Source organism: Hyperoodon ampullatus, assembly GCF_949752795.1.
Source record: "Hyperoodon ampullatus genome assembly, chromosome: 9".
NCBI classification, from domain to species: domain Eukaryota; kingdom Metazoa; phylum Chordata; class Mammalia; order Artiodactyla; family Ziphiidae; genus Hyperoodon; species Hyperoodon ampullatus.
The window spans coordinates 92754303-92898481 of record NC_136922.1 but is presented as its reverse complement, the minus strand read 5'-3'; the positions used below and the strand labels follow the sequence as shown (position 1 = coordinate 92898481).

Genomic DNA, 144179 nt, shown 5'->3' with positions numbered 1-144179 from the left:
GTCTCATGCACACTGGGACCCAGGGCAAAAGCAGCAACTCCATAGGAACCTGGCCAGACCTACCTACTGGTCTTGGAGGGTCTCCTGGGGAGATTGGGGGAAGCTGGGGCTCACTATGAGGACAAGGACACTGGTGGCAGATGAAACAGCAAGTATTCATTGGTGTGAGCTCTCCTGGAGGCTGACATTTTGGCACCAAGACCTTGTCCCATTCAACAGCCTGTAGGTTCCAGTGCTGGAATTCCTCAGGCCAAGCAAACAACAGGGCTGGAACACAGCCCCACCCATCATCAGACAGGCTGCCTAAAGATTTCCTGAGCCCACAGACTCCTCTAGACAAACCCCATGACAAACCACTGCCCACCAGAGGGCCAAGACACAGGTCCACCCACCAGTGGGCAGGCACCAGCCACTCCCACCAAGAAGCCTGCATAAGCCTCTAGACTATCCTCAACCACCAGGGGGCAGACACCAGAATCAAGAAAATGACAATACAGCAGCCGGTGGAAATGAGTCTGCAAACACAGAAATTTAGAGAAAATGAGACAGCAGAGGAATATGTTCCAGATGAAGGAACAAAATAAAGCCCCAGAAGAACAACTAACTGAAGTGGAGATAGGCAATCTGCCCAAGAAAGAGTTCAGAGTAATGATCATAAAGATGAACCAGGAACTTGGGAAAAGAATGGATCACAGAGTGAGAAGTTAAAAGAAGTCTATAACACAGAGTTAGAAAATATAAAGAACCAGAGGTGAAGAATACAATAACTAAAATGAAAAATACAGTAGAAGGAACTGATAGCAGAATAAATGAGGCAGAGAAACAGGTGAGCTGGAAGACAGAATGGCGGAAACCACTGCCGTTGAACAGAATAAAGAAAAAATAAAAAGAAATGAGGACAGTTTAAGAGACTAGTAGGACAACATCAAGCACACCAACGTTTTCATTATAGGGGTCCTAGAAGGAGAAGAGAGAGAGAAAGGCCCTGAGAAAATATTTGAAGAGATAATAGCTAAAAACTTCTCTAATATGGGAGAGGAAACAGTCACTAAAGTCCAGGAAGCTCAGAGTCCCATACAGGATGAACTCAAGGAGGAAAATGCTGAGAAACACAGTAATCAAAATGACAAAAATTAAAGACAGAGAAAACATTAAAAGCAACAATATACAAGTGAACCCCCATAAAGTTATCAACTGATAACTCCACCCACCAAGACTCTCATTCAGATTTCACAGAGCAGTCAAAAGCTTTACAGACAAGCAAAAGATAAAAGAATTCAGTACCACCAAACCAGCTTTACAACAAATGCTAAAGGAACTTTTCTAGGCAGAAAAGGCCACAACTAGAAACAAGAAAATTATGAAATGGGAAAACTCAGTGGTAAAGGCAAACATACAGTAAAGGTAGAAAATCATCCACACACAAATATGATCTCAAAACCAGTAATTGTGAGAGGAGGAGAGTACAAATGCAGGATATTTGGAATGCATTTGAAATTAAGGGATCAGCAATTTAAAACAATCATGTATATATAGAGTGCTATATGAAAACCTCATGGTAACTGCAAAACAAAAATCTATAATAGGTATACACACACAAAAGAAATTGGAATCCAAACACAACACTAAAGATAGTCATCAAATCACAAGAGAAGAGAACAGAAGAGGAAAGGAAGAAAAAATACCTACAAAAACAAGTAACAAAGTGGAAATAAGAACAAACATATCAATAATTACCTTAAATGTAAACGGATTAAATGCTCCAACCAAAAGATATAAACTGGCTGAATGGATACAAAAACAACACCTGTATGTATTCTGTCTACAAGAGACCCACTTCAGACCTAGAGACACATACAGACTGAAAGTGAGGGGATAGAAAAAGGTATTCCATGCAAACGGAAATCAAAAGAAAGCTGGAGTAGCAATACTTCTGTCAGACAAAATAGATTTTAAAATAAAGTCTGTTACAAAAGACAAAGCAGGACACTAAGTAATGATCAGGGATCAATCCAAGAAGAAGATATAACCATTGTAAATTAATGTGCACCCAACATGGGAGCACCTCAATATATGAGGCAAATATTAACGGACACAAAAGAAGAAATCAACAGTAACAAAATAATAGTGGGGAACACCCCACTTATATCAATGGACAGATCATCCAGAGAGAAAATCAATAAGGAAATACAGGCCTTAAATGACACATTAGACAGATGGGCCTGATATTTGTAGCGCATTCCATCCGAAAGCAGCAGAATACACATTCTTTTCAAGTGCACATGGAACATTCTCCAGGATAGATCACATGCTGGGCTACAAAACAAGTCTTGGTAAATTTAAGAAAATTGATATGATATCAAGCATCTTTTCTGACCACAAATCTATGAGATTAGAAATCAACTACAAGAAAAAAAAACTGCAAAAAACACAAACACGTGGAGGACAAACAATATGCTACTAAACAATCAATGGATCACTGAGGAAATTAAAGAGGAAATCAAAAAATACCTAGAGACAAATAAATTAAAATATGCCTATCCAAAACCTATGGGAGGCAGCAAAAACAGTTCTGAGACAGTTTATAGTGACACAAGCTTACCTCGTGAAACAAGAAAAATCTCAAATAAACAACATAAACTTACACCTAAAGTAACTAGAGAAAGAAGAACAAACAAAACCCAAAGTTAGTAGAAGGAAAAAAATCGTAAAGATCAGAGCAGAAATAAATGAAATAGAGACTAACAATAGAAAAGATCAATGAAACTAAAAGCTGGTTCTTTGAGAAGATAAACAAAATTGATAAAATTTTAGCCAGACTCATCAAGATAAAAAGGGAGAAGACTCAAATCAATAAAATAAGAAATGAAAAAGAAGTTACAATTAACACCACAGAAATATAAAAGATCACAAGAGACTACTCCAAGCAACTATATGCCACTAAAATGAACAACCTAGAAGAAAGGGACAAATTCTTAGAAAGGTACAATCTTCAAAGACTGAACCAGGAAGAAATAGAAAATATGAACAGACCAATCCCAAGTACTGAAATTGAAACTGTGATTTTAAAACTCCCAACAAACAAAAGTCCAGGACCAGATGGCTTCACAGGCAAACTCTACCAAACACTTAGAGAAGTGTTAGCACCTATACTTCTGAAAATCTTCCAAAAACTTTTAGAGGAATAAACACTCCCAACTCATTCTATGAGGCCACGATCACCCTGATATCAAAACCAGACTAAGATACCACAAAAAAGAAAATTACAGGCCAATATCACTGATAAATATAAATGAAAAAATACTCAATACCAGCAATCCAAATCTAACAATACATTAAAAGGTTCATACACCATGATCAAGTGGTGTTTAACCCAGGCATGAAAGGATTTTTCAATATCCAGAAATCAGTGTGATACATCATATTAACAAACAGAAAAATAAAAACCATATGATCACCTCAATAGACGCAGAAAAACATCTGACAAAATTCAACACCCATTTAGGATAAAAGCTCTCCAGAAAGTGGGAAAAGAGGAAACTGACCTCAACATAATAAAAGCCATATATGAAAAACCCACAGCTAACATCATTCTCAACAGTGAAAAGCTTAAAGCACTCTCTAAGATCAGGAACAAGGCAAGGATGTCCATTGTCACCACTTTTATGCCATGGCAATCAGAGAAGAAAAAGAAATAAAAGGGATACAAATTAGAAAAGAAGTAAAACTGTCACTGTTTGCAGATGACATGATACTATACATACAATATACTAAAGACATTACCAGAAAACTACTAGAGCTCATCAATGAATCTGGCAAAGTTGCAGGATACAAAATTAATACATAGAAATCTCTTGCATTCTTATACACTAACAATGAAAGATCAGAAAGAGAAATTAAGGAAACAATCCCATTTACCACTGCATCAAAAAGAACAAAATACCTAGGAATAAACCTACCTATGGAGACAAAAGACTTCTACTCTGAAAACTATAAGAAACTGATGAAAGAAATTGGAGATGACACAAACAGATGGAAGGATATACCATATTCTTGGACTGGAAGAATTGATATTGTCAAAATGACTATACTACCCAAGGCAATCTACAGATTCAATGCAATCCCTATCAAATTACCAATGGCATTTTCCACAGAACTAGAGCAAAAATTTTTACAATTTGTATGGAAACACAAAAGACCCCAAATAGCCAAAATAATCTTGAGAAAGAACAATGGAGCTGGAGGAATCAGGCTCCCTGACTTCAGACTATACTACAAAGCTACAGTAATCAAAAACAGTGTGGTACTGACACAAAACAGACATATAGATCAATGAAACAGGATAGAAAGCCCAGAAATAAACTGAAGCACCTATGGGCAATTAATCTACAATGAGGGAGCCAAGAATATACAATGGAGAAAAGACAGTCTCTTCAATAAGTGATGCTGGGAAAACTGGACAGCTACATGTAAAAGAATGAAATTAGAATTAGAACATTCTCTAACATAATACACAAAAATAAACTCGAAATGGATCAAAGACCTAAACATAAGGCCGGACACTGTAAAACTCTTAGAGGAAAACACAGGCAGAACACTCTTTGACATAAATCACAGTAATATCTTTTTTGATTCACCTCCTAGAATAACAAAAATAAAAACAAAAGTAAACAACTGGGAACTAATTAAACTTAAAAACTTCTGTACAGCAAAGGAAACCATCAACAAAATGAAAAGACAACCCTTAGAATGGGAGAAAACTCTTGCAAATGAAGAGACCAACAAGGGATTAATCTCCAAAATATATAAACAGCTCACACAGCTCTATATCAAAAATACAACCCCAGCAAACAACCCCAGCAAAAAATGGGCAGTTCTAAATAGACATTTCTTCAAAGAAGACATACAGATGGCCAAAAAGCACATGAAGAGATCCTCAACGTCACTAATTATCAGAGAAATTAAAATCAAAACTGCAGTGAGGTATCACTTCACACCAGTGAGAATGGCCATCATCAAATAGTCTACAAACAATAAATGCTGGAAAGGGTGTGGAGTAAAGGGAATTCTCCTACACTGTTGGTTAGAATGTAAATTGGTACAAACACTATGGAGAACAGTATGGAGGCTCCTTTAAAAACATAAAATAGAACCACCATATGATCCTGCAATCCCACTCCTGGGCATATATCCAGAGATAACCATAATCTGAGAGGATACATGCACCCCAATATTCATTGCAGCACTGTTTACAATACCCAGGACATGGAAGCAACCTCAATGTCCATCGACAGAGGAATGAATAAAGATGTAGTACATATATACAATGCAATATTACTCAGCCATAAAAAAAGAATGAAATAATGCCATTTGCAGCAACATGGATGGACCTAGAGATTATCATACTAAGTGAAGTAAGTCAGATAAAGAAAAAAAAAATATCATATGATTTCACCCATATGTGGAATCTAATTTTTTTTTTTTTTTTCAGTACGCGGGCCTCTCACTGTTGTGGCCTCTCCCATTGCGGAGCACAGGCTCCGGACGCGCAGGCTCAGCAACCCACGGGCCCAGCCGCTCCGCAGCATGAGGGATCTTCCCAGACCAGGGCACGAACCCGCGTCCCCTGCATCAGCAGGTGGACTCCTAACCACTGCACCACCAGGGAAGCCCTGGAATCTAATTTTAAACAGATACAAATGAACTCATTTACAAAACAGAAACAGACTTAACAGATATCAAAAAACAAACTTATGGTTACCAAATGGGAAAAATGGAGGTGGGGAAGGGATAAATCAGGAGCTTGGGATGAACATACACACACTACTATATATAAGATAGACAACCAACAAGGACCTACTGTGTAGCACAGAGAAATCTACTCAATGTTCCGTGATAATCTGTATGAGAAAAGAATCTAAAAAAGAGTGAATATATGTATATGTATAACTGAATCACTTTGCTGTATACTTGAAAATAATACAACACTGTAAATCAACTATACTCCAATAAAATTAAAATATTTAAAAACACAGTATGGTACTGGCACAAAAATAGACATATAGATCAATGGAACAGGATAGAAAGCCCAGAAGTAAACCCATGCACCTTTGGTCAATTAATCTATGACAGAGGAGACAAGAATATACAATGGAGAAAAAACAGTCTCTTCAATAAGTAGTGCTGGGAAAACTGGACAGCTACATTAAAAAGAATGAAATTAGAATATTTTCTATCTTCATACAGAAAAATAAACTCAAAATGCATTAAAGACCTTAATGTAAGACCAGATACTATGAAACTCCTAGAGGAAAGCAAGCAGAACATTCTTTGACATAAATTACAGGAATATCTTTTTGGATCCATCTCCTAGGGTCATGGAAATAAAAACAGAAATAAATAAATGGGACCTAATTAAACTTAAAAGCTTCTGCACAGATAAGGGAGCCATCACCAAAATGAAAAGACAACCTACAGAATGGGAGAAAATATTTGCAAATGATGTGACCAACAAGAGATTAATTTCCAAAATATACAAACAGCTCATACAGCTCAATATCAAAAAAGCAAACAACCCAGTAAAGAAATGGGCAGAAGATTAAAATAGACATTTCTCTAAAGAAGACATAGATGGCCAAAAGGCACATGAAAAGATGCTCAACATCGCTAATTATTAGAGAAATGCAAATCAAAACTTCAATAAGGTATCACCTTACACCGGTCAGAATGGCCATCATAAAAGTCTACAAATAATATCAACAAATGATGGAGAAGGTGTGGAGATGAGGGAACCCTCCTACACTGTTGGTGGGAATGTAAACTGGTACAACCAGTATGGAGAATAGTATGGAGTTTCCTTAAAAAACCTATTGGGTTGGCCAAAAAGTTCATTTGGGTTTTTCCGTAAGACTTTATGGAAGTTACCATGTGATCCTGCAACCCCACTCCTGGGCAGATATCCAGAGAAAACTATAATTGGAAAAGATCCATCACCCCAATATTCACTGCAGCGCTATTTACAATAGTCAAGATATGGAAGTGACTAAAAGGCCACTGACAGATGAATGGATAAAGACGATGTGGTATATATGTAGATAATGGACTATCTACATATAGATAATGGACTACATATAGATAATGCAGTATATATGTAGATAATGGACTATTACTCAGCCATAAAAAAGGATGAAGTAATGCCATTTGCAGCAACATGGATGGACCTAGAGATTATCATACTAGGTGAGGTGAGACAGAGAAAGACAAATATCATATGATATTGCTTATATGTAGAATCTAAAAAAAAATGATGCAGTGAACTTATATACAAAACAGAAATAGACTCATAGACTGAGAAAAAATACTTACGGTTACCAAAGGGGAAAGGTGTGGGGAGAGGGATAAAATAGGAGTTTGGGATTAACACATACACACTACTATATATAAAATAGATAACCAACAAGGACCTATTGTATAGCACAGGGAACTCTACGCAATATTTTGTAACCTATAAATAACCTCAACAACCTATAAGGGAAAAGAATCTGAAACAGAATATATATATAAAACTGAATCACTTTGCTGTACACCTGAAACTAATACAATATTATAAATCAATTACACTTCAATTTTTAAAAAGCCACTGTAAAACCATAAATAGCAATTGATCATCTCTAACCATTAAAAGGAGGCTTTTTTTTTTTTTTTTTGGTACGCGGGCCTCTCACTGTTGCAGCCTCTCCCGTTGCGCATGTGCAGGCTCAGCGGCCATGGCTCATGGGCCCAGCCGCTCCGCGGCATGTGGGATCTTCCCAGACCGGGGCACGAACCCGTGTCCCCTGCAACGGCAGGTGGACTCCCAACCACTGCGCCACCATCAGCAGGCGGACTCTCAACCACTGCGCCACCAGGGAAGCCCAAAGGATGCCTTTTTGCTTTGGCAGCAACCAACTGGGATTACAATGCAATTGAAGAGAAACTTGGTTGCTGCTGTGACATACAAAAATTTAAGATAACTACTAAAATTATAACTGATACCATTTTCCAGGATGTACCAGAATTTTAGGAGCTCCATATAATTCTAGAGTGTGTATATTAATAACGTTTACCCATATGGTACAATCTAAGAAGTTTTATCACCACTTATTTGACAATGCTTCCTATGTAATTTACCATACCAAATAAGCCTAATTAGTTTAATAGTCCCCTCTCTGAGATGGAGAGAAAACAAATAATTAGAGGTTTTCCAGGGACCCTTTGGAAAAACTCAAAGTTAGCTAGAAGTCAAATGAACTTCATTTAGAATTTGAACTTCAGGAAATTTGACAAAAATATGGAAAAGTTTTAACCAGTGATAATAAAAGATCTCAGTGGCAAATACAGATCACTTAAAGAAACTCACAATCTATTACCAAAAGTAGTTCAATATTTCAAGAAGATTTTGTCCTTTTAGAGAACCAAATTCAGGTTTTGTACCACTTTACCTTAAAAATTCATTTTCTTAATTAGGTTCAATCTTAGCCAATCCTGACCATGCACAAAACTCAGTGTTCCTCCTCCAATAACCTTCCACAACTTTCTGTTTCCATATCAATCTGTCCCTCACTTTTTTTTTTCCATTCAGAAACAACCAGCTTAGAACAAAGTCACCTTTCCCCCTTTAACAAAATGCATTTTCACTCCTCATACCTTCTTTGCTGAAAACACACATCTTCTATTTTTGTATACTGAAATGTTTCCCTTATAATTCTTAACCTTAAAACCTTAACCTCTAATGAAAACCAAGAGGCAAGTCTTTGTAGATGGTTGTTCCAGCATTTCCTGATTGACAAACTTAGGCTTTAGTCTTCCTCTCCTAAAGGTATGTAAATTTAGACCTGCCCAGCAATTAATGTTCTAATATTTCATCCTGTGTGAAAGGACCCAGGTATTCAATGAATTCTCTCCATTTAACTTAGTTTAGTTGCAAGTTATGAAAATCCAGAGACTATCTTAAATAGACATTCCCAAAACATAATCATTCCTATAGAGTTCATCTAAAACTCTTACCTCATTTACTTAAAATCTTGTCATAATGTTATTTTTCCTGCTGACAACATTTCTAACAGGAATAATAAGATCTTACTTGATTTCTAGTAAATCTAGGTACAATAAAAGTACTATACTTAATGTAAATGACTGTAAAGACATGTCTGTATTAATCAAACCAACAAGCTTAATCTAACTTTAGTACTAAATATTAATTCAATACTGAATATTTCCTAGATCATGTGAATCCAAAATACATTCTGGCCAGTTTTTTATATTTGAGTATTTATGTAAGTGCTTACTTTCCTTTAAGTCAATTACATAGAGCTCTTTTACAAATTAATTATGGCAATGCCACACATCTATAACACGTGTAAAAACACACAAACAAACATACAGACCTCACGGTTCCCATTCCAAAATTTCAGCCATGAATCAGGTACAACAATGTAAAACCCATCAGTTACAAAAAAACGTTGGATTCAAACTGGGTTTCTGGCAGATGGGACAAATCAAGGTCACCTGTCTAGATGGCTAACCCTTTTTTACTAATATTTATGGAAAAGACACTTCTATTTCCATCTGTAGCTTTTTCTGATTTTAGGAACCGAGTGGAACCTGTCTCCTCTTCCTGGGAATGTCCCACTCTTGGGCAAGAACAGACAGGTTTGTTTTTTTTTTCCCAATTCTTTCCTCCATTTGACATCAGTAAAAGTTTCAAATATCACAAAACGGATTTGGCTGTAAATGAAGAAACAGTACCAAACAAAATAAAATGAAAAACCCAAAGAACAAACAGAAAATCCTAAATAAACGCTCAAGTTTGGTCTTGGGGTTTTACGTATACCAACGACACAGGAGACCATAAACAACATAATTAACACTGTAAGGGTAGCAGTACTTAGTATACAGGGTCTCAAGATAACCCTGCCTAAACCCCTTGTGGAGATCCTAACAGGTACTGTGGCTACACATTGTTTCAATAAATATCTTCCTCTCACCCATGGGTTCATAGTTGTAATCAGATCACTTATTCAAAATGGGCCTCAGAGGATTTTCTTTAGGAAACATTACCTTTTTTTTTTTTTTTTTTTTTTTTGCGGCACGCGGGCCTCTCACTGCTGTGGTCTCTCCCGTTGCGGAGCACAGGCTCCGGACGCGCAGGCTCAGCGGCCATGGCTCACGGGCCTAGCCGCTCCGCGGCATGTGGGATCCTCCCGGACCGGGGCACGAACCTGTGTCCCCTGCATCGGCAGGCGGACTCTCAATCACTGCGCCACCAGGAAAGCCCGAAATATTACCCATTTTTAAAGACAAACTCAAGAAAAACAAAATACAACCTGCACACACAAATGCTAGCATTCAAAGAAACAAATGAACCAGTTCACAAATTGAGTAAAAGTCCCACAACTCTTTCCTCTCTCCAACAGGATACCACACTCAACTACAGAACGAATCAGCTTATTCCGGAGAAAAAGCTCCAAACAGAGAGGAAATGCAACTCTTTCCTCTGTCCAACAGGGTACCCCACTCAAATAGAAAACAAATCGGCTTATTCCAGAGAAAAAGCCCCAAACGGAGAGAAATAACATTCCCGGGTGTACACACCGGAGTGACTTACCTTACTGTCACGGGCTTTTGCTCCAACTGCCAATGCTGGGCAGCCTGTGCCGCTTTGGGGAATTGGAAGGGGAGATCCTCAGGCTCAGGGCAAGTGGTCCCGGCAGCTGCTAGGGCCTTACCAGCAAGGCTCCTGGCTGGTTGCACCAAAATTTGTTTACCAAGTCCAAGGTCCTACTGCTTGCAGCATGACAGGCCAATAAATTGAGAGACGACTTGCTGGGGCAAGAAATAGCGACTTTATGCGGAAAGCCAGCAAACCAAGAAGATGGCGGACCTGTCTCCCAAAGAAACATCTTGCCTGAGTTAGGTTCACGCTCCTTTTTACTGAAAGGGGAGGGAGTAAAGCCAAACATTTCCTGATTCCCGTCAGCCCCCGGAGGAGATGTGTTAATTTCCTCCGCCCTGCAGGCATTCACAGGTGGGCCCTGTGAGCTACACAAAGATATTTTAGCTTAATGCTCATTACCTGGGAGGCAGGGTTCCCAGAGATGGGCAATTATGTATAATTTAAGCTTAGAGGCAACATTCCTTTGGTGATTAACTTGTAATTGAATACAAAGGTTCTGCCCTATTACAACATAGCAATAGATAATTGAATCAGAACCTCGCTTTCTAAAAAGAGACAACCCAATTGGCTTGATCATTTGCGATCCATTCCCTTACGTGAGAGGGGACAGGAGGAGGGACTGTTACATAATTTTTTTGGCCCAATCAGTAATTGAATTTGTGGTATTGGAGTGGCCCAAACTACACTATAGAATCATAGAATTAGGGAGTTGGAGAGTCCTCAAAAAGCATATTTTCAAACTCTTCATTTTGAGAATTTAAAAAAAAATGGAGTCCAGAAACGTTAAGCTGGGAATAGAATCCAAGTCTTGTGATTCTTTCAGTATCTGTACCACGTTGACTACAGTGATCTTCAACACTTTCAAGGAAGTGGACCACTGTTAACAACATCCAGAACATAGTAAATGCTATGTTAATGTGCATTAATTTTTTCATTATCACACTTTTTCTGCTAATGTTAATCTAAAGCCTCCAGATCCTTACTATGTCCTCTGATATAGTATCATCTATATCATATATATCCATATCAGAGCACATAGGATATGGTGATAATCAACTGTTTAAGAAGAAAAAGGGTGAGATAAAGGGCTTATATAAAGTCAGATAGCTATTGAGTGAAAGAGAAGGAATTATGTTTGTAAGTTGTTTATTGATGGGGTTCAAGAAGAACCCAGTAAATGACACACTACATGGCAGCTCAAGTTCTGAGCCTATTCAGAAAAATAAATAAAAATGAAAAGGGACTGGGCTTCCCTGGTGGCGCAGTGGTTGAGAGTCCGCCTGCCGATGCAGGGGACACGGGTTCGTGCCCCGGTCCGGAAGGATCCCACATGCTGCGGAGCGTCTGGGCCCGTGAGCCATGGCCGCTGAGCCTGCGCGTCTGGAGCCTGTGCTCCACAACGGGAGAGGCCACAACAGTGAGAGGCCCGCGTACCGAAAAAAAAAAAAAAAAAAAGAAAAGGGACAAAGCAAATGAGAGCCCCAAATATTGCCTTTATTACTGATAAATCTGATACTGGACATGTGGCTCATATGGAAGGACAAGTAGTCTTCCTATTACTGGGTTTTAGAGTGACACAGCCCAAAGGATGACATTGCATGTGGTTCCCTCAAAGCTCCCCACCTTGAAGTGGAAAAGAAATATGAAGGGGAACAATTGGGGTTTAGAAAACTCATCAACAAGAAATATATAATTGGCTAATCAGGAAAAATTCATCTTCCTGAACACACATCCCTCCTTTAATAACATTTGGCCACACTACACATCTTTTGTGCCACTGTTAGAGATGAAATATTTGGCTGAATAAGGCATTAGTGTGACTTACTGAAAATATATCTTATGCTGTTAGTGTTTTCTTATTCTAACTAATATGATAGAAAAAATGTTTGAAGCAGTGTATTTCTCAGCTGTTAATTTGACCTTTTCCTCCTTGATCCAGAGACACAAAATGTTAATGTCTAAAATACATAGTCAGTTTCAATGTACACAAATTAGTTATCAATAGATCTTGCTAAGGAATCCTGAGTTTATAAGGTGAGAGCAACCAAAAACTCTAAAGGAAGAGATTGAAGTAGAAAATAAAAGGTATAAGGGAGAGAATAGAATGTTGGCACAGGCAGAAGTATGTGATCTGATGGAAATTCAGAGTAAAATAACTATTTTCCATTGCAACAGCTCTTTATTAATAGTGAGCTAGTTAAAGGAAATTAAAGAATGTTCCTAAAACTCAGTACAGATGCTGAAATTCAGCATTACAAACAAAAAACAAAACCCAAAACCCAAAACCCAGGGAGGTGCAAGTAACTATGTTTGGTCTTTGGGGAAGAGATCATGTAATTACAATTTGTTTGTCATATCATAGGGGGAACAATCTATGCATCTCATGTAATAGTTGTAGCAGATGTGTTTGTTGGCTACCCCATAGCCTTCTGCAACCTCCATTTCCTTTGCCTTCCTACCATATAGAGGCTGAAAAAAAAATCCTATCATCTTCAACTTACTGATCTTCCTTCCATGTCAATCACTTATGACACTGTCACGGCTAATAATGTGTAAGGGGTCTTCTGGGGGCCTTTGGAAGGATTTATCCTTTCCCCATGAGAAAGAGATACTCAAGGAGAAACCCTCTGTCCAGAACCATCCCTGAGACATAGCCATCTTGTAGACATAAGTGCAGGACAGCAGTATGGCAGAGACACCAGACTGAACCCAAATCTTTGAGACACTGAATCAATGCCAGCAACCACCTATTTCTAGAAGTCTTGTTATGCAAGATACTGTCAGTCAGGTTTTCTATTATTTGAAGCTGCAAGCATTCCTAATTATCCCTAAAGATGGAGGCCACACTTTAGATAGTAATCTCCTTATCTGAATTCCATCATGATTTTTCTCTAGCAATTTACAGTTTCAAAACATGAGTAATCATAATAATTCATTTCCCAGAGATCAAAATGTTATAGGATGTGGCAAAAATGTAATGAAAAATTTGGGAAGATGAAGACTGAAAAAGACCAGAGTATATTCTTGGTCAGGACTGGCTCAGACCTCAACTTGACCCCCTCTAACTGTGTGATCTCATCCAAAAAATAGGATGAGTCATTTACCTCACAGAGTTTTTGTGAGAATTACATGTGATATTTGTAAGTTGCTTACCCCAGTGCCTGGAAGATGAAGATGATTATAGCCTGTTTTTATTATATACTCCTGAATTAATTTGCAAAATAAATGTTCAATTTTTATAGTCATCTTTTTGATATCACCTTACACTTTCCCAGCTTTTTGGGAAATATTTATTCTATGATTACTTCTCAAATATACTCAGTTTTCCTTTTTGACAAAATTCTCATTGGTGCCAAAGTTTTTTTCTCAGTAGTTATTCCAATCCTTTAGCTTCCATGCACAAAGCAAACACTGTACTCCTCTCACCAGCTCTCTCCCTCATTCACCTAACTAGGATGAGGCCAAAATCAGTGTAGTGCAAGGGAACGCGGGGGAAGGGAAGAGCATGGGAATGTCAAAATAACCGGAGACAAGTACCCAGCCCAACACATGTAAAATCAATGTCAGGGAAATTTCACCCAGCTGGGATAGGGAAATAGTGCTGACCTTAAGGTGGCACTGATGCTCTCATGCATACATACAGAAAGCCAAAACAGAACAAAATAATGAAAAAACAAGAAAGAATATTCACAAACATGTACGCAACAAAACAAAAAGCAAGCAGAACCTAAGACACTGAAATTGTAAGCTTTGGGTAATAGCAAAAATCTCCTTGCAAGTTTACTAAAGAGTCATTAGTATGATTGTTTTAATGGATAAGAGAAGGGACATGGGGGGATGGAATGAGATGGGAAAGAAGACTTAGTTAAGCTACCAATTTTGTCATTTAAGTAGCAGATAACCAGATTTTTCTTTAAAAGGCATGATTTCCCTTTCCTCCAGCCACTTTGATATGGGGAACTACCAAAATATGATTACCTCCAAATCTGGGAGAAATGAAAGAATTCGTCATTAGCTAAGTTTCTCCTTTTTTACTTTGGACATAGAAGCATCAGAAAGATAAATCAAACACCCCTTTTAAAAGGGCAAACTCTAGCTTGAAAAGATTTTTATTGTAGGGTTGAGAGCTTCTTGCACAAACTGATTTAAGGAAGTATTATAAATGGACTAATTAAAGCAAGGGGCCCATAGTTTTGAATCATTCTTTTAAAATGCATAAAAGGGGAATTTTAAATTGTCGGTTTGTACAGTGGTATATACTTCTAAATTTTGCTCAAATAATACACTCTCTACTTGAATCTCGCATAAACCTCAGAACTCAACATTTCTAAAGGTGGACTCATCTCTAGTTGTCCAATCCTGTCCCCTGTCTCAAAAGTTGGCATCATCATCCACAAACGTGGAATCCTAGGGGTTATTTTTGATAATTTTTTCCTTTCACCATTTATAGCCAATCAGCCACTGCTTCTTGACAATGATTTTCTCTCGAATCTCTTGTTCCTCCATCACCATTGCTGGTTTATTTATTCAAGCACGTGGTTACCCACCTAGATCATCTCAGCTGGTGTCCTTGCTTCATCTCCACTCTTTCTATTCTACCTACCCAATGCAGTAAGATCTTTAAAGGGGAAGTCTGATATATGGCACTCTATGGCTTAAAACGAATCAAGGAAGGCCTATAACAATAAAATAAAGTCTAGCTTCCTTAAGAATGTTGGCAAGGTTATCCATAAATCTGACCCCTGTTCATCTCTTCAAATTCATCCCCTATAATATCTTTCTAAGCATGCTATGTAATGAAAAAATGGCAAACCTATAATAAGTCATTGGTATTATTGTTCCAGTTTTGATGAGTCTTTCACATGTACACAGAGATAGAAAGGGATATATAGGTATTTATATACTGGCTTCTTCCTTCAACCCAACCTTTTATTTTCTTGTCTAGATTTCCACTGAAATTTCCACTAGTGTCAATCAAAAATGTCAATCCACTAAATATATACCAGTAAGTCAGCAGGGTAACGAGTGCTAGGAATTTAACTTCTTACAGCAATTACCATCCGTTTACAGTTTGAAAGAATGAAAAATCTGAAAATTACATGCCGGAATCCATTATGATAAGAGTCTGAAATGACAGCAGGTTGTGATTAAATGAGATCCTCACATTTCTGTTAACTTTCAATGTACTAGGCCTCACTTTGCATACTATATTCAACCTACTTCTTGGAAAGTAAGTTTTCCCCCAACCATTCTAGATAAAAATGAACACGTTTCAAATTGTGCATACTCTGCTTTCAAGAGAAGAAGACCTCAAGGCACAGTGAATGTGAATGGATGCCTAAAGGCAACCACTCAGAAAGCAGCTGATTGGGGCACTCAATTCCCACTAAATAATTCAGAATCTCTAATGGAAATCAGATCCAACGTTTCCTCGGTGGAGGAGCAGCCCTTCTTGGTCACCCAATACTCAGCTAGCTACTCAAGAGCTTTTGAGAACAATAAAGTAAAAGGTAAAAAAGATTTTAATGGTGTTCATATTCTCTTGGGTGCTTTCTTGGCATGAAGTTCCCAACTTCCTGACAGCTGCTGCCATTGTGAAGAGATGGAGAGAGCAAAAGAAAGAAATCAATATTTAAATCTGAAACAGCCAGAAAGTTCAATGAGAGGTGCCTGTATTAACTGGTTTGTGTATGTGTTTGGCCTTTCAAAAGCCCCCAGTCTTAAGAAGAGAGAAGACATTTTAAGTAAACAACTCATTAGGAATCACAGAGCAAGTATTAGTTAGCTCATGATACACACATTCAATTTAAGGAAGAATATTCATGTGAGATATTGTCTAGAAATTTCAATAACAGAAGGAACTGTTGCACAAAGTAATATGCCTATTTCTCTCTCTCTCTCTCTCTCTCTCTCTCTCTCTCTCTCTTTCTCTCTCCCCCTCTCTCTCTCAACAGGAAGAGAATATTGATTTCCCAGTCTTGGCCACCAGCCCCACCCCTTCTCACTATAAGCATTGAGATGAATGAGTTTGTGTCTCTAAAAGCACTAAGCAATCTTCAAGAGAGTACCGCTTTATAAATAAAAAAAAAGCTTTAGTATTATTGGGTAGAAGTGTTAGAGAGAAAGTTGGAGCTCTTATCAAAGGCTGTTGGTGCCCCGACATTTGCTGTCAGCTCTGAAAAAGTGGCTGTGAAACTCATTGTATCCAATCGTGGTTGGCTTGGGGCCCAGCATACAGTGGGATTTCTGGCCAGTGGCCCCGTACAGTGGGACGGCTGGCGCCTGGCCCAGGGATTAGAGAGCTTTCATTTCTTTGTCTCATTGATATTAGTCACAGAATCTCCCTTTTCATGCACAACCCAAACCCGTGCGGGGGTGGGGGGAGAGAGCAGAAGCAGAAATGCTGCAAACTCTGAGCTCTTGTACCCCAGGAATAAGAAGAACATTTCCATTTCCAACTCAATTATCCAACATCTGCATCTATTTCTTTATGCACATTTAGCAGGAAATGGATAGTTTGGTGTATCCTTGAAAGAAAAATTGCTTTATATGCATAAGTTACTGCAAGTTAGCCTTGGACAAACAAGGTACTCAGTATCTCCAGGCTTCTTTTGCTTCTCTCTCTCCCTTCCCCGCTCCTTCTCTTTCTCTCTAATGAACAAATGACTATTCTGAAATTTCATCTCAAGGAGCAATTTTGGTAAACATAATTTGTGGGCACATTTCCTTTCATTTCTAGATGTGTGTGTGTGTGTACCCTTTGCCAAAAGGTCATATGTAATATATCATTTGTTGACAGGCTTCCTTTGATTCCTTCCTTACGTGTGTGTGTGATTGTGTATTTGTGTGTAGGTGTGTGGTAGATGCTTTGCAGACCATCTGTACTAATATGTCCTAGAGCCACTTTCTCCTTGAGTCTTGGAAAATATTTTGCTGACTTCCATAGGCTAAACTTTGGTCTCAAATAATAATAATCTTGGCTTAAATATTCATGCCCAATGGAAGTGAAAGTCATTTCCAAAATAAAACTAGGGCCATGAATTACTAAATAACAACTGATCTTAAAATAAACCACAGAGCCCCAACATATCTGAACAGGATGACTCAGGCTCACATCCCTTTGCCTGATTCCCCTAAAAAAATCTTCTGATACAAGAAAGGAAATACTAATGTCTGAAGGAGGGTCTCAGCTGAGCGCATGGGCATAACCTTGCTCCTTTTCAGTATATTGCAGAACTGCCATTAGTGAGAAATTTGTTCATCTCAAGTATAAAATATGTACATTTTCTGGAAGTGGTAGAGGGAGTCAGTGAGAGACAGACAGACAGGCAGACAGAAGCGGGGCAGGGAGTGGGGAAAGAACCCTAGACAAGATAGAAATGCCTCTGTGAAAAGTTGTCACCATCTTCATCAGAGGATAAAACTTCTGCTTCCTCAGCTCTGACAGAGTAATATGATATCTATCCTTATGGGTTCCTGTTATGCATCAAATGAGAAAATATATGTGAAAGACTTTGTAAAACTTACAGTATTTAAAGAAAGTGGAGTTGCTGTAGCACTTGAAGATGGCAATATTTAAGAAAGAAAATGAAAAGATGGATTTTGTTCAGAAAAAAGATGCGTTAACTATGGACTTCCAAATTCCTAAAATTATAATAATAAATATCCAATTATATAATAATATAATAAAATATCCAATCCCATACTCAGAATAGCAGGATCTTAGATTACTTGTTCTACTATATTGTAAAGAGAAGAATATGAAGGTCAAGAGCCATTGGTGGTTTAACCAACGTCAGAAAACTAACTAGCAACAGATCACAGGAATCTGATTCTGCTCATTTTTAACCCAGTATTCTTGAGTCTGCATTCCTTCCAAATGACAACTCACTGTTTCTGTTTTTGTTTTTTCTAAACAATGAGCTCTGAGAGAGGTGTTGGAGGTGATGGAGCAGTTCATTGCCACTGTGTAAACCTGGAAAGTCTTCATGGTGCAGGAGGAACTTGACTGAAGAATAGGGTTTGGGTAAATGCAGTAGAGCAGGGAAGACCTTATCAGTCCAGAAAAATAGCAAGAAACTATGAGGCGTAAAGAAGCATGCTATGTACAGAGGCTGCTGGGGAGAGCTACCTGGCTACAGTAGAAATGGATATTGGAGACGATGAGAAATGAAGCACATTATTAATGGCCAAACTTTAGATGATGTCATTCAAATACATTTTACTTGCACTGTAAAAGTTTGAATTATTGAATCAAAGACTGACAAGGTGACAAGTTCTTAAAGGATTTTCTTTTAGTCTGTCTCCATGCTTTATACATCTGTCAGATTAATCTTCCTAAATACTGCTTGCACCGTGTCAGTCTGTTTCAGACACCGCCACGTCTCTGCAGGGTTAACAATAAAGGCAGACTCAAGATCTGCCCCAAAGTGACCTTCACTCCAATTCAAGTTTGCTCCCAGGTCTGGCCTCTGCTTCAGCCAAAATTGCCCACAAACCATACCCAGCATTTTTTCTGGACTTCATGGGCTTCCCTGGCTAGAATAATTGCCATCTCTGACTTGACTCATAAAACCCATTCTTCAAAACCAGTAAAAAATTTTCCATTTCTATTAAGTGTTCTTTAATTTTTCCTGACTTTTGCTGTGGATGCTTTTTCCTCTGAACTGAGGAAACAACCCTTCATTATAAACTCATACACATTTGTCAGTAATGCCATATGTGTAATCTCTTTGAGGACAGGGCACATGTCTTCACATGTTGCTTTGTCTTTGTGTATCCCCAGCATAAGTGCTGCCTAGATGAGCTGGTGTTGAAGCAGAACCTGAGGGTTGACTAGTCAGGCACCTACACACTGCAGACATCCTTCTTTGTTGACTATCAACAAAATATCTGTTAATAATAGGGGTTAGCAATCTAATTTGGGAAATGAGCAAAGAAAAACTGATTTCTTAAAGTGGTTTACGTTTGAGAGTCTTAGGATACAGCTTTTATTTAAGGGAAAGTACATACTTAAAGGACTTGTTACTTCATATTATCTCCTTTACACATGGATCTAGTCTCAATATAATGCAGTGTCTGCCCTAGATTTTTACGTAGTAATTTTAAAGGTTCTTTATTAGTTTAGCGAATGATGATATCGTGTTTATTAATAACCAAGCAGTGTTCTAGACATTTTAAAAGCTTAGTTTTCTTTGCAAACTTGAGAGGCAGGCACTGTTATTATCCTTATTTTTCAAATGGTAAACCAAGGCACGGGGGGTTAAATAACTTACCAAAGATCACACAGCCAGTAAGTGAAAGTCCCAGCCTTTGAAACCAGGAAGTCTGACTAGAGTCAATGTCGTTAACCACTACAGCTAGCTACCTCATTATTTGATTTTGTAAAAAATTTTCTTGAGGTCCATTTAAGAATTTTAGTTATATACAATCAAATGCACTCATGTTAAGTGTACAGTTTGAAGATTTTTAATAAATGTATATTTCCATGCAATCACCACATCAATAGATTATTTGGTGGTTCTATCAACCTCTCCCAACCTGAACTGCAGTTGCAGGCAACACTGATCTGTTTTTTGTCAATGTCGATTAGGCTAGGTTTTCTAGAATTTTATATAATATAATCATACAGTATATGCTCACAAGTGTCTGGCTTGTTTTTCTTGGTGTAATGTTTTTGAAGTTAATCCATGTTGTCGCCATGTAGCAGTAGTTTATTCTCTTAATGCTGAGTAATATCTCATTGAATGGATCTACTACATTTTATTAACACATTCAACAACTGATGGATTTTCAATTTGGGGCTATTAAGAATAAAAATGCTATGAACATTTATATACAAAATTTTGTGTGGGATACATATTTTTATTTAACTTGAGTAAATACCTAAGAGTGAAAAGTCTAGATCATATGATAGATGTATTTTTAATTTATTAAATTTATTAACAGCTGCCAAACTGTTTTCCAAACTGGTTGCATCTTTTTATATTACCACCAATGCTTAGGATTGTCAATATTTTTAATTTTAGCTCTTTGAGTAGGTAGGTAGTAGTATCTTATTGGGGTTTGAGTTTGCATTTCCTTGACAGGGCAAACAATGTTAAGCATTTCTTTCTATGCTTATTGGCATTTACATATTTCATTTTGTGATGTGTCTGTTGAGATCTTTTGGCAATTTTTTATTAGGATGGCTGACACCTGATTATTGAGTTATATGGAATCTTTAATATCCTGGATCATGATCTTTGTCAGACACATATTTTGAGAAGACAGCTGGCCCTCCTGTATCCGAGGATGTGGAACCCATGCATACAGAGGGCCAACTGCACTATGCTTCTTTATATAAGGGACTTGAGCATGGGTAGGTTTTAGTATCATGAGGGTCATAGAACAAATCTCTCCGGCAAATGTTGAGGGAAAATTGTATTTATTTTCATTGTCAGGATTGCATCATTATTTTTATGATGGCTTTCAAAGAGCAAAATTTTAATTTTGATGAAGTGCAATTTCTCAATGTTTTAATAATAGTTCGTGCTATTTATGTCCAATCTATGAAACCTTTGCCTACTCCAGAGTAACGAAGATTTTCTCCTACTATTTATCTAGACATTCTATAGTATTTGCTTTTACATTTAGGTCTATTTGGAGTTAATTTTTCTCTGTGGTGTCAAAGCTTATTCTTTCCATGTGGATATCCAGTTCTTTCAGGACCATTTGTTGGAAAGATCATCTTTTCTCCACTAAAATACATTTGAGTTTATTTGTGAATTGATGATTTTGTTCTTCATTGACCCATAAGTCTATATTTCTGCCAGTACTAAACAATAATTTTGATTATTTTTACTCTACAGTAAGACTTGATACCAAGCAGTGTGTCTTCCAAATTTGTTCTTTATTTCTAAAAATGTTTTGCCTATTTGATAGACATTTTTCCAAAGAAGATATACAGATGGCCCAGAGGCACATGAAGAAATGCTCAACATCGCTAATTATCAGATAAATGCAAATCAAAACCACAATGAGATATCACCTCACACTTGTCAAAACGGCTGTCATCAAAAAGGCTACAAATAACAAATGTTGGTGAGGATATGGAGAAAAGGGACCCCCAGTACACTGTTGGTGGGATTGTAAATTGGTGCAGCCACTGTGGAGAACAGTATGGAGGTTCCTCAAAAAACTAAAAATAGAACTATCATATGATCCAGCAATTCCACTGCTGGGTATATATCCAAAGAAAATGAAAACACTAATTTGAAAAGATACATGCACCACAATTTTCACAGCAGCATTATTTACAAGATATGGAAGGAACTTAAGAGCCCATTAGCAGATGAATGGATAAAGAAGATGTGGCATACACACACACACACACACACACACACACACACACACACACACACACACTGGAATACTACTCAGTCATAAAAAAGAATGAAGTTCTGCTCTTTGGAACAATGTATGTGGACCTATGCTTATTGAACTAGGACAGAGAAAGACAAATACTTCATATTATCACATATATGGAATCAAAAAAATAAAACAAAAGAATGTATATAACAAAACAGAAACAGACTCACAGATATAGAGAGCAAACTAGTGGTTACCAGTGGAGAGAGTGAGCGAGGGAGGGATGAGATAGGAGTATGGGATTAAGAGATACAAATTACTATGTATAAAATAAATAAGCAACAAGGACATATTGTACAGCATGGGGAAATTTAGCTTTTTTTTTTTTTTTTTTTTTTGCGGTACGCGGGCCTCTCACTGTCGTGGCCTCTCCCGTTGCGGAGCACAGGCTCCGGACGCGCAGGCTCAGCGGCCATGGCTCACGGGCCCAGCCGCTCTGCGGCACGTGGGATCTTCCCGGACCAGGGCAAGAACCCGTGTCCCCTGCATCGGCAGGTGGACTCTCAACCACTGCACCACCAGGGAAGCCCTAGCTATTATTTTATAATAACTTTAAAAGGAGTATAATCTTTAAAAATACTGAATCAGTATGTTGTACACCTGAAAATAATATAATATCATAAATCAACTATACTTCAAGGAAAAAAGGTTTTTTAATTAAAAATATTTTTTAAATGTTTTGCCTATTTGAGATCCTTTGCACTGCCATAGGAATTTTGGTATCACTTTGTCAATTTCTATAAAAAAGCCTCTTGGGATTGGGTTTGGATGGCATTTAATCTATAAATAAGTATGGAGAATTTCATCCTAACAATTTAAAATTTTCAAATCAATGAACATAACGAATCTCTCCCATTTTTTTAGGTGTTCTATAACTTTTATCAGAAATGTTTGTTGTTTTGCAGTGTATAAGCCTTTGACATGTTTTGTTAAATTTATCCCACAAAGTAGTTCATGCTTTTGATATGTACTTTTTAATATTTCATTTTCCAATTGTTCATTGTGAGAATATAGACATAAAATTGATTTTTATAATTTGTATCCAGCTAAAGACACTTTTTAGTTCTAGAAGCTTTTCTGTGCATCCCTGACAATTTTCTATGTACATACTCATGTCATATGAGAATAAAGGCAATTGTACTTCTTCCTTTTCATTATTTTTCTTTCATTTTCTGGCTTTATTTTACTGATTGAAGTCTCCAATACAGTATCGAATAAAAGTGGTAAGAGTGGTCATTCCTGCCTTGTTCCTAATCTTAGATGGAAAGCATTCACTTTCACTATTAAGTATCACATTAGCTGGAGGCTTTCTGCAGATATGTCTTATCAGAACAACGATATTCATTTATATTCTGAAGTTGCTGAGAATTGTTATCATGAATGGGTGTTGAATTTTTTCAAATGCTTTTCCTGTATATTTAATGTGTTCCTTTTGTTTCTCTAGTTAATCTGTTAAAATGGGGAATTCTATTGTTTTTGTTTTTTGTGGTACGCGGGCCTCTCACTGTTATGGCCTCTCCCATTGCGGGGCACAGCCTCCTGACGCGCAGGCTCAGCGGCCATGGCTCATGGGCCTAGCCGCTCTGTGGCACGTGGGATCTTCCCGGTCCGGGGCATGAACCCGCATCCCCTGCATCGGCAGGCGGACTCTCAACCACTGCGCCACCAGGGAGGCCCGAATTCTATTGTTTGATTTTCACATGTAAAACCAAACTTGCATTCCAGGGATAATCATCCAATTTATGTACAGTATTATATTTTTTTCTACATTACTAGTATTGATTTGATGATATTCGTTAAGGACTTCTGCATCCATGCTCATGATGGATATTGGTCTGTAGATTTTATTTTCTTGTAACGTGTGATCAAGCTCCGTTGTGTGTTCCAGGCTGGATTTTCTGGATGAGTCTGGGGGAGGCCACTGCCCAAGTCCTGCTCCTCAGCTTTGCCAGTTTAGAACCTTGATTTTTAGCAGTTCTTGACAAGAAAGACAAGATTGAGGGGCTTGAGTCAAGCTACTTAGATTCATAAGAGACTGAGTGATAAAGTGCACATTTAAAAAATTTCAGGGAGAAATTCTAGCAGGCATTGTGGGTTGCTTCCCAAATCCTTTCCACCTTTTCCTTTTGCTGGCAGAGTCTATGGCTGTGTGGCTAGGGGTCTATTCTCCACTGGGGTTTGGGCTTTCTTTATTTTAAGCCACATATGCCTGAAGCTCCCTGACCCCATATTGAAGAGAAGTGGTTCACAAATTGGAGATGCATAGTCAAAAGATGGAAAGAGGGCTAACCTGGTGGCGCAGTGGTTGAGAGTCCGCCTGCCGATGCAGGGGACATGGGTTTGTGCCCCGGTCCGGGAAGATCCCACATGCCGCGGAGCGGCTGGGCCCCTGAGCCATGGCCGCTGAGCCTGCGCGTCCGAAGCCTGTGCTCCGCAATGGGAGAGGCCACAACAGTGAGAGGCCCGCGTACTGCAAAACAAACAAATAAATAAAACAAACAAAAGATGGAAAGACCTGGGTCCTTAAAGACTTTAAAACACTGTCTACTAACCTGTGTTGTTTGTGAGATAAATTCCTGAATTACTTAAGCCCTTCTTAGTTGAGTTTTCTGTTTTCTTATCAAAAAACAGCAAAATCATTTAAAAAATTACCTGAAATTGAAGTAAGTTTTGTAATCTAGTTGCAGGGAACAAAAAATAAAAGTTTTTTTAAAAAATTACCTTTCAACTATTCCAGAGAGAGGATGAGAAATGTATTAATGAGACTTCTGTCAAACTGAGGGCATGATGAATTGTCCTTTTGCCTTCTAGCCATATTGAAGAACTCGGGGTGGTAATCAAGAATCTAAACATCCTGCCAAGCAGGCAATCCAGGGGACTTGCTGGCCAATTTTTCAGCAGGTTCCTTCACATTTTTTAACTTCATGCTGATCACACTTCTCCTTGAAGTTGTCACTGCAGAATCAGCGGCCTCATTTTCAAAACACCCTTAGGACATGTTTTGATTTCTATGACTTCAAATCATCTTGCATTTAGTTATATTTTAGCCTGGTAACACCCATGCAGGGGGCTCATTAATTACCCCTGGAGAGGCTGGGAACTGGCATGGGCAAACCAAGGTGACTGCTGACAGGCGCTTTTGGGGGCAGAGAAAGTATGAAAGGGTAAATTTCGGATTAGTTATTCTTCACGAGAAACAGGGACACGCGGAAGAAGTCTGGACAGTGGATTACTGCTGTAGCCTCCTAACTGGGATCTCTGCTTCCACCTTTGCCCTCATGTGGTCCATTCAACACAGCAGAGAGACCCTGTTGGATCAGAGTCCCGTTCTGCCACTCTTCACGGCTTCCCACCTCATTCAGAATAAAAGTGGAATTCCTGTGTCCTTGCGGTGGACACAGGCCTTGCATGATCTGGCCTGTTACCTTCCTCATCTCCATGCACTACGTTCCTGCCCCAGTGACCTCCCCATGGGTCCTCTATCACAACCAGAAAAGTCAGACCTTCGAATTTGCTGACCTTTGTCTGGAGGTCCTTCTCCCCAATATTTGCTTAGTCAGCTCCCTCACCTCTTTTAAGTCTTCACTCACATTTTGCACCAGAAAGTTTTTCCTCCCCCAAATTGATGATTTCATCTTCCTTCACGGTCTTTTTTTCCATGGCACTTATCACATCCTTAAAAAAATTTAATTCCTTAATTAATTTCATTTGCCTGTTTATTTATATAAACAAAAATGTAAGCTGTATGAGAGTAGGGCTTTTCATCTGTTTCTGTCCATGGCTCTATTCACTCAAAAACTTAAGTGCCCAGGGAATGTCAGCTAAATAAATGAAATGACTTGAAATCTTAGATCAACAGACCCATGACTGTGACACAGGAAGAAGCTTGGATTTGAAGTTGCACATTTTAGAGTGCATTAGAAAACATCTTCTCTTAAACTTTGGTGTACGTGCTGGGCTAATATCAATCTCATAGACTTCTATTTCTTAAAAAGAAACTCTCTTTAATCTTCCTTTATATTTTTAAAATACAGTGGTTAAAAATGGTAATTATGGCTCCTTCCAGCCATTATCATCTCTAATTAAGAGCCTGGGAAGCATGGTGGTGATGATCATGGAACAATGTGAGTGTACATAATGCCAGAGAGCTGTACACTTAAAAATCATTGTATATTTTACCACAATAAAAAGTAAAAATAAATTAAAAAATTTTAAATTAAAAAAATGCAATGGTTAAGAATGTTTGTCAGGGTTTCTCAATGTCAGCTCTATTAACATTTCAGGCCAAATAATTCTTTGCTGTGGGAGCTGTCCTGTGCATTGTAGGATGTTTAGCAGCATCCCTGGCCTCTACTCACTACATACCAGTAACAACCCCTCCCCTAAGCTGTGACAACCAAAAATGTCTCCAGTCATTGCCAAATGTTCACTTGAAGGCAAAATTGCTCCTGGTTGAGAACCACTCATGTAAATAATTTTCACATGTTACTATTTGAATAAAGGGTTATATTTTTGATATAACATGTAATGGAGTGGAAATCGTGGGGATCTCATGCTTACTTTATCAACCCTATAGATAAACACCATACTGGCAGCAACATGTTACATTTGTAGATGTTAAGATAATGTTTAAGAAGGCAGAGAAAATGGATAACTCCTTGTTTAATAGCCTGGAAATTTCACCCCTATGGAGTGAGAGTGAATATGGAAAGTCTCTTTCAGTAAAGGGTCTGGGAAAAATAATAATAAAAAGTGATAATGTCCATTCCTCCACAATTTATACAGGTAAAATCAGATTAAAACAAACATTGCTGTATTTCATTGGGTAAATGGGATCACAAAAGGGAAACAGGCAACAGGAAGTCTGTGTGTAGAAGGAAGATAGTTCCTTAGTCATTTATTTCATTTGAGGATGGTGTGTGGCAGGTGTATGGAGAGTTTGGTTATGGGGACAGACTAGAGGTGTGTAAGTGAATTTCTGATGCCTCTGCTTTTGAAAAAATGGATGGATTGATTGACTGATTCAAAGCACTGCTTGTAGAGACAGCTCTTCGTCCCCACCCAGCTCCTCCATGGTACACTTGTCTACATAGCCCTCAGAGTCCCTAAGTCCCTAAGAACTACTTCCCACAAAACAATGTTTCTTATTTTGGGGTTTAGGTTGAGTTCAAAGTACATGTAAATTTTAAGAGTTATATAAGGCACTTAGGCCATCATCAAAAAATCTACAAACAATAAATGCTGGAGAAGGTGTGGAGAAAAGGGAACGCTCCTACACTGTTGGTGGGAATGTAAATTGGTGCAGCCACTACGGAGAACAGTATGGAGGTTCCTCAAAAAACTAAAAATAGAACTACTTTATGACCGTGCAATCCCACTCCTGGGCAAATGCCCAAAGAAAACCATAATCCAAAAAGATACATGCATCTCAGTGTTCATTGCAGCACTATTTACAATAGCCAGGACATGGAAGCAACCTAAATGTCCATCAACAGAGAAGTGGATAAAGAAGATGTGTTATATATATACAATGGAATATTACTCGGCAATAAAAAGGAACGAAATAGTGCCATTTGCAGAGACATGGATAGACCTAGAGACTGTCATACAGAGTGAAGTAAGTCAGGAAGAGGAAAACAAATATGGTATACTATCGCTTATATGTGGAATCTAGAAAAATGGTACAGATGAACTTATTTGCAAAGCAGAAATAGAGACACAGATGTAGAGAACAAACTTATGGAAACCAAGCAGGGAGGGGGGTGGAATGAATTGGGAGATGGGGATTGACATGTATACACTACTATGTATAAAGTAGATAACTAATGAGAACCTACTGTATAGCACAGAGAACTCTGCTCAATGCTCTGTGGTGACCTAAATGGGAAGGAAATCTAAAAAAGAGGGGGGTTATATCTATCTATCTATCTACCTATCTATGTATCTATATATATATATCTAATTCACTTTGCTGTGCAGCAGAAACTAATGCAACATTGTAAAGCAACTATATATACTCCAATAAAAATTAATAAAAAAAGAGTTATGTAAGGCACTTAATAGATATTTATCAAACTGAATTAAAAGGATGTTACCTCAGAACTATAGGAAATGGAAGTATATTTTGCAACCACATTTGGGGTGGGCGCCATCAAATGATAAGCTGAAAGGAAGTAAAAGGAGCAAGACGAAAAGCAGGAAAAAACGGATGAGCGGAGGAGAACCTCAAAATTTCCTTTTTGAGAATGTTTGGGTAAATTTGTTTTATACTTAATCATGTTTGCGCAATACTTTCATTTATATCACAGATACTCATCTGTGTGTTACTTAAACAATCCTAGGTATATTACCTTAGCTTCTTTCCTCATTCGAAGAAAAATGTAATTCCAGAAAGACACGGAAGCCCAGCCTCTGAGTTTTACAAAACTCGGAGTTCGAGCTACGTTCGTTAATCCCCTAAATTCTTGGGTGTCAAAGGCATGTCACTAAATAGGTCACTAAATGTACCAAGGAAGCCAGAAAAGGAAAGAGCCCCCTAAAGGAACGTGGCATTTAATTGGGAACTTTCAGACATCTGTCACTCTGTGACAAGCGCAAAAAGTCCTTTGCACATGTGGTGACGCGCAGGTGGGATGGGACTGACAGCTGAAGTGACAAGCTGCGCGGGGGGCGGGCGATAGGCGTGGGGGCAAATGAGAGCCTGGTCTTGAAGACTGCTTTTCCACCCTGAGTATCATTTAAAAAGAATCGCCGGGGGCCCAAACTGTAGTTTAAGATGCCATCAACCGTCCATTTAAGATGCGCTACTTGATAAACTGGGGTACGCACCCACCTAAAGGAGAGGTCATGCACAAAGTTTGGGAAAGAGATATTGCATCTGTCTCTGCTAAAAACGAAACAGGGCTTCATCCTCTGGCCTCTGGGTTCAAATCCGCGTGCCGGCGCGGGTGGGGAGATACTGCCCCTGGTGAACCCTGCTTTTAATAAGTTTCCCAATCAGCTCTCGAGGGAAAGGCGCGCCCCCCCACCCTCGCCCAGCCCTCGCATTCTCCCTGCCAGCTCCTCTCCTCCCTCCCATTCTCCATTTCCCTTCCGTCCCCTCCCCGGCAGGGCGTGCTCCACTCCGAGGCAGGATCCGTCTGGTTCCCCGCCTTCCCGTCCGAAAATCCCGCCAAGGGAGCCGCAGAGCAGAGGAAAAGCCAAAGTGGGGAGAGGGGAAGAAAGAGACCAGTGAGCCGCCGTGCGTGCCGGCGGCAGGGAGAGGCGCGGCCGCGAGCAGCAGTGACTCGGGTACCTGGACTCCGGGCAGAAAACCTCGCCCCGACCAACAAAGGCAGCCTGAGCGCACGCGGCACGTTTGCAACTCCGAGTAAGTGGAAGGGAATGCGCGGTTCCTCCGAGGGCTCTCCGATCGACTTCCCCTTCGTCCTCCGCCACTTTTCTGGGTGCCCGCGGATGACCGTGGTAGGAGTGGGAGAGGGGCTGCTGGTGTCTTTGCTGGTGCGGCTGCTTTCAAAACTGATTTGCTCCAGAGGCATATTTTGGGGACGTCTGGTCAGGATGGTCAGGGTGCCTATAGATGGGTGGAAGGAAAGAAGCTTTTGTGATGTTATGTGCGCATTTGGACTGTGTTCCTGCTTCCAGCGGAATGGAGAACATGCAGGGGCTTTGCTCTTTGTAAAACCTGAGTTAGTAGGTGTGACTGTGGCTGGGTAGAGAAGAGAGAGACAATCAGGCAGCCTGAGCAAGCGGGGCTCATTTTCCCATCCTTCCCCTGCCTCCTGGATTGCCCCAGGGCTTGCCAGCTGATGCGTCTTAGCTGGCATTTCTAGGTACCAAGTGGGGGCTTGTGCCTCCCAGCGCCAGCTGACCTTGCGGGTCCCTCGCAGAGCATCCGGGCACTCCTTGTCCTGCCTGCCAGCCCAGGAATGGTTCTAGAAATGGTTACGTCCAAAGTTTAAAAGACACACCTTGAATCCCATTTCTCATTTGAATAATTTTAAGAACTGCCCTGTACAGAGACACTTGAACTTTTTATTTCACCCACATAAAGCTAGGGTATATTAATTACCAATCTGCTAGATTCTTAGTTTCTGAGTTGATGTTTCTAATAAGTTAAAATATTTTAAAAGGGAGGAATGTATTCAACTCCTTCCCTTCTCTACTTAACACACAGAACATAATACTTGCTCCCTCTTCAACACACACACACACACACACACACACACACACACACCTTTTTCTTTAACAGAACACGCAGGAACACCAGAACACACACTGAGTTTATCTACACTCCTGTTAACTCACCCCTACCTCTGGTAACAGCTGCTCTGTAAGTCTGGGGGATACATTGAAAAAGTAGGAGTGGCATGTGGTGGGGGGAGGTGATGGCTGGAGAGAATGAACAATTCGAGAGAAATCAAAGTTCCAGTCTTTTGGCATCTTTTGCTTTCATCTGGAGGGTTATTTAGGCATTTTGCTTTAACAACTTGAGAAAGGTGACCTACGGGTGTGTGTTGGAGGGAAGGGCCTGGGAGGAGGTCCAGGAACTATCAAGAGGAGATTTCAAACTAATGATATAACGAAGCCATTTCATGATCTCAGGCAAATGTGGAGTTGACGAAACAGCAAAGCCCTTTTTAGCCCCTTGATCATCTGGGGATGAACTGATATTTGAAATATTGAAAGGTAATGGGAGTGAAACAAAAGAGGTGTCTCCCAGCGTAGAAAATAAAGCTTCTATTTTCCATCTTCATTATGTTCCTTTTTAAGTAAATTATGCATTCTAAAGACGAAATCATTTAAAAAAATTTTATAGTTCAGTTAAATTCAAAGAAAATTGGATATTTTCTTTTTTCCTCCCTTTGGGAAATGAGTTATTTTAGAGTGGCAATATTTGTACTTTCTCATTTAAATTAGAGGATGGGCTTTTGAAAAATAATGTTGTGAAAAAAACCTCTAATACCATTATTTTGTGCTGTAAGAAACTTTGGTGCTTTTTATTCTCTAATCGTATTTTAAATCTGTAGAAGTTCATCTTTCCTCTCCTCCTGTTCCCAGCCCTCTTTTAAGACATTTTTTTTTTTTTTTATCATTTAGGGAAAGGCCTCTATAAGGAACACCCACCTGAAGCCATCCTTAACGCATTAGGTGCTGTGTTCCAGATGCTTGCTTGTCGGTACAAATGTATTATATTTTCAAAGCTAGAGTGTGAGAGGAAAGAAACTACAGTTAATATGTGACTTTTTATTATCTGACTTTTTGATGCAGTATTATATAGAATGAGGATGATAACATATATTTAAAATACTTATAGTACAATATATTATGTTTATAATACATTATTTTGTGGTTTCCTAGACCTCTTTTCATGGTATTGGGTATAATAAATTTACTGATTTATTGAAAAATTCCATGTACCTATTTAGTCTTCACATATAGCAACATGTGGCAGAACCCACATTTTTTAATGAACATTTTTGATGTTTTTACTCTAGAAAAGCTAGTGGCCTGGTTTGAATTTTCACAGAACCTGATTATTGGAAATAACTTGAGAGAAATAAGGTCCCCAAATAATTTAATCACCTTTATCAATAAAATCAATCTTAGAAATTAAGTATTTGGGGCTTAACTATTTTTTTCCTTTTGAAGATACTCTTGCTTTCTTATTTAAATGACATTCTCATGTGAATTCTGATCATATTCTTATTTGCCATGTGGTATTTTATTACTATTCAAAATTTTCTCAGGAGACTGAGTTTGGGTGGCTTGTTTGAAATGGTGTATGAGTTAATGGTGGGTTGAGGGCCAGTAGTTAGAATTCAGATTCTAAATTCCAGTTCTCCCAACACTTACACTTTTTAATATGGTGACATAGTGAATAGGATGGCTGTCCTTGACTTCCCTCCTAAAGGTAATGCCCAAACTGAGACCTCCCAGGGTGATCAGGGTGCAAGCTGGTTTACACCTGCGTGCAGGTCAGTCCCGTTTAAAGAGATGCTCATCTTTAAGCATCAGGTGAGTCAGGCCTCCCAACAGCCCTTGTTTGGATACTGAGTGGAGCTTCTCTAAGGGTGATGAATGTTGTCTCTTTTGGCTGCAGTTCTAATGAATAATCAGAGAACTTTTGTTTCCTTTTGACACAAAACCATGTCATTGCCCTGGGGTAAAATAATATTCAGATATGGAGCTTCTCTTTACAAGCTGAGCCAGCTTTTTTCCTTCCAGAGTCAATTGGCTTGAGTGGAATTTGGGCCACAGCCTCACTTTGGAAAGTTCTCCATTCTTGACGTTTATGGTCCATTCAATTTTCTATCCACTGGGCCATTTTTCCATGCACTTCTTGCCAGTCTTGTATGTGGAATAGATTTCCACATGGCATAGATGTCATACGATCTTTCTAGATTGTCAAATATAACAAGCCTTTTGTTCCTCCCTATTTTAGTATTTGGTAAATGACAAGTTAAGATTTCTGTGGTTTAGAAGGATAACTATAATGTAACATATCAGAGGGCATTATGATTATGGTAATATTGCAGATTTGATTATGTAGATCACATTCACCACAAATCCCTATTTCTTCAAAGTAACAGGGAATACAGTGAATAGTTCATGCTTAAGATATTTTGAGAAATAATTTAATTTTTTCTACTGGGTTTTGTTTTGGAGCCATTTCTTCATAGTAGGTTTAGATAAAGTGATATTTCAAATAAAAACATCATCATAATGAGTTTCCTAAAAGCAGAGTTCTTAGATTCTGAAACTTCATAGTTAGTGAAAAAAATCTATTGTTACATATTAATCTTGAATGAAGTAAGTCATAGTAACTGACACTTGGGCTCTTAATTCTAAGAATTGTGCTCATTAAAAACCAAAACATCATTGTAAGGCACAAATAGCATTCTGTATCTCTCACCTTTTATTCCCACTTCTTCCACTTTTTATACTGAGATATGAGATGACTGTCCTTCAATGAAATCACAGACATGGAGGGAACGATAGCCAGTCTTCTACCTTCAGCTGTGGAATTTAGGTGAAACTGAATGAGTCTGAGATTAACGGCGCCAAGGGAGGGTTTTCCCAGGCAAATCCTCCCTCTAGTGGCGCTTTATTTCTCCCCTCCACCCACCCTTCCGGCGACTTCAGTTCCTCCTTTCCCAGCAGCGCCAACACTGGAAAAGCACATCATTTACCTCTTGGAATTACTCACTTTTACCACCAGCTCCACCCCACCCAGACCATGCACCCCTAGAAGGCAGGGACTCTCTCATTCCTCTCAGAACCCTAGCATATCTAGAGTGAGACCATTGAAATGCTCAATGAATATCTGATGAATGAGTGAAAAAATAAGTAAATGACTCTGAATACCATTTTCTCTGCTCTTCCTCATGTTCCAAGGACCTTGACTGCCTTCTATACTCAATCCCTCTATACATCACCTGGTACCAATTTCCTGTTTAAACCCAAGCACCCCATTCTCAACCTTGAACCTCTAGAAGAAGGCTCTCCTGTCTTTTCCTCTACCTCCTTAATTGCAAACATCATATAGGTCTGCCAGTTCTCTGGAGTGTCTTCCTAATCATATTTCACCTTGTTCATTTTAAGGCTCTCGACCTTGCATGGTCTCTGACTCACCTGCGTAAAGGAGAAGGAAACCTTACCTCTTCTTTAACAAACTGTGTTACTCAAAGCCTTAAGACTGAGCACTTGGGACATTATTTTCATCATAACTTCACTGTGGTTATAGGCCTTTGCTTTTCAGAACTAATAACATTTATTTTCTCATCATATTTTCATAACAATTCTACTTAGGTAGGCTGAACAGGATTTTTTTTAACTATAAGGATACAAATTTAAAGAGGTTAAGATGACCCCATTATTTAATACAAGAATCTTGACGATCTTAAAAGATCTTAAAATTCCTAGTTTGGATATTTTTTCCCCTCTATGGTATAATGCCATATCTTCCCCTGACTAATTAATTTTCTTTCTCAGTTGCCTCTCATGTCAAACCTAAACTCCAGTGTATGTACAGTAAGCGGCCAAATCACCCAGCGTTGTGGTTTCCTTTCTTCGGTGTTTATCAGAATCACTGGAGTCATGTCTTAGCGTCCAGATGCCTGGAGCCCATCCCCAGAGATTCTGATTTAAGAGGTGGAGTCAAGGAAGATGGACATGTGACAGGGCACCTGGATGCAGGTGATGTATTAGAAACATTAGCTGTAAGGCTCCAATATTTGAGCTCTAAGTTTAAAGAAGTCAAGGTAAACCACAGCTACGCTTCTTACTAGCTGTGTGACCATTAGCAAATACCGTGGTCTTTCTTGCTTCAATTTCCTTATCCCTAAGATGACAGCACTAATACCTCCTAGGATTGACATGAATATTAATCTAGAAAACGAGTGTGAAGGACAGAACCCAGAGTCTGACTGCTACGGAGTGTCTGATGAGGATAATGGAAATGCTGATTATGGGGATGCAGCCCTGCCCCCCCCATGAAAGTCCACCCTTGCTTTTCCTCCCCCACTGCTCTATTTCTCATGTCCAGCTGGCATGAGAAAACAAACAGAAACCTAGCTGAGACCTTCTTCTTCTTGAAATGCTTCTGCCCTCTATACTCTCAGACTGTTCTCTCTAAATGCAGATCCAAAACCCATTCTGAAAAGAAACACACGGAACATGTGATCGTGCTCCAGGCCCCAGGGAATTTGACATGTAAGGTCCCCAAATAAGACTGTTGACCTTGGCCTTTCCTATAGTGTCTAGGAGAGCACTTTGCCTACCGGGCACTCCCAAGCCAAGGTGCAGCCATCTCATTGCTGATGTTGGTGACATCCATAGCCATGTGCTCTGGCCCTGCTGCCATTATGGAGCCGTCAGCTCAGAGGAAAGAAGAGTTCAGGTTTGGATTCGGGAGCCTGCATTTTTCTCATTGCAGTTCTGCCGGATGCTGAGTATGTCCCTGTATCTCCTGGAACCTCAGGGTTTTCATCTGTAAGCTGGTGATGATGTTCATGATGATGGTGTTGATGACGATGGTGATGATAGATGCTTTGCCTGCCTCATGGGCTGGTGGTAAAGGTAGATCGTAACAATGCACTGTTTATAAACTGTAAACTGCTACACTAAACATAAGCTACTGTTAATAAAATCAGCAGAGCCAGTACTGCCTGTCTCTTTCCCCAGCTCTGCTGCTTGTCATTATCATTTTCTCAGGACCCCTAGAGATTGCCTAAGATGCTGAAAGGTAAGTTTGACCAGATGAAGTGAGTAGGAGGAAAGATGTGTGACAGGTGTGAAGAAAAGGAAATCGGAGTCAGAGTGAAAAAAAAAAAGTGAGTAGACAATTCTAAAAAAGGTTAAACTAAAATGGTTATGAATTGTTTTACTAAATATTATGTTATAGGGCTTCCTAAGAGTTGTAAAGGATGCATACCAAAAATTTCAATCGGTTATTCTCACTAAATTTAGGTTTTTACAATTCATTAGCAGCACTTTGTTTACACTATAGCCGTGCTTCTCACACTTCAATGTGCGTGTCAGTCACCTAGAGATCTTGCTAAAATGCAATTCTGATTCAGTAGGTCTCTGGTGGACTCTCAGGGTCTGCCTTTCTAACAGGCTCCCTGGCGATAGCAGCTGCTGGCCTGGGGACCTCACTTTGAGTGACCAGTCACTAGTGTTTATTTCCATAAATTGGGAGAGCAGGCAAGAAATCAGAACTCTCTAATCATGAGATGCATAGCTTGAAACACACAACGAAGGTCATTGACAATAACACTTCCTACTATGTGCAAAAGCTGATCACTCCTGTATCTTCATGTGCAAGTCATATTTACAATGTTGGATTATTTATAAAAGAAATTTGCAGTCACCATCCAAATTGCTATTGACTTGACTGAGCCCCTTAAGAATACAAGGCCCTCTGTCAGGTGTGATCTCAGGCCTCTTACCTGTGCTTCTTGTGGAGCCTTCCCCTGCGAGGGTGTAAGTGAGCCAAATACTGCCTTCGTAATAGTGTTTAGGAAACTTCATTCTTACGATGAGAAGGATGTAATGTAATACGCTTTCTGAATGCTAGAGTATTCTCTTAGTTAAGGTTTGAACATCTGTTTTTCCCTTGGATGTGCCCTTCCACACCATAAGGGAAGTAAAGCAGGGACCATCCATCTGTGTGGCTTCCTGGGAGATGCTGGGCTGCCTAAGGAAGGAGCCAAGGGCTCTTGCCTCGGAGTTCAAATTCAATCAATAAGGAACATATCTCAGTAACAATCTTAGGTGACAGAGAAAGTCTCCACTCAGGATAAAACAAATGGAGACCATGTAAAACTTTAAAATAATGTTTTCATAATGGCCTTCCTTATTTGCTAATAATATGGCCTGTTCTAAACCTGCCCATGGGATTATTGCTCCCCATAGCAGAGAATCATCGCTAAAGTTGTAACACATAGTGACCTTCATTTCCGAGCATTAGAACATCCGAAGGCTTCCACTGAGCATCTTCCAGTTGGCCAGATGGGGTGTCCATGTTAAGTCAGAAGTTGGATCTTTGGCTTAAAAAAATATCCTGCAGCTTTGGAGAATCTTATGCAAGGGCAAATTTAGTTCTTCAAAAAATATTTTCTATAGAATAACGTTGCCTTCTGGGTACAGTATATTTCTTTAGATATGGTCCAAGGTGATCAAATGAGGAAGCCTGAAGCTGCTATAGGAAAGAAAGCAGGGAGTTTATTACGTTATTTTAACTGGTGGAGGTACTTAAGTTTTGAAACAATAATATAAAGCCTTTCTTCTCATCCTCTTTTCTTGATTACAATATATAGTTAACTGTTAAATTCAATGCCTCTGGCAAAACGCAGAATCTTACATACAGCTCAATTCATTTCAGACTTGTGAAAAGTTTGATTAATTTTAATGATGTGAAAAACAATAGGGTTTTTTCATTATTATGTTTGTTATTAGGAAAACACAAATATATACCTGGAGAAACACATTATTTTTTCTCATTCTAGAAAAATGTCCATGCTACAAGAGATTAAAATTTTTTAAGTTATGAAGAAGGAAAAAATTGGCTTATAATCCTGCTCAAAATGGACACCACTGTTAACACTCTGATACACTTTTATAGTTTTTCTGATTTGACCTTTGAAAATAGTTGTACAAATAATTGTGTGTCCTGCTTTTTAGATCAACATAGTAATCGATGTATGCTATATGTTTATAGCTTTCACACATTAACATGTGCATTTGTTTCTGCTAAGTGGGCCAATTAAGATGGAAATTCAATTTATTTAGCTTGACATGGGTAAATATGAATCATTAAAAAAAGCTTAGTAAATTAATCTGATGAACTCTCATTAAAAAGTTGGAAATAGAAAAATGCAAACAAACAAACATAATCCCATGAAGCAAACAAAAAATCTCCCAGCAAAGGATGCGCTGTTTAGATGGAACAGATAATCTTGTGGACCTTAGTGTGTACAAATTAAAGGTCAAGCTGAGTAAATATTATCTTCCATTCTTAACCTTGAGGACCCTTCCAGATGCATATCCAGGGGTAAAAGTCTCCCCAGGGAAGTCACAGCTGCCTGATCCCACCCAGGTCCAATCTCACCCCCTTAGCAGGTCCCAGGAACCTGGGGAACTTCTGAGCTGCTCTGGGCTAAGAAGAGAGGGCCTAATGAAACCTGCAGGGGCAGCAAACCTCTTTGATGCACGTCACTCCAGGGCTTGGCACCCTTTGGGGAATTATTTATTTGCTCTATTATTATTTGGAATGAATAGTGTACAGATTGGCTCTAGTTTAAAGTGAGTCAGATCAAATTTGGGTTTGTCAACCGCACTCTTGTTTGTAGAGGAGGGGTGGAAGGCTTTTACTGTCCATGCCAGTATTGGGATTCCCACCAACTGGAGCCTGAAATGATTTCTAGCCTTTTAAAACAGTGGTTTGAGTCTGATGGTTAGGGATCACAGAGTTTGCCCTCTGATATATGATATCTGGGGATTTGAAGATGCACTTCAAGGCTGTCATAAATGAATGTGGTTTGGAGAAACAGATCAAAAGCAATTTAGCAGGAATAAGTGGGTAGAGGTGGATTTCTACCAACTTCTCTCTAACTAGATCCACATTTCCTAAAAGCAAGCTAACTGTGGGTTTCCAACATCTCATCCAGTGATGTTCTCTTGCAAGAGGTTAAAATGAGAGCAGTTAACTTCAAAGGCAGCAGAACCAAGAAGACAAAAGAAAGAGAAGTGGACTTGAACTGAGACCTTAGGGAAAACATCCAAAAATCTGATAGACAGAAGCCAAGCATGAGCTTGGGGAGAGGAGCTTCAGACCTCAGAGGAAACTCTACTAGATAGTGCTGAGGTTTCCTCCACTCCGGATGAACGGCTCGGCAACTCTCTTTGGGCCCTTTTGGCCCATCCGGCTCTGGTGGGGTTCGTTAGGAGATTTCTCTCCAGTGGATTTGTCTTGTTTGCTTTCTAAATCTCTTAAGCTCTACATGCCTCTTAGTATAAAAATGCCAAGAAGTCATTCCAGGACAGGAACCAGCCTGTCCCCTCCTCGTTCCTCGCAGAGGAAGTATTTGAAGGCAAAACAGAATCAGTTGTTCTAGTGAAGAGTTGCTGCCTCAAATAGGACTTGAGCAATCTTGGATGCAGGGCCATGACTTAGACAACCTGGTCACTGGAGTCAACTCATCCATAAAGTTTACACTCTCCACCCCATTGTTTCCATTCATATCTCCCCCACTCTTGCGGGGGGATCATGAAAGGAGACCAAGGAAAAGACCCAGAGGCTCCCTTTCATGGGCACAATAGGATCCCTCCAGGCCCAGGGCTTAGCTACACACACACTAGTTAGCTTCCTGGGTTAGTTTTCTACCCTGACTTCCATTTGCCACCTCTAATGTGTAACATTAAATATCTTGTTGAAATCAGAAAAAAGTTTAAACTTGGGCATTTCTATTAAAAATTGTTTAATTTTATTTTGAAGAACAAATATTATTTCCTTGCCTCCTTCCCATCTCAAATTGACCCCTTTCCTTGTCTAACTTCCAAGTCCATACCAAGGTATAGCCAGATTTATCATCATCTATTGGAACTTGAGCAACTATTGAAAATAAGTACAGAACAGAGGAAGGTGTGACCACTCTTCTTAAGGTGATTTTAATGTTTCTTTGGTGAGGAAGATCAGCCTAAGTATTAGGGGCTGTTTTCCTCAAAAGGGAATAGATTTCACTACTCATCTAATGCGACATGGGATTGCTTATCTCTATTCTTGGTGGAATTTAAGCAAAATCACACATTGTCCCTTGAGAATCTTCAAATATTTGTATCTACTGTGACTCCTAATGCTGCAGTGAGATTGGAGTTCCTGTGGGGAGGCCAGGAACCTCTGAATTGGAAGAGGTGAGAAATGTGACAGTTGAGTGTAGGACAGTTAGTAAAGTTTTAAGGAGCAAGTAAAAAAATTCTCTCCCAGAAGGTGGAAATGGAGAAACTATGAGACTGTGGCTTATCTGATAAATTTGACTTTTACTGAAATGAGGATGTGGACATACCCAATGAGGAGTGCCATGTGCAATTGAGGGACATTTAAGGTACATCCTAGAAAGGATAAGACATGGAAATATTGACTGGTGTTTCCTGAAGTAAATCTGCAGATCTTATAATAGATTCCTCAAGATAGCATCTAACTGATTTTATTTCCATTTGTAGGTCTCCATATGAAGATGCTTCAATTATTAAATCATTTTGGGTTGTCTCCCCTTTGTATTTAAAGGAAGTCACGATATTAATTCTGAGTTTCAGTGGTCCTGCATCTTCTCACTGAACCTCTCTGTTCTATACTGTACTGCTAGACAGTTGTTTCTAGTTCTTTCACGTTACCACTACCCAAATAACAAATGGCACATAGTAGGTACTCAGTTCATGTTTATCATTGCATAGAATTAAGATAACCTTTCACCTAGTTCCTACTCAATTTCCCCTCTCTCCTGCAATCTCCACCAACCCTGGCAAGATTTAACATTAACTGGCTGCCCTAACCAAAAACTGTGATGTGAGCAATCGTTTTCTTTGGCATCTCTAGCTTTTCTGCTCCGTCTTTCAAACTGAGGGATGTTTCCATTATCAATGTGCAGGCACCCAGAGTCCCAGCTCCTGCTGTTGTATGAAGACATGATCCAGGCTTCATGCTGGCCGTGGGCATCCCTAGTTTCCCTGATGTGCTCTGGGGACACATGGCAGTATGTCAAAGTTCAGAAGCTACCAGTGCCTCTGAGGCTGTGTTCCTAGGAACTTCCAGGGCCAGGGAGGAGCCGTCATCCTCTATCACTAGCTACTTCTGGAAGCTGAAGACCTTGCTTTCTTTTCTTAGCATTTCCCTCCTTTTTCCTTTCTGAGCACAATTCCCCAACATTACTAACAATGGCAACCGAGTCTCTGAATGGTTAAGTAACTTGTCCAAGGTCACGAGGTAGTAAGAGGTAGAACTGAGATTGTAGATCAAATATATCTAACCACAAAGCTCCTAAATCACACTCTTCCACGGCCACGCCACTGGCCTATGACAAGGGCCCAGTGAGCATCTGAAGATATTTTGGTCCAATCCCTTCCTTCTTCCTCTTTCCTGTGTCCAGGAATATGCTCTCATGCTATGTATTTTATTTCTACCTCACTATGATCTAGAGAATACACTCTCTTGGACAAAAAATCCTGTTGTCAGACCAGATCTTTTTGACTGCATATTAGTGCATATTGTTTTATTCTCCATTGCTTTCTCAAGCATCGGTTTGCCTGACCTGGTGGTTCGACTGGCTCGTGCTGAGGAAGGGGAGGTGGGGAGTGAAGACAGGAGGATGTCTGGGCAATGCTCTGTCTGTTCCTCCAGGCTGCTATCACCTGACCAAATTGTTTGTTGGATTGCTGTGTTCCAGCCCCAGGGGAGGCCACAATGCCTTGTTTGTTTGTGTATGAGAGTCTCTGGCTTTGATTAGCAGCTAGCTTCAGTGCAGCTGAACATACAATAGGGACCAAAGGATGGGAAAAAAATCCTGCTACAGTTTCCCATTGGAAAGCATTCACTGTCAAGCTTGGATATCCAACAGTGGGGCACAGATGGATAGAGGCTGGGAAAGGTTAGGTGATGGATTCTCCATGCCCTGCAGCCTGTTGTGTGTGATGAAGTCGCTCCTTTACGTGAAGTATTGAGCCTGTTTACGATTAAGGTTTGAGACTGGTATTGATGTGGTTTGACGAGGGGCAAAGCCTGGAAGGCTGAAAGGCATGAAGAAGCCCTTGACAAGGGCAAGGGTAAAAACAGTGAAAAAGATGCACCTATCTTAAAGGGCTAGTCACACAGTTTAAAAAATGCCATTACTTTGGCTGCATGGAAGAGGTAAAAATAACTATAATTCTATCAATGAAGGAGGAAAGTAGCAAGTTTGTATATCATAACATAGGCAAAGTTAGTGATTTCATAACGTAGACACACTGATAATAGATAATTTATTTCTTCTCATTAAATTAAATATGATATCTAGGGTACGCACCCCCATCTGCTGGTAGCTGAATAATAAGATGTCTGCCTAAAGGAAAGACTCCTCATACATCCTTAGAGGAGTGCGTTAAGTTATCAAGAATTTTTCATCAATAGAATATTTGTCTGGAACACTGTGCATGTTACAAAAAGCCACCATCCATTATCCTAGCTTGTAGGTACCTTATTTCGGTCCTCGTAAGAGGGACAAAGCAGGCTTATAGTTAGAAAACCATACAATGATTAAATGGTAAATGAGTGGTTATCAAATTGTCTAGAAGAAGAAGGTATTCCAATCTGGAGTGGAAAGGGAGGCTGCATGAAGGGGGTAGGGTTTTCAAAGACAGAGTGGTATTGTCTATGGCAAGAAGGCACGGGGGAGGCATTGTAGGTGAGGGATGGAGAAAGAGGAATGCCAAAGAGATGATAAAAAGCAAGATACCAGGGGACAAAGAGCAGAAGGGCCTGATTTGTGCAGACAGTGGGTGGCCAAGGAGTGAAAGTTAGGATTAGAAAAAAGTTTTGGGTAACAATAGCAAGACCCTTGAAGGGCAAGCTGATCTGCTCGGATTCTATCCTGATAGATAGTAAGGCATCACTGAAGGTTCTCCACAAGCAAGGAAGGAAAAAACAAAACTTTGCTAGGGTATAAGAAAGATTATTTTCAGAGAAGTAACATATTAGAGGTGGAGAGAATCCGTTAGGTTTTAAAAAGTAATCCTCTGTGTACCACCCCTCCCCCCAAGCCCTTGATCTTTCCAAATTCTGGAAATCCTGTTCACGCTTCAGTGCTTTGCTTAAATACCATCTCCTCCATGAAAATTGTCTTCATTCCTCTAGTTAAAAATGAATACTTATTCCTTATTCTGTTTCACAACTTTCTATGATTTTTCTTTCATAGTTTTTATCCATTCATTCATTCATTCATTCATTCAAAAATATGCAATGAGCACAGTCTACTGGGCTCTATGTTAAGTACTAGGAATGCAGAGATGAATACAACACAGTCTCTGTCTTTAAAGCGCACAGTCTAGTTGGGGGCCAGGCACATCAACAGCAAATGGATGCAATATCAGTGCAATGATCTAGACAGGCACTTTTGAAAGCCCATAAGAGAGACACCTAATTCAGCTGGGGGTGGATTCAGGGCAGGCTTCCAGGAAGAAGTGTCTCCTGACTTGTGTTTAAAGACTGAAAAAGATAAGGGAGAGTGGGAGTTCTTGGTAGAGACAAGAGTGTGAATCCTGACTTCATTCTTATCATATAGCAGTTATTTTAAATGACCGTCTCTCCCCTACTTAACTAGCCCAATGCTTTGCATGATACCAAATGTCTGAAAGAATGAATAAATGAATGGATGGATGGATTTCTGATGCCTTGACATAAGTAGGTACTTAGGAGGAATTCTTTCTGGAGACACTACAAAGGAAAATAAAAGCTATCTGACATTAGGATGGAAGTCTAGATGTTAGGATGGAAGGTAGGGGCATGAAAGGGTAGTGAAAAATGAGATGTTGATCAATTTGAAAGAATTCCAGTGCCACTGATGGAAGAAATCTAGAGAAAAGAGCTGATATGGGGGGAAGAGGGGAGTGTTCTGGGCTAGAAGGAATTGTGGAGAGACTGGATTATCCTCAGAACGCAGTGTGAGCCGGACTCAGGCTTCTCAGGTCTCTGACCTTCATGGGCACCCTCAACGTCTAGGAGACCTTTTCATGAGAAGGAGCCTCAGGCATGTGGTGGATGGTGGTGACCAGGCTCCCATCTAACTCAAATCCCCGAGCTCAGTACTATACCTTCCTCCTCAAGAGATCTTGCGACATACTTTTGCTAGAATGAGGCAAGGCTGTGTTAACAGTTTTCTGGGGAATATATGTTATTACTTTGCTCCTTAATTTAAGGTTTCCTTGGATGCATCAGCTTTCAGGAAAACTCTGTAATGAGGTCTAGGCATTTCACATGCGCATGGAATGGTTTGAAGCCACACCTTCCAAAAGAGATCAGTTGGCCTGTGAGTTGCTTTCTGTACTTTGTTTACATTTTAGATGTGGGCTGATCACCACACTGAGATGCCCGCACTTCCCTTGAAACTGCTGATTTTGCTTTGCTCAAGGGAATGATCTTCTGCCAGCATGTACAGACTCATTACTTCTGCAGCCAGTGGAAAAAGTAGTTACTCATGAAACTCAACACCAGAGTGACCGTGGAAGCCAGATTGTTATGGCTCAACGAATATTGATTAAAATATGTGGAGAAAAACAAGTGATGGGCCCTCAAAGGGAGAAAGTGTCTTATGTTCAACACTCTGCGGGAAGGCAGACTCTTTCTCCCTCTCTGATATTTTCTTTCTCCAGTTCCAGGATCTTCCTTCATAGTGAGGGCAGAGTTGAGGTAAATGGATCATTTTCATTTTCCTTCCTTAAAAATTATTCTTTCAGCTTTGCTAAAAGAAAAGAAAGCTTGGGAAGTCAAAACTGTCTGGTTTCCAATCCCCAGTTCATTGGAGAGTCAGAAGAGGCAGGAAATGTCTTGGGGACAGAGATTAGACAAGATGTTTTCTAAGAAAACCATTGAGCCTAGGATATATTATATTTTTTATTGTTCCAGATTAGGATTTAGTCTCCAAGTCCTGTTCCAGGTAATTTGGGGCCTGTGAAGGGTGATGTCTTGTGATTTTACAGAGGTTTTACCTCTTCTGGTTCCTTTGACCAATAAGTAAGCTTCTGCCAGGATGAGCCTATTGTAATACAATTCAGAATCTTTTTTCTGCAGATTCTCCACTTGATATTAAAAAAAATCATATCCTGTTTAGGCTTCTCTATAATGAAGCTAACAACTAACACCCATGTAATATTTTTCCCTTCACAAATAGCCTTCATATATTTTATCTCATTTAATCCTCAGAACAATTGTATGAGATCAGTTTTAATAATTTTACCTCTATACAGATGAGGAAAAGGAAGCTTCTAGAATGGAGGAGGCTTGACCAAGGTTTCTCCAAGAAGGTGCCTCATCTACCTCATAGGATAGTTTGGGGAGTTTTCATAGTCTGTAAAAGTGTTTTGTAAAATTAATTCCAAAAAAAGTTGGCATTCTGTTCTCTCCTGTGTATAGATTCTGTGCTTTAAAACATTGGCTTACACAATTCTAAAGCAGTTTCTTAAAGAACAGTTCACATGCATTTGGATCTCATGGAGTTGCATCCTCCATTTGAAATCAGAACCTTAATTAATCAGAATATTTATTTTTAACCAGGCCATTTCATATGCAGCAAAGTTTGAGAAACTCTTTGTGTGTGTGTGTGTGTGTGTGTGTGTGTGTCATAGTTTCACCTTATAGCTATTAAGAATAGGGTCTCTTATGGTGCTAGCTATCTTCCAGAAAGTATTGGTTATAGATTCTAGGTTTTAGACCAGACTCTAAGTCTGGTTAATTTTGTATTTGAATTAAATAATTTGAATTTTGCAGGCTTCCACTTCCTTAATTGTAAAACTAGAAGCCTAAAATAAAGGATGTCTAAGATACCCAAAGCACTTTGATTTAGCTTCTGTGCTCTTGCCAGATTTCAGTCTCCCGATTCTTTTCTTTCTCTTCATGATTCTGAATGTGCTTAAGTCAGTGGTTCTTAAAATGTGGTTCCTGATCTGCAGCATCACTTTCACCTAGGAACTCATTAGAAAGGCAGATTCCCAGGTACCACTCCAAACCTATTAAATCAGAAACTCTGAGGGTGGGGTCAGCAATCTGTGTTTTAATAATCCATCTAGGTGATTCTAACACATGATGAAGTCTGAAAACCACTGATTTATGCATTTCTGATCCTGGCTAATACATGCAAATATGTAGTAGTACAATTACAACATCTTGTTTTCTTTGACCTACGCAATAACCAAAAATCTACAGCTCTCTATTCCTCAGGGAAAGGCAATAAGGAAAGTATGATCCCTCTGTTTTTAATACATGACTTCTGAGGGTAAAAACCCGATTTTGCACGGTTCTAAAGTAGCTTCTCTCATACATAGAAATAGAAGTCATATGAAAGTTTGGGAGAGCAATGGTACTTTCAATTACAGGCAGTTTTTGCTTTGCACGGTTCCAATGTGCATGAATTTTTGTTACTACGGTTTAGTTAATTAGCACCTCTTCCCCAGCAGCATGGTTCAAATTTGAGTATATTAACTATAAATAATTGCATAAAGTACAAATTAAACTGCTAGCTCCTCAGTCCACAAATCACTCCATAATTAACAGATTTGCTTTCTAATCAGTGACCAGTCACATCACTTCCTTCATCCTTTGCCCATCATTGGTCCCTCTGCATCTGTTATTCACTTTATGCACAGACAGTGAAGCATGGAGTATTGTTGCCTCGTTGTCTCCCAGTATAAACCCAATGACATTTTTCAAAAACAGACAATTTAAAGAAGAAATTGGCCAACAGAAATGAATGTGCAGGCAAGAAATGAGAGGTGATTTAACACTGGAAGTGAAATTCAAATGAAACATAAATGGAGTTAGCAAAGAAATACCTGTAGGTGGGAACGTTGACACTGCTGCCAGTTGAGAGGCTCTGCATTACGCATCCTAAGACACTTAGTGGAGCCACGCTTGTCTGTATAAATGAGGAAGGCAGAGAAAACAAAGAGGATGAACATGTCCCAAAGGGACTGATGCTGGCAAGAAACTCACTTTAATGGAATTCTCAAGTATATTTTAAGATGTTGAAAGCATGAAGAATAAAACGTCAGAGGCCAATCCAGACCTAGAAAGGCATATGACAATTGGCCAAGGCATAGAAAAGATGCTCACTCTGTATTGTAATTTACACAGTGAGAAAAAGAAAGCAAGCTGTTCAAAGTAGTCTTGATCAGTATTTTACAAAAAAAACGAAACACTTTAAATCTTAACATTTCTAATGTTGTAAGTTACCGTATACTAAATAAGTATGAGCTTTGCTATATTTCTTTATTTCCCTATACATTTACCTCTGATAGTAAGATTTTTTAATGATTTGGCAAAAGATTTTTGAAGCTCAAGGAACAATCATAACTATTCCCAATGATTATTAAGGTTGCTTTCCATGGTTTCACTTTACGTGACCATTTTTATTGTCTCACACTTCTGTGTAAAGCAGTGACTGCCTGTATATATCTGTCTATAAATCACTTTTGAGAAATAATGATATGAGATTATATATTTTGTATTTTTAAAATAGAGTATATATGAAAACATCTACCCATTTATTCACTCATCAAATATTTATAGGATGCCCACATACTATACTACACGGCAACACAAGGGTGAAAATGTAGAGGGTACATGCTTTTATTCTTGATGAATGAAGACCCAAATAAGTAGACACAATTTCAGTTAATGGTAAGTTATGAGGAAAATAAAACAGGGTAGTTAGATGGAGAATGATTGTGCTTGTCAAGGGAAGGAGGGATGGTTTAGGGAGGAGAGTATCAGGAAAGGCCTACTGAGTTTCCACCAAATTCTTTTCTGTTCCTGGGCAGGGATAAAAACAACTGTTAAAATGTTATCTCATACAATTTCAATAACTAAGTCTAAAGTTCTTATTCTGTAACTTGAAGTACAATATATTTATGAAAATTAAACAGTTATTAATGTTAAACATACTGTTTTACTTAGTCCCGTATGGTCTGTTTTAAAAAAAACAAATAAAAACTCTAATAATAAATTTATGAATAGAACCTTAACTCAAGACTTAAGCATTAAACAATATTTTATGTTTACTGATTACATGTATTTAAATCTGGGATCATATGTTTGAATTCCAAAGGCTGTGGCTGTATCTCAACTGAGAAATGAATATTAAATAGGGTTTAGACAAGGAGAGGGAACCATATGCTAATGTTCATTAAAAAAGTTGCTCAAGCTTTAGTAAATACCTAGCAAAAATACTATTGCTATAGAGAAATTACAAATCCACATGTAAAACATTTTTTATCATCCATCATGTAAGAACTTGGCATCAGTGATAAGCACTATTAATGACAAGAGAAATACTGCCATTACTGCCATAGGAATTTTGTAGTTAGCACATGGGCATAAACAAAGACATGGGGTTATCTTTTTAGGTGGTGAAATATGAAACTGTGAATATATATTCATTTCATTCTTATTCATATATTCATAATATATGAGTAGGAATAAAATATATATGTGTATATATACATGTATATGTGTATATATATATGCATATACATATATATATATATATATATATATATATATATATATATATATATGGAGAGAGAGAGAGAGAGAGAGAGAGAGAGAGAATAGTTTAAAAACTATTTTAAAGCCAAACAACTTCAAGCCAAATTTGGTTTAGAGGATTATCTTCTTGCCAAGCAAACATTTCTTTGATTCTTAGTCAAGCTGTGAGCAGGTAGAAGGCTGCCCGAAGCCAGTTTGATATGTGGTATTAACCTTAGAGTTTGGTGGGCGTGGGCCTTCTGTGCTAGTTTTGCTGCGCGTGTGTTATAATTCAGCACCGCCTGGAGCATGAAAACAATATTGGCAACAGCAGGGGAGGCCTGCCAGCTGTTGGGTCATTTCCTTAACTGTCCATTAGCTTGGATGCTCTGAATGGGACACCTGTGGACACAAAGCACATTGTTGAATGCTCATTACAGAGCCACAGCGCATACAGTTCACCTCAGAGCTGACTTTGAGTCTGCAGAAAATCAAGCCAGAAGTTCTAACACAGAGGGTTCCCCCAATCCCAGCTTGCTCTGCGAAATGAATAACCATCACACTCAGACCTCTAAAGAGGAATAACAAGGTCTCCTGTGGGGTAGGTTGACAATGAGCTGCAGGGCCCCAGAGAGGCCAGAGTGCTGGTTTGTGTAAGGCTACTGCTGTTAGGAATGAAATTCAATTGACAAGCTAATGTCAGAAAATCAAGAGAAAATGGATGATGCAAACTTGGGGAAAACCCCACGATGTTATAAAGTTTACTTACTTTTCTCTATTCAGTGTCCAGCGTCATATTTTTTTTTCTACAGTACTCCTGATTCCTGTTTTAGCTCTCTTTCTCCTATCTAAACACATTCCAGAAGTTTTTTCCTTTTTTTAAAAATCTCTCCCAGCCATAGCTTTAAGTTGTATATGGAGTAAAAGTGTTCATAATCTTATAATAAATATATATTTATTAATGCAAGGGCCAGATATTAAACTCTAAGAGGAAAACAGCAGAACAGAATAGTTAGAAAATACAGTTTGCATTTTAAATTGGACACTAAAATGTTCTGCTTTAAAAAGAGATTTTAGACCCCACGTATGGCTTTTATTTTTTCTATCAGGTGAGTGAGGAGTGAGTGTGAGCATGGGAAAGGGCTGTGTGTGAGTGTGTGGGTGAATTATGATGAAAGGTGAATAGGAAAAGAAATAATAAGACTATCTTATTCACCCATGGCATAAAATAATAATAATAAAATAAAATTGAGGATGCTCAGTGGTTGTCATTTAGATATGAATGCATGTGTTTGTATTTTCCAAGCACATGTCGAGCATATGTATACATGTGTGCAAGGGAATTTCAGAGCTGGAAAAAGGGAGGGATTTGTTTTCTGCCTTTTAGAATGTCACGGGAACTCGTCCATGCAGATTCTTAATTAGTGGACTATGTATCCGGGGGGTATCAAAGAGGGCAGTAGTATTGAGTATGGATTGAAACAGTGACCTAGGCCATCTTAACATTCCCTCTGACCCTTTGATGTCACTTAAACCCTAACCTCAATGTAGAAAAATATAGAGTCAGTGAGTCCTAGCAAAGCTGTGAGAGGCTGGAGACCACGGAGCAGGCACTGCCCACATCAGCAAGATAACTCAGGCCTTGCGCCCAGCCTCTGAGTCCTGAGATCTTGGCAGTTTGTCCTTCTCCTCTTCTGGGCAGGTTTGAATACCATTTGTGGATGCCCAGAAACAGTCTGAGATCTCAGTCAGATTCTGATAAAATGGAAAACAAAACCCTATAGGGGAGAAATCCTGAGCTTTCGGTGATTACAGAGGAAGCTGAACAGCCAAAAAAGGAACTGTGAGCTCTGTGAGGAGAGTGGCTGTCTCAGTGAAATGACAGAGATGTTTTTTTTTTTCAGTCCCTGGGAGTGCTTTGCTTCAATGTCAAGTTTTAAGGAAATACTCAAGAAAGAACTCTCAGGTTATGGGTATTCAGCTCATGCCCTCTAGAGACTTAAGCTTCCTGAGAGGAAATGGAAGGGAGAAAAAGCTAACCTTTGCAATAGCTAACATTTTTTGAGCTGGGATCTCTGATAAATCCTTTATGTAAATGACTTCAATTAATCCTTACAATAATTCTATAAAGAATGGAAACTAATGAATCCCATTTTACAGATGAGAACACTGAGGCTGAGAGTTGTTAAGTACAATTGTTGCTAAGTAAAGCACAAGGTCTTTGGGTTAGTAGGCGAGATCTGAAAGCTAGTGTGTGTGTTACTCCAGAACTCACATAGCTTAGATATTAGTGGGGGGGACGGATATATAGAGAAATAGATAGGTGGGTAGATAGGGGGATTAGAAGCTTCTCCCTTTAGTTAGGTAAAAGGGAAAGACAATGACACTAGTCCCTAAAATGCCAGAGAACAAAGAAACTTGGGTGCTGATGGAGGGGAAGTTAATTCTATGTATTGAGGGCTATGCTTACTGCTTTCAAATACCTTATTTCACTTGAAGGGTTATTATCCCATTTTGCAAATAAGGAAACCGAGGTCTTAGGAAGGTTAAGTAGATTTCTGAAAGTCATCAGCCAGGTGATGAGCAAAGGCTGGATTTGAACTCTGGTTGTCTGACTCCAAAATCCATGCCGTTTATAAACTCACAGTGAATGAAATGAACGCCCTGAAAGATAAAGGAGAGGAAGCATTCCACTCAGAGATGTCTGTGGATGCTGCTCACTCATGTGTTCATTCAGTCATAGCACACACATCTGTGAGTCAGGTCTCTGAAATGGAACACAAGGTTAAATGAAACTTAGAGCTTACCATTTGTTGTCTAAAAATTATGTTATCATGAGCCCAAAATATAAAATGTATGTTACACAAAATATGTTATATTAAAATACATGTAACATAAAATATAAGTATAAAATATATTTTTATACCAAAAAACATAAAAATAGATGTAAAATATATAAAAGTTAATATTTAATGTGGAGCCACATGTGGTAAAATGCTGTATAAAGGAACCAAATGTCAAATAGGTAGCTAGTGGGAAGCAGCCACATAGCACAGGGAGACCAGCTCGGTGCTTTGTGACCACGTAGACGGGTGGGATAGGGAGGGTGGGAGGGAGACGCAAGAGGGAGGAGATACGGTGATGTATGTATATGTATAGCAGATTCACTTTGTTATACAACAGAAACTAACACACCATTGTAAAGCAATTATACTCCAATAAAGATGTTAAAAAAAAAAAAAGAACTCATTTCTATGCTTTAAAGCCTCTGGAATTGCTGGAATTACTAGCAGGGCCAGCATGGGAAATGTGAGGTGCTGAAATTCTTGGTCTATTTCATACCTTCATCTCCAGTGGGCTCTCTGCACTAGACTGCTTCTTGTGAAGAAAGGCTCAAGTCCATTTTATCCAGGAAATCTTCTTTAAACCTTCTGGCCAAGCTCAACATCCACTCCTTGAGCTACTAGGGTACTTACTCATGTCAGCCCTTATTCGCAGGTCCTATACCACTCAGTGTGTGTTGATGCATCTTTTCTCTGCAAAGACAGGAAGGGACTCTGCCTATCTTTTTAAATATAGCACAGTACCCTGCAAGCCATCACTGTTCTACATATAATTATTGTACTGTATTTAATTAAGGTATTCTTTCAGTAAGGCCCTATAAAATCCAGAGACAGAAAGAAAAGACACACATGGTTATCTGTTACTGCATTTGTTGGTGTGGGACAGGAACAGTTTGAAGTTTCTGGTGGATGGAAAGAAAGTCAGTGAAGTTTCAAGGCCTACAGGATTTCCCAAAGTTGAGACTCCCGCATATGTGGTCAGGAGTTTTGGGCCACCGCGATTGCCACACTGGGGACCTCTGGGACTCCTCTCGTACTCTTTACCCACATTTTCACACCCACTGCTCTGTTAGGAAGTTTAAAGAAGAAAGTATGATGCTGGAGGTACTTCGACGTTTATAAAATTTTTGATATTCAAACCTTTATGATATTCTCCATAACCACATGGGAAAAAATCTAAAAATCACATTCTGATCCCTGAGCTGAGGATACCAGAGGCCAGGATGGTGAAAGCACTTCAGACCCGAAGGCCAGTGCGAGGAGAGCACCCAGAGCCTGCGTCCACATTCCCAGCCCTCTGGTCCCTCCCCACTCACCCAGGGCTTCTTTTCATCAAGCCTGACATCCTAAGTGATGGATTCGCTAACATAGTCTCAGAAAAGCTCTAGGGGACTGATGTGATTTCTGATTAAGATTGCCATGCATGTGTGGAAATAAAGAGAGAGAGGGAGACAGAGAGAGAGAGAGAGACCACCAACCTGAGAGGAACCCCATGTCCAACAGAGAGGCGGGCTTGGGGACAGACAAAGCAGTTAATTGTAAGCAGTTCCACTAAGGGGCCTGGGAAACTTGTGCACAGAGGGGCGGCTGTGACCCATTTGGCACACAGGCAGTGCTGGCCTTGCATATTCCAACATCCTCCGTGGCCACACACCTGGGTTACCTCATGAGTGCAGCCGTGTTCTTAGAGATTTACGACATTTACCAAATCTGGCAGCTGGCTAATTTGTAGGAAAGGTGATGCTTTGGGAACCCCCTCTGAGACCCCATGTCCCCCCCTAGGGCTTTAGTGCCCCTGCTTATTGCTCTTGATGAATTGCCAGCCAGTGTCTACAGCAAAGTGCTTTCCATTCTCTTTTGGGCCCTCTTGATCCTTTGGTATCTGCCATTGGTCATTTTGGAAATCAGCTCCCTCCTGTTTGAAAGACGTGAGACCTCTCTTATTAACGTGAGGTGACCTTGGCCTGTCGTTATAAAGGTTTCTTCCATGCGGTCACCTGACATATGTAGTTATGGAAGTGCCTCACTCTGAATTTCTCAGGAACCTGACTTGTTTGTCCTCCCAAGGGATTTTCTTATGTTATTTGAGTTCCCTCCTTCCTACGAAGGGCTCTCCGGATGGAAATTCCAGGGGTGGAAATGAAAGCAGAGGGTAAGCTCCTTGCTCCCAGGGTGCAGAGTGGTGAGTGGGGAGACTGAGATGTGAACCCAGGCAGTCTGAGTTCAGCGCCTTGACAATTTTCATTTCTGCCAAGTCTCCAGTGATATGATGCTGCTGGTCAGAGACTGCAGTTTAAGAACAAGGTACGTTAGACATGAAGAATCTCAGAATCAGGTACCTTTAGAATAAGAAGGATCTTGAGAGATTATCCTGTTGAGAGGTTTACTGACTGTATTCAGTAGAGCCTTAGGGCCCTGAAGAGGTACCTCAGGGTGGATGCAGTGGGCAAGAGGAGGTCCCCCAGTTGGGTACAAAATATAATCAGAGCAGCTTATTTTTATATGTTTTATATAGTAGAGTTTTATACATGGTTTTACTTGATAAGAGGTTTTTGCTACTCAAAACAAAAGTGGAACTAAACTACCAATCTAGTCCAATGTTTTCTTTTCAATATGCAAATGCAGAAACAAAGGCAGAGACTTACTTAAGATCACAGAACGTCATAACTAGGTCTTTCTGGTACGTCATGCTACCTCTCACACTATACAGTTGAGCTGCACATTTGTTCCAGACTCTTGTCTCTCAGCTCCAAACCTACCCTTCTACAGTCTACCCTGTGGTGCTGGAGTCGCGACCCTGCAGACACATTTCTGTTTTGCTAGTTGGCTCCAGGTTAGGCTGTCAGTAATGAGTATTAGAGGGAAATTCAGAGTAACTCAGGGGTTTAAGTGTCTGGGTTTTGTCTGAGTCCAGCTAGATCTCTCCTTTTCAAATATCAGGAACTCTACTTCCCAATGTCCTGACTTGAACATTAGATGCCTGGTGAAGCTGTGACTTCAACATAGTTTGTAATTCTGTAACACACACCATTAAATGTTGTGTTTGATTTTCAGAGATGTCAGCCCAGAGGTTACAAGAGATAAGAGATTCTTTTAGGGATGCCACATAACTTCTCTTTTGTGATTTGTGATTGATAAGAATTTAGACTTGAGCTTGCCACTTCTTTCTCTAATCACTGCAGAGTACTCAGAAGAATCCAGCCCACACCACGGTCCTCACAGTTATCATGGCTGCCACAGTGGTCAAGAACATCAGCCATCTGGGCTCTCAAGGCACTTTCTTCAGTAGGCACTTTATCACAATCAACCACAGGTGTTCATTTGATTAACTGTGATGCCGTTGCATTGCATAATTATTAGCATCCTATTTTCCGTTGGCATGGAGCCCATCACTGTGTTCAAACCTAAGGACACAACCAAACCAATTCCTAAATACCATCTATGAGGCTCTGATTCCCTGTTTCATACCTGTCAATTTCTGTATCAATCAGGACCAGCCATGAGAAAAACCACACATTATTTTAAGAGAGAATGAATATAAATATTGGTTAACTATATATAAAGTTATTAACTAGGTAACTGCAAACAAAACACTAAGGAATCATGAAGTATCCCAAAGCAGCATATAGAAGGATGGGTTTGGACCTAAGAGAACATAAAAATAGGTATAATGTATACTGCACATTCATGTATATATAATTTTCCTTGACTTCTAAGCCTATCAAATCTCCTGAGACTGAGTCTGTATTCTTATAGCACTTTTTACTTACTTCTACAATGCCATCTTTTCATTGTGCTACTAATATCTCTATACATGTTTGTCTTCTGTTCACAATAGATTCCTCAATGGTGACTCTCATCTCTGCTATATGCCCTAAGACATGGAACAAAGTAGGTCAATAAATATAGAAGAGAATAAAAAGTCATGATAATGCTGAACCTGCTTTAATTAATAGAGTACTCAAAGTAGACCCTATTCTAGAGAGTGGGCCTGTCTTGGGATTCTATCTTTAGGGTATCATATAGCCTTCTGAAATTTTTGGCTCTGTTGTATAGCTTAATGCTCTGCTTAAATGACTCCAAAATAGATACTTTCTTCTGCCTTCCTAATGTGATTTCTCAGCAGCTAAATGAAAGAGGCTGAATAATAAACCTACATCTATGCCAGTCCAGTAAGACCACGCATGATGAGCATCCAATGCTAAGAAGAGGTTATGTTCCAAGAGGATATGGGTTCTTGTTGGGTTCCTAAGTGGATTAAATGAAGCTTCTCAATCCAAACAAAGAGGATATCTGAGGTATACTAGATTTCAATCTTTTTGGAGATAGAGGCAAGATTTATACTTGCTTGTAAATTTTCAGAATAGTTCTTGTGTGTGAATTGAAATAAAAAATCTTAGTGACAGTTTATTTCATCCTTTGACAGTTATGGAAGGGTTGGCTGAGAGCAGAATTTGACAAGGGAAAGAGTGAGTTTAGGTCAGTTTAAAAAAAATCTTTTTTTAGTTGCAAACAACAAAATCCCATCTGGGTAGTTTAAGCAGTGAGAGATTGATTAAGGGGTAGAGATAGTTCCCACAATTATTGAGAGAGCTGAAGAAATAGATTCTAGGTTGAACTCCTGGGAATGACTCTTAAAAACACACTGCATAGCTGGGTCACTATAGGAGTTGCTGCCTTTGTCATAATCAAAAAACTAAGATTCAGGAAGCTGCTACTCAGGAATCACACCATTTCTGTCACAAACAGGAAGGAAGGGAATCAGGATTTCTGGCTAAACCACTAGGCAAATAACAGAGCTACTGTCTCCAGAATCAAGTTGTCCTGTCATAATCCTCACCCACAAACCAGATACCACACCCTTTACCTTTGTCCCCTCATGACTTAATTCCCAAAGTCTCTTATGAGTGCATTGGACTGGCAATTCCCTAAACCACTTGCAAAACAGCTCTAAGATGGGCTGGGAAATATAATTTTCTTCAAAAAAATTGTTTGGTTTTGTTACTCTTTCTGCTTTTTGCTTTTCATTTTCTGCTTCTTGGAAGAGGGTTGGGGTGGGTGTGGAACAAGACAACATGTGATGTGGACTGGGAGATAGACAAGTCAGATGACTCTTGAAGAAGTCTGTTTGGAGACCTAAGTGGGGAGTGAGGGTGACCAGGAGGATTATTGGCTTCAGCAGGATGAGTGAGGGATGGGTAACCAAAAGGGAGAAAAAGAGAGAGTGTTACTAAAATACCTGTGGTAAAATACCTAGAAGCATTTTGTAACAATATCATAGTATAAATAACATGTACCACAGTATAAAATTATCTCAGCATTTTTATTATGCTCAATCTTTGATTTTTCATTTGATTCTCAGAACAACCTTGTGAGGTAGGTAAAAAGTAAGTGAATTAGTTTTAATATCAACTAATTCCTTTACTCCATAATTTATGTTTTACACATTTGTTTTACAGTAAGTTACAGTATGACTCTACTTAAAATTCAATATTTTAAAATTTTTATTAAAAAACAAATATAATTTTCTAGCTCTCTTTTTACCTTACGTTTTTGTCTGCCCTTGGACCAGATTTTTAAAATCTCCCCTGTGTTAACAGCTTCTATTTTTCATTAAATATGAGGGAGGGATGGGGAAGTAGTTAAAAAAATAAATAGCAACAATCTTTCAAAAGGTAGGTATTTAAACTGAATTTGAAAGCTGAGATAAAGAGTATGTCTCAGAAACTGTAGAGATTTCAGCTTAGCATCAGGCAAAAAAAGCAAATGGGCAGAACAAACCACCCAGACAAGATGTCAAGCCAGACAAGTTTATCTTCAAGCATCTTCCATTTCTCATTTTAGTAGGCATTGCACTGCCTGGTTTCCTGTCCCATTTACCCTTCTCTCTTTCATTGGTAGAAAAGCAAGTAAAACTGTCCTAAGAAATGTACACTGCAGAGACTCCTCAAAGAGAAATGGATGGATTTATTTGTCTGCCTCATTGCTGCACACCCTAATTTATATTCATTTTTCACTGTAGAATGATTAAAACTGTATAATTTTAAAATTGGCTTTGAAAACTACTGGCACCAAAATAGACAATAATTAATATCCTGTCCTTCAAACCAGAAAACATCACACTTCTCCCATGTTGCCAATGTCTGATAGTTTTAATAGATTTCTTAGAGCTTCAGAATTGCCACCTGTATCTTAAAATCAGGTCTATCTATCTTTGTATGACATGGCTAATGGATGATATAAACCCATTTCCTCGGGCATCCCGACCACCCAGTTCACAGAGAAATTGTACCCAACTTACCCTCTTTGCTTTCAGATCCATTTCAATGTCTATGTTAGATCCCATCCTCTTTATCTTTCAGTCCCAACTTCGTTGGGCCATTTGAATTAACAGAAAAAGTCATCCTCTCAGGTTTAGAGGTAACAATTTCCACTTGAGCCTGTTAGGGAGCAAAATATCCATCTCAGACAATTCAGGGTAATCCAGTAAATCTCGAGTTAGCCAGTTGATTCAAACCTTCTTGTTCTTCCCTAATCTCTATAGTTCCTAGAATAGTGTCTCAGTTCCATGGAACCTGGGGAATGTCCTAGAGAGAGATGGCGAGATGGAGTTTGGGTCAGGAGCATCTTATCCTTGGTCATTCTGTTTTCTGCAAAGATTTTAATCTTCTCTTATCTTAGGATATAAACTGTGATCATGACCAGATCACCCCAGTGAAGTCCCTTTTGTGATATCTTCAACAAAAATTTGCCTTACCAAGCTCTGAACCCCAAACTCATCAGCAGTTTGGCATAACCTACCATGAAAAGGAAAGAAAGCAGATGGTTAATCCTTCTAGTGGTTTCAACAGGTTTTGGTCAACTGATTTGAGAATCTGATCACCACTGGTAGGATGTAGGACTGTACCTAAGAATGCATGTATTTCTATGAAGTAATGATGTGAAATAGAAGAAATAGTTCTGTGCTGATTTTTTTTTCCTACTGGTAAATCCAGTTTCCCTATATCCCTTCTTCATTTGAGTTGCTAGACAAAACCATAATGCAACCCTCAAGAGAGAACACATATAGCAGATGATAGGAAAAGAGAACAAAATTTATGACTTTTGAATAGTAATCAATTTTGGGGCCTCCAAAGCCATGCAGGACTCAGGGGATAAAGGTTATAATGACAAACAATGAATTGGTTCAGTAAGGGATGGTTTTTCCTCCCCCTGGACAAAAGATTTTACAGCCTGTAAGAAAAGCAAGTCAGAGGGAGTAGGATTGCTAAGATCTAAGCATGTCCTCAGTAGGGATTTTGTAACTCTTCCCTTTGGGAAAAGAGGACAGGAAACATAATCCTAGATAGTTTAGAGGTTCCATGAACAGGTGAAGCTGTTTCTCACTTATGAAGAACAGAGCAAATCTTACATATACACATATATTAAGTATGTATACATTTTATATTGTGTTTGTTTGTATTCAAATAAGAGAAACTTTTAGTAGAATCAGGATATGACATGATAGAAAGACCATTGGCTTAGGTATCCTAAAATATGGGTCCTGGTTTCAGCTCCACCACAGTCCTACTATGATTACATGATTTTGAGCAAGACATTTCATCTCATCTCTCTTAGCCTCTTACCTCTGAAAACTAAAAGGAGAAAGACCAGATGGCCTCAATAATATGTTTCATCTCTGGATAACTATGATTTTGAAAATTTACGCCTGTATGTTTAGTCTGAGTTCTTAATCAGGCAAGCGTGAATTTTAATGCATTGGTCTGGTCAGAAATAAAAATTATAAAAAATGGATTGTTTGAAAAGAAAAATCAGTATGAGCAAGTCAGCTCTCCATCCAGTTAGAAGCATTCTTTAAAATATTTAAGTGGCCTTTCCATTCATACATTTATGTAATGATTTATTCTAACAGACATATATTGAGTAATTTCCAGGTACCAGGTTTGGGAATCCTGGTACCTTTCCTGTCCTGCCCTAAAAAGGAATTTACATTGTCAGGAATTAAATAGCTCTCAGATGCTGTACTTCAGTGGATCCAGCAGGATGCAGTATCAGTGAGTTGGGACAGGAAAAGGAATGAACTTTCATGGAAGCTAAGACTAACCATACGGAAATGTCAACATCCACCAAAGCCCAAACTTTAACTCTTATGTTCAAAGTAACTGACATGTCCACCATTGATAGCTGGTGAATTTTAGCTGCTCCTCTGAGTGTTGACTACTTGTGGCATGTGCGACATCATAGACCAAATGGTGCTAGTGTACACCAATCCAGTTATTTTCATATGGGGAGTCTGAAGCCTTGAAAAGTGAAGTGATTGTCCAAGATTGCATGTTCGCAAGTGGTAAAGCCAGAACTAAACGTCTAGATCCCTTTTTCTTACTGCTATGATTTTTCCCACCTTATTTAGCTCTGCTACTTGAACAATGGCTTTTTATCATGGCATCCTAACACAAATGTGATCTTCCTAAAACAAAAGTCAGCTATTATTTTGAGGATGAATTTAGATATCTGAGCATCTCAGGAGTTGTCACATTTAGCGATGCAAAGTAAAGTACATACTAGCAAGGAGGTAAATAAATTCAGAGTACATTTCCAAATCTGCTGGAAGATGAAAACTCAGCTATTTTTGTTATCCTTGGTCCAGATTTTTCTGTTTCTATAAAAAAATTGTGAGTTAAGCTGTATAACCATTGGTTTTGGCATTTTTTCAAAGGGTTTCTTTCATTTTGCAGAAGACCTCATTTATTCCTAGCTCTCCCTGCTCCCAGGGGGTTGGAAACTCAGCCAGGGCATCTGATTTATATAATTAGCCTTTCGTGAGTATAGATGGCCTCTCACTCCAGCATGAAGTGAGGTGAATTTGAGGAAAAACACTCTTCCTTTATCCTCCTCCTTACCCTCCCTCCCATTCTAGTACTCATTTGTAACCCGAATTACCAGGGAAAGCAATGATTCTACAATCCATTGATCTCACCCCATCAGAGCTTTCAGCCAGAAAGACTTAGAAGCCGTCAATTTCATAATAATGAGTGTATAATGATGGTCCCCTTGGTATTGCTCTCACCCAAATCCCCATTTAGAGACGGTGACTGGAAGGACAAAGCCTAGTGTTTCAGGAAGGGCAGATTTAGGGTAGATCAGCCATGGAAATCAGCATTGGCTCACATGTCCAGGACCTAATGAGAATCTGGCAGAGGCCCAAAAGGAGCTGAATCCACTCTGCCTCTGCATTCTAGTCCCCATTTCAGGGCTTTTCATGAGAAGCTGTAGAATTGTAAAGGAGGAGGTAAGGGAGCCATGCAGGGAGGGGGTCTTCACAAGAGTATTAGCTGCAGGTTAGTCTCTGTCTTGCTTAGAACACTGACAATAGAGCCTCTGATTGTTTCTTCTATGAGAGATTCTTCCACACTCATCTCTAGTCTTATTTTGTGTGAGATGTTCAAGGGCCTTGCCCTTGACAGTGGTAAGTATGTATGTTTGAAGTTCATGAGATTTCCACTCGAGCTCGTGTGAATTTGCCAGTGTTACTATCGGCCTCATCTTTTTTTTTCCCCAATCACAATACATCACCTCCTTCAATCGTATTCTTATGCTCAAAACCTAAGTGCTAGAAAACGTAGATGGTCAGAAAAGTATCATTGACAGATGGAAAAACTAGGGAACATGCAACAGTTATTTAGGACTAATGCCAAATTTTCTGGGAAAATGGTTTTAGATTTCTATTTGAAAGTAGCTGGAATATGTCAGCAAGTAGGGGACTTTGCTTCCCGCAAATACAGTTCTTATCAAGCTACATGGGTGCAGGTGATGTCCCATTGGTGGGAGAGAAATGGATCACAGGTGGCAGAAACATTTTCTTGCCCTAACTTTTTTTTATCTGGATGCATGTGGCGTCGCCTTGGATTCACATAAAATGAAAACTTTTTACTTTGGAGTGCTAATCTCAGAGACGGCACTCATGGAAAAAAACAAACAGGTGTTCAGATAGATGATTAATAAGTTATTAAATGTTTACATCTTGTGAGGGAGGAGGAAATATGGTGAATGCTGCAGAATCACTGAACTCTATCTAGTTTTGATCTGAATTTAATGCTGTTTTTCCTTCACACCTAACATTCTTAGATTGAGAGGAAATACTCTGTTCTCTAGCCTCTGTGCTGTTACCACGTTGGTTGACTGTGAGGCCATTGGCCAGTCAGAGTTGGGCCACTTTCTTAGGTTGCAGTTTGATCTTGGGGACGTCAGATTGCTCAGCCAAGATAGTTGAAATAAAGATTGACTCTATGTGTAACAAATAATATATCTGCTGTCACTTGCTTTCTGACACATAAAAACATTTCCTCTGGATGAGTGTAGATTTTAGGGTCTCAGTTCTCAACTCTGTGAGCAGGTGTCCCAGCTGCTGTATCTCCTGGCTCCCAATGGTGCCATCAAGATGTTTAAAGAACAATCCCAGAGGCTCAGGCCTTCTCCCTTTGGTTCTCCTTTAGCTGCATTCTTATTTTACGAAGGTGTGACGCAAGTAAAAGGTGTTCTTTTTTTTTTTTTAAATAAATTTATTTATTTATTTTTGGCTGCGTTGGGTCTTTGTTGCTGTGCGTGGGCTTTCTCTAGCTGTGGCAAGCGGGGGCTACTCTTCGTTGCGGTGTGTGGGCTTCTCACTGTGGTGGCTTCTCTTGTTGCAGAGCATGGGCTCTAGGCGCACAGGCTTCAGTAGTTGTGGCACATGGGCTCAGCAGTTGTGGCTCGCGGGCTCTAGAGCGCAGACTCAGTAGTTGTGGCGCACGGGCTTAGTTGTTCGTGGCATGCGGGATCTTCCTGGACCAGGGCTCGAACCTGTGTCCCCTGCATTGGCAGGTGGATTCCTAACCACTGCACCACCAGGGAAGGCCCTAGGCATTCATTTTTGAAACAGTTGGCCCCTTTCAGCTAACTCGATTAGGGAAATGTGCAGTGCTGCTTTTCAGCCCCTGGGTTTATATTTTCGTGAACTCACAACTTGCCCTCCATACCAGCTCCTTACTCCTCCCCTTTTCTTTCCTGGCAGTCCTCCTCTTTTGCCCTCTCTGCTTCTTAGCTTGCTTCTCAGCCAGTAGGGCTTTCTTCTTCGTCTCCTGCTTATTGATGAATGACTTTCATTCATCTTTCTCTCTCTTTTTGGGGGGGCAGCGAAGGGGAGTGGGGTGGTCTATGAATAGCTATAGGTTTTGCCTGCTCCCATTTTTCCACTTGACTACTCAGTTCCATGGAGACAGAAAATGGAGGGGAGCAGCAGGGTAGGAGGCACCAGGGTCAGAGGTCAAGAGTGGTCACCTTTTGAATTAAAGCTTCTGATTTCCACTGCGGATAACATATTGTCGCCCAAAGTAACTGTGCAAGTACTTGACTGTCAGAAGGCTCAAAGCAAAGGGAGAGAGGAGAAAAAAGGGGGGAAAGATCAGAGAGAAGGGGAGGAATGCAAACCCTGGGGTCAGTTAACATGATGTGCAGTGTTTTTTGAGATCGTGTTTCGTGACTCCATGCAAGGGCCATTATGCTTTGTATCATTCTCTGTACGTTCTCAAGGGGTGGACCTGGAATATATTGTGCAGCCTGTATACAGATTACAGCCTTCCTACCTTGTAGACAGCTTTATTTAAAACTATTTAACTAGGTGGCAAACTATTGTGCAACATCAAAGCTTTTTTGGTGGGAGAGGGGTACTGCTCCATGTTAAATTTACTCTTGCTTCCTAGAGACTTTGCAAGACTTTGCATTCAACAGGCCCTTTGCTGGCCCTATTGGGCATCATATATGCCCTTAAGTTTATCTGTTTTAGTTTCTTAGTGACTGCCTCCTGGGTGAACTGCAAGAAATTCTATAGATGTAGATCAGTGAGTGATATTTGCTTGGTTTTTCACTCATATGTGCTGTTTTAACATCCCCAAATATAGTTGTGATGAGGAATGGATTAACAACAGGATGAAATTGTAATTTTCCCACTGCATTTTTAAGGGCTGGGTCTCCATTCTATTCATTTCATCTTTATGCACATAGTACTAACCTCAGCAGTATTCACTAATTGTGTATGGAAAGAATGGATGTTAAACAAGGGGAATTTAAGAATTTTTTGTCATCTTAAGTACTTTTTACATGCTAGGCTATTACTTGGTTTATATCAAATGATCCGAATACACATTGGGAGTCAGCCTAAGAGAAGTTTTCATGCGATTAGGCTTTACTTTGGTCTGGGGAAAGGCTTTCATTCTAATAATACAATAATAATCAGATGGAATCCTCAAAATATAACCATTCAACCTGAGTCTACGGTAAAATAAAAGGATGTCCATAGCACAGTCATTTTAAAGTCTGGCAACTCATCAGAATCACTTGGGAAACTTTAAAATTCTTCCTTGGCTTTATAACTAATGATTCTGGTGTGCGACTTGTTTCATAAACTACTATCATAGTGCAGGGAAAGTAAAGAAGGAATAAGTTGTGCAAATAAACTCTTCAATCTGAAGCACTTAGTAGAATTCAGAGCCATATACAACAAAATTCCATTATAAAAACAACAAAAAAATACAAAGAGAGTGTTATGAAACAAAGCTATTTCCATGTCTCATGCAGCTGGCCCATAGAAACAGTGCCTTATTGATATGATTACAATAAATACTATACAATGAATAAACATGAACATCAAGTGCTTTCTCTCTGAAGCCATATAAGTAATAGCTATTGTTTCATGAAGGAACTAAATTGCGTACAGTTTATATTGAGAGTGGGGAGAGCAGAGCAGAACTGATATACTTTTTGAGTTATTTTGAGATATTTATGCATCTGTGCCCTACCATTAAATAGCACATGCTATATACTCCAACCACCTATCAAGAAAATAAAATGAGATAATTCAAGTGGAAATGGCTTAAAATTATAAAAGCACCAAGTAAGTGTAAGGTGGAGTCCACTATTACATTCTGCCTAACAAAATTTCATGTCAAGGACAGCAACCACAATATTGAATACCTTGTGAAATTCCTTATCAAAAACGTTAACCTGGAGCTCACACCCAGAAGTGATTGGAGGGAGAGTGTGCTGATGGTCCATAAAACTCCTTGTGATATTTGGCATTGTTGCTGGTAAATTCAACTTCCTTTTCCATTTTTGATTTCCTAGTCTATTCTGAATTTTGCTTTATCTAGTCTATTCTGAATCTAGTCTGAATCTAGTCTGAAGTCTATTCTTTATCTAGTCTATTCTGAATTTTTTTTTCACTGAATTTCACCTGATGGCCAGAACTGTCTATTTTCATTTTAAAAGCAACCAAATTCGGGGCTTCCCTGGTGGCACAGTGGTTGAGAATCTACCTGCCAGTGCAGGGGACACGGGTTCGTGCCCTGGTCCGGGAAGATCCCACGTGCCGCGGAGCAGCTAAGCCTGTGAGCCACAACTACTGAGCCTGCGCGTCTGGAGCCTGTACTCCGCAACAGGAGAGGCCGTGACAGTGAGAGGCCCGTGCACTGCGATGAAGAGTGGTCCACGCTCGCCGCAACTGGAGAAAGCTCTCACACAGAAACGAAGACCCAACACAGCCAAAAATAAATAAATAAATAAATAAATAAATCTATTAAAAAAAAAAAAAAGCAACCAAATTCTTCTTTTTACCATTAGTTAAATATTGTGTTACAATACCAACAACATTTGGGCTGTTCGGTAACTAAGGGCCGGCAGACATGGTATGTGGCCTCTGCTTTGTTTCTTACTAGCTGTGTCAAACTTCTTCATGGCATTTAGCTTCTGTGAGAACTAGGTTTCACCTCTGGAGTATGGGGATAATACAGATTGCCCCGCTTGCTTCACAAAATGGTTGGGATCAAATAAGAAAATCTGCACAATATTCTAAGTAAATTATAAATTACTGAATAAATGTAGGGACCTTTTAGGCTTTACTTTCTTATTATATTGACTTCTCTTAAAAAAGTTTTTTTTTTTTTTTAGTTTTTTAATTTTTTGGCTGCACTGCACAGCATGTGGGATATTAGTTCCCTGACCAGGGATGGAACCCGAACCCCCTGCAGTGGAAGCGCGGAGTCTTAACCGCCGGACCACCAGGGAAGTCCCTGTATTGACTTCTCTTAAATCTCTGTATAATTTTTATTTTACACAAAAATAATTTTTATAACATTTACTTCTAAAAAGAATGCCTTTAAGATGTGTTATTTGAAAACCCAAGAAATAACAAAAACAAGAAATTACTAGAACTTTTAAGGGACATATATTAACGTTATGATTCTTATCCTGGATTTTTGACGACCAAGAGTAAAGCATTCTGGGTTACCTCTACTTTGTTAGGTCTTGATCTTCAAATGTTAAGATATATTTTAAAATTACAATATAAAGTAAAAAACATGTAGCATTCAAAGAAAAAGTAGTTTTCATGTTTGCTTGCTTTAATCTGAGTTCCCAGAATTCTGCTTATTCTGCACCTGTCAGGGAGCTCATTGGTACTTCTCCATGAGAATCCAAAATGTAAACTTCTGTTACACATGGTGTTCTGCACTGAGTAGGCGTGTTATACATTTCTGTTGACTTTATATACATAAGCCTCGGCCAATTCTTGGCCTCCTTCAGAGAAACTCGGGACCCTTCTCTTTATTACTTATGTGAATTGACCAAGAGGCTCACTCTTCCTCCCTCTTTTTAGGCATCCAGTCCAATCGTATGTGAGCTGGTTCACCTCCAGTACTGTGACAACCCTCACTGCTCTCTCTCCTGGTGGGTTACTGGACATTTATAGTGCAGGTCCTGTAAACAGCCTGCCGCATCCCCCCGTCTTCAGTATTTTTTATACCACCCATGGGTTCCTCACTGTAACTTAGGGCTCTCCCCTTCCTGCTTTCTTTACCATGTCAGTCTTTAATGGCAGGAGTGCTTTACTTTCACATGTCAACTCTATTCCCCAAATTGCCGTGGTTCATTTCTCTCTCTGACGCATTTTGCAAATCTTTAGGGTATTGTTTAGGAAACTCTAGTTATATAAGGGTGTTGATTGCAGAAGCCACGTTTTTAGCATATACAGTACAAGAGCTTTTACATTTTTTCTCTCTAGAACCTCAGCCTGTCTCCTTTGCAAATATCCAAAACATCCTTGAAGAGCCTATTTCCACAACATTAAAAATGGGGAACGAGTGAGAATTCAGTTTAAGGTACAGGTGGAAGGATTAAATTATAAAAGGGCTAATCCCTAACAACATGGCAGGAATAGGTTAGACAAACTTTGTACTATATTCAGAGTAGGATTTTGGAAATGGAACCTTTAGCTGGGCAAAGTAGTGCCCAGGAATTGGAGTTATGATCCCTTGGGGTTGAACTGATGAATTCAGGAAAAAATGAAAGCCCTGTGAAGATAATCTGAGACACAGAGAAGGTCTGCCTTCATGCTTTTACTGCAGCACCCTTCTCCAAAGCCCCATAGTCCTTCTTTATTAGTCAGGAGACCCACTGTGGTGAGCAGGCCTGCCAGGCCCTAGTGTCTCCTTGTCTCTGCCATCAGAGCATCTAATGCTGATGCCTGCTCATCCCTTCCAGGGTCCACCAGGCTTTACTGTCTCCGTAACACCTTCCCTAACTTACCCCAGCTCCCAAGAAGAGTGAGATCCTTGCTTGTCTGTTTCCATAATGCTCTGATATCTTCTCTATCATTGCTGGCTTATTTGTCAGTTTCTTCTATCAGGTTGTGGTCTCCTTGAGGGCAGGTACCATGCTGTGTTTTGCTTTCAGTCTCTGTTCTCTAGCACCATAGCCAATACCTACAAAATGCTTAATAAATATTAATGAAAATAAATGCATGAAGACATAAGGAAAAAATTGTTGAGCACATTTAACATAGCTGATGCATTTTTACGTTTCTCAAATTATCCTGCTGGGATCAACCACCTCTGCCTTAGGTCCTATGGCCACCCTGATGGTCACAAAGTTCTAAGTCAAATGGCATAAAAGATATAAAAGTGTTTAAATAGTGAATTTTAATGCAATACTAATGTCCTATCTATCTATCTATCTATCATCTATCAAGAAAGAAAGAAGATTCAAATTTTAAAGAGAGAAGAGGTGACATTGCTACCTCAGAGGGGGACAGTCATCTCACTTAAGGCCTTTGGTCCACACTTTGCCTCCACTACAAGGTTTAGGGTAAAAGGGCATGGGTGCTCCATGAAAGGATTAACCTCGATGAAGGGGATTTGTGAGGCTTTGGCTCCTATGGTAGAATTTGGGGCTTCTCTGGCCTTTTAAGTAAACAGTACCTTTTACTTGGGGTCCCCTATGATTTTAGGGTCAGGACAGGGTCTCTGGCAGAAGAGTCAGAAGTTTAGTTCTTTAAGGCTGATTCTCAAGCAGAGAAGTTAGAATTAGAAGGGTTGTTTCTTGGTATCTATCCCTCTCACAAGGGCGGAAACAGGGATGAGGAGTCAGGGCAGATTCCCTGTCCAAGGTCAAAGGTTGTACATTTGATGGGAGTGTGTTTTTCATACCAGAGCATGATTTTGAGTTATATTAATGTCTGCCTCCTCTTTGGAGATGACTGCCCACCATATTTGGTGGTCTGGTCGGGATGCTTCTATTTGTCATGCATGGTGCTATTCTGTGTCCCTCAGAGTCCTCTCCAAGGTGCAGGCCAAGATGCACTTTGCACTCCTGGTACAGCACCTCCTAGTTAGCACCCTAGCTCTTTGACTTGATCTTTTTAAAACTCAGTATTCTCATTTGTACAGTGGGGTTAACAGGGATGGCTAGTGGGCTTATAGTGAAGAGTAATTGAGATAAAAGCATACAAAGCATTTAGTATTGTGCCCAGAACCAAAAAAAAAAAAAGAAAAACAACAACAACAATAACAATAAATAACAGTTAGTGTTAACTATTATAGGTAGAAGTAGTCCATTCTAGGCACTGGGATTCCTTAATAAAGTGACCCCCAGGGGCTATCAAAGGCTGGACGTGAAGCTAGACATATTGTGCATGAATAGTATTCTGGCTGTGAATGCCCCCATCAAGTAGCATGGACCCATAGAGGAGGCATATAGGAAGGCTCGGTGCAATTTTGTATTAAATGCCAAGGGGCAGTGAACATTCTCTTTGCTCTTAGGACTTCATAAGACACACTCCAGAATTCTCCAATTGTTTCCCATTAGTCACAGGCTCACAAAGTCTCACCTGGAAATGATCCCACAATGAATCTGGAAAAGAGCAAGAGCTCTATATTGCCAGTGGCTCGCGGCTATTAACCAGGCCTGAAGCTGTGCCATTTCTCTAAATCCCTGGATGTATTACAGATCTTGCTTCATTTCTTTGCTCACAATCTACGTTCTGGATAAGAAACCAAAACAGAGTCAGCTCTTTTGAAATTCCTGGCAGTGAACCCTAACCCCTGCAGAGAGGTGGTGCCCATGAGCAAAGTGGGTTGAAAGAGTTGGATGCTTCCTGCTATTTTGGGCAGGAAGGCAGGAAATAGTCCTGATTTACAATAATTATGGGCAACAGGGCCAGGAATAAAGCAGGGATTCTACGAAAACAAGCTGTTCTCAACACGGTATGCTGAGCCACCAAGAATGTGCACAGAATCTTGACTGGGTCTCACTGTGTCTCAGTGGCCAGCCACCCAGTGGCCATGTATTTATTAACATGAATTATAATAAGAGGTTGATAGCTCTTTAATTAGCAACATTCTTATGTTAAAACCTACAGAAGGAGCAGAAAATTTGAAAAAAAAATTCACATTAAAGAATCTACCATATTAAATGACTAGGATACTTTTCTCTGTCTCATGTCTGCTCAGACTCAGAAAGCTTTTGGATAGTTCAGATCAATATCTGGCTGAGTCAGGAAAAAGAAAATCTAAAGCATATTTACTCAGCTAATGAATACAGAGTTTGGTATTAGTTCAATAAAAATTTAATCAAAATTTGGATTAACACAAATCTCAAGATTTTCAAAAACTCAAGATTAGAAACAATAATGTTTTTATACCTAAGAATTATTTTTTTGAACTTTTCAGGTTGCCCATGGGCCTATTTCTTGTTCATTCTTGCTCCTTAATCCTTGATTTAGGTATTTCTTGTTGAACGTCTGTAGAATAGCTGCTTGTCACAGTTCTTTGCGGCCTGCAGTGTAAGCTACCTGTCATGTGGACAATGGGAAATAGATTCAGAGCAAACTTGTGACAGGATAAGCGGGATGGACAGGAAACATAGACACTTCCCCAGCCCAGCCCACCAGAGGAAAGCTTCTAGTCACCCAGTATCCTTTTGATCTAACTTATCAGCTCTTTGGGATATGTTCTATTCGTCCCTTCAATTCCCCTCTCCAGTATTTTCTATTCTGCTCCGAATACCAGCAGGCTGAACTTTCTAGGAAACATCAGCAGATTCCTTTGCCGTCTGGTTTTTGGTTGGGTTTGCTCAGTGAAGGCACAGTCAGGAGATCAGAGAGGAGGAAAAAAGGGGTCTCGGCTGTTTCCTGAGTTTGCAGAGGTTGGTCCTCTTCGGCTGTGGTCTCCTACAGTTTGAGCTTTCTTGAGGTTCTGACAATGATTCCTTCCACTTTCCACCTCAGATGGAAAGGGGGAGGCACCTTCTTGTTGCTCACCTCAGGAGGTTTCAACACCTTCCCTTGGTTTCACTTAACTCCTCTCACATCATTGTAAATAACGCAGTCATTACACTCTCCTCAGGGAATGCACGGTGAGTGTGCCATCTGCTTTCTGTGAGGCCCCTCTCTGTGCCACTACATGAAACCTCCGTTCCATTCAGACGGGTTTGCTCACTGTATCTTAAACATCTTCTGTGGCTTTTCCACCTCCATGTGGGTGAAGGCCCACGTCCCTTCGTACCACAAAATCAGACTTAAGCCAAACTTAACCATGCTCACCTGACTAGCTGCTCCAGAGGAAAGTGGTGGTACAGATTCTCTGGAAAAAAAAGATCATGTATTATTTTACCACAATGCCTTATTAAAAAAATATTATTCAACACTATTATCTAGCCCTGTCTTAAGGAAGCTTCTTTGGGCAAAGCTCATTTCCTTCAGTTCTATACATTTCCCCATGATGTCAGCCTCTTTGTCATGCACACTGGAAGATGCATTTACTGGTTAAAATTAGCTCGGACTTGGGCTACTTTTTGAATTGTTTGTGCAGTCAAGTAAGCATGAAAGAGCTCCATATCCACACTGTGACAAGCTTCCCAGACTACAGCAAGCACAACCAAACTAGGACTTCTGAGGCCATCGGATCTGCCTTGATTTTCAGGGTCTGATGGAGACCAGGAATGTTGGGACCAGCTCACATACCTAGAAAAATAATCGTGTCTCTGTGTCTCACTGGTGTGCAATTATGGGCTAAGTGGTGTGGTGCCTGGTGTTGCTAAGCCAGAAGTTGTACAAAGTGCCCTCTGTTTCAACAGTCTTCAACTTAGGCAGCGTGAAATCAGAAACCTACCACCCACCTTTTGCTACTGCAGAAATACTCAAATGATTGGCTACAATATACATAGGGTGAGTTTGCTGTTGCTGTTTTGAATCAGTAGCATGTATAAGAAAATGTTCTTTGGAAAAACAAGTAATATCAAAGTGATCTCTTGGCATCAGGCAATTGATTTAGATGTGAGCTCCAAAACCAAATTGCCCCTACCCTTCTATAATATGTGCCTCCACTAGGAGTCTCTACTCCTGTAACTCACATCTTCCTTTGCCAATTTTACTATTTAAACATTTGTGTTTTAATATTTCTATTTGAATTTTTGCTGCTTTTGGAATTTCCCCAGAATTAGGGTATTTTAATCTTCTACATCTCAAAAGTTTTCTTGATTGCTTATGGAAGAATTTTATTATGATCATTATTATAAATGATGATAATGACAAAATGGCTTACAGTTTATCAGGTGGCTTTGTATGCATATATTTATCTCACTTAGTACAATTCTATCTGAACTAGAGAAAACAGATTTTTTTTAACATCTTTATTGGAGTATAATTGCTTTATAGTGGTGTATCAGTTTCTGCTTTATAACAAAGTGAATCAGCTATACATATACATATATCCCCATATCTCCTCCCTCCTACATCTCCCTCTCACCCTCCCTATCCCACTGCTCTAGGTGGTCACAAAGCACCAAGCTGATCTCCCTGTGCGATGTGGCTGTTTCCCACTAGCTATCTATTTTACGTTTGGTAGTGTATATATATCCATGCCACTCTCTCACTTCATCCCAGTTTACCCTTCCCCCTCCCCATGTCCTCAAGTCCATTCTCTACATCTGCGTCTTTATCCTGTCCTGCCCCTACGTTCTTCATAACCATTATTATTATTTTTTTTAGATTCCATATATATGTGTTAGCATACAGAATTTCTTTGTCTCTTTCTGACTTATTTCACTCTGTATGACAGACTCTAGGTCCATCCACCTCACTACAAATAACACTACAAATAATGTTTCTTTTTATGGCTGAGTAATATTCCATTGTATATATGTGCCACGTCTTCTTTATCCATTCATCTGCTGATGGACACTTAGGTTGCTTCCAGGTCCTGGCTATTGTAAATAGAGCTACAATGAACATTGTGGTACATGACTCTTTTTGAATTATGGTTTTCTCAGGGTATATGCCCAGTAGTGGGATTGCTGGGTCATATGGTAGTTCTATTTTTAGTTTTTTAAGGAACTCCCATACTATCCTCCATAGTGGCTGTATCAATTTACATTCCCACCAACAGTGCAAAAGGGTTCCCTTTTCTCCACACCCTCTTCAGCATTTATTGTTTGTAAATTTTTTGATGATGGCCATTCTGACCCGTGTGAGGTGATACCTCATTGTATTTTGATTTGCATTTCTCTAATGATTAGTGATGTTGAGAATCCTTTCATGTGTTTGTTGGCAATCTGTATATCTTCCTTGGAGAAATGTCTATTTAGGTCTTCTGTCCATTTTTGGATTGGGGTGTTTGTTTCCTTGATATTGAGCTGCATGAGCTGCTTGTAAATTTTGGAGATTAATCCTTTGTCAGTTGCTCATTTGCAAATATTTTCTCCCATTCCGAGGGTTGTCTTTTCATCTTGTTTCTGGTTTCCTTTGCTGTGCAAAAGCTTTCAAGTTTCATTAGGGCCCATTAGTTTATTTTTGTTTTTATTTCCATTTCTCTAGGAGGTGGGTCAAAAAGGATCTTGCTGTGATTTATGTCATAGAGTGTTCTGCCTATGTTTTCCTCTAAGAGTTTGATAGTGTTTGACCTTACATTTAGGTCATTAATCCATTTTGAGTTTATTTTTGTGTATGGTGTTAGGGAGTGTTCTAATTTCATTCTTTTCCATGTAGCTGTCCAGTTTTCTCAGCACCACTTATTGAAGAGGCTGTCCTTTCTCCACTGTATACTCTTGCCTCCTTTATCAAAATAAGGTGACCATATGTGTGTGGGTTTATCGCTGGGCTTTCTATCCTGTTCTATTGATCTATATTTCTGTTTTTGTGCCTGTACCATACTGTTTTGATTACTGTAACTTTGTAGTATAGTCTGAAGTCTGGGAGCCTGATTCCTCCAGCTCCATTTTTCTTTCTCAAGATTGCTTTGGCTGGGGCTTCCCTGGTGGTGCAGTGGTTGAGAGTCCGCCTGCCGATGCAGGGGACACGGGTTCGTGCCCCGGTCCGGGAAGATCCCACATGCCGCGGAGCGGCTGGGCCCGTGAGCCATGGCCGCTGAGCCTGTGCGTCCAGAGCCTGTGCTCCGCAATGGGAGAGGCCACAACAGTGAGAGACCTGCGTACCACAAAAAAAAAAAAAAAAAAAAAAGATTGCTTTGGCTATTCAGGATCTTTTTTGTTTCCATACAAATTGTGAAATTTTTTGCTCTCGTTCTGTGAAAAATGCCATTGGTAGTTTGATAGGGGTTGCACTGAATCTGTAGATTGCTTTGGGTAGTATAGTAATTTTCACAATGTTGATTCTTCCAATCCAAGAACATGGTATATCTCTCCATCTGTTTGTATCATCTTTAATTTCTTTCATCAGTGTCTTATAGTTCTCTGCATACAGGTCTTTAGTCTCCTTAGGTAGGTTTATTCCTAGATATTTTATTCTTTTTGTTGCAATGGTAAATGGGAGTGTTTCCTTAATTTCTCTTTCAGATTTTTCATCATTAGTGTATAGGAATGCAAGAGATTTCTGTGCATTACTTTTGTATCTTGCTACTTTACCAAATTCATTGATTAGCTCTAGTAGTTTTCTGGTAGTATCTTTAGGATTCTCTATGTATAGTATCATGTCATCTGCAAACAGTGACAGCTTTACTTCTTCTTTTCCCATTTGGCTTCCTTTTATTTCTTTTTCTTCTCTGATTGCTGTGGCTAAAACTTGCAAAACTATATTGAGTAATAGTGGGGAGAGTGGGCAATCTTGTCTTGTTCCTGATCTTAAAGGAAATGGTTTCAACTTTTCATCATTGAGAACGATGTTGGCTGTGGGTTTGTCACATATGGCCTTTATTATGCTGAGGTAAGTTCCCTCTATGCCTACTTTCTGCAGGGTTTTTATCATAAATGGGTGTTGAATTTTGTCAAAAGCTTTTTCTGCATCTATTGAGATGATCATATGGTTTTGATCCTTCAATTTGTTAATATGGTGTATCATATTGATTGATTTGCCTATATTGAAGAATCCTTGCATTCCTGGAATAAACCCCACTTGATCATGGTGTATGATCCTTTTAATGTGCTGTTGGATTCTGTTTGCTAGTATTTTGTTGAGGATTTTTGTATCTATGTTCATCAGTGATACTGGCCTGTAGTTTTCTTCTTTGTGACATCTTTGTCTGGTTTTGGTATCAGGGTGATTGTGGCCTCGTAGAATGAGTTTGGGAATGTTCCTCCCTCTGCTGTATTTTGGAAGAGTTTGAGAAGGATAGGTGTTAGCTCTTCTCTAAATGTTTGATAGAATTCGCCTGTGAAGGTCCTGGGCTTTTGTTTGTTGAAAGATTTTTAATCACAGTCTCAATTTCAGTGCTTGTGATTGGTCTGTTTATATTTTCTATTTCTTCCTGGTTCAGTCTTGGAAGGTTGTGCTTTTCTAAGTATTTGTTGAGAACAGATTATTTTTAAGTTTATACCTAAAGAGATGGAGATTCTGCAACATCTCATGATTTACTCTTGATTTTTCATTAAGTGAATAAGAACTCTGAGACCAGCAGAAATAAGGTTTTCTGATTAACAGCTACTGCCTTTCCATTGCATCACGCTGCTTAGACATTTGAATTGTGTCCACTAATCACTCAAGGTACAAGTTATCCTCAAACAGAAAAGAAAAGAGAAAGAAGCTGAGGCAGCTTATTAGTGCCCTAGTTTGGTTCAAGTTCCTCCATCAGCTATTCCACAGGTTTCTGCAGGGCATCTGGTGTGGCTATTTGCACTGGTGGAATGGAAAACAGCAGTACAGAGAAGTGCTGGCCAATACAAATAATATGAGAGCCAATATGTAATCTTAATTTTTCTTGTAACCACATTAAAAAGTTAAGAGAAAAAGGTGAAATTAATTTTAATAATAGATTTTATTAAACCTATATACAAAATATTACCATTTTACCATATACTCAATATAAAATATGAATGAGATAGTTTTTATTCATTTTTTCATAGTGTTTTTGAAATTCAGTGTGTATTTTACACTTAGCAGCCCATTGTAATTCAGACTAGTCACATTTCAAACATTCATCTGGGATGAGTGGCTATTTTATTGAACAGTGAGGCTCTAGAGCATTGAGAAATGGCACCTTTGCCAGTTGGCAGTTGAGATGTTCCCTTAGCACATATCCCTGTCCTTGACATTGCAGCAGCACTACAGTCATGTCTGTTTTGAGAATATCAGAAGTACAGTCAGAGTATTCATGCAAAAGGCCAACCAATAAAGGAAGACAATTTTAAATAACATCTACTAGACTTTAAGCCCCATGAGGGCCAGGACTGAGCTTGTCTTATTCATTGCTCTATTTTTAATGACTAGTCCACTTGCCCAACTCTTGAATAAATGAATTACTGATAGAATGAATGAGAAAACTATATTTGAGATATTTTTACATTCCATTTTGTTCATACTAAGTCTTCAAAGTCTGATGTATATTATACATTTATTGCACATCTCAATTCAGACCATTCACATTTTGTGTGCTCAGTAGCCGTGCATGGCTAGTGGCTATTGTATCAGACAGGATAGGTATAGATTGTTGGGATATACCACTGACTCAGTCACCAACATCAATCACCAGATGTATGACCTACAGAAAGTTAATTTATTTCTGTTTTTTGTTTGCCAAACTCTCTGGAAGCATGAGTTCCAATTTAGAATTATGAATTGCCTTATAATAGAGGAAACAATAGCCAAGATATATGACATTCACATCTAATCCTACCCCTACTTGACCAAAACAATTACTATTACCTTCATGAGCAATCCAAGCAGTTTGGTGAATGGAAATGGGATACATTTTTATTTGCCTCCTCACCCTCCCCAAGGTGTACAAATACCACAAGGACACATAACTAGAAACACTGAGGAGAAATTAACGACACAATAGAAAATGGGCTTTTCAGTAACTGCAGCTTGGCCTGTTTTCTGGAGACTGGGGCAGATGGCAGAGAAACTTACCAACCGGCCAAACTCTCTTGGTGGTGCAAGAGATGTCCTGGTGGGGAGCAAGTGATCCTCATTTGGCTTCTGACTAGATACTTGACTGTCAAGCAAAGAAGTCAGAGATTAAAATTTTTTACAAAAAGAACATAAATGTTCAGGACCAAGACTGTTGCACGTAATTCAACATAATGCAAAATTGTGCCCTGCACAGGGGTGCCCGTCCCAGGGGGAGAGTGAGTAGTAAAATGCACACCAATTGTGCCCTGCTGGGGGCTTGCGTTCAGCTGCAGGGAGAGAAGCATTGTTAAGTTTTGTACCAGGACACTTTATTGGCCATCAGCAGCCCACTTTAAGACTTAAGCGGCCATAGTCAGCACTCAAACTACGGTTGGAAGGAAGAACTCCCTTTGGCTAAGCTATAAAAAAGTAACAACAACAACGACAAAAAAAAAAAAAATCAGTTTGCAGATAAATCCTAAAATGTGGAAGACTTTACATACCCAAAACTGGACTAAATATGAGTATTATTTCTTTCTAGGAAATAAAATAAAAGGAAACAAAAAGCGACAAAACTGAGTACATACATAAGAACAGAATTGAGATATACTTGCAATGCTCTGTGAACTCTTTTTCCTTGGGTGGTATGCCAAAACTTCTCTTTTCCTTAAGTATTTTAAAGCACATCCTAGACATTTTATTATTTCATCTGAAATGCCAAGATTAAAGCTCTTTAAAAATTATAGCCACAATACTGTTATCGCATCTAATAAAAATAACATTTAAGATTCACTGTTTTCCCTTTCTTAACATCATCTCTATTTCTATAATAAATCATTCAGTAGAAAAAGTAAGGTCAGGACGTCAGTTGCCGCCTTCATGGTGCTGTGCATTGTAGAATCATGCAAAGCTCCACTTCCCAAGATAACATATTTCTATCTTCCCTCAGCACCCCACACAACTAATTCCACCCTTAATTACTAGCATTTCTAGTATGCTGGCCCATAAACTTAATCGATTGTATGAAGCATGGCTTGTAAAGGTATTTAGGTCTGCTGGCATATTGCTTTTTCCCCAGTAAGTAGTTATACTGCTTGGGAGATGAAAAAATGCCTGTCCCATATCAGCACAAACCACTTTCAATTACTTATTTCTAGTCCCATGAGTCAGAAAGTAGGAGCTGGTTCCTCGCCATCTATTTATGGATTCTTCTTTTTCTCTCTTATCTTTTGACTTGGGTGTGAAGCAAAAACGGCCTAAACAAACTCTGTTGTTGAGCTCCTCACGAGACCCAGTTTACGTTAACCCGTTTATAGAATCAGGAATAGCTCCAGAAAAGGAAAGTTCCCTGGAGGATGACATGTGGAAGAGCTAGTCTGAGGCAAGTGGGCTGCAGGATGGAGCTTTGCTACTTGCATATTTTTGCCTAACATTTAGGTATGAATCTTCATTTTTGGGAATTGGCAAAAAGGGAAAAAACAAACTGTGGCACATCTACTTGGTAGGAATTATGCAGCCATTAAAAATAGAAGTTAAGACATAACAAAGAACTATTAAAAAAAAGCCTATGACTTGTTAAATTTTGAGAATAACAACCAAAATTGTGAGTATCATAAGTGACTATGTAAAAATAAATATGAAGGTGAGGAAAGTATTAAAGGTAATTAAAAATTAAAACAATTTTGCTAGGGTGTTAGGACTAAGGATTCAGTTTTTTTCTTTTTAATTGTCAAAATATTGTTTTATTCCACATTTTGGTTATTTATTTTTCCCTTTTTGAAGATGACCCTGCCAAAAGTTACCCACTTGACCCTACATGGAATATTTTCCAGTGGTGGCAGTGGAAAACTACAAAATTCATGTGCCTTTTCTTTGGTTCAGAGCCAGCCAAAGATCCAAGGGTCTTCATGCTTTATTAGAATCCTAGTTTTATTCCTTAGACACAAAGGGACACAGGGAGTGAATGACATTAGGTCTCTAGAGGAGGAAGTCAAAGGATGTAATCCCAATAAGAGTGGGCGGTTGAAACCCTGGCCAAGTTACACCTACTTTTCAAGTTTGTCAAAAGAACTCACAGTCATTTTTATCCACTGCCTTTGTCTGGAAATTTATAGGTTTCAGCAACTCTGATTGGAAGCTCCATTTAAAGAGTCTGACATTTTCACAGCCCATGAAAGAGAAAGTGAAGGAAGAAAATTCCCTTCAACTTACTTTAGTTGGAGCCTTGAAGAAGAGTCAAGGCCTGTTTGTTTGCTCAGAGTACCTGGCCAGGTTTAGGATGCTATTGGAAGCGTTAACTGGCACTTGTGACTTAAGCCCAAACTGGTGGTCAGGAACAGTCAGGGATTTGTAGGCATTGGTCATGAAGCTACAGATGCTGAGCCTGTGAAGTAGAGGTGCGTGCCCAGCTACACTAATGGGAACGAGGTGTAATCTCTTAAAGATGAGAGCCTCGCTCCATATTTAATTCTCAACCTTCATATAGACTCTGGATATTTAATAGTAACTACGTTGCTTTGATATGGCTAGGCTGAGAGTGTGGATCAAATTATTTTGTAAAATGAAAATGACTTTAGTGTATTTTTTGGATGGCAAAAATACACTATAATATACAGTATTTATAAGGACTGCAGAAAATTTAGCAAGCATTAAAAGCAAATTAAAATGTCTTACATACCACAGGACCTCAGTGAAAAATTTGGTATATTATATGTGTGTGTGTATATGTATATATTTTTTTATTAAATGGGATTGTATAAATGGAATCAGCCACTTCTAAGGTAAATAAATATATATTACAACTTTTCATGTGCATAGCGATAGATCACATTTGAATGGCTACATAGAATTCCATTTTATAGATGTAGTTAGTGAATCCATATTGAGTATTGACAATTTTCCATTATCATGCATGTTATTTTGCAGCTTAGTTCAAGTTTTTACAAAATCAGTTTGCATGTTTTTAAAGTGTTCTTAAAAACATAAAAATAAATGTTTTAAAGGCTCACATTGTGTGAAGAGTAGGAAAATCTGATGTGGGAAGCAAAGCAATTATTTCAAATATAAAATTATTATTCTTTTATTTCTTGAAATAGGAAGAGAGTTGGAGAGGGGGACATAACTCCGTTGTTTTGCCAAAATATTTTAAGTCAGCCCAGAGAAAAAAAGTTGTTTTGAGCGAAATCAGAAGACTTTGTCACCTTTTGGCCACCCCTTTGCACCCCCAAATTTTTGTGATTAACCTTCAGTTGGTAACTTACCTTTTCTACATATTCAGTTCTTGTACTGTAAGAAAGGATACTAATAATTACCATTTGTATACTCCACTGGGTTAGGCTCAAATGATATAATGAATGTGGAAGTACATTGAACCCTAAAGCAGTATTTACTTGTTATTACTATTATTATTATTATTTATAAGTCCACATGATTAGAGGACCAGAGGAATTTGAAGGTCCTGCAATTTACTTATGAGTTTGTAGAAAATTGATTAGACTATTAATAGATAAGCTCATTTTCAAGCCAACTGAAGTATCCATTGAAGTCCTAATCAAAGGTTAGCACTTGTTTTATGAAAGTGTTTAGCCCCTTGTTTTTGTTTTCTGTTGCCATGTAACAAAGTACTGTAAACTTAAAACAACACCTATTTACTGGCTCACAGTTCTGTAGGTTAGAAGTTTGGGCATGGTGGTTGGGTTCTCTGCTCAGGGTCTTGAGACTGAAATCAAGGGTTGGCTGGGCTGTGTTTCTTTCTGGAGGATTTGAGGAAGAATTTGCTTCCACGCTCAATCAGGTTATTAGTCATTTTCAGTTCCTTGTAGTTGTAGGACTGAAGGTCCTGTTTCCTTGCTGGCTCTCAGCTGGAGGCCACTGGCTTCCTAGATGCCATCCACTCTCCTTGCCAGGTGACCTGTCCATCTCAAAGCCAGCAGGAGAATGTTCCTTGTGCCAAATCCCCCTCACATGTCCCCTGTCTCTGACTGCATGATCCTAATTTAGTGGCCTCAGGTGATTAGGTCAGGCCCACCTAGATAATCTCCCTATGTTGAGGTCATTGATTTGGGATCTAACTGCATATGTGAAATCCCTTTACAGCAACACTTAGTGTTTGCTTGAGTAATTAGGAGAAGGTATGTTACAGCAGGGCCCGGGAATCTTGGGGACATCTTAGAATTCTGCTTGCCATACCCCCGAAAGCCGAGGTTCTTCTTTTCCAATGATTCAGAGGACTGTTCTTTCTGTAAAAACAGACCCTCCAGTGTGGAAGTCATTAGTAGATCCGAGTTCTATTGATAGAAAGCTAGGAGATCCCATTTCATTACTGAGGTTCTAATTTCACAATGACAGTCATGTTAACCTACTCTTACCAGTCCTATGAGAACAGGCCTAGAAATCTGATATACAAAGTTCATGTTTCTACCAAGACCTATATGAATTGGGCAAGATGCTTAACCTCTTTGATTCTGTTTTTTCTACCTGTAAAATGGTGATGATACTACCTGTTTTGCAAGATCATTGTGACTATTAAGTAAGAATATGTGTATACAAAGCTTTAGTATAGCACCTGCATTTAAGTGCAAAATAAATAGTCATCTCAACTTGTTTCAGTGGGGAGGAAAGCAAAAGAAAGTGCAGATTTATATTATTTTCTTTTCTTTTAAATTAAATCCACCAGCAGAAGGGCTGATTCTGCTGTTTTTGTGCTGTTACTGAAAATGATATCCTGTAATAATATCAGTATTAATGAATATATTGTATGCATTTTGGGGCTTCCTTGGTGGCACAGTGGTTAAGAATCCGCCTGCCAACACAGGGGACACAGGTTCAAGCCCTGGTCTGGGAAGATCCCACATGCCGCAGAGCAACTGAGCCCGTGCGCCACAACTACTGAACCTGCGCTCTAGAGCCTGCGAGCCACAACTACTGAGTCCGTGTGCCACCACTACTGAAGCCCGTGCGCCTAGAGCCCGGGCTCTGCAACAAGAGAAGCCACCGCAATGAGAAGCCCGCGCACCGCAACGAAGAGTAGGCCCCGCTCGCTGAAACTAGAGAGAGCCCACGTGCAGCAATGAAGACCCAAATGCAGCCAAAAATAAATAAATAAAACAAATAAATTTATATGCATTTTTAGTTTTCTTGAGAGATGATATGTCTAAATTTTCCAAATTGCAAATGAAAATTTTGTTTTCCTCAAATAAATGTTTCTTTCCATCTCTGCAAATACTTATTCCTGATTTTTAGGTCACCACACCAAATTAAGTATACTGATTTTCATTGGAGGCCCCTAGAATGTGGCCAAATAACCTCTAAAGTATAAAAAATAATCACAAATCATACTTCACATATAAGTGAACTGGGAAGTGAGGAGCAACACTGAGAACGAAGCCAGGCAGAGCTTCTGATTAACTCCCGTATTTCTGGGAAATATTTCGCCAGGAAGATAGGGCTATAAAACCAAGTCATAACTTTGATGCTTCATAAAATTCCTGAAAGCCAGTATATCCAAATACATAGTTTACTTTTCTGGGCAAATTTTTCTCCCATTAGAGCAATAGATTTCTTTTTTTTTTTTTTTTTTTTTTTTTGCGGTATGCGGTCCTCTCACCACTGTGGCCTCTCCCGCTGCGGAGCACAGGCTCCGGACGCGCAGGCTCAGCGGCCATGGCTCACGGGCCCAGCCACTCCGCGGCACGCGGGATCCTCCCGGACCGGGGCACGAACCCATGTCCCCTGCATCGGCAGGCGGACTCTCAACCACTGCGCCACCAGGGAAGCCCCAGCAATAGATTTCTTACCTGGTTAAAGAGTTTGCATATTAAACAACAGTTCACTTATCAAGATTCACTTTATGACCTTTGCTTCACTAAACCTTTATATTATGAACTTTATTCAGTCCTAGTCAATCCATTGCCTTCAAAGATTCGACTTCAACTACTTGAGACCAGATCCCCCAAATCTATAAATATCCTCCCGAATCCACTCCTTCTGAGACAGTGAGATGTGGTCAAGGTTATATCTTCCTTACTGTAGTAGGTTTAAAATTAGCTTTGCTTAGTTAATAGATTTTTCTGTTTGGTCTTCTGTGGGGAGAGTCCACAGGTGATAATAATTATCATATGCACCTTTTATAATTTGGAAAAATGTATTAAAGAAAAGAAATCATCCAGTAAATAGGTCTCCCTGGCTTCAGAATGGACCACATTGTAAGCATTTTGAGAAGCATATACAGCATAAGGCTTTTAATTCCGTGGGATACTTTGTCATATTGAGCAAAGGAGCTACATTTACATTTTCATGAAAACCTTCAAGTTTTAGTTTACTTTCTTTATGGATAAGGGTCACATGTTACTTACTTACTTACTTATTTATTTATGTCCACAGAGTCTTGTACATAACAACACTACATAAATTCTAGTTGATGGATTAGGAGCTGAAGGATCAATTTAAGGTCACTCCTCTTTCTAAAATTCTCTGAAAAAAGGTACATTTTGTTTGTACTTAGATCACATCCTAAACAGAAAGAAACTCCATGTCGACCCAAAAATAGCTGACAAGCTTTACATTTGGTAATTCATAAATTCCTTTTTATAAGTCCTCTGGAAACAGCATTTATTTAAAAGAAGCACTGCAAGTAGAGATTACCAGTGAATTCATTCACAAATTGTGACTGTGGAATGTCAAGAGAGGAGAGAGAAAAACTTTACTAGCAGAACAGCAGCTATTATACCATATGGGGAACAAGTCTTGTTTATTCAGTATGCTCCTTTGTAAACATATGACTAGAATGAGATTTCAAGCTATGAGATGGGATAGCTGATGATTTCCTGTCATAAAACATGGAAGAAACATATTATATAGTATATTGAATAATTAATTAGGATTCAAATCAAGTTAACTTCTTATCTGGCTTCACTACTAACTAGCTGTGTGGTTTGAGGTAAGTTATGCAATCTATTAAATCTTCAATCTCATAGTGTATTAACTGCAGATTAACAGTGCCTGCCATTGTTTATCCCACAGTGGTTTTGCAGAATTGAACAAGATAGAATCACACCATTTTGGGGTTGAAAAGTAGTTAGTAGTTATTTAGTCTAATTAGTGATTAAAAATGAAAAGCACTTTAAAGGAAAAAATTTAATACCATATATATATAGTATTTTAAACATATCAGACCTTTCAATTTTTAACTCATTCTGAAAATACTCCTCCAAATTTGTTTATGTGTCTGTTTTCTGAAGAGAGTTGCCTTACCTCTACATTTGCATCACTTGACCTGGTGCCTGGTGTGTTGTACACATTCACACCATCAATTTATTCAGTCTAAGTGAATGATTGAGTGGAAAACAACATCTTTACCTTTAAAGAGTAGACTGGTCTCAGTTTCTCCTGATTCACTTTCGTGTTCATTTGGCTTACATGTCCATAAATTGGAGTTAATGTCCTCATTCTACAGCTCTGATGTGTTATGATAATTGAGGTGAAAATAAGAATCGCTGGAAGCTAGTAACTTAAGTTGCTATGGGGGTTTTCTAAAACTGTGATGAGACTGAGGCTGTCAGCCTCCCATAGGAAGCAACTAACTATGAATAGTGGAGTTTAGAGTGTTTTTTAGAGAGCTGAGAGTTTATGCCTTTATGTACTAATTCTTTCAGCTCATTAGCTTTGCAGATGTAGCCTTGTAAAGCTACTGTGCATACTTTTCTATGTTGCTGATCACATATAAGAAACATCGGTGTACATTGATGATATTAGCTGTCTTGCAGATAACAATACTGTGACATCTGGGTGCTCCAATCAGGGAAAACTGAGTTGTTGGGGGCTATTTGACTCTATCCTAAATGACTCATATGTGCATATGAGTTTTTAAAAATAATTTTCCCATATTTTCTTTTATCTTTATGCGGATACTGATGTACTTGGTGATAGCATTTATTTTCTTCCTTGTAATTTACTACAGACCTGAAAACGAAATAGCCAAACCTGTAGAATTATATATGAAATTCAAAAGATAATGATCAATATCCTAAGGGCATCAACAATGTGATGCTGTTTCATTGGGTTGGGATGGTCAGTCTTTTAAACATTATTCATTTATTCATTCAGTAAATATTTGCTGAGTACCTAGGTAGTTACTAAGTATGGAGATTGAAAGATGTATAGAACACAGTTTTATAGATATATAAAATTTCTGGATTTATTTGCTAGTAGAACAAGATATTATTTTATGGTTTAAAAGAAATAATATGATCTAGGTTAGCAACTACTTTAAATCTAGTTAAAATTTGCAGCTGCAAGGTAATAATCTCTAACCTATTTGAGTGTTGTTCCCTGATGTCATTGTCATGTTAGACATATTATAATCAGAGTTAATTTTGTATCCTATTGTCTATTTAAGAGTTGCCAGGAATTCACCTCATTTACCTCTGAGAAAAATTAAATGAAATTTATGGTGGAGAGATTCCAGCTCATATAAAGAAGAATTTTCTGTTTGAGCTTCTTAAAAATAGAATGTACTGATTGCTCATTAGCTTCATTTTTCCACCCATATTTACCATTTGTATATATTAAGCTTGTGGTCCAATAAACACTTCACTGTATCCTGTGAAGCAAGTTATTGCTGTTTGCTTAAGTTATTGATTTAAATACATTCAAATGCAGGACTTTCCAGTTATCATTATTAATTTTTAATTCATTTATTTCAAGTCAACATTGTAGTCCATTAAGAATAGAATTAATCTTGAATTTACCATCAGTGTAATTTGATAGTTCCCCCAGTTTCAAGTGGCCTGCACATTAACTGCAATCCTGTTCATGTTTTCATTCCAAGTATTTGCACAGATTTTTACAGAACAGAGTTAAAGAGAGAAACTTCTGTGAATTTCTTGTGGACATCTCGTTGACTTCCTCTATTATTTTTCTCTTTTCTATTTGTCAGTTTCTATTCTGATCCTGATTATTTCTTACCTGTATTTAATTTATAAATTTATTTATTTATTTATTTATTTTTGGCTGCGTTGGGTCTTCGTTGCTGCGCATGGGCTTTCTCTAGTTGCGGCGAGTGGTGGCTACTCTTCATTGCGGTGCATGGGCTTCTCACTGCGGTGGCTTCTCTTGTTGCGGAGCGTGGGCTCTAGGTGTGCGGGCTTCAACAGTTGTGGCACGCGGGCTTCAGTAGTTGTGGCTTGCGGGCTCTAGAGCACAGGCTCAGCAGTGCCATGCACGGGCCTAGTTGCTCTGCGGCATGTGGGATCATCCTGGACCAGGGATCAAACCCATGTCCCCTGCATTGGCAGGTGGATTCTTACCCACTGTGCCACCAGGGAAGTCCCTACCTGTATTTAATTTGGATTTGAATTTTTTCCTAGATTTTTGAGATGGAAGATTAAATTACTGATTTTAGATTTTTTTCCCTTTCAATATAAGCACTCTCTGGTGGAATGGGTAGTTATATCACAGTGTACCCACCTCACAGAGTTATTGCCTGACTGGAACTTCGCTGTCTTACTCAAGAGGTATGTTTTCAGAATGTGTCAAAATTTCCTGAAACCCAGATACTCTATGGCCCTAAGATCACTATTATTAGCCACCTTCTCACACAACTAAATAAGTTTTATTTGGCATGAAGGAACCATTTTTATCTCTTTGTCACTCTTTTATAAATTTCAATGGTAGTTTTAGCCCTCAGGCTAATTATTTCTAGAAAGGATGGAGTTCAGTAAGTGGGGCATTTGATGCTTCCAAAAAAAGGAAAAAAAAATCAACAACCTCCTTTTTTGACATGGAAACCATGCAGAAGGACTTCACAGGATCTCTGAAGGAACAAGAAGCAATTGATTCTCACGAACCATCATGAGATGTGATACTCATGTCCACATTCCTTTACCAACAGTGCATTCAGTGAATCATTAGATGAAAGAAGAATGAGTGGAAGGAACTCTGTGTATGAGAGTAGAGGATGTGGAAACGAGGTGAAAATAACCATGTAAGCAGAAACAGAAAGTGGGCTTTTAGAGGACAAGGCGAGTGAGCAGAATCACAACGCCTGATTTTAATGTTTCTAGTTTCCAGTGTTACATCTCTTTCAGCATGTTTTTTAGTAGCAGACTTTTCACCGTTGATAAAATATGATGAAGAATGCAAAGAATGAGGCAGACAGAATGAATGGGGGTGAGGTATCTCTACCAAACTACAATGTCACTTGATGTTTTAAACTAACCTGATGTAATGTTCTGGTTTTGGAAGATGTCACTAGGTCCCTAATGAAGTGAGTTTGCTAGGCTTCTAACAAGATTTTCCTCTTTCCCAAAGCAACACTCTGCATAATCAATTAAGTCTTTCCTTGATTTCTTTTCTTGTTTTTTTTTTTTCCATTCTTCTTTATTTTTTTAGTCAATGAGCTCAGCTCTAAATGAAAGCTGGAGCTGTATGAACTGAATTGGCTGGAAATAGTAGCTGAAAGGCGTGCAAATCAAAGCTGGCAAGTTTCAGCTCTTCCGTTCTTGAAGGAGAGGCTAACTTCAATCCAAATGGCTTCCTGGGCAATTGTTTCATTATTCTAGTGCTTTGTTCCTAGTATGGAACCAGGCATTAATAACCCAGACTTTGCAAGCTAAACCAAGAAAACATACATCACATCTTTACCTTCAGGTGTCTTAGTACCCATCTGGACACTTCCTAGCAGTGTGGGAACTGTGTAGGAAGGGATTTTAAATCACTCATGGGTTCGCAGTGGGTGTGTAGAGAGGATAACCTTCAGGCTCTTTCATCTTTCCTGTTCCATCCTAACCTAGTATAGGCCCTAAACTACAGACAGAGGAGAAAACTAGGAGCTCTGAAGTCAGGCAGCTCCATCCACTTTGGTACCTATACTAAGGACAAGGATTTCTAATATCTTTGCAGGAGTTATGTATCTACATCTACATCTATCTATTTCCATATGCATATATTTTGGGGGGTAAAATTATTTGTAATTTTGCTTTTAGAAATTTTATTTGGCATGAAGGAACCATTTTGATCTCTTTGTCTTGCCCTCAATGTCAATGAATGACTTGCCCTCAAGTCATTCATTTTTAGACTGTCACTAAGTATATTCAAGAATTCCTGCAAAGTGGAAAATGTAATCTAGAGATTTTACATAATTCACATTTTTACAAGGATGTATAGCTCCTCAAAAAAGTAGTGATAGCTCTCTCCTCTACTGCACAAATAGCATTGTGATGGGCAGAGAATTAAATACGGATGTGGTTCTTGTATTCTCTCTCCACATCAGCTTCTAGAAAGCATAGAACCAAATGTTGGTAAATTATTAGTAAGTATAAAAGAGTACATCATGGGCATTTTGTATTTTAACCTCTCTATTCAACTTTGTGATTAAGAGCACAGACCTAATTTGGTTTTAACTAGTCTAGGTTCAAATTCTATTTTTTTTTTTAATTGAAATATAGTTGACTTACAAACTCTGCTTCTAACACTTTGTGATCTTGGGCAAGTTACCTAGATTCTTTAACTTATGTTTTACTCACCTGTAAAGCTGAAATAATATTGACTCTTTTCTAATGTTGTTGAGAGGATAAAAGAGGAAGCTTTTAGCACAGAGCAAAGCCTTTAATCCATGATGGCTATTATCTTTCCCTACTCTTATTTTCCCTTTGCCTTTTTCTTTACTTTTATTATTTCATCTTTCTAGAATGTATATATTTTTAAAGGTACCTTAAAATTATTGGAAGAAATTGGACCATAAATAAATTAAATAAGTAATCAAATAGTAATCAAATATTTAAGTTTTTTATTCCTAAAGAAATTATGGTTTAGAAGAAGTGTTTTCAAATTTTCAATATCACCTGGGGATCTTGACCTTGTTAGAATGAGTATTCTAGTTCAGAAGGTCTGGGGTGGGACTTGACAGTCTGCATTTCTAACAAGCTCCCAGGTGATGCTGATGCTGCTGTCCTTAGAGGAGTGCTTTGTGGAGCAAGGGGTTCAGAAGAGCGGCTTAGAGCTTTATAAAAACACAAAGTATCCAGTGCCTAGCACACTTTGACTCGCAACCAAGAGCAGTGAGATGGTGTCTTATTTCTCTTATTCTTTTATGAGTAAAAGATTCCTTTCTTTAATCCAAATTACCTGAAAGAGTCCCATGGGATTCTATTTCTGACACAAGTCATTGTCTTTGCCGTCCTTTTGAGTCATAGCAGTTCCCTGAGCAGACCCTTGGTCCCTTGACTCTTGGACAGAGTCTTTTCCATTACACTGCGGCAGTTCTCAGGGCCTTTCATTATGTCACATTGAATATTTATTAGGCTCTTCTAACATAATAACTCGGCCGAGTCACACAGATACCCACTGGCCAAGAAACAGTCTCTAAACTAATGTTAACTTAATGATTATTTCAGAAGCAGCTATGTGCTTTTATTTAACTTCACAATTTTGCTAAAATATACCTCAATGTTACCAGTGATTCCTTGTTGCTAGTTCCCATAGGCACCTATCTCTAGAATTTGACCCTGTTCATCATTTCTTACTTCTCGAAACTTCCTGTTTGCTTGGTTTCCATGATTCAACTTCCTTTGCTTGCCTCTTACTGCTCTGTTGCTACCCCCAATTCACTTATGTAAGAATTAGAATTCTCACGTCTTGTGTATGTCTTCAGTTCTTACTCTGTGTCTTCTTACTCTGTGGTCTCTTAGATCGATAACTACTATCTCTTTCAATTCAGATATCCTATTGGTACCTCAAACTCAGTGTGTCCAAATAGATCTTTGCTACCTTTCCTTACTTAACCTTAGTCATTTAACATCTTTAAGCTTTTCTTTTTTTTTTTACTGATCTGAAAAGTCAGGCTAGTGAAAGAACCTAAATAACCAGATGTCTGAGAATTAATATATTAATAGATATTATATTAACTATATTATATATAAATATCTATTATACAAATTCTGAGATTTAATATATGTCGGTTGCTGAGAATACTGTCCTTAGGACAGATCTGAGTGTGTATTACTTATGAATCTGTTTAAAACCATATTGTTTATGTTGGCACCTACCTCCAGATTGAAGATTAGAATCTGGGAGATGTCTTAGATTCTCCTTCCACAGTACATTCAATTAATGTGATAAGTCCAATAAATTTTATCCCTTAAATAACTTTTTTGGTCTTCTCTCTATCCCTTTTCCAGTGTCACAGTGTAAGTCTTCTCAGTGTCTCACCTGGATTATGTCAACTGCCCTTGTCTAAGCCTCCCTGAGTCTAGGCTCACATCCTCCATTCACTCTGCTTACCGATTGCTGAGTGCTCTCTCATATTCACAGCTGGTCTTGGTCCTCCTTCTCTCAAAATTCTTCATAGCTCCGTATTTCCTAAAGTAAAACATAATTGCATTTCTCACGTGAGCCTTATATATGACAAGCAAGAAACATCAAGATTAGTCTCTTCCATCTCTTAGTTTCTTTTCTATTTCTCAACTTTTCTCACTGATGCTTGAGCAATTTTTAACTAATCATTGATTCCTGGAATATATCACAGTTACTCAAACCTGCAGGCCTTTGCCTGCATGTTCTTCTTTCTCTAAACTAATCTGTTATTTGAGATTAAACTCAAAATTAGTCCCCTCTGGAAGCTTTCCTTAAAGACTCTGAACATGCTTAGGTAACTTTTTTATGCCCGTTAAAAAGAAGAAGAAGAAGAACAAAACTATTACAGCGATTTTCTAATTTTAGTGCATCATTATTTTATCATGAAATAGTGTTGGATTTGATTCAGGTTTTTTATGGCATCTGTTGAAATAATCCCATGATTTTTTTCCATTATTCTGGTAATTCTGCTAATGCAATGAAATACATTGGCATTCAGCTGTTAAAACAGCCTTGCATCCTGGAATAAACATCATCACAGTTATGATTTATTAGCTTTTTTTAACATTTACTGGATTTGATTTACTAATATTTTTTAAAGATTTTTATGTTTATGTTCATGAGGAGTGTTGGTCTATAGTTTCTTGAAATGTCCTTGTTAGGGTTTGGTATCAAGTCAAGTTCATTCATACTGAATTTTTTTCACTTATACCAATTAGAGTGGTTAAAACCTTAGATTATGATTCTGGATTAGTCTGTTTCTTTTTTCAGTTCTGTCAGTGAGTAATTCATGTCTTTTGAAATTTTATTATATATAAATCCATTTGGTATTATGCCTTCTAGATTAATAGATACTTTTCCTAATTATGAAATGTCTCTGTTAATTCTTCCTGACTTGAAGTCTACATTGACTATTACTACTATAGCCACACTAGCTTTTTTATGATGACTGGTTTTGTGGAATAACTTTTCCCATCCTTTAACTTTTAACTTAAAAAAATATATATATATATACATATATATATATTTAAAGTGTGTCTTTTGTAGATAGCATGCAGTTCAGTATTGCTTGTTTCTTTAGTTTGACAATCTGTGTTTTTTGATTAATACATTTCATCTATTTGTATTTAATGCAATCATTCATATGTGTAGGTTTACACATACTTTCTTGCTATCTCTTTTTATCCCATTTGTTCCTTGTTCCTTTGTCCCTCCTTTTCTGATTATTTTAGGTTAATCAAACCTTATTTTAAGTTTCCTACTTTAATTTTTCTACTCTTTTAAGTTGTAACTCTGAACTATTTCTTTTAATGGTTGCTCTAGGAATTGACATATGTATCTTTGACATATAACTTCCTATCCAAAATGAACATTACACCACTTTATGTAAAAAATCCTTAAAACAATAAAATTCTTGCCTTTATCAAAAATAAGGTGACCATATGTGCGCGGGTTTATCTGTGGGCTTTCTATCCTGTTCCATTGATCTATATTTCTGTTTTTGTGACAGTACCATAGTGTCTTGATTACTGTAGCTTTGTAGTATACTATGAAGTCAGGGAGTCTGATTCCTCCAGCTCCATTTTTCTTTCTGAAGATTGCTTTGGCTATTTGGGGTCTTTTGTGTTTCCATAAAAATTGTGAAATTTTTTGTTCTAGTTCTGTGGAAAATGCCATTGGTAGTTTGATAGGGATTGCATTGAATCTGTAGATTGCTTTGGGTAGTATTGTCATTTTCACAATGTTGATTCTTCCAATCCAAGAACATGGTATATCCCTCCATCTGTTTGTGTCATCTTTAATTTCTTTCATCAGTGTCATAGTTTTCTGCATACAGTTCTTTAGTCTCCTTAGGTAGGTTTATTTGTAGGTATTTTATTCTTTTTGTTGCAATGGTAAATGGGAGTGTTTCCTTAATTTCTCTTTCAGATTTTTCATCATTAGTGTATAGGAATGCAAGAGATTTCTGTGCATTAATTTTGTATCCTGCTACTTTACAAAATTCATTGATTAGCTCTAGTAGTTTTCTGGTAGCATCTTTAGGATTCTCTACGTATAGCATCATGGCATCTGCAAACAGTAACAGTGTTACTTCTTCTTTTCTGATTTGGATTCATTTTATTTCCTTTTCTTCTCTGATTGCTGTGGCTAAAACTTCCAAAACTATATTGAATAACAGTGGTGAGAGTGTGCAAGCTTGTCTTGTTTCTGATGTTAGTAAAAATGGTTTCAGTTTTTCAACATTGAGAACAATGTTGGCTGTGGGTTTGTCATATATAGCCTTTATTATGTTGAGGTAAGTTCCCTCTATGCCTACTTTCTGGAGGGTTTTTATCATAAATGGGTGTTGAATTTTGTCAAAAGCTTTCTCTGCATCTATTGAGATGATCATATGGTTTTGATTCTTCAATTTGTTGATATGGTGTATCACATAGATTGATTTGCATATATTGTAGAATCCTTGCATTTCTGGGATAAACCCCACTTGATCACGGTGTATGATCCTTTTAATGTGCTGCTGGATTCTGTTTGCTAGTATTTTGTTAAGGATTTTTGCATCTGTGTTCATCAGTGATATTGGCCTGTAGTTTTCATTTTTTGTAACATCTTTGTCTGGTTTTGGTATCAGGGTGATGGTGGCTTCGTAGAATGAGTTTCGGAGTGTTCCTCCCTCTGCTATATTTTGGAAGAGTTTGCGAAGGATGGGTGTTTTCTCTTCTCTAAATGTTTGATAGAATTCACCTGTGAATCCATCTGGCCCTGGGCTTTTGTTTGTTGGAAGATTTTAAATCACAGTTTCAATTTCAATGCTTGTGGTTGGTCTGTTTATATTTTCTATTTCTTCCTGGTTTAGTCTTGGAAGCTTGTGCTTTTCTAAGAATTTGTCCAGTTTTTCCAGGTTGTCCATTTTAGTGGCATATAGTTGCTTATAGTAATCTCTCATGATCCTTTGTATTTCTGCAATGTCAATTGTTACTTCTCCTTTTTCATTTCTAATTCTATTGATTTGAGTCTTCTCCCTTTTTTTCTTGATGAATCTAGCTAATGGTTTGTCAATTTTGTTTGTATTCTCAAAGAACCAGCTTTTAGTTTTATTGATTTTTGCCATTGTTTTCTTCACTTTTTTCTAATTAATTCTGATCTGATCTTTATGATTTCTTTCCTTCTGCTAACTTTGGGGTCTTTTTGTCCTTCCTTCTGTAATTGCTTTAGGTGTAAGGTTAGGTTGTTTATTTGAGATGTTTCTTGTTTCTTGAGGTAGGATTGTATTGCTAAAAACTTCCCTCTTAGAACTGCTTTTGATGCATCCCATAGGTTTTGGGTCGTCATGTTTTCCTTGTCACTTGTTTCTAGGTATTTTTTTATTTCCTCTTTGATATCTGCAGTGACCTCTTGGTTATTAAGTAGTGTATTGTTTAGCCTCCATGTGTTTGTATTTTTTACAGATTTTTTCCTGTAATTGATATCTAGTCTCATAGTGTTGGGGTCGTAAATGATACTTGATACCATTTCAATTTTCTTATATTTACCAAGGCTTGGTTTGAGACCCAAGATATGAACTATCCTGGAGAATGTTCCATGAGCACTCGAGAAGAAAGTGTATTCTGTTGTTTTTGGATGGAATGTCCTATAAATATCAATTAAGTCCATCTTGCTTAATGTATCATTGAAATCTTGTGTTTCCTTATTTATGTTCATTTTGGATGATCTGTCCTTTGGTGAAAATGGGGTGTTAAAGTCCCCTACTATGATTGTGTTACTGTCGATTTCCCCTTTTATGGCTGTTAGCATTGCCTTATGTATTGATGTGCTCCTATGTCGGGTGCATAAATATTTACAATTGTTCTATCTTCTTCTTGGATCAATCCCTTGATTAGTACATAGTGTCCTTCTTTGTCTCTTATAATAGTCATTATTTTAAAGTCTATTTTGTCTGATATGAGAATTGTTACTTCAGCTTTCTTTTGAATTCCATTTGCATGGAATATATTTTTCCATCCACTCACTTTCAGTCTGTATGTGTCCCTAGGTCTGAAGTGGGTCTCTTGTAGACAGCATATATATGAGTCTCATTTTTGTATCCATTCAGCCAGTCTATGTCTTCTGGTTGGAGCATTTAATCCATTTACACTTAAGGTAATTATAGATATGTATGTTCATATTACCATTTTCATAATTGTTTGGGTTTGTTATTGTAGGTCTTTTCCTTCTCTTGTGTTTCCTGCCAGAGAAGTTCTTTTAGTATTTGTTGTAAAGCTGGTTTGAGTAAAGGTTTTAATTCTTCTTTGGAATCTGAATGAGATCCTTGCTGGGTAAAGTAATCTTGGTTGTAGGTTTTTCCCTTTCATCGCTTTAAATATGTCCTGCCACTCCCTTCTGGCTTGCAGAGTTTCTGCTGAAAGATCAGCTGTTAACCTTATGGGTATTCCCTTGTATATTATTGGTTGTTTTTCCCTTGCTGCTTTTAATATTTTTTTCTTTGTATTTATTTTTTGATCATTTGATTAATATGTGTCTTGGCATGTTTCTCCTTGGATTTACCCTGTATGGGACTCTTTGTGCTTCCTGGACTTGATTCACTATTTCCTTTCCCATATTAGGGAAGTTTTCAACTATAATCTCTTCAAATATTTTCTCAGTCCCTTTTTTTTTTCCTCTTCTTCTTCTGGGATCCCTATAATTCGAATGTTGGTGCATTTAATGTTGTTCCAGAGGTCTCTGAGACTGTCTTCAATTCTTTTCATTCTTTTTTCTTTATTCTGTTCTGCAGTAGTTATTTCCACTATTTTATCTTCCAGGTCAGTTAGCTGTTCTTCTGCCTCAGTTATTCTGCTATTGATTCTTTCTAGAGAATTTTTAATTTCATTTATTGTGTTGTTCATCATTGTTTGTTTGCTGTTTAGTTCTTCTAGGTCCTTGTTAAATGTTTCTTGTATTTCCTCCGTTCTATTTCCAACATTTTGGATCATCTTTACTATCATTACTCTGAATTCTTTTTCAGGTAGACTGCCTATTTCCTCTTCATTTGTTTGTTCTGGTGGGTTTTTACCTTGTTCCTTCATCTGCTGTGTATTTCTCTGTCTTCTCATTTTGCTTAACTTACTGTGTTTGGGGTCTCTTTTTTGCAGTGTGCACGTTCATAGTTCCCATTTATTTTTGGTGTCTGCCCCCAGCAGCTAAGGTTGGTTCAGTGGGTTGTGTAGGCTTCCTGGTGGAGGGGAGTAGTGCCTTTGTTCTGGTGGATGAGGTTGGATCTTGTCTTTCTGGTGGGCAGGACCGTGTCCGGTTGTGTGTTTTGGGGTGTCTGTGAACTTAGTATGATTTTAGGCAGCCTCTCTGCTAATGGGTGGGGTTGTGTTCCTGTCTTGCTAGTTGTTTGGCATGGGGTGTCCAGCACTGGAGCTTGCTGGTCGTTGAGTGGAGCTGGGTCTTAGCACTGAGATGGAGATCTGTGGAAGAGTTTTTGCCGTTTGATATTATGTGGAGGTGGGAGGTCTCTGGTGGACCAATATGCTGAACTCGCCTCTCCCACCTCAGAGGCACAGGCCTGACACCCAGCTGGAGCACCAAGACCCTGTCAGACACACGGTTCAGAGTAAAAGGGAGAAAAAAAGAAAGAAAAAAATAAAATAAGTAAAATAAAGTTATTAGAATAAAAATTACTAAAAATAAATTAAAAAGTAATAAAGAAAAAAGAAAGAGAGCAAGCAAATCAAAAAGTAAATCCACCAATGATAACAAGTGCTAAAAACTATACTAAAAAAAAAAAAAAGGGACAGAAAGAACCCTAGGCCAAATGGTAAAAGCAAAGCTATACAGACAAAATCACACTCAGAAGCATACACATACACACTCACAAAAAGATAAAAAGGAAAAAATATATATATCGTTGCTCCCAAAGTCCACCTCCTCAATTTGGGATGATTCGTTGTCTATTCAGGCATTCCACAGATGCAGGGTACATCAAGTTGATTGTGGAGATTTAATCCGCTGCTTCTGAGGCTGCTGGGAGAGATTTCCCTTTCTCTTCTTTGTTCGCACAGCTCCCGAGGTTCAGCTTTGGATTTGGCCCCGCCTCTGCGTGTAGGTCGCTGGGGGGCGTCTGTTCCCGCTCAGACAGGACAGGGTTAAAGGAGCAGCTGCTTCGGGGACTCTGGCTCGCTCAGGCCGGTGGGAGGGAAGGGTATGGAGTGCGGGGCGAGCCTGCGGCGGCAGAGGCCAGCGTGATGTTGCACCAGCCTGAGGTGCACCGTGTGTTCTCCCGGGGAAGTTGTCCCTGGATCACGGGACCCTGGCAGTGGCGGGCTGCACAGGCTCCCGGGAGGGGAGGTGTGGACAGTGACCTGTGCTCACACATAGGCTTCTTGGTGGCGGCAGCAGGGGCCTTAGCGTCTCATGCCCGTCTCTGGGGTCCGCGCTTTTAGCCGCGGCTCACGCCCGTCTCTGGAGCTCCTTTAAGCAGAACTCTGAATCCCCTCTCCTCCCGCACCAGGAAACAAAGAGGGAAGAAAAAGTCTCTTGCCTCTTTGGCAGCTCCAGACGTTTTCCCGGACTCCCTCCCGGCTAGCCGTGGTGCACTAACCCCTTCAAGCCGCCAGCCCCAGTCCTCTCCCTGCACTCCGACCGAAGCCCGAGCCTCGGCTCCCAGCCCCGCCCGCCCCGGCGGGTGAGCAGACAAGCCTCTCGGGCGGGTAAGTGCCGGTCGGCACGGATCCTCTGTGCGGAAATCTGTCCGCTTTGCCCTCCGCACCCCTGTTAATGCGCTCCCCTCCATGGCACCGAAGCTTTCCCCCCACCCGTCTCTGCCAGTGAAAGGGCTTCCTAGTGTGTGGAAGCTTTTCCTCCTTCACGTTCCCTCCTAGAGGTGCAGGTCCCGTCCCTAGTCTTTTGTCTCTGTTTTTTCTTTTGCCCAACCCAGGTACGTGGGGAATTTCTTGCCTTTTGGGAGGTCTGAGGTCTTCTGCCAGCGTTCAGTAGGTGTTCTGTAGGAGTTGTTCCACATGTAGATGTATTTCTGATGTATTTGTGGGGAGGAAGGTGATCTCCGCCTCTTACTCTTCCGCCATCTTGAAGGTCTCCTCTCATTGTGATCTTTAAACAAACAACGAGGCTGCACGATAAAACTCTAAATTTTCTTACAGGAGGATACTGAGAGTAAAAGGGAGTGACTGCTTTGTCCACATCATAGATATAATAAGTGACGAAGCTTATATGGAAGAAATCTGGCTGACTCCAAAGGTCCTCTTCCCACAGATTTAAAAATTTTGCTTTTAATGCCTTATGATTTTCTGACATATTTTCCTCATATTTGTAATCATACTTGTTATACTGTGTGTTTGATCTTTGATAAGAGGATATAATCATGTCCAACTTTACTGTAAGGTATGGAGTAGTTAAAATACACACTTGTAAAATTCCTATTTTTGCTACCACAAGCAAGGCATTTTGCATACTCAAATATATTTCATATTTACATCAGCTACTTGAGACATTTTTCCATTTCTACCTTTTGAAAAAATACTGTTTTGTACCATCATACCCCCTACTGGGTAGATCTTGATATTGGCCAGACCAGTGACTTTTAAATACATTTTTCTTTCTTGACAAATGAAAACTTACAAGGAAGCCACTAAGGAAAGTAGTTAAAGAGGAGCTGCTCCAGCTGAAGCTGAGATAAGGGTGGGAGCTATGGGCACAGAAGGGTGGCTTTCAACACACATTTTCGGGATCCTTTAACGCCTGGCAGCAGCCTTTGACCTCTTCCTGGAAACACTGGTGCTCTAAAAATCACTGCTTTAGCCCAACTTTATTTATTTATTTATTTATTTATTTTTTTGTTTTGTTTTTTGTTTTTGTTTTTTGCGGTACGCGGGCTTCTCACTGCTGTGGCCTCTCCCGTTGCGGAGCACAGGCTCCGGACGCGCAGGCTCAGCGGCCATGGCTCACGGGCCCAGCCGCTCCGCGGCATGTGGGATCCCCCCAGACCGCGGCACGAACCCGCGTTCCCTGCATCGGCAGGCGGACTCGCAACCACTGCGCCACCAGGGAAGCCCCCAACTTTATTTTTCTAATGAAAATCAGAAGGGATTTTTAAATGTGTGTATGAACTTTTTTTTTTGAGTATGAAGTTTTTGAGTCTTGGAGCTCATTCTTGACTCCAATTATAGTACTTTGGTAATAAACACCCCAAAATGAATCAAAGTACATAGAACAGCCACAAAACTGATAAACAAAAATAAAAACAAAGCCAAAAGGGTTAAAAATGTACTATATTAAAGATATCTGGATGAACTGTTGAGTATGGTGGCTGCCCCTTTGGTGGTAATTTAGGGTTTTAGTCACATTTATACAACATGCAGCCTTTTCCTCCCTCCCTGACCTTCCGTTGCTTCACTTCTCCAGACCAGTTAATAACTCTACCTTCCTCCCTCACAGCTCCCAGGATTAACTCATTTTATCTTTCTCCTTTTGAGGTTCACCCACTGTTACTTACTACTGTACACTCTATTCTAATCACATTCTGTCACTGAATGTATTATAAACATCATCTCCACATATTCACTTATTTGGTCCTTTCTGCCTGAATTTCCCTTCCTTCCCTCTTTTCTTTATTTAGAAGACTTCAACTATTAAAAAAAAAAAAAAGATAAAATATACCCAGCCCTCTACCTCACTCAATCTTGCTAAGCAAAATTATCACTTGAGCCTATGTACTGAGCTAGCACTATGTGTATAAACTTTTCATGATATTTACCATAGTGAATCATTTCTCTCCCTTTTCTCCCAGTTAGACAGAACTCTTTTAGGGGGAGGGCTGAATCATATTCTTTTATCATGTTCCCATGCCCAGCATACACCTGGCCCTTAGTAGGTGCTCTAAAAATCGGTGAATAGATGTCTAAAGAAGATGTCTTAAAATATCACATTTTTCCAGCAGGTGCCACCATGCCATGAAAATATTTCAGCCTTAAAGTTGCCTGTTTTTTTTGAGTCATACAAAATTAAGCGAATTCCTTCTTTATCCATCTAATTGATAATGCACTTAGTTAAAATCAAACTTAGTTAAAATCAAAGATGGAACACTGTTGAACTCATTTCTGGGGTGTGAGTAGAGTGTACCTGAGGTCATCATGCACACACGTGCTTGGGACACATTCTTTTCAAGGCTTAGTGTTTAAATAAGCTTAACAAGGTCAAAGTGAAGGTCTGATATAGCAAAAGATTCCATTGTAAACATAATGGCTATTTATATGAGACTTTAGGAATCTAAGGCAATGACTAAACCATTTGAAAATAAATCAATATGAGGATTACGACTTGAAGAAGAGTTGGTGAAAATAAAGAAAAGTGACCTATAAAAAGGAAAAAAATTACTTTTTCACAGAGATTTAGGCAGGTAGATCACAAAATAGCTAGAAAAGTCTGATGATGTGTAATATATGATGCAGAAGCATTGCAAATCATTCACTGATTATTCCTGTATGTATGAAACTGCTTTAGATTCTGTTTGTTTCCAGCCCAATTTCTTCAGTGAATTTTACATCCCATGGTATAGACAAAGGGCTGAGACATCATTTTAGCATGAATATTAATTCCTCTCTTTGATACCATGTTTTGGTGGTAATTTTTGCTGGCAAAAATTTTACTGAGTGGCAACTAAGTGCTGGGGCCCTATCCTAGGTACTTGAAATAAAGAGGGCAGTAGAATAGTTTCACCACACAAGAGGCATAACATGCAGTTGCAAAGTTAGATTTTTTTTCATTTCATACATGTTAAATTACTTCAACAGTTTTCCTAATTCTCAACATGGAGTCTCTTTACTTCAGCAAACTCCAAAGAAATACTGGGGATGAAGGTCCTTGAGTTTATTTTAACTTTTTAAGAAGTCAAAAGGCTGAACAAATTTGTATCCTTAGAAAGCTGAACAAATCTTTAGTTGGCATTAAATAATATCTGTCTCTTTTTTTGTTTTTTAAAATTTTTATCTTTTGATTTTAGATATTAGATGGCTTAAAGTGTCATGCTTGTTATGTCTTAATAAAAAGAAGTACTTCCTTTTAGTAAGTAATACGAGTGTAGGGGTGAATTAACTTTATTCAACAACTAATAATATATTTCTTGATATTCTGGGTTAGCTCTGTGTCTACATCTTGCATTTTCACAATAAACCTCTCAAGTTGTTGTTATAATCAAAACCACTTTGTAGATGTCAAAACAGCGATTCAAATGGTTGTGATTTGCCAAGCACATTCCAAAAATTATATGGTGGAGCTGAAGTTTAAGCCAAAGCTTCTGCCTTCAAATCCTATATTAGTCATTCCAAACAGATCACTAAGAGACAGATTCCAGCATTCTTGTTTTTTGTTTACACGAGATGTTAATCATCTTAAAAAATTCTAGATCCTATCCTATTCTAGATCCTATTAAAATGCTAAAGGAAAGTAAAGCTCTCTTTTCCTTTTCATCAGAGATTTCTCTATAGAAGTGACCAGGATTTAATAAATTAACACTTTTCCCCTGAGTTGGTTTCAGAAACCAACCCAGGGGAAACTTTGAACTTCATACTTATTAGTGATTGAGATAACTCAACAATAATTTCCAGACAACAGACATCTAGGGTAGTCTTCAACTTAACCATTAAACCCTATGAAATTAAATCTGTCAGAGCAAGTACAACACAAGATGGCAGTAGGAGGGGGTGAAAATAAGTAAATTATTCAAAAGAACTGAGCTGACTTAGCAAGGCTTATTTTGCCACTGTTTTATTTCCCTCCGTGTGAAAAGTAAGTCATGATCCTGACCACTTCCTTAAGGTCAATGTTCTTGCCTCCGTGCTCATCTATCGTCTGTTGGATAGCAGGCAGGGTTAAACTATATACAGATGCTTTTGCCTTTGTTTGATGCTAAGGACAAATAAACAACTATGCAAATACCACAAGCAAGGGAAACTGTTATCTACACATGTTTAATTACCCAAGTTTTTACCACGGTACCAAGGCACCAGCATACTACTTGGGCTTTTGGATAATTTGAGTCATCTCTTTTCTAAACTCCCTTACTCTCTTCTTTTAAATAACCATTTTTTTCATTTGCTCTACCCCCAAAAATCTTAAGCTATCAAAATAGAGGCTTAAGCAGAATGGTAGGCAAAACAGGAGGGAAGGGAAAAGAGGTTGAGAAGATTCTCCAACTCACACCTATTGCTGATCACATACTTTACATATTTTCCCTGTGCACATGGAGTTGCATGCATTTTTCTTTAGAACATCTAAAAGCTGAAGTTAACCGTTTGCCCACTAATTAAGATTCCGAATTTTTCTGAATCAATAGGAGAAATAACAGACTAGAGTGCACTTCCGTTCTACCAACTCTTCAACCCTCACCCCAATTCCTCTCTCCTTCCTTCCTCTCTGTTCCCACGATAGTTAAGATCACTTGTTTAACAGACCATTCTATGACTCACAAGAAATTTTTGGTCAGGAAATTCTGGCCCATGTGGGATTTTTTTTTCTTGAAATTAAGTGAATTTAACTTGATTGAGAGAAAGCTTTTTGAAAATAATTATAAAAGTAAGAACTTAGCAATGTCAAACTAGAAATGCTGAGGTTAAAATAGCCAGCAATAGCACCTTTCTATTAATAACTCTGTGTGTGTGTGTTATTTATGGAAGAGTTCTTTCTGTTTCTGCCAAGTGGCCATGTTTCCTGAGTGACATTTCTTTACAAGGCTGTGCAAGCATCTCTCCATTGCTTGATCAGAAAGTTCTCTCAAGAGCTGTGCTTTCATGATGGAAATTTCTGATTTCTCATCTAATTCACAATCTAAATATTTTAGGTATTCAAAGGTAATTGTGAAACATAAAGGTGTATTCCAACTTGGAAAGAAATACGTTAAAATTTTAAAGTTCTGAATTTAAAAGTTAACTTACCCTTTAAGAAAGTTCAAATGAAAAGTTTCCGCCTCCAAAGTGGTTTGTCACTGAGAGTATGTTCTTGGACAGCCTTTGGAGAGAACAACAGACAACCTTCACCTTGGTTCATATTACACCTAATAATTGTAAATGACGCATGGCTAAGTGACATATGTATAGTAGTGTAGATGCACTCTGAGAAGACTTGCCAACCAGTACACCCAGACTGGCTTCTCATATAGTTCATGTCCAATGAGAGTCATAGGAAAAGTCTCAGCAACAGTAGGAACTCTTCTGTCTGACCATCAGTGAAGTATAGTTATAAAAATTTAGCATTAAGAGGAAGAACAAAACACCTAATTTTAGATTTTAGAAAGTAATGGAGACGCTGAGTAGCTATTTAGGATGTAAGATTCATTGAAAGGACCAAATGACCAAAATACTAACTTTAACTGATAGATGGAATATGCTTCATCCATACAATGGAATCTAGAGTCATGAATTTAAAAAACACTAATAAGGGATAGCATTTCCAATGTCACAGAAAGGGGAAAAATTCACGGACAAGGACATCATTTCGTAGATGTGTTTGAATGAGGAAAAGCAAATTGCAGAATAGAGTGATCTCAATCCCTTATATGTGTGACGTTTTATTGTTTACACTCATGAGAATGTAAAATTATCTAAACAATCTATACTTCTGGAAGAAAAATTCTCAGAGTTAATGACCATATGTTATTACTGTCATTTTTATATGAAGTATAAAACACCATGAACATACCAGATAGAGATAAATGACTGCCAGGTGATTTGCTGCAGCCAATGACTTGGTGTAGCTTCAAGAAGTGGGCTGTCCTGGGGCTTGAACTGAGACTTCCCAAATTTGCTTAGCAAGGCAGTCATACTGACACTAGGCTGTCGCAAATGACTTTAAGTTCTAAGGGAGTCTTCATAATGTTATCCTGGGATTTTTATTCATATCAAATGTGGAGAATTTCAAATTATGAGTAAGTGTAAACTCTTCATTCCATCCTAGAATTTAGTGGATTTTCAGCACATGTGAGTTTAGAAGTGTTTTTGCTATAGATCGAAGGTGTGCTAGCTCTTCTTCTGTTTTGGGCTTTACTCTTCAGTGGACCAATGAATAATAGAATTATGATGATAAGATAATCATGATGATGGAAACGGTAAAAAAAAATCTGAGATGTTGGTCATTACTGATGCATCTGAAGATAACAGCAAACATATACTTGCACAGGTAATCCATTCGTTGTGTCCATTCAGATTATCCACATGGGCTACAACACCGTGGCTGTTTTTGGGAATTGTCAGGAGTTATAAGGATGACTATAGTTACTTAGGTTGACACCACCTTCTTCTGTTTCTCTGTTTATTCCTAGAATGCAGACTCAACAGTACCTGCAGCAGCGTCGAAAATTTGCAGCTGCCTTCCTGGCATTTATTTTCATTTTAGCAGCTGTGGATACTGCTGAAGCAGGAAAGAAAGAGAAACCAGGTAAGCAAGACAGTTATGAACACCAAACTCTTCATTGATTAACGTCCATCTAATCCAACTACCTGATTTTTGTCTTTTCTCCTTCCCTCCCTCCTTCCCTCCCTCCCTCCTTTTCTTTCTTCCTTTCTTCCCACCTTCCTTCCTTCCAAGTATTTAGAGGAGCCTAAGTGACATCCCCTCTGATTCCACCCCCCACTCTAAGTCCTGAAGTATAGGTGGTGATCATTAACTACTGACTGAAATAATAATAATCATATTAACAGCTACAACATACAGAAACTGACCAGCAATCAAGTGTTTTACTTATGTTGACACTCTTCCTCAAAAAGAGTCCTGCAAGCAAGTTTTGTTTTATCTCATATTTACAAAGGAGGAAACTGAAGCATAGAGAGGATAAAGCACCTTTTCTGTGTCACTCCCAATGTCATAAGGAGGCTGTGGAGCTGAGAGTCTATTACATCTGTGGTCCACCACATTTAATTTATGCTATTCCATCTATAAGACAGAGAAAGGAACATTGACATGCATTGAAATGGCTAATCTGACAGCTGTTACTTCTCAAAGAATATTTTCTCATTTTTTAGGTTTAACTGACTTTGATCATCTTCTCTTTTTCAGAAATGTTTGCTTCTAAAAGGAGATGTCAGTAAATCACTTAGCACAGTCCCTGGCACATAGTAAGAGCTAAATGAATATTAGTTCTAGCTCCTTTGGTTTCTTTCTCCATTCTCTTGGTCATTGGTTGATTCAACCATTCAGCTAACACCTATTGAGTTCCTACTCTTTACTGGACTCTGAAGATAGAGGTTAAAAGCACAACCATGCAATTATGGAGCTCAGGAATTAACTTGGTTATATCTAGCAGTTAAAGAGTTTTCTGGACGTTGATTGTTTTTCCTTCCTCCCTTTCAGAAAAGAAAGTGAAGAAGTCCGACTGTGGAGAATGGCAGTGGAGTGTGTGTGTGCCCACCAGTGGGGACTGTGGGCTGGGCACCCGGGAGGGCACCCGGACCGGAGCTGAGTGTAAACAAACCATGAAGACCCAGAGATGTAAGATCCCCTGCAACTGGAAAAAGCAATTTGGAGGTAAATCCCACCCCTTCTGTCCTATTGATTTAATTTTCTACCCTGAGATAATTCTGTCATTCTCCCATCAAGCATCTTTTTGAGGTTGACTCTATTTATTATTTTAACAAGTTTATTTTATCAGATGAAAAATAACCAAGCATCTTGCCTAACCCCAGGTCCCTCATTTTCAGTTCTACCAGAATTTGGGGCCAGACAGTTTTTTGTCCTGGAGGGAGGGCTGTCCTGTGCATTGTAGGATAATAACTGCATCTCTGACTTCTGCCCACTAGTTTCTTGTGGCACTCCCCACCTCACCAACTGAAAATATCTCCAGATACTGCTACATGTTTCCTTTCGGTGGGCGTGTCAGCATAGTCCCTGACTGAGGCCACTATCTTACCAAAATGGACAGAAAATATGCCCTTGAGCTCTCCTAGCAGTGCTCTCTTTCCTTCTTCTATTTCTAGATTCCTTTGATCTTCCCTTCCTCTTTTCTTACTTATTCTCCTCCTCCTCCAGATCTCTTCCTGTTACTTCCAGTCCCTCTCTCTCTTTTGTTCCCTCCCCACTCTCCACACTGTTTCATAGATTTACTTATCAGATCCAGCAGGGTTGCTATGAGCCACTTTTCACAGATTTTCTCTCACTGACTATTACCAGTTTCATGCTGACCTCATCTCCTTATTTGAGAAGGAATCTTTCACACTTCCAACTTTAAACCCACCACTGAACACCCAAATTGCCTGTTTTTTCACATTCTAGATTCTTTGTCTTTCTCAGCCATAGTGGGACACAATGCCCCAAATACTCTCACTGGTTTACAGAAATGTGCTTTGGCCTATTGCTCAATGGAGAAGGATAATGAATATACACACTATATCTTTTTCATTCTCTATAACCTTTGGGGTTATAACTTTTTATGAATGGAGGTTAATTCTATAAAGGCATGGTGAAATTCAGATACATTTGATCTTAAATTGTATATGGGTACCCTAAAGAACTACATGCAAAATGCCCTAAAAAGTGTGTCTTAAAGGTCTTATACCTAGAATATATAAAGAGCTCTCAAAACTAAAAATCCAATTAGAAAGTGGGCAAAAGACATAAACAAACATTTTACTGAAGAGGATATATAGGTGGCAAATAAACACCTGAAAAGCTGTTCAACATCTTTTCTCCATTAGGAAAATAAAAATGAAAACCAAGAGACATCACTATATACTACACACCTATCAGAATGGCTAAAATTAGAAATAACATCAATTGCTAGCGAGGTTGCAGAGAAACTAGATCACTCATACATTGGTGATGGGAAGACAGAATAGTAGAGCCACACTGGAAAAAAGTATGGCAGTTTTTCACAAAACTGAACTTGTGTTTACTATACAATGCAGTGGTTTCACTCTTAGGCATTTATCCTAGAGAAATGGAAATTTATGTTCTTATAAAAACCTATACATGAATGTATATAGCAGCTTTAGCGGTTACCAAAAGTTGGGAATGACCCAGATATCTTTCAACTGGTGAATGGTTAAACAAATTGGGGTATATCCATACCATGGAGGATTCCTCAACAATGAATGGAACAGACTATTGATTAATACAACTTGGATGGACCTTCAGGAAATTTTGCTGAGCAAAACAAGCCAGCCTCAAAAGATTACATACTGTATGATTCCATTTATATAACATTCGTAAAATGACACAATTACAGAGGTGGAGAACAGATTAGTAATTGCCAAGGGTTAAGGAGGTAGGAAAGGAAGAAGGAAGCTAAGTTCTGACTGTAAAAGGATAACCCGAGGGACCCTTGTGTTAGAAGTTGTTTGAATACTAACGGTGGGGGTACTCACTCTTACCTACATATGTGATAAAGTCACAGAGGATTAAATGTGCACACGTACATATACACAAATGAGTGCAGGTGAAACTGGGGAAACCTAAATAACGTCTATGGACTGTGTCCACATCAATTTCCTGGTGGTGCTATTGGACTATAGCTATGCAGGATATCACCACTGAGGGAAACTGGGTGCAGGGTATATGGGATCTCTCTGTATTATTTCTTGCATGTGAACCTACAATTACCTCACTACAAAAAGTTAACAAAAGTGTCTATTTTCATGGCACTCCAAGAGGAACTCACAGATTTCTGTTTGGTCCTACCCTGCCTCTAGCGGAGTGCAAATACCAGTTCCAGGCCTGGGGAGAATGTGACCTGAATACTGCCTTGAAGACCAGAACTGGAAGCCTGAAGCGAGCCCTCCACAACGCTGACTGTCAGAAGACAGTCACCATCTCCAAGCCCTGTGGCAAACTGACTAAGACCAAACCTCAAGGTAGGTTCCTGCCTTTGAACCATAATTTTAATCTGAGTGGATTGACGGACTCAGGCAGGATCTTCAGATGTGCACACTCAAATTTTCCAGAAGGAAAACTTGGGTGAATTACCTTTAGAAAGGGATTGAAAAAAGCTCATATATTGAGCATCATACAAGTACTTTTCAGCAGGCAATTGATGAATTCAAATTGAAGTCCTCTGCACAGATGGGGGGATAGGAACAGTCTCCTTGCACAAATAAACAACTTAGCAAAACAGGCCAATTAAGACAGCTGCATGGTGACTATATATTTCAAGCCCTAAATCAGGACTACATCCTGACAAGTATGGACAAACTTAGAAAGATCAAGAGGCTGAAAATTAAAAATCAAGTCTCTCCTAGATTATCAACATATATAGTTTTCATGAAATCAGTTAAATTATTTTATATTTTTCCTTTTTTACCACATAACTTGATAGGTTCTGTACTTTTAATATTTTTTTAGAGCCTTTATATTTGTTTAGTTAGGTTAGCTTACCAATTACATTTATCTTGGAATTTCAGAATTACGTAGAGCTATCTTTCTATCCATTCCCAGAAAGTCAGACTCTGCTCTCATGCTGGAGAAAGTAAACCAAACCAAATATCACGGCCATGGTTTCATACAAATAGAATCCCAGCGGAGGGAAGACAAAGAGGTGTTAAACTCTTTTATTTCATTGTTGTATGGGCTGAGTTATTTCCCCCAAAATTCAAATGTTGAAGTCCTAACCCACAGCACCTCAGAGTATGACTGTATGTGGAGATAGAGCCTTTGAAGAGGAGATTGGAGTTAAATGAAGTCATATATGGGTGGGCCTATTCCAATATGACTGGCATATAAGAGGAGATTAGGACACAGGCAGACATACAAGGAAGACCATGTGAAGACACAGGGAGAAGACAGCCACCTACAAGCCAGTGAGCAAGGCCTCAGAAGAAATCAGCCCTGCTGACATCTCGATTTTGGACTTCTAGCCTCCAGAACTGTGAGAAAATCAATTTCTATTATTTAAGCCATGTACTCTTTGGTTCGGTGTATGGCAGCCCTAGCAAATGAATACAGTGGGCCTCAGTGAACTCTGCATTAAAATATCTCCTTGGCCTTTGCTCATTTTTGATTCTAAAATGGACCTGAAAATTCATACTGGCTAGATTAATTATAAGGAGAAACTCAGAAAAATTAACATGAAATCCATAATAAATGAATACAAGAATATCCCCAGAAACTGGGAAGGATTGGCTGACTTGCCGCTGATGGTCAGGAAGGACCCCTTTCACAGGCCTCACTCTTTTAGCCTCTGATGAGGTGGTCCATAGAAATGGTTACCTCCAACTTCAGGATGGTTAGAAGCAGGGTAGACCTGCAGGTGAATGTCTAGGATTCAGGCTGCTCTTTCCAGAGCATGGAAGCCTCTGCTGGTTGTAGTGCATATTTGGAAGGCATGACGTGGGGCTAGGGTCAGTGCACTGAGTTCGTGTGCCAACTGTACAAATGTCACTCACCTGGAGACAACTACCCAGATCTAATGGAAATTGGTGGCCTCATCTATTCAGTGAGATAGTCCCCAAACTGGAAGAACTAACAGATACAGTTTTCAAAGTAATTGATTTTTAACCTAGTCAGAGAACCAAAATCTTCAGCATAAATATAGAGTGGGAAAAGAAAAGGGATTGAAGACATCTCTATATTCCAGTCCAGTGGTTCTCAACCTGGGCTGCACACACAATTTTCTATGGGAACTTATAAAAGTCCCAGTACCCAAGTATAACCCAGACCAACTAAGTCAGAATCAGTCATTTTGAAAATTAAAATGTTCTTTGGGAGATTTCAGTATCAACTAAAATTGAGACTTACTGCTCTAGTGTGAAATTCATAGACACACACACACACACAGAAGCACACATGCCATCCTTGTTCTCTCCTGTGGTGAGAGAAACTGCAGCTTAATGGATGGGGAGGAAAAAAATGGGATCGTGATTAAGTAGGTGGTGGATGATGGTGGGGCTGGGTGAATATGGAGAATGTTGAAAAGTTTGGAATATATCGGACAAAATGGGAACATGATTAAAAAAGACTCCTCAGGATATTTGATAAATACGTTAAGTGAGGCTCCTTTTTAATTGGACTGGTGAATAGTTCACCTTTTTACATTTCCCATTTAGTGATATGTAATGAAGGTTAAAAGTCTGATTCAGACTTGAAAAATAGTGGTAAAAATATTTCAAGTGTGTAGACAGTCTGTAATTTTTTATGTCAAAAATTAAGGTAGATAATTAATTGAAAATGGAATTACCCTAAGGTCTGTATTTCACAACATTACCAGTTATGCATTTCGTAGGTCATTAAAATGTAATCTTCTTTTTGTGCCTAACATACCTTTGTTAAAAGTAATCTTTTCCCTCTCAACAATGGAGGGTTCTATGAATCCTGTTTTGGCACCAGGAACTCTGCACAAAGAATCATCTTATCCTACGAGTTGAGCTAGGGAGACATGTCAGATAGAAGATTTTCTTAATGGGATTCACTCACACTTTTCATGACATATGTTTCCTGGTTTAAGTAAAATGTAACAAGTGGCATGTGTGGGTTTCACATATATTTATACCATTTTTCTCAAATAATCATGAATGGGTATTACAGCTTTCCCTGTGTGAACTTCTGCACTTAAGATAGCTCCTTTATTTCTGATCAATGGAAAAATAAGTAATAAGATGGAATCTCTATTATGATTAGTATTGTTCTGTTTCTAATCTCACGCCTTGCTTAGTGTTTAACATATATTATCTCATAAAAATTCCATATATCCTTGCAGGTAAATAGTGGTATGAAGGAAACTGAGGAACCCTGGTTAATTTATTCAATATTTGCCCAGGGTCACATCTCTAATAAATGACAGAGTCCACATTTGGTTGACTCTAAATTCATGTTCTCTTTTATACCCTGTGGATTTCTCACTTAATCTCATATGAGTATAAGGTAACCTCCATGAGTTTATTTTCCTTTGAAATAGGAGAAGGTGAGGTTTGTAAAGCCCAATATTGATGTGTGGGATGACGACCAAATGGAAGAAGACAATTTCTAGAACATTATTTCTAAAACTGTTATGAAAGAAGACATCTCCCAGAACATAAGTTTCAGGAGGATGGGGACCTGGTCTATTTTGTTCTCCACTGTATCCCTTTTGCTTAGAACATGGAGCAGCACGTAGTTAAGTGCTGAATAAATATTTGTAAAATAAATAAATGCTAAAAGAGGAGAAAAAGGTTTTGTACACTAGATCCACCAAAGACTGGTGGAAGCTGTAGTAAGGAAGTCATTTAAGCAAATTTTTCTCAAAGTTATACAATAATAACTTAGTTTCTTCCTTTATTCAGGAAAGAATAAGTCATCAATGCTGTCTCCTATTTTAGCTCAGGACATGAAAAAGACAGAGGGAAGTAGGGGACCCACTAATTTTGACTCGGGCACTGTCATAGGCACTCCTCATCATTTAATTTATTTTATTTTATTATTTTTTTTATTAGGATATAGTTGTTTTACAATGATGTGTTAGTTTCTACTGTACAGCGAAGTGGAGTTGTCTGTGCTATACAGCAGGTTCTCATTAGGTATCTATTTTATACATCTTAGTGCATATATGTCAATCCCAATCTCCCAATTCATCCCACGCCCCTTCCCCCCTTTGTGTCCATACGTTTGTTCTTTACTTCTGTCTCTATTTCTTCCTTGCAGACCAGTTCATCTGTACCATTTTTCTAGATTCCACATATATGCGTTAATATACAATATTTGTTTTTCTCTTTCTGACTTACTTCACTCTGAAGGCCAGTCTCGAGGTCCATCCACGTCTCTACAAATGACCCAATTTCGTTCCTTTTTACCTCATCATTTAATTTAACTTGAAGCTTAATTGAAGCTTCAAAGCAACACTATGTACTGCATTTTATTTATCCTACTCTATATATAAGAAAACACAGGCTCAGAGAGGTTAAGCAACTTGCCCGAGGTTTCACAGCTTGTAAGTGTTGAAACGAGGATTCAAATTCAAAGTCAGACTGACTCAGAAGACCCACTGCCTTTTCAATCGCACCGTGCTGCCACTAGGTTTTACAAACCCATGAAACTCTGGTAGTATTAGATAAATCTCAATTCCTAGACTCATTACATGGTAGAGCTTCTGGGGACCTTGCCTGTGATTGATGGGACCCTCATGTAACAAATGAGGACAAAAAAAATCAGTGATTCATCCAAGTCCCCCTATTGTTGAGTAGCAGAATCAGCTCCAGGCTTTGTTCTCTTTTGACATCATTATTCTGCCTTTTTAAACCCAGTCACTGAACTTATAGCTAGAATGTACCTTTTTTTCCCCACACATCATTATCCTTCTCATGAAACACATCATCAGTTCTGGGATTTTTTTGTCTGTTTTAGAAAACTCTTTTGCTTGGTTACTGGCCTCTTGTTTTGGGAAATGGTAGTGGATCAATACGCAAACTGCATGATTTTCAGTGTGAAAAACATGCTCTTTAAATTTTAGAATGGAACATAAAGATGTTGGTAAGGCTGTGACAACCCACCATGAAATTGAGGAGAGATAGGAAAACATACCCCTTGTGGGATGATGGTTGTGACTTGATTATTAACAAGGGTAAAAGATTAAAAGACTTGCTTGGGGAGAGGAGAGAACGGACGCATGGACACAGGAGGAGAGGGGGAGGGTGGGATGGATTGGGAGATTAGGTTTGACATAAACACACCACCATGTGTAAAACAGACAGCTAGTGGGAACCTGCAGTATAGCACAGGGAGCTCAGCTCGGTGCTCTGTGATGACCTATATGGATGGGATGGTCGGGGGTGGGGAATGGGAGGGAGGTCCAAGAGGGAGGGGAGATATGTATACATAGAGCTGATTCATTTCATTGTACAGCAGAAACTAACACAACATTGTAAAACAATTATACTCCAATTAAAATAAAATAAAATAAAGTACTGGAAAAAAAAAAGACGTGCTTGGGGAGAGGAGGCACTTAATATCTAGAATTGCCATCTAAACTTTGGGAAATTACTAAATTACTAAATATCCCACTTGCTTTGGTTAAAAATTGCCTTAAACTTCATTACACTCCATTCTAACAGCATTAGCTTTTGAAGGTAAAGAAGTGGTCCTTCCTATGGCTGTGTCAATATTGTACAAACTCTATTCTCTAGCCTTGGTCCACACTTTCAGTAATACCAGGTATCAGGTTGGAAATCCTTATCTAAAGGTTCTCTTGTGTTGGAATCCCACTTAATCTGAAGAGAGGTTTTAGTCATTCACTTCTATATTATGTATACAGAAGAAGGGAGACTATTGATATTCTAATGTAGGCATAAGAATTGAAAGATGCAAAATTGGAATGTAGCTTTCCTGGGGATGGGGACAGATTGCTCTGGGGAAGGTCAATGATTGACTGAAAGGTTATAACTGGAATTTGCTTAATTGCTGCCAGAATCTGGCAGGGAGAAATTGGTGAGCAATTGTGTGGGCACTTGAGATTTTAATTTCTTAGGAAAAGAGATTGAGAGTATTAATTAAAATTTTTCATTAAGAAAATCCCATATCTGTCAGAGTTTTTAGCCGCAGCAACATCTATTCTAGCTAGTGAAGCAGAAAGGGGTTGATTGGAGAGTATTATATAGCTCACAGAATCTCTACAAGGGCCAGAGGATTTGACTTGGATCCATCAATATTGCAGAGAAGGCAAGAGATTCAAGAGAAATGTCTAATCACACCATACGTGACTGATATAGCAGACACCCTCTTGCTGAAATTACCCACTGCCAGCACATATAATACTAAGAATTGGACACTGGAAACTTCACCTTCCCTGTACCCCTAAAACCAGACACGTCCACCTCCTTTCTTGCCAAAATGTCCAATATCCCCAAATTTGGCCTTATTTTCTACTTGTTCACTTCTCCCTCTAAGACTCATTTAAGAGTGCCTGCATGGTAGAAAGTAGGTCACATATAAAATTATGTTGTAAGAGGGTCTGGGAAATGTCTATAACTTTCCAAACTCTGCCTGTAAATATGAGAAGAGAAGCTGAAAGGGATTTGAATTGCTCTTTAGTGAGTGATCCTTCAGGGAGTATGTGTTGGAGTATATCATCAGACCTACCCCTCTCTCCTGTCGGGCTAGAAGAGGCACTGATGACATTTCTTGGAGAGAAAGCTGCCCGGAGTAATCATATTGGGCCAGTTGAGTACCCAACTGTAGAGAGAGTTAGGTCTTTCCTTATTGGAACCACCAGTCATTCTTTGTTGAGTCATTTCAGCCTTTTCAGTTTGAAAATAATGCACAGGAATAATTGAGCTGTGGCCAGCCTGGGCTGACAGCGCTATATCAAAGATCAGAGCAGAGAACCCTTCACAGGGGGGGCAAATAACTGTTCTCCAAGCCACAAGTGTTTCTCAGTGGTCCCCTTGGAAGATGGACTCACTGTAGAATTAGAAGATGGCCGAGCTGAATGGGACTCAGGAAGGGCCCTTCTGTGGGGAAGCTGTGGTCCTCCAGGCAGTGCTGTCTGTGGGAGCAGGTACAGCCCAGGGGAGCGGGCTGCTGGTAGCTATCACCAGAATGCAGAGTCAAAGATGAGGCCAAGGTGGGGGCTTGTGTGGAAGGCACCTAGATGAACTGAGATTTTCCTAGGTGCCATAAATGATATAGCCTAATGATCATCTTGGATCGTTCTAGAATCTTGAGTTATCATTGACCTGGAAATTATTAGTTGCTTTATAAACAAGATACATAAATATTGTGAAGTATTGCGAAACTCCTTTTGATACTGACAGGCCAGCTTGGCATATATCTGCTTCCAAGTTTGCCTGACAGAAGGGTATTCACAAATGGTTTCTGGGGTAGGCAGAGGGAGAAGCACATGGATGGATGTCTGTGTCACAGGTGGTCCAGGAAACAGTGTTAATCCCTCTTGCTGTCCTGTCCACCAATTCATGCTCTGCTCGTACCAAGCCCTTGTTAAACTTCCCTGCTATCGATAACCCTAATTCCTTTTAGTTCTTCCCAGCTATTTCTAAAAGTTTTGCCATGTCGCTGCTCTCTCTTTTTGGATGATTTCCTAGCCCTCTCAGGTTTGGCAATTCATCTTTAAAAATCAAAAGGACAGCAACCATTTAAGTGTGAGATTCAGCTGTGTGCAGGACACAGCGTTTAGCAACTGATCATTAAATGGGAAAGGGAGTCAGTAAAGTGGTATTGCCAGCATTCTCGATTCTCTCCCGCTAAGTAGATTCTTTTGTTAGTTCTTTTAAAGATAAAAGATGCTCCCCAACATTTCTTTCTATTTTCTGGGCTCTGACATCCCTTGGGAATGAGCATGCAGCCCTCTGTGGATGAGCTTTGCTAGGCTGAGAGACTTTTAACTGTGTTGAGAGAGGTGAATGCACAGAATCCCACTGTAGGCCAGCCTGGAATGGGCTCCCTCCCCTCTAAGACCCCTGATGGGGTTGATGGCTGCTGCCCTTGCATTTGACCAGAAAGAGGCAGCCTGGGGCATCTTATGGGGATTTTGTTCTTTTTGATCAGAGGGAAACACTCTTATTCAGTTTGGCCTTAAGGTTTTCATTTCTTTTTTATTCTGCTTGTGGAAATCTTTGAATGTCTATTTTATTTCCCATCCATGATACTGTTCTTGAAGTGAGAAAATCTAATTCTGCAACTTTCTTATTAGAATATCTGTTTTGTCTTCTGTAAACTAAAGTCTTCAATGAATATCTCATAGCACTATTGTAAAGATGAAGTAATTTATGTAAAAATACCTGATAAATGTGCAGTGTTTTTCAGACTGTTTCCTTCCTTCCAAATGGATTTCCTGAGGTGGGCGTTTCCCTCAGCACCTTTTCAGGCAAAAGAATTATGGTGATTACAACGATAGTAATAGTTAATATTTCATGAGAGCCTAGTAGGTTTTGATTATAGCTGGGTACATTGCTCATACATTGTGTCATTGAATATTCACAAAAACTCTGTGAAATAGTTACTATGATCATCCCCAATTTTATGTATAAGGAAACTATGGCTTAGAGAAGTGAGACGCCTAGTGTAAGGTGATACAGCTAATAGGCAGAGGAGCCAGGACTTAAGTACAAGGCAGCCTGACTCTAGATCTCCTGCATTATGTACAGCTCCTACCCCTGTATCTATTCAACATGGGCATCTCAGTTTCTTATCTGAGAAAGGTAATGAATTTCAGACCCACTTATTCTTCCTAAAATCCCTCTTTTATCATCACTTCCACCAGCAACAGAATCAGATCCTGGCTCGTGAGCAGGACGTGATCATCCAGTTTGGCTCTTGCCGGATCCTTGTTCCTGGCATTGCCCGTATACTCTGCCTCAGCCACATCAAACTCCCAGAGATGGCCGAACGGGCCATGAACTCTTATATGTCCATTTCTCTGCACCTATGATTGTAGAAACCTGGAACTTGTTCTCCTTCTTCTATACTTCATACATTTCATTCTGTAAAACCCAGCTCGTTCATTGATCAAGTATTTATGGAGTGGGTTCTATAGGCTAGAGTTAGCACCAGGGACAAATCAATGACCTATATGGACCTATAGTGCAATAGGAAAAACAGGAGGATAAATCCCAATGTACCGCTCAGAGTACAAAGGCTATGAAAGAGAGCAGCATGCTGTCCTTGGGCATTGTTTCCAATTTATTCATTTATTTATAAAATCTATTAAGAGCCTACAGTGGTAAAGGTTGTATGTTAGGTGCTGCTGATATTAAACAAGTTTCCTTCCCTCTTACTGCTATGTTCTAGTGGTGGTGGTGGGTAGATAACAGTGACCAAAATAAATAACTAGTAATTAAAATTAGAACTACATATTAGAGTAAGTGGTCTTAAAATCTAAAGAGCCAAGTGTCAGAGTGACCAAAAGGGAAGGGGGCTAAGTTAGATACAGTAACTGGGGAAAGCTCCTTTGAGAGGCAACTTTTGAACTTGGACTTGAAGACATAGAGCAGCTAGCCATACTAATGTTCTAAATGAAACAAGGGGAAGTTCAAAGTCCTGAGGCCAAAAAGAGCTTGTTTTGTTCAAGGATTAGAAAAGAGATCAATATGAGAACTTGCCAGACTTCCCTTCCCGAGCCTTGAGTTGCTGCCTTTTCTCCGAGGGCTGGCTCCTCTGATAAGACATTCATCCCTGTCTCTGCCATGAGTGCATGTCTGCCTTGCCCCACCCTGAACCTCTTGAGGTCGGGAGCCACAGCCCATTCCCCTTTGCAAGTTACTACATCTCATGTCCCTAGTCCCTGAGAGGAGCTCAACATATAGTACCGACTTAATGAATGAATGATGTATCCAACTAAACTGTCCTGGTCTGGCTTACTAGAGCACATCATTCATTCACTGGCTGCCAAAAAATGTATACAGAAATCACAGTTAAAGCACAAGACACTCACCTGGAAGAAGAGTCACCTGGGTGTTTTACTCCCATTCTTATTGAAGAATTTTTGTTTCTATGCTGGAACAGATGTGAGGACTAGGAACTATAAATATTTGTAGAGTTTACTTCATGCTGTGTGTCTTCTTCCATCTCCCTTGGTAAATTCCGTGCTCAGAGGCTCATTAGCTGTGCACACACAAAACAGCTATATAATAATTAGTATCAAGGAAGGCTGCATAATAGAACAATGTTTGCACTAATTAGATACTGGGTTGAGAGACCTTCTTTTTATTTCCCCCTGAAGCTTCTGCATTTCTCCTTTCTAACTTTTGCTTTGTGTTTTAGGTTTTAGCTATTATCATCAGCATTTCTTGAGCATCACAAAAGCAGTTGCTATTTATAGTCTTTTTTTTTCTTTTTTTTTTTTATTAGTTTCTGCTTTATAACAAAGTGAATCAGTCATACATATACATCTGTTCCCACATCCCTTCCCTCATGCATCTCCCTCCCTCCCACCCTCCCCATCCCACCAACGTGACAGGCACTATACTAAGCCCTTAGCATGCATTGTCTCACTTGGTCCCCACCAAAGCCCCAAGGAGTTTGGTTCACATTTTACAAAGGAGGACACTAAGGTTGCAACTTGCACAAGGTCACTAGCCAGTGAGGGGTCAGGCTTGAACTTGAAGTCAGGACTGTGTCCAGAGTTCTTTTCTATTACACCAGTTCTTCCTAAACTGAGCGCTTCCTATGGGATCTCTTTGGGTATTGTAAAATAAATGAATAGTTTTGGTTTCTGTTTTAATGATAATTCTAAAACATTGGTATAAGCATGTTTGGGGTCATTTACGATTGAGTCATGTCAGATAATTTTTGTCTCAAGCTTGTCTTTGTGTAATAATTGGATGGGAGCAAATGATAACTTTTAGTGCTGCAGTTCTCAAGATGGGGTCCTCTAAAGGGGTTGAGTTCCTCCAGAGTAAGACACAGCAGTGCAATGCACCCTGTTACACTCAGTGGCCTCCAAGGCTCAACCCAGGGCTGGATTCAGGGCTACCTTCTCTCCACTGTGAGATTCGTAGAGATGTTGGTGCTTCCCCAGGATCCAAGGCACCAGTGTCCTGGTAACAAGTGCTGCTAGCAGAGATACTTTGCACACTCTCCGTGACTCCAGCCAGCTTGGCCCTGATGCAAAGCCTTCAGGAGCCTACAGGGAAATCAAAGCGGGCTGGCTGTTGCTCAGCGCACAGACAGGGAAGAGAAAAAAAGACTTTTTCAGGAGGAAAGAACAGTATTTATAGAGAGCTCATCAGAAATCCAAAGAGCAAGAAGCAGGTAAACATTTTTCTGGTGTCCTCCTTCTGGGTCACACAGGGGGCAAGGCCCAGAGCTCTTTGCCGCAGGTTCACACATTCACAGCACTCGCTTTCCCAAGGCAAAGATAATTTCAGGAATTATTCTCATTCTACAGAAAAAAGGACAACTTTATTTTCAGGTCTTCGCCCAGATGCACAAGAGTAATAAATTAAGCTGCTGTGAAGGCTGCTGTCTAAAAAAATGTGAAGTCGACAGGAATCTCCTCAGATCTAACTTTTGCTGCTGCTGTAGACAGGGCGATGGGTGGATGGGGGTGGAAGGAATCAAGTAATGGGGAAATGTAGCTCACCTGCTGGAAATCTGGAGGACAAGGGTGGAGACAGGTAAGTGGATTAATGCAGAGAGCATTGTGAAACCATTAATGAGCATAAAGTCCTAGAGTATGCAGTACCAAAGTCACATATTCAAATGATGTTATTTAAAATGTGGGGAACAGATTTTTTTAAAACATAAGAATAAACACGTATATTTTGCATCTCTACAACTAATGAGGGTGATCTGAAGGATATACAAAAATGAAAACTAGTGTGAAGTCTAGTTCACTGCTGTATTAGCTTGGTAGCACTGCTGTAACAAAATACCATAAACAACAGAAATTAATTTTTTCACAATTCTGGGGGCTAGAAGTCTGAGATCAAGGTTTCAGGAGGGTTGATTCCATCTGAATGCCATGAGGGGAGGGTCTATTCCAGGCCTCTTTTCTTGGCTCATAGATGGCTGTCCTCTCCCTGTGCCTTCACATCATTTTCCCTCTGTGCATATCTGTGTCCAAATTTCCTCTTCTTATAAGGGCACCAGTCATATTGGATTAGGGCCCACTCCAATGATCTCATTTTAACTGAATTACCTCTGTAAAGACCCTGTCTCAAATATGTTCACACTCTGAAGTATCGGGGTTAGGAATTTAACATGAATTTTTGAGGGGGACATAATTCAGCCCATAACGACTGATTCATATATATATAATATATATATATAAATATATAATATATATATAATATATATATAATTTATATATATATAAAATATATATATAATTTATATATATAAAATATATATATATATTATATATAAAACAACTGATTCTTATATATACATATATATATATATACACACATACCTAAAAATTTCATTTGAGAGTGAATAAAAAATGATTTATTGAGCTGTACTTACTGAGCTTTTAAATATTCTAGAGTTCAAGCTTTTCTCCTTTTTCATAAATCATAATTTGAGTTTACAGTAACACCAGTCCTATAATATTAAACATCAGATATGGTAATAGAAAAATAATGATGTGCTAAGTGGGAATTACTTATTGTTTATAATGATACATTTCATTTCTGACTTGGGCTATAATATAAATTTTAATATTTTTATAATAAGGTAAATTTTCTACCTATGCCTTCATTATTGCAGAAACAAGCTTTTAAACATTTAAATATCATATTAGAAATAAGCGTTCTTCTTTTCTGCTTTTGATGTAGAAGAAGGCAGTTAATCTGTGTGTGGGGAAGTCACTGTCAAGAAGTGTAAGGTGATGAGAGTGGCCTAGGACTGAAGAAGGGGCAGATGCTTTGCTGAACAGAAGAAACCTACATGTTCATTCCCCCTTGTAAGGCTGTGTGTGTGTGTGTGTGAGAGAGAGAGAGAGGGAGAGAGAGGGAGAGAGAGACACGTGGATTTAATTATATCACTCTGTTCTAGCTTCTAGAGTTCTGCAAAGTAGCTGGGAGGCGTGGGACGGAGTTAGGGCCAGCAGTATCACCAAGCATGACAGCATATAGTGACTGCCAAACCAAACACATACATACCCCGAGTCTCTAACACAGGTATCAGATTTGCATGCTATTGTACCCGCAAATATACGGGCATAATCATAACCTACATTCTCAAAGCTACCTATGTAAAATCACACATTCTTTGAAGAGTTTCACTTGCTTTAGCTATATTTGCCTCTCTTCAATGTTATTTAACACTTAAAAACCTTTTTTTTGGCCAAAGCTGAAAAAGACAAAAACACACACACACAGGCATTCGCGCACACACACACACACATGCACAGAGCTTTTTGTTTTCCTTCTGTAACTATCTACAAGTGAGAAAGCCCTGGATTAAAGGATGTACAGATGAAACAACTCTGATTCCTTTCTTCACTTATCTTCTCTCTTGTGAATTCAGAGGAAATATCCACAAAAATTTTCAGTTGTTTTTACATTTTCAAACACATGAATAGGTGTAGCTGATACATAAGGACAATGTGAATGTGCTGAGCTAAAAAGAGGGGTTTGACTTGGTGACTCTCTACCTGGTACACACATGCACATAGGAGTGACCCCATCACACTCATGTCTACTGTATAAAGGAAGCGCATCCTAGAGAGGATTCCTTTCTAGATGGGTTGGAGAAGCCAATAGTTATCTCAACATTTTCCTTCAAAGAAAAGGAAACGGAGAGACAAGCGGGAAAAGAGGCTGAAAAGAGGAGTCTCTGGGTGAAGGGAGAAGGGCTTCATCTACTGATCCAGTGGGAGTTGCTTTGGAAAATAACTGACATGCTTAGGGACTTTTAGTAAGCTTGCTTTGGGTGGCTGATGAAATAATTTCCTCACCTCCACTAAATCTTCTGTTAGGTCCACATTACTCACTGCTGCTCTGATGGCTGAACTTGCTATTTGGAGGCTGTGCAGTTAAGTGCCGAGTCACCTCTCAAAGTAAATGGGGGCAGAACAGAGGTTCCTCAGAGGGTCCAGACATATTTTGTTTGTGTCTAGACACAGATGTATACTATCTTTTATGCACATCTACTTGATGTCAGAAAGCAAACGTGTAGAAGGGCAGATAATTGGGAGGAAGTTGTAGGTATTGTTATGAAATAGAATTGATGAGCAAAAAGGAAGGTGGACAGTGAGGGAAGGAACAGCTGTCAGCACATGGGCAGCACTGAGTAGCAGCCGTAGGCAGGTGGATATGTATGTATAGAGGTAGGTATGTATTCCATACATAATCCTAGAAGTAAATGCACTGAGTCCCTAAAAGAGGAAATGAAGCGAGTGACATTACAAAATAAGAAATCGAAGAGGAAACAACAAATCATTACACAGATGTTGGACCGAACCATATCTGTGAATAATATCTTAAGAACAAAAATCTAACAGATTATACTTTTGATTTTTAAATATATAGAAATTTCTTCCTGTATTGTGCCACTTAATATTGGGAAGTTTAATGAATGGTGCCATGCCAGGAAGCCAAGCCAACTAGTACCTGGATCCCTGGTGGATCACTGAGCTGTACATTTACAATTCAGCAAGCCTTGTTATCAGTTCTGAGACGCAGCTGGCATGGTGCAAGGAATTAGATATTTCCAGGTGACTAGGCAGCTAATTCTTAAATACAGGTGAGTTCCTTTAAATAGGTTCATGAAGCATTAAAAGGGTGTTGGTGGTATCCAGATTTTGGACTTACTTACATTGCGATGTTACTGTTTGTCAGTAATCTGATCCCTTTCCTTCACTCAGTTTTCATGATTTATTGAATGAGTCTCCACAGGTTAGCTTTAGGGCTTTCTATGGCACGCCTCCCGCTGTCCCTGTCTGCTGGTAATCTTGACCTCTGAATCTCCAGTGTCCATTTCTGAGTGTTCATAGCTTCCTCATATAGGAATTCTACCTCTTAGAAGGTACAAATCTCTTCTTCCTAGTCTAATCAATAGTTCCTCCCATCGATTTAATGACCCAAAGCCATTTTATTTGAATCAGTGGCAAAGAGAGGTTGACTCAGTTAAAATTCAAGCGCCTCTCAAATCTTGTCATCTCTTAATTTTCTTTTTATGTTTTCTGTCTACCCCATACGTCATGTGAAAGAGAGAAATCAAACCAAGACATTTTGCTCAGAAAATGAGATTAGCTTATCCCAGAATTTTCAACTCTTCTGCTTCACAGAATAGCATTTCCTCTCAAGGTGTTCAAAAAATCTTTAAACTGATGTCTTTCAATGCTTACTCACAACCTTATTTCTTCCATATTTCCCTAATATTGGATACGGAAGTGGGTGTTTACTTGTACCATCCACATGGCAATCCCATTTCTAAAAGGGCCTGTGAATAGATGGAAAAGAGATGATGCATCCTGTTTGATTATTTGCCTTTTGAGAACGAGTTTGCTGTGATAGACTCATATAGGTTGCTGATAAAAATTTAAATTGGTACTTCCTTTCAAGAAAGAACTATGCCAGTATATACCTAGAGCTTTAAAAACACTCTGTCCTTTGATCAAGTAGATCCTCTTCTAATAATTTATACTAAGGCAGAATTTTAACATACAATGATTTGTCTGTAAAAACACACATTGCACCATTATTCATAATAACAGAAAGTGGGAACACGCCAACTGAGCAGCAAAAGAAGAAAGGTTACAAAAAATAAGGGTGGGCATGTCATAAAGGAATACTACTTGGTCATGTTTCAGAGTATATGCAGTGGCATGAAAACGAATACAATAGAACTTTTAGTATAATATACTTTATCAACTGTCAATATGTTCCTAGTTTAATGTATATATTACATATATTTATAGAAAGGAAACATAAATAGAACCTGTTGCTAAAAGTGTTATCTTTATATTGTGAAACCATGGGTAATTTCTTTACCATATGTTTCTTTATTTTCTATATAAGCTGGTATTACTTTTTTTTTTTTTTTTTTTTTTTTTTGCGGTACACGGGCCTCTCACTGTTGTGGCCTCTCCCGTTGTGGAGCACAGGCTCCGGACGTGCAGGCTCAGCGGCCATGGCTCACGGGCCCAGCCGCTCCGCGGCATGTGGGATCTTCCCGGATCGGGGCACAAACCCGTGTCCCCTGCATCGGCAGGCAGACTCTCAACCACTGCGCCACCAGGGAAGCCCTGGTATTACTTTTAAAACTGAAAAGCTAACTAATATTTTTTAAGAAGAATGAAATAACTCAGAGAAGAGGAACTCTCTCCCCCCTCAGGCCAAATCTACTATAGACATACTTTTTCTCCCTACTAATTAATTCTCTTACATCACATGCATCTGTGGTGTACCAAGAGAAATACGGAGTGAAGCCATAAAAATAGGTGCTGTGATCTTTAATATAAATATACACTTTCAGAGTACAATTTTGAAAGACCCTCACATAAAGCAACCTTGAGAACAGTACTTGTAATGTAAGCTCTGTGAGAGCAGAATTTTATCTTGTTTGCTATTATATCCCAGCATCTAGAACAGCACCAGATAGGTAGTCGATATAGAGTAAATATTTGCTATATGAATTTTTTTGTTTAGTAGTAGTAAAATGGGATCTTAGAGGTCATCATCTCATATGATATTCACGATGGCCCTATGAGGAGGATATACCAGGTTTTATTATCCTCAGTTTACAGAAACAGATGCAGAACGATTGATTTGCCCAAGATCACAGAGCTGGTAGATGGAAGACATCAGTCTGAACCAATCCTCTCGGTGAAGACTTGGTTCTCAGGACGTTCCTAACAGAATTTGTAGCCTCATTGCCTGACTAAACACATGGCCTCTGTGCCACTTATTTCTTCAGAGTCCATCAAGATTTTGTCTTCTATTCAGATTTTAAAGTATATATATGAGCTCAGAATTTATTCTAGCATAGCTCATATTATTCTTATTCTTCTCACTGCCTCTATTCTTTACGATCAGTAGTTGCTATGCATTGAAAGAATTTTCCTGGCTAGATTTTGAGTTTTCTACATAGAATATGGCAAAGATGGCACTCCAGGTGCTGTCATTCATAGCAACATGAAGTTCCCGAATTGTTTAGAGTGTTCATTTTTAGGAAAGTCTTAGTGCTTTCTGAACACTTTCAAATATATCTCAAACAAAAAATCCTGCTTCTATTCAAATAATACAAAGTTTTACATATATACCATGAGAGAGAGATAAGCACTTTCCTCCATCAACTCAAAAACTGGCCAAAGAAAGGATGAAAGTTTGGAAACCCAGGAAGTTAAAGCACACCAAGGGCACCACTGTGAGTTTCCAGTGCAGCAATGTCTCGGGAGTGATCATTCAAGGGAACAGAACAAGCCCTTCGCTCTCACGTTTTGACAATGGCTCATTTCCTGTTTGCATCCGTTTCTGCTTCACAACTTCAGTCCAGGTAGGGAAGAGTGATAGTAGCCTGGGGTGTTATTTGAGGTATGCTGAGTGTGTGCTGCTTTCCCTGGACTTGGCTCTTTTCAGTGTGAATTAAGGTGCCCTACTATTTCAAGTCAGGACAATGATCACATGGGCTCTTAAAACCTTTGAGAGTAGCCACTGTATGACTTTATTACAAAGCACTTTGTTTTACCCAGTTAGACCCCTGCTCTAGGCCAATTTGTGACCCTCATGCTTAGAGGAAAGGGTTCTTTCACCATAACCTTGAAAGACTACTAAAATCGGACACTACTTTTACTCACAGAGTTAATTCAGGACTTTAAAGACAAGAAAAATGTTGAGAATCTTGGATAAATTTCATGTATATATGTTTGTAAATTATTCTTTGTAAAAAATTCTTCAAAGAATATTTAAAGAAGAACTTTAAATATTTCACTGAAATATTACAAGATTCTGATTGAATTTATACTTTTTTACTTTCCTCGAGAAATACTACTTTTCTATGTACTAATGAGTTGACTCTTTTTACTTCCCCTTCAAGTGTTTATTTCTTCACTCTGCATGCAACAAATATTTTTTTGCATTTCATGTACCAGGCTTATCATGTACCAGGCACTGAAGACACAGATGCAAAAGGCAAACATAGTCTCTACCCTCGTAGGAAGGGAAAATGCATGTTAAATAATTCAATACAATATTACTAGCAATGAGAGGCACAATGGAAGTGTCTAACCATGGGTGAAATATGCTTAGCTTGGGAGTTTGGGAAGGGCATCCTTGAAGAAGTGAAACTGAAGATCTTAAGGATGAGTTGATGTTGGCCAAGCAAAGCTAGGATAGTAGGAATAAAAACATTCAGGTAAAAAGAACATAATATGTAAAGACTGAGGTGGAAATAACCAAGGAAAATTCAGGGAACCTCCATAAGGAAAATGAGTACATAAGGAAAATGGTAAGCCAATGAGGCATGTGTTCTTGCCGTGCTGCAGACTTATTTAGTTCACTGAAGATTTACTAGTCAGCTATAATGCACTAGGTACCATGCTGTGGGCTACGGGGTTAACAGTAGTAGAGATTCTGCCCTCTCACAGCTTATACTTTGGTGACAACTACAGTACTAGAGATAAGTGCTCTGCTGGGGAAATAAAGATAATAGGCTTCTAACTCAGATCAAGAGCTTAACAAACTAGAAGTGGTGTCAAAAGTGGTTCCTGAAGGATGGGAGGCATTAACAAGATGGAGGTGGTCATGGAAGTGTGGAGTTGATGGAATAAAGAGTGGGTTTGAAGGCCAAAGACTGAGAGAGAAAAAGGAATGATGTGCTTGGGGGAATTGAAATAAGCGTTAAGTGTAGAGATTCAAGTAAAGGGAGGTGATCTGAACAATGGGCAACATATAAGTACAAAATAAGACCAATGGGCATTTACTACAGATGTGATGATTAATGGATGTGGTGCTGTGCTGGGCAAAGAGGTCCAAGAGTCAGGGAATGGCACCTCATCTGATTCTACTGCTGGATCATTGTAGACCTTGAGGAATCACTGACACTCTTTTGGCTTCTCTTTCTGCACCAATTACACAGGAGAGTTGGATTAAGTTCTTTCTTGATCATAGATTCCATGATACTATTTAAAAACCCTCATGTAGACAGGATAAAGCTTGAGAGGATGTTCGCAAGTTTTTGAGACCACAGAGACAAGTAGTGACAAAGTTCATTTTGTCAGTAAAATGTACGTAAAAGTCACAATGTGAGAAATCAAATTGACCTTATGCAAATACAAACTCTTCCTTCTTCCCACTACCTTTTACTGAGGCTCCTCATTTTCCTATTTATATTGAACCCAGAGTGGACTTAAGGTGTGCAGTGTGTCAAAGGAATGCCATGATGACTTGTCAGTTGCATCAAAAAAATAAATTGATTGATGTTATGCAGATTACATGGCAATTGGTTGATTTCTTGGTATTTAGCCAGTTGTTAATTGATGAATATAAAATAAATGTCAGGCTCAGGTAACAGAGAGAGGATGTGCTCTTGCCTTTACCAAGGAGAACTGAGGAGAGATTCCCATTCCCAAAGTGTTCCCTGAAATGAACAACCTACATTAGTCAGATCAAATAGTGTTCAATATTCAGAATAACTTTAAGTGTTATGAAATAAAATTTTCCAAACACCTGATTGGTATGGGATCCATTTACTTACATATGAAATAGGGACATGCTAGCCAAAATATGCAAATTATTGCCCCAAACATCCACTCTACTGGAGAGCTAGAGGATTATAAATTACTAAGGCTTCCCCAGTAAGGGATTTGGAGAAAATCAGACAAGGGAAATCAAAGTTATATTTCAGTTGTCATCTTAGATTATTCCCTGATGATACCATTTTAATATACAGCTCTTACTTCAAATGTCAACCAAAGAGCGGGAATTATTAAATGTTCAGACATTACTTGTCCAGAAATTGAACAGAAAACCTTCTTTGAGCTTAGAGGTATCTTTAAACTTGGAAGTTCTGGTCATCTCACCTTTAATAGGTTAAAAAAAGGGAGACTTTTATAATGACAAGTAAAAATAGAAAGAATAAAAAATTGTTACTTCAGTATGGAGAGGGGAAAATTTGAGGATACACATGAACAAAATGAATGCTTGTGAGCAGCACTTTAGCAAAATTTTAGCAACTCCTGACCTAATTGTGTATGTTGCACCCTTGAAGCTTGAGTAAAGGAAGTTTAGGACAATTACTTTGTACAGAAATAATACTTCATCTAATATATAATGGACTTTGGAACTTATCTGAAGAGCTGGTAAGAATGCAGAAAGCTCAAGCTCTATTTAAGTATAAGCTGGGTTTTGTACACCATTTGTGGTTGGTGTCATGTCCCCTCTCATCATAAGCCTTTTGACCCTCTTGGACACATGTCCTATGATCTGATGAACAAAGGCCTAATCCCTACTGGCCATTGTTTGTGTCCTGATATTCCTCTGTTGCTTAGCACATTCAATAACCTGCTCAGTGCACATGTCTTGGTGATGACAAAGAGTATTAATCTTACAGAGAAATTACCTCTTGTTCTTAGTCTATTATCACACTAATGATGACTGCTTACCTTTATTTGCACATGTCATTGTGCCATGTTCTGTTCTCAGTGGATTTTATACAACTCATTGAATTTGGATATGAACCTTACAAAGTGGTACTATTCATATGCCCGTTCACAAGTGAGGAATCTGAGACACAGATACACAAATTAACTTTCTCAGTCTTATAGTAACTAGTGATGGAGCCAGAATTTAAACTCCAGCAGTCTGGCTCCAGCCCCAAATCCATACATTTCTGCCACTATTGTGGACCAAATGGGGGAAGTATTTTAGCAACATTTAGCAATATCCTTTTACTCACTAGCCTGGTGATGCTGACCATTCTTATCTTTGGAGCCAAAGCTGACATGTCCTATTCTATACAGCATTCTCCTATGCTTAGGAAAAGGGAGATGGCAGATGATTGAATGGAAAAGGATAAAGTCTTTTGATTTAAATCCTCATAGTTTTACTCACCTGGTTTAGCCCAGGTTGGTACATTCCACTTGCTTCATCCAAGGCTAGGAGTCTCTGTAGAGTCAAAGCTCCATGTCTGGTAGGTTCAAAGGTGGTCCTTCGTATATGAATAGCTGCCTAAATGTATAAACAGAGGGCAAATCAGGAGTGGAAGCACTTTGAAAATGTTTGTCAGTAAAGAATGCTTATCAACTCTCCATGGAAAGGGAATGTGGGAAATGAAGGGCTAAGAAAGCATTTGTAGCTCTCCATTGAGCAGTGACCTGGCTTATTCTCTCAGAGATTCTGGCTGTGTTTGTATTTTCTAAGTAGGAACCCCAGACAGTATGTTGTTTATCAAATGGGGGCAACCAGTAAGATAACAGGCATTTATATGCGCTCACACAGGGAGGTAAGCTGTATTACTCCTGCCTATTCTCATAGGCATTCTCCTGACAAAAGCACAAAAGCAGAGCCCCCCAACCCCAATACACACGTACTTTTTCTATGTATCTAATCATTTCATTCCTGGCCATTTATAAGACAAGTGGCTCCCTCCCTCATAGCTTACTAATGCAATGCTTCTTCTTCTCTTTCTTTTATTTTTAATCACAGCAGAATCTAAGAAGAAGAAAAAGGAAGGCAAGAAACAGGAGAAGATGCTGGACTAAAAGACGCCACCTTCCGTGGACCACGAAAAGGACATCAGCAAACAGGATCAGTTAACTATTGCATTTATATCTACCGTAGGCTTTTTATTCAAAAATTATCTATAGCTTAAGTACACAATAGGCAGAAACAAAAAGAAAAGAAAAATTTTGTAGTAGCATTCTTTTAAATGTATACCATAGTTCAACTAGGGGCTTATAATAAAGGACTATAATCCTATTTAGAAAGTTGACTTATAGTACATGATAAGTGATAGAAAACTGAGGTAAGTTTTTTGAAGTTATGTGATATTTTACATTTAAAATCTTTTTTTACATTTTTTTTCTTTTGGCAGCAATTTAAATGTTATGACCATGTAAACTACTTCTCTTGTTAGGTAATTTTTCACCTAGACTTTTTTTTCCCAATTGAGAAAAATGTCTACTAAACAAAGCAGCAATAAAATATGATCATCCTATTTGAGGAAAATATCTTTTTTTCTGCCAATGGATTTAAAAAAAAATTTAGTCAGCAAAATGAGGGGAGTGGGGTCAGAGCATGTCCTAGTTCAATGTTGACTTGTTTAAAAAGAAAAGCATTAAAACATGAAATTATTTTGCTTTGGCAGAAATATTTGTTTTCTTGATGAAATTATTTTTCCATCTGAGGAAAAAAAAAGACTAGGAAAATAAATCAAGGTGATGCTGAAAAAAAGATGCTTTTGTGTGCAATAATTTGATATTGTAACCCTTCTCCCTTTGTCACCTACACTCACCCATCTGACCTGTTAGCAGTGAGAATTGATCATACAAGCTAATTAAATCACTCTTGGGCACAAATGTTATATATATGTAGCTGTAGATGTAGCTCTATAACTATATATATATTCTAACTTTCTATCAGTATATAGTAGGTTAGACTGGTGCTACTGAATGAAACAAAAGTTCCAAAGTAGTGTAGTGTTTGGAAGAACAGAAAAATGCTCTTCTTCTATTGAATAAGTTTGGGCTTGCATAGTCCAAATCAGTAACACCAGGCAAAATGGTAGCCTGTACTTGGTTTCTATAAGCCAATAATTCTTACTCTATTATCTACTATATAAGTGCCACGGACTGTCTGTACAACTAACTCCCTTATCTGCTGAGCCCTGAACACAGTTTTTAAGTAAATATTATAAGTCTATGTTTCTATTATTCAGAGGAATAACCTCTCAGAAGTCAGCTGGGATTAGCCTCAAAGTATTTCTCTTGAAAAAGTCGCCTCTAATTTTAAAGCAATAAGACTCAATAAACAAACACTTATCTGCCAAGATAACTCTAAGTCCACTTTCAGAAATGGTGGTTTCAATACCTTGGGCTAACCATAAAATAATTACAAACTGGTCTAATGATGCAGCCAAAGTGTCTTCAAAGCTGTAGTATTTTTGCCATCTGGTCGAAGACTCCACTTGAGCTAGGCATGTTGGAAGGGTCCATATCTCCCCACTAAGTCAAAGCCAACTGCCAGTGGGGAGCAGAAAAAGGGATGGGCTTCTGGGCACATACATGAAACAGTTTATAGACTGGTGCTTAATAAAAGCAGAGTACCTTGTAAAGTGCAAATGCAGACACATTAATAGTGAATGCAGTTCTTTTACAAGTGAACCTTAATAGGAGAAAAGTATTCATGGGGATGGATGGAGGAGATGAAAGGAAGGCATTATCTTGACTGGGATTTTTTTGACAGCAAAGACCCTATAAGGATAGGGATGGTGGAAAAGCCTACAGCATATTTGGTTAGCCTCTCACCTAATATTGCTCCTCCATCATCATTCAGCCAAAATAGCAGCCCATGAATCAGTAATGAGCTAAGGTGAACTAGAACAAAACCTCCCAAAGGAAAAAATGGTCCTGTAAATAACTGTGGCATTCCCCCTTTTTTCAGGACATGGCAGGAAGCCAGGGGTTCTCTGCTGTGTGGAGGATGATCCCTAATATATCACATAATAACTCCCTGATTCTCTGTGAAAGCAAGGCTTGGAATGCTAATCTCCACTGTATAGGGTATGAAATTAAACTTAAATTCTCAAGAATTATTCTACCCCAGCCCCAGCTTTAAACATCTTGCTAAATCTCACTGAAGTCTTGAAAACATAAATACAAAGCATAGACTCCAAAAATCACTGACTCTCACAAATAGGAAAAAAAAGATCATCTTCAGTATTTCACAGAGTGCTCCACCAACTCTCTCTGCCCAGTCGATCTGAGTTTTAGAAACTTATTTACCCTAGTGTTCTTTAAGCCTGGAGGAAGGAAAAGGAAATGGAAACAAATCAGCTGCGTTTCCTTAAACAACCTTAGACTGAAGACAAGGTTTCCTTCCAATCATCAAGAACAATCCTTCAGTTACCAGACATGTCCTTATTCAATTCAGTGACTGCAGCCTCCACACCTGGACTCAGGTAGACTATCTGATTTATCCTGATTGTATGAATCCTATCACACAATATTCCTAGAGTGACATCATAAAGTCTTGTTAACTTTGTAGGACCAGAACTCCAAATAGAATTTAACGAATGCTCTGAATAGTTATCAAATTCTACTAAACTGTGTGAGTATATAAAAAAAAAAAAACTAAATAAATTTCATTTGTGGGTCCTTGACCATAAGAAGCCTTATTTGAGGAAAGAAAAGTTACAGTCCTTTCCCCACTGAGAAAACAGATATTTCTTTAGGAATAAGAGATACATACTTCCTTCCATAATATGTAATACTTAGTTCCATATTTCTGAAAGTCTTAAGTTGTTTCACAACTTCTTTAAATGAAAAACAAAGGTAAATATGCCTTAGGATTCACTGGATGAGGCAATATAAAATACTGTCTTTCACAAATTAAATTATTTTAAAATAGTTTCCAAACATAAAAATTCAAATTTTATCAACCTTTAGTCATGGGATTTTTTTAATGGAGTGAAGCAAAGGGCTTTCTTCCCATTAATCTTCTCCCAAAAATAATAAAGCAGATCAGCATCCTTGGATATGGAATATCAAAGCATTCAATCTCTCTCTCTCTCTTTTTTTTTTCTGGCTTGCTTTTAATTTAATTAGTTGAAACCCTTAAGCTTTTAAAAGTGGAATCAATCAGAAAGTGAGAGCTCAGAGAATAATGTCCCAGTCTCTCTCATGTAAATTCAAATTTTAGATTCTCCTTTGGAGTAAAACAGACTCTTCACTGTCTACAAGTTTATTTCTGAGTTACAAAGATTCTCTCCATGTTTCTCCCTATCTTACCATGTTTTTCTCCTGTATTCCCCTATTCAATCTGGGCTGCCAGAGGACACTTTTTCCCTTGTAACTGGAAATTTAAGCAGCATAGAGTAACTGCTCCAGGTTTGTCAAATAGATGCATTTTCAAATACTTTTCAAAGAAGATATAGAGTCTTGGAATATATTTACACAAGGGGTAAGGTGCATAATGTTATTTTGAGCATTCAACAAGTAATACCTACCTCAAACTTATGTGGACTCTAATTCCCCTAGAAATAAAAGATATGGAACATTTTAATCAGAGAAAAACATACCATGATCTTAGAAATCTACTCCCTCCCGCACTGTTTCTCATCTTCCCAATCTTTCAATTTTCCAAATAAGGCACCAAAAGTAAAGTAAATGTTCAGCCCTGTTTGGGTCACAAGTAAAATCATGTAATTCAAGAATATTTCAACACAAAGGAATGCAAACTGACATGTGTTTCTTTTTTGAATGTAAAAAGAGAAATAAAGAACAATTAGCTTTCAATGTCTAATTTCTGTAATGTAATTTTTTAAAGGACAAAACCTTAACCAGCAGAACATTTTTTGATATATTTATGTATATATCTATTACAACTACTATATTAAGTTATTCATGGGGTTGGCTAAGGAGTTTATATATCTAGGTTATTGCCACATATTTTCTTTTGTTCTTTGGAAATGTGAATGGAAGCCATACAATTTACATTAGAGAATGACAACATGGAAAATCCTGACATTATATCCTCCCTGGGAATGGAGGGATGCCTTACAGTGTATACAGATATAGTGATTGAGTCCATATACTAAACTTGCTCTTAGTGGAGATACAAATGTTACATAAAATGCACTAATCACAGAGAATCATTTTTCCCTCTGTCTTTTGATTGTCAAATCCATCAAATATAGGAGAAAGAAATCATCAAGTATCTCAGTTTCTGAGATTCTTGGAGAATTACATGAATACCTCAATTATTATAAATGACCAACAGATTGAGATGTTTGCAATAAATTATATAAGTTTTAGACTCCTAAGTCCATACTTGTATGCTTTTAAGGTAGTCATAGCTAATAATAAAACTTTTTACCAATTTATTTAGAGATATGCCAACCTGCTATCTCTTGGCAAGGAGGAAGGGAGAGTTATTAGTGATCTATTCTGGGATGTGGTCAGGAGGAAAGTGGGCAAGTTGTGTATAACTGCTTTGATCAAGAATTTCTGGAATCTCTGAATTCCCTCCCTCTGTGTTAAGCTAAACAATATTTGGCCATCTAATGTAGTTTTCTATTGGCAGCGTCTGGTTTAGGTTTGTATTAATTAAGTTAGGCAACTTAACCAGTGCTGGAAAATTGAATTCAGACTTTCTAGTGAATGCATCCTTATCAAGAAATTTGACCATATCCAAAGTGGGATTCCATTCTCCTAGCTGAGCCTCTCAGTTTCTCCGTGTAGTCCAAGGACTCACTCTTTCCACACAGCATTGTCTCTTTCTACAGAGTCTGCCCAGCAGAATAACCAGCCTTTTCACAGGGCAGCACAGAGCTCTCCAAAGTACAAAGTTGGAAGCTGCCACTCTCTGTTAAGGCTTAAGCCTGGAACTGGCTTAGCACCGTTTCTGCCACATTCTCTTGTGTCAGATGAGTCACAGAGCCGCCCCAGATTCTAGCGGAGGGGGACTACCCGAGGGAGTGAATCCCAAGAGGCAGGGTTCACTGGGGGCCGTGTCTCGGGACAAAGCACACAAAAAGTAAAATATATAGTAGATGTGGGGTAAGTGCAAGAGAGAAAAATAAAATACCAAAGGGCAACAGAATATTGGGCAAGTGCTGCAATTTCGAATACAGTGGTCAGAGGAAGCCTCCAGGAGAAGGTGACATTCAAGCCAGCGAAAGTTTGAAGGAGGCAAGGGAGCAAGTCAGGCGGCTATTGTCATCGGGAGGGAGGGAGCTACAGGCAGAGACAGCAGTAAGGGCAGTGAGTGCAAAGCCCTGAGACGGGAGCTCCCTGCACATCCGAGGCAGAGCAGGGAGGCTGTGAATGAAGTAAGCAAAGGATAAAGGAGTAAGAGATCAGGAGGGTAAGGGGAGACGAGGTCAGCACCAAGGAGCTTTGGTGCCAGAGGAATCATTTTATTTCTCCGGCGGGAGACACCGCTTCCTCAATCACTAGGCGGGGCGGGGCGGGGGTTGGGCAGACCGGGAATGTTGGCAAGCCCTTTGGTGGCTCAGGTTTCTTCAGGATCAAAGGTTTACTAATATAACTGGTGAACAGCTCATATCCCATTTTCTCCCTCAAGATTTATGCAAGATACGTGGCAACGTTCTGAATTGCCCCGATCTAACATAACAAGCTGGATGATCCATCTCTGAGTTTGGTTTTCTTCAATCTCAGTCCCATGACAACTAGTAAAAAGAGATGCTTGGGGCATGGTGACAAGAAGACTCTGGATTTTAGTCCATGCCTCAAAGTGAAAATTTTAACATTTGAGCTCACAATTCCCTCAGTTTCATTTATCCAGGTCTATTGCAAAAGCCAACAGTTCCTAGAAGTTTCACCCACAGTGTTCCAGGCAGCCCAGTGAATGACCTTATTTCCTAGCTTTCCACTATATGTCATGAACTTTTAATTTCCCATCTTAGAATTTTAATGTCAGCCCCATTGCTTTTTATGACATTTTAGCTTGATAATTAATTCCACATACACCAATCATCTCTGGGCGGGGATGGGGGGAGCTGTGCCCTATTCCACACCTAACAATCTCCCCTATGCTTTTGTGCTCATTTCTGCATCGTTTAGTGGTCTTTGGTTACAAGCAATAGAAACTACTATTCTTAAACTGAAGCGTCTGTGCATGTGTGTGTGCAAGGGAATTTCCTGAAAGGATATTGAGTAGCTCAAAGAATTGAGTGGAAGAATTTAGGGAAGGAGAGAGGATCAGAGGAACATTAAGATAAAGACACAAATACCCAACAATTTCTCTTAGGCCTCAGTTCCAATCATTTTTGGTCCCTCTCTGTCCTTGCATTCTTGGGACACGCCTCCTGGGAAGGAAACTCTGGGTGGCCTAACTTGGGCCATGTGGTACTCCTCTTGTCAGAAGTCCACTGTCTTCTGATTGGTAGCCTACCAGAATCACATGGAAATGAAGTAGAGAAAGTCTTCAAAGAAGGGCATACTTGTCAGAAATAAAAAGGAGATATTAAAAATGAAGCATTCAAATAATAAATATTTTAATCATTTATTTTAATGATGTTTAATATTAAAAATAAAAAATACTAGGAAATAAGCATTGACATGGGTTGGAACCATATTGCACGGAAATTTGAATGCAAAGAAAAGGGTCTTGTTAGGTGACAAAGTGTTGTTGGTACTTTTTAGTAGAAGACTGAAGTGAGAAACGGTGTCTACACTTGAAGAATTTTAGTGTGTTGCCTGGAAGTGGTTTATAAGATAAATTTGAGTAGTGAAGCACTTAAGATGGGGAGACAATTTAGGAAGTTGTTGGAATTTTCCAACTGAGAAATAATGAATGCCATTTGGATCTGTCATACATTTTGCCTCTGGCGACCCAGTCATTTTTTTCTCTGGATTGTTTCTTTTTCTCTTCTATCACTGTTGCCTTATTATTTTCTTTGTGATCCAAGGAGATCTGACTTAATAACATATTCTGCTTCATGCTTTGGGAGCCTAATGCCACACAGAGTAGATATCTCAGAAAGTAAAGCCAATTTAGAGAGCTGACCAGTTGTCATAAACTTCCTGGTTCTCTGCCTTCAAAGCCCTCCATTTCTATTAGCATAAATCAGGTCACCTTGACCGGCAGACTTAGTCCCAATATAGGCTTTGTGAACCCTCCTCTCCTTAGTTATTTAAGTTGATCTGATTCAATAATAAGAAATCCGTCGTCAAGCCAATCTTGTTTTCTTGTGCTCAACTTGTGTCCAGGTGTAAGAAACTTCCACTTTATTACCCTTTTCTACCATGTCCTTAATTAAATTCCTTGTAGTCAACCCAGTATTCTTACCCTTATAAGACTGGGCTCTGTTTTCCTCTCTCAATCCCCTGCCCTAACCACACGACCACCATCCCAGGTACAGTCCTTTTCTGAACCTCTTCCACATCCTGACAGACTCATCTGATGCAAATCAAATTTCCAGGCCAGGGTATATATTCATATTTTGATTGATCTTAGAGTACTTGTTGCCATGTTCCCCGGGCTACATTTCAGCAAACATTTAACTTTTTTCTGGACTTCTCTGATGCTGTGGCCTACCTCTCTGTCTTCTGGATGCTGAGTGCTGGATTCTGTCTGCTGGGTTGGACTTTCCTCCTACCAGCTGCAACTTTGTCTCCTGCCCCATCACCTTCTTTTCCTTTCCATCCTTTCAGCAGCTCCCATTCATGTGTGGGGAGCTCTGCTTTTATATTTAAGCCCTTCTGAATCTCCCTACCTGCTTGAAGTTATCCCCTTCATCTCCAGGTATATGCTGAAATAGGGAATTCATTTAAATGGAAGAGAAATGGACAAAAGAGAGAGTAAAGAAGACAATATGAAAGGGTGACGTAAAAATTCTTTATCTTACCCACACATACACTAATAGGGACTGTCCTAGATATCAATTACATAAGAATTCTAGAGAGAGCTAATAGATGGAATTGTTTACCTGGAGACTGCTGGAGAACTAATTTGATAGAGAAAGGGGTGAGGAATGCTAAAACCAAAACACTAATTCTAATGTAGGGGTTCTTAATGTTTTTTGTTCCATGAGCTCCTTTGGCAGTCTGGAGAAGCCTATGGATCCCTTCACAGAATAGTGTTTTTAAATGCATAATATAAATTATATTGGATTATAAATCATTCCAATTATATTGAAATGCAGTTGTCACTATACTAACAAAAATTTTTGATGCAGAAATATTTGTGTTTCACTAGCCATTAAATAAGAAGATCTAGAGTTTAGTCTAATAACTACTGAAGACAGTGGTAATATACATGATATTTGTAGCTATCTGTGACAACTGTCATATGAGACTGTGATTCCTATTCATGACAAAGTCAGAAATCCTGCTTATACTCTTGTGGTTTGTTGCCCATATTTGCAATGGAAGAAAATGTTAAATTTTAGTTTGGTTAGAGATGAGTGAAAATAAACATGATTTGTTTTCTTATTTAAGTCCTGAACCCCCACATTTACTTCAGGCACTGGTGAGCCCTTGTGCCACAACTACTGAAGCCCGAGCACCTAGAGCCCGTGCTCCACAACAAGAGAAGCCACCACAATGAGAAGCCCACGCATCGCAAAGAAGAGTAGCCCCCACTCTCCACAACTAGAGAAAGCCCACGCGCAGCAACGAAGACCCAACACAACCAAAAAATAAATAAATTAAGGAAAAAAAACTCATTAAAAAAAAAAAGAACATTATTCCAATGGAAATCATGGTCACAGGCAAGAAAAGAGTGTTGTACTGTGATCCTTAGTGGCCCCATTCACTATTTTATCTGACTGGGAACTGCCCGTCCTCCTAAACACTAGGCTGCCCTTCCGGTCAAGCCCCAAACACACCTCTTCTTTCCTCTTTGTTCCCGTTATTTCCCCGTTTGCAATGCTAGCTCTCCTTGCACAGCGTCACCACAGTCTCCTCCCCCAATTCTTACCTAGCTTCCTGTTTACTCATTATTCTTGAACTCATTGATTTATTCTTTAATTCAACCAACAGTTTTTAAGTGCGACAAAAAAGGAATGTTACATCTCTGTCCAGATTAGATTTCAATGTGATAAGGTTAGTTTAGGCTGAAAAAATAGGCATTAAGTTAATTCCATGTCAAAGTGATTATTCTGGCCTGAGATGCCATTATTTTTCTCATTATAAATTAATACTAGGATGGGGAAATTGTTTATTATATGGGTCTCTCACTTTTTATACTCTGTCTTTTGTTTAGTGATGGTAATAAATGTGTAGTTCTTAAAAGGAAGTCACATTATTTCCAAGAGTCATAAAGATGTTTTTTCTAACATGTGCCTTAAACTCAGCTTCTTCAATGGACTCATCAGAGTTCTGCCATGAACTCTGCTTTATAATTCCTAATTATGTTTCTCTTTTCAGAATTGTTTTTCATTTACCATATTTCAAGTTCTAATCAATTATGTAAAATTATTTTTGCTGATTATCAGTAGTTGGAGTCTACTTAGAGGAAGTCTCCAAGAACTTGAAAATATATTTTAAAAACAAATGGATTATCTTCTGAAAGTGAATCTAAGAAATCAATGTTTACTAGGTCACATGCAAAGAAAATTTAAAAACTATGGCTATTAGATCAAGGAATTGAGTGGTGCAAGACTGACGTCACAGAGTTATCAAAAAAGGATGTGTCAATCAGAATTAGGAGTCTGGAGGTGGTGGGGAGAGATAAGAAAGGATGGTCAGCACAGGGAAAGGGGCGTTGCAGTAGCCCATGTTGCAGTGCCATTATGAGCATGCTCAGAGGAGGGAAAAACTTAAGCCAAGACACCCTATCATATCCAAAACTACTGCCTTAACGGAACTGATCTCACTGAGCAAATATCTGTGCCCCATTTATGTCTACACATAGGAAGAAAATCAACGCCATGTCAAAATGAGTATTGCAGCCTAAGATAGAGGTATTTTCATCACTATAAATTAATACATGGAGATTATGATTTTATATTTCAGCTCTATAACATGGTTAATGGGAGTCTCCTCTGCCATGTGTGTCCAATGTTAGTATGCTGATAATTCAATCTTTGAGTCAGTTGGGGTCAGTCCTTGAACCATGAAATACTACTCAATGTAATGCTGCTCTGTGGGATAATTTCTAGTGTGCAGCTTGCCTTTTCCAAGTGATACTTCCATTTCATGTAACTGTTTTTGAAATTTCTACTGTTGATATAAGTCATTAAAATTGCCAGAGTAGAAAGTGTTCTATATTAAATTATTTAAAATAATTATACTTCTTAGTAATAAAATACAATATTACAATAGTAATATGTACTTCTTTACTCTGGTATCTATTGGGATGAATAGAATTAAACCCAAGTTAGGAAACACATCAAAATTTAATTACCAGGAAATCACGTTCCCAACCAGTGGACTGCAAAACAAACTTAATAACCTTCTGAAAGAAGTCTCTTCTCACATTTTATGAGAGTGGAGAAAAGAGAGACTTCAAGATGATACAGAGAGAAGAGACTTCTTATATATCAAGAAAAATCTTCAAGACTGGAACGACACTTCTTACAGAATTTATATAAGCTGCATAAAGGCTCATAGAAAATGTGTGTGTAGACTGTGTCATTATCAAAGTGTCTGGTCATGTTCTGGCTAGCTAAAAAAGCCAATTTGAGAAGAAAAATTTAATAGGACAGAGATGAATAACATGCAGCAAAGGGAGATTTATTTTCTTTCTGTCATCCTGTTACATGATGAGCTCATTTTTAATGATACTCCAATATACACTAAGCACAGTATTATTAAGGTATAAAATATTTTGGCAATGTGGAAAATATATGAGAGGTGTGGTCTATCACTATCTTGATTAATTGGATAGACTCCACAACAAAGTGAGTTTTCCCTCTGGGTTTTCCAGCAAAATCTTTCACATCCAGGAACTCAACTGTCCTATCTTAAATGTATTTATTTAAGTTATTGTTTTTTTTTAAATAAATACTCAGACATGTTGCCAAATGAATGTGTATGTGCATACACTGCGCCCTTCCCCCACACACCCTGCATTTGGCTGCCTCAAAGAACAAAGCAGGACCCGTGTTGCTGTATTAGTTAGCTTGGGCTACTATGACAAAGACTGAGTGGCTTAGACAACACTTTCTTACAGTTCTGCAGGCTGGTATCAAAGATCAAGGTGCCAGGGGATTTAGTGTCTGGTGAGGGTACTTTTCCTGGTTTGCAGATGGCCATCTTCTTGCTATATCCTCACATGGCAGGGAGGGAGAAAGAGAGAGAGACTAGAGTCTCTTCTTATCAGGACACTAATCCCATCATCATGGGAGCTCCACTCTCATGAGCTCATCTGAACCTAATTACCTCCCAAAGGCCTAATTACCCCCTAATTCCATTGGAGGTTAGGCTTCCAACATACATTTTAGGGGGACACAAACATGCAGTCTGTAACAGCTGCTGTAGATTAATCTCTGCCTAGTGGTAAGTACATATTTGATAGCTTTTGTATTACCTTAAAGCATCACAGAGCAATCCTGATGAGACATCAGGTCCTTCATACATACTGAATACTGAGAAAAATCTCAAGGACATCTCTGATGAGTTTGAAATCAATACTCATGTAGTTATATGAAAGAAGTTATAGAAATAAAGAATTATTCTACTAATAGCTTTAATTAGATATGAAAAAAAAACAAAAGATTTATCAGGACATAGGGAAATCTCAGTAGATTTGGACCTCACCAAGACTACAGCTGGAAAATGTTCCTCTACTAGCAGTTTTGAAAACCTCAAAAGCAGCCGGTCATGGAACTCTGCTGCTCCACAATGAATGTGAAGTCATATATAGTCTGACTATATACAGTCTCTTCTATTTAACCTAATATCTTCCATGTTGCTCATTATTCTGTTTACGTTGCTCACGATCACATCAGCAGGACCTCCAAAAGGTCTAAAGTACCCAAGAGATTACTGAGCTCACAGGGTCAGCATGCAGCCCCAAATCATAACCTGGGGACATGATTTATCCACTGATTAAAGAGCTATTCCACCAGGGTGGGGTTTTGCTTTATCACTGATATCTCTCTGCTGCAATTGCTTTTTAATTTCAATGGCAGGTTGTTCTGGACTCTGTGAAACCATTACTAGGAGAGGTACTTCTAACCTGAGGTAGCCAGCTATGAAACCCTCTGTTCCATGGTCCTGGTTCAGTTAAACCCTCTGTTCCATTTGGTAATCACAGTGATTTCAGTCAGTCCTCTGTTTCACAAACCTAGAGCTTTCTAATTAAACAAACTAAGTAAAATTTGAGAAGGCTGTCTGTTCATATCAGTTCTAGGGAAACCACAGTCCACATTCTAGCTAATACCAAAGATTTATTTCTGCCAGTGAGACCATCCCTATTACAGGTTTGAGCTCTACCTCTCATTTCAGTATTCATACGTTTCTTGTCTTTGGTAATTTAGTGCCACCACGTGGCCCATGACACCCGGGAATTCCATCATCATTAAAATCAGGCAAGCCAATTTGATAGCAGCAGTTCCCACCACCAAAATTGGCCTAAGAGAATAGCCACCATAAGACGTCAGAGTTCCTTTCACTAATGTATTTTGCACACCCCTTGTGAAGTAAGTATCCTCTGGGCTTTCCAGGGGATGTATTTAGGGAGTGAGTGAGCAAGTCTTACACGACTCTAGCGTTCCAGTCTTCCTAAACCTTTGGATACCTTTGTTGGAAGGTCTAGCAAGTATCTCATCTTCATTTTATGCAGATCACTTTTGTGTCCAGGTTTTAGTCAACCAAGCAAGCAAACTGTTAGGGCACCTCCAGCCACCTTTGCCAATATTTTAAGTACAGAATTGTGTCTTAATTCACCAATAGCAATGGCTAGGCCCATTCCTTACACTCCTCATCAAATACCTTAGGACGCATTCCTATGCATATTTCCAAGATTTCTATTGATATAAGTTGGCAAATTTTTGCAATTCTTTGTGTGTGTATTACACCTCCTCAAATGTTATACTTTGTACTTTACACTCTGGGGACTGTTATTACTTGAGTATGTTTATAGGACTAGAAACAATGAGAAGTGGTGAGGGCAGTTCCTAAGGAGAATCAGCAGTTCCCTAAACTTATAAAATTATGAAATTATTCTGAAATTATATCAGAGAAGCCCATTACATAGTCTTCAGGCAAGAGGAGACTAACTCCCTTGACAGGACGTAAAGAGCTGCTTTTATGAGTCAAGGATACTTGGCAGAAAATAGAAAAAGGTCCCCAGCTTTATCAGAATCTGTCCATATGTCCCCATTCCAATTTTTTAAAGGGTAAATAATAAAATTACTCTGGTTCTAACTAGAATCTTGGACTGGACATTTTCTTTCCCCAAATTCTCCAACTAAAAAACAACCAACTAACCACTCACCTCATTATAGTTATTTTTTTCTAACATGTTCTATGGTAGCAACTGCTTGACCTACCAAATTTGTGCCTCTTTTTAGGCAGGCACTTTGTTACAGATGTCTACAGGTGATAATTTAAGGAACTATTGTGCTATCGTGGACTATCAATGTCTCTCTGAGCAGAATATCAACAACAACATAGTAACAAGTACAGATAACACAGAATCAATTCAGAGAACCCCTCCTTAAGATTCTGTTCCTCTAGAACCACTTCCATCACCAATTTCTGAAGTCAGGTTTTTATCAGAGAAGCCACTCTCATAAGTGACATAGAACAAGAGATTTATTATAAATATTAGGCCCTTCCCAATCGTGGGACCTGTGGACAAATCTATGAAAACTCTTGCCATTGAAGCTGGATTGTGCTTGAAGTCTTTATGAAGCCAGAGAGCAGAGAAAGCTGTAACTTGTGGAAATAAACAGAATCCAAAAAGACAAACTGGAACCAGAGTCTGTTTCTGACCTACCTGGATGATGCTGAAGGCCTGCAGGGAAGCTGGTATCTTTTACAATGAAGTTGCGTATGTACCTAGGCCAGGACTTGAGAAACCAAACGAGAAGATCTGATGGGAGTTGGAGGGGCTGGGTTAGATGCTGCCCCATGCCAACAACTGAGTTAGCAGACGAGTGACTACACACATGGGTGACACATCACCTCAAGTTCTATATCCACCATCAGAGCATAAGAATGGCTGCTTCTTCTTTTCCACCTTCTAAATTTGCACCCATTTCTCCTGTGACCAAGTACAATCTAGAAATTCAAGAATTTTTTATTAAACAACTCTTGAATAAAAGGATAAAGATATTACTAATTAAATTTTTTTGAAAAATAATGGTAATGAAAATCAGATAATGAACATATCAGAATATATGGAGTACTTTTAAAGCAATACTCAAAGCAAAATGCATAGCATTGAAAATTATAGCAATAAAAGTAAAAAATTAAAAATAAATTATTTACTGCCATTTTCAAACTCTTCCAGGACTAACAAATGATGTTACTTGATTAAATTGATTGGTCCCATAAAAGGAACAGTGTATCAGTCATTGTTTGTTTATTTGTTTCTAATAAAGTTTATAAATTAATTTAAAAAATCAAGGACACGTACCCATGAGGGAAAAGAAGAGCAAAAACTCTTTTGTTCTGAAAATGTATTGATTAAGATTTCACAGTTAGACTACATTAATGTTATTGTTTGTATAATTATAATAAATAAATACATAAATAAAAAGCATGGAAAATATATATGATTTAAATCATTGATACAAGAAAGTAGAAAATAACAATAAAATAAACCAAAAGAAAGCACAAAGAAGGAAAAATTGAAGATAAAAAATGAGTAGAGAACAGAAAAACTTTAAATCAAAATCCTGGAAGGCGGAAAAGAACATAGACAAATCACTAGCAAGTAATCAAACTTAAAAATGGAGAAAGCACAAATTTACAAAATAAGAAATGACAAAGGGGAGAAAATCCACTTCCATGATGTCTGAATGAGCTTGTATGGCACCAGTCCTTCGTCAGGCAACAACTATAAGGCCTTGTCAAAGCATAAAATATAATTATTTGAAAGCACTTGACAGGGAGTGTAAGCACAGAGATTTGGGAGGGGAGCCAACTCTTGAAAGAAGGGAAAGGCAGAGGGTAAGCTTCCCATTTATCATGGTTTTCAGCCTTAGGGCAGGTCACAGTCTTCACCGTTGCAGAATGGCAAAATCTCTGCTAGGAAACCTACATTCATTTTCATCTAGTGAGTTCAGAGAAACCACAGACAATGGATAATGAGGGAGGAGTTTTAGAGAGGAGAGAACCAGAGAGAGGGAATCCCAAGCTTTGTGGAAATCTCTGCCCAAATCTCTGGCTGACACTTAGGTCATATGTATATCAGGCAGACTCAAAGCAGCCCACCAAAAAAAAATCAAAGAATTATATTGCACTATCAGATGCCACCCAAGGGTTGTCAGTTAAAGTTAGTTGGCTGCTAAAGTTAAAAACAAAACAAAGCAAGAAAAAACAAATCACCTCACTGGGAGACTATAACAGAATCTAGTCAAAAAGTTGCTGTGAAACTAGTAAATCGTCAAATGTACACCAACTACCCAACACAATTCTTCAGGCTGTTTCAAATTAATGCATTTTACTTTTTTAGAGACTTTAGCTTCCTCCTAAGAAAGCATATGTAGCTCAAGCAAAGCTCTGTTTGCTTCAAAATGTAGGAAAGTTGTATTTAAGTAATGGAGGGAAGGGCTGACGGCTCTCCAATCTAAAGTACGTCTAATGTATGCAATTTTATAATCACTTTCAGGATAACAGAATAGTGAGCAGAAATTGTGTATAATTTTGATAGTTGTAAATCAACCTCAGACTTTAGGGTCAACTGGCTGGTTTTCCAGTTATGCCCATGTTCTGATTATACAATTGAATATGCCCTAATTTGAAATACCTACTCTGGAGTGTCACTGACAGTGGGAACCCTCAGTCCACCCCTGTTCAACTCATGCTCTCTCTGCAGCTCTCCAATCGTCACGTCTCTTTCACATCTGTTTTTTCAGACAGTACAGTATTCTCCTATATGGAGGTCACGCCTTCCTTATAGGTAAAGGAATTGGAGAGGAGGGAAAAAGAAAGAAAACGAATAGAGGAGAGTAAAACAATCAATCCATATGCATTGAATCAATATATCTGTAGAAGGGTTCAAAAGTCAATTAGAAAATTGTTACCACATAATTCTGATAATCAATTCTGACCCAGAAGCTCTTCTTTGGAACTGCTCTATGCCATAGCCATATGGAGGCCTCCAACACTTCCTGAGAATTCAGATTCTGGGGTCAATCTGACAACTGTGCTGAAGTCAGAGATTTCCTGAGGAATATAAGAACACTCAGTGATTAGTAAACATCACCCACCTCCTTCTAGACAAGCTCAGTCCAATATAAATACAATGCGGCCACAAATGCAAGTAATGTGTAATTTTAAATTTTAAAATAGTAGCCACATTTAAAAAAGTAACAAGTAACAAGTGAAATTACTTTTATTAATATACTCTATTTAACTCTATACCCCCAATTATGATCATTTTCATATAAAATAAGTATAAATAATTTTTGTTATTTTTTCATATTAAATCTTTGAAATCTTGTGTGTGTGATATTTTCTGCAGATCTCAAATCTGACTGTGGCATTATTTAAGTTTTTATTATGCATCTTCATCCTCCATCCTCAAATTTGAATTTTATGCTAGAAAAATATTCCAAAGAAAAATGAAAATCAAAACCAAAACACAGTAGTGTCCATAAGAAGCATTTGAAAGTGTTCAGCTATTCCAGCTGCTCTCCTGCAAGTGTCATACAGCTCGCAATCCCTGCCCACAGGTGTGGAGCCCAAGCTGAAAACCTCGGCCTTTTGACAGGGGCTTGGCAAGTTGACAGCTGCTTTATTTAGGGAGCTTGAAACTGAGGCCAATAAACTTCTAGCACATAGAGAGACCTGAAGTCCGGTTTGCGGAGACAAGGCCACCATCATGTGGAACCTGACGGAACTGCAGTGATATTCACGTCCCCATTGCAGTGGGGAGACTCAAATGACCAAGACATCAGTGCATCCCACCTGCTCAACATACCTGAGAAATGTCTGAGAAACCTGGAGAAGATCCAGAGAAGGTTCGGTGAAGACCAGTTACTATTTCAAAAGAAATAAAAGACAGACTGAAGTAACTAGGTATGTGATAAGAATCAATGAAATCATGAAACATAAAATGGAGCCTTAGACAAACCTATGCCGGCTGAAACCAGGGTTCACATGGCAAAGTTTGAAGTATAATAACTGGGTCAAGTTCTTATATCTTCTATAAGAGGAGATATAGATTTTAAATAAAATAAGGGCTGTGAGATGATGAGTAATTCTTTTTGAAGAGTATTCAAGCCAGTATAGTCACTCATCAGGAAGACTGAAATGACAAGACGTTTTCTTCCAATTGGCAAATTGCTTTGACAATATTA

At 38.8% G+C, this 144179-nt stretch overlaps 1 protein-coding gene across 1 annotated transcript; it reads left to right on the top strand.

The window, feature by feature from the left end:
* Nucleotides 1-29430: 29430 nt before the first annotated feature.
* Nucleotides 29431-126777, top strand: PTN (pleiotrophin; the record flags this gene model as incomplete). The annotated part of the gene is made up of 5 exons (XM_079711460.1): nucleotides 29431-29492; nucleotides 102043-102158; nucleotides 103071-103244; nucleotides 105404-105565; nucleotides 126722-126777. The coding sequence occupies exons 2-5, from the start codon at nucleotides 102044-102046 to the stop codon at nucleotides 126775-126777; spliced, it is 507 nt and encodes a 168-aa protein (XP_079567586.1). The 5' UTR covers nucleotides 29431-29492; nucleotide 102043.
* Between the last annotated feature and the right edge of the window lie 17402 nt (nucleotides 126778-144179).